This window comes from Leptodactylus fuscus, chromosome 8 (genome assembly GCF_031893055.1).
Source record: "Leptodactylus fuscus isolate aLepFus1 chromosome 8, aLepFus1.hap2, whole genome shotgun sequence".
NCBI lineage: Eukaryota > Metazoa > Chordata > Amphibia > Anura > Leptodactylidae > Leptodactylus > Leptodactylus fuscus.
The window spans coordinates 89,902,984-90,047,162 of record NC_134272.1 but is presented as its reverse complement, the minus strand read 5'-3'; the positions used below and the strand labels follow the sequence as shown (position 1 = coordinate 90,047,162).

General features: G+C 45.9%; 7 protein-coding genes, 1 long non-coding RNA gene and 2 other non-coding genes across 14 annotated transcripts in view; 2 read left to right on the top strand and 8 right to left on the bottom strand.

The window, feature by feature from the left end:
• Nucleotides 1-4,193, bottom strand: part of LOC142216658 (angio-associated migratory cell protein-like) — an 8,938-nt gene extending 4,745 nt beyond the window's left edge. Inside the window, exons 1-2 of one of the 2 annotated variants that reach the window (XM_075284653.1) lie at nucleotides 4,074-4,193; nucleotides 2,807-2,992 (exon numbers count right to left, since the gene is read on the bottom strand). In XM_075284653.1, coding sequence (XP_075140754.1) covers nucleotides 2,807-2,954 — 148 coding nt within the window. In that variant the 5' untranslated portion in view covers nucleotides 2,955-2,992; nucleotides 4,074-4,193. The remainder of the gene's footprint in view (nucleotides 1-2,806; nucleotides 2,993-4,073) is intronic. The other variant, XM_075284654.1, reaches the window with a different exon arrangement.
• Nucleotides 4,194-14,155: 9,962 nt separating this feature from the next.
• AAMP (angio associated migratory cell protein) lies at nucleotides 14,156-24,783 on the bottom strand. 3 transcript variants are annotated; one of them, XM_075284650.1, is made up of 13 exons: nucleotides 24,657-24,783; nucleotides 23,910-24,075; nucleotides 23,553-23,705; nucleotides 20,996-21,115; nucleotides 20,666-20,805; nucleotides 20,203-20,283; nucleotides 19,015-19,159; nucleotides 18,620-18,703; nucleotides 18,299-18,414; nucleotides 17,108-17,202; nucleotides 16,603-16,693; nucleotides 15,183-15,337; nucleotides 14,156-14,702 (listed from the first exon to the last, which is right to left on the bottom strand). In XM_075284650.1, exons 2-13 carry the CDS (start codon nucleotides 24,049-24,051, stop codon nucleotides 14,627-14,629), a joined length of 1,398 nt encoding a protein of 465 aa, XP_075140751.1. In that variant the 5' UTR covers nucleotides 24,052-24,075; nucleotides 24,657-24,783; the 3' UTR covers nucleotides 14,156-14,626. The 3 variants fall into 3 exon arrangements, with proteins under 3 accessions (XP_075140751.1, XP_075140748.1, XP_075140749.1); XM_075284647.1 differs by having other exon boundaries at nucleotides 23,910-24,078; nucleotides 24,661-24,783; XM_075284648.1 differs by having other exon boundaries at nucleotides 24,661-24,783.
• Nucleotides 24,784-27,862: 3,079 nt separating this feature from the next.
• On the bottom strand, nucleotides 27,863-50,341 carry TMBIM1 (transmembrane BAX inhibitor motif containing 1). The gene is made up of 12 exons (XM_075284646.1): nucleotides 50,222-50,341; nucleotides 34,910-35,214; nucleotides 34,647-34,735; nucleotides 34,274-34,338; nucleotides 33,294-33,347; nucleotides 33,151-33,201; nucleotides 32,210-32,249; nucleotides 31,875-31,912; nucleotides 31,117-31,204; nucleotides 30,828-30,923; nucleotides 29,873-29,926; nucleotides 27,863-29,533 (listed from the first exon to the last, which is right to left on the bottom strand). Exons 2-12 carry the CDS (start codon nucleotides 35,178-35,180, stop codon nucleotides 29,387-29,389), a joined length of 993 nt encoding a protein of 330 aa, XP_075140747.1. The 5' UTR covers nucleotides 35,181-35,214; nucleotides 50,222-50,341; the 3' UTR covers nucleotides 27,863-29,386.
• A 7,092-nt stretch (nucleotides 50,342-57,433) lies between these two features.
• Nucleotides 57,434-98,985, top strand: LOC142216659 (putative thioesterase PNKD). Its single transcript, XM_075284655.1, has 9 exons — nucleotides 57,434-57,579; nucleotides 81,850-81,965; nucleotides 84,130-84,242; nucleotides 86,477-86,535; nucleotides 88,028-88,120; nucleotides 88,783-88,946; nucleotides 92,480-92,566; nucleotides 95,488-95,603; nucleotides 96,099-98,985. Exons 1-9 carry the CDS (start codon nucleotides 57,434-57,436, stop codon nucleotides 96,270-96,272), a joined length of 1,068 nt encoding a protein of 355 aa, XP_075140756.1. The 3' UTR covers nucleotides 96,273-98,985.
• Nucleotides 98,986-102,805: 3,820 nt separating this feature from the next.
• CATIP (ciliogenesis associated TTC17 interacting protein) lies at nucleotides 102,806-109,481 on the bottom strand. Its single transcript, XM_075285713.1, has 10 exons — nucleotides 109,350-109,481; nucleotides 107,737-107,842; nucleotides 107,447-107,647; nucleotides 107,294-107,349; nucleotides 107,047-107,133; nucleotides 106,471-106,635; nucleotides 106,272-106,393; nucleotides 106,079-106,155; nucleotides 104,532-104,620; nucleotides 102,806-103,568 (listed from the first exon to the last, which is right to left on the bottom strand). The coding sequence occupies exons 2-10, from the start codon at nucleotides 107,828-107,830 to the stop codon at nucleotides 103,353-103,355; spliced, it is 1,107 nt and encodes a 368-aa protein (XP_075141814.1). The 5' UTR covers nucleotides 107,831-107,842; nucleotides 109,350-109,481; the 3' UTR covers nucleotides 102,806-103,352.
• A 2,458-nt stretch (nucleotides 109,482-111,939) lies between these two features.
• Nucleotides 111,940-113,574, bottom strand: LOC142217464 (uncharacterized). 2 transcript variants are annotated; one of them, XR_012717382.1, is made up of 4 exons: nucleotides 113,531-113,574; nucleotides 113,086-113,177; nucleotides 112,655-112,713; nucleotides 111,940-112,085 (listed from the first exon to the last, which is right to left on the bottom strand). It is a non-coding gene; the product is annotated as an uncharacterized LOC142217464 (long non-coding RNA). The 2 variants fall into 2 exon arrangements; XR_012717383.1 differs by having other exon boundaries at nucleotides 113,483-113,568.
• On the bottom strand, nucleotides 112,152-112,263 carry LOC142217778 (small nucleolar RNA SNORD89). Its single transcript, XR_012717421.1, has one exon. It is a non-coding gene; the product is annotated as a small nucleolar RNA SNORD89 (small nucleolar RNA).
• Nucleotides 112,927-113,037, bottom strand: LOC142217777 (small nucleolar RNA SNORD89). Its single transcript, XR_012717420.1, has one exon. It is a non-coding gene; the product is annotated as a small nucleolar RNA SNORD89 (small nucleolar RNA).
• A 4,781-nt stretch (nucleotides 113,575-118,355) lies between the features above and the next one.
• On the bottom strand, nucleotides 118,356-119,407 carry LOC142217285 (uncharacterized). Its single transcript, XM_075285478.1, has 2 exons — nucleotides 119,288-119,407; nucleotides 118,356-118,520 (listed from the first exon to the last, which is right to left on the bottom strand). Exons 1-2 carry the CDS (start codon nucleotides 119,405-119,407, stop codon nucleotides 118,356-118,358), a joined length of 285 nt encoding a protein of 94 aa, XP_075141579.1.
• A 7,836-nt stretch (nucleotides 119,408-127,243) lies between these two features.
• Nucleotides 127,244-143,191, top strand: SLC11A1 (solute carrier family 11 member 1). The gene is made up of 15 exons (XM_075285712.1): nucleotides 127,244-127,361; nucleotides 134,166-134,266; nucleotides 135,067-135,189; nucleotides 135,391-135,510; nucleotides 135,759-135,865; nucleotides 136,572-136,642; nucleotides 136,763-136,830; nucleotides 137,066-137,221; nucleotides 137,591-137,749; nucleotides 138,086-138,172; nucleotides 138,599-138,718; nucleotides 139,364-139,513; nucleotides 139,697-139,770; nucleotides 141,628-141,781; nucleotides 143,078-143,191. The coding sequence occupies exons 1-15, from the start codon at nucleotides 127,340-127,342 to the stop codon at nucleotides 143,189-143,191; spliced, it is 1,626 nt and encodes a 541-aa protein (XP_075141813.1). The 5' UTR covers nucleotides 127,244-127,339.
• The last annotated feature ends 988 nt before the right edge of the window (nucleotides 143,192-144,179 follow it).

Here is a 144,179-nt window from a genome sequence, read left to right as displayed (position 1 = left end):
AGAGACACGGCTGCAGCACCACAGTGCCAGCACTATGCACTGGACAGAGCTGTAGTACCCCAGTGCCACCACTATACCATGCCCAGGGCTGCAGTAACCCCGATATCACCACTATACAGTGCCCAGGGCTGCAATATGTCGGCGTCACCACTATACAGTGCCCAGGGCTGCAATATGTCGGCGTCACCACTATACAGTGCCCAGGGCTGCGGTAACCCCGGTATCACCACTATACAGTGGAGAGGGCTGCAGTAACCCCGATATCACCACTATACAGTGCCCAGGGCTGCAATATGTCGGCGTCACCACTATACAGTGCCCAGGGCTGCAGTAACCCCAGTATCACCACTATACAGTGGACAGGGCTGCAGTAACCCCAGTATCACCACTATACAGTGGACAGGGCTGCAGTAACCCCGGTATCACCACTATACAGTGGAGAGGGCTGCAGTAACCCCGGTATCACCACTATACAGTGGACAGGGCTGCAGTAACCCCGATATCACCACTATACAGTGGACAGGGCTGCAGTAACCCCAGTATCACCACTATACAGTGGACAGGGCTGCAGTAACCCCAGTATCACCACTATACAGTGGACAGGGCTGCAGTAACCCCAGTATCACCACTATACAGTGGACAGGGCTGCAGTAACCCCGGTATCACCACTATACAGTGGAGAGGGCTGCAGTAACCCCGATATCACCACTATACAGTGGACAGGGCTGCAGTAACCCCGGTATCACCACTATACAGTGGAGAGGGCTGCAGTAACCCCGGTATCACCACTATACAGTGGACAGGGCTGCAGTAACCCCAGTATCACCACTATACAGTGGAGAGGGCTGCAGTAACCCCGATATCACCACTATACAGTGCCCAGGGCTGCAATATGTCGGCGTCACCACTATACAGTGCCCAGGGCTGCAGTAACCCCAGTATCACCACTATACAGTGGACAGGGCTGCAGTAACCCCAGTATCACCACTATACAGTGGACAGGGCTGCAGTAACCCCGATATCACCACTATACAGTGCCCAGGGCTGCAATATGTCGGCGTCACCACTATACAGTGCCCAGGGCTGCAGTAACCCCAGTATCACCACTATACAGTGGACAGGGCTGCAGTAACCCCGATATCACCACTATACAGTGGAGAGGGCTGCAGTAACCCCGATATCACCACTATACAGTGCACAGGGCTGCAGTAACCCCAGTATCACCACTATACAGTGGACAGGGCTGCAGTAACCCCGATATCACCACTATACAGTGCCCAGGGCTGCAATATGTCGGCGTCACCACTATACAGTGCCCAGGGCTGCAGTAACCCCAGTATCACCACTATACAGTGGACAGGGCTGCAGTAACCCCAGTATCACCACTATACAGTGGACAGGGCTGCAGTAACCCCGGTATCACCACTATACAGTGGAGAGGGCTGCAGTAACCCCGGTATCACCACTATACAGTGGACAGGGCTGCAGTAACCCCAGTATCACCACTATACAGTGGACAGGGCTGCAGTAACCCCAGTATCACCACTATACAGTGGACAGGGCTGCAGTAACCCCGGTATCACCACTATACAGTGGAGAGGGCTGCAGTAACCCCGGTATCACCACTATACAGTGGACAGGGCTGCAGTAACCCCAGTATCACCACTATACAGTGGAGAGGGCTGCAGTAACCCCGATATCACCACTATACAGTGCCCAGGGCTGCAGTAACCCCGGTATCACCACTATACAGTGCCCAGGGCTGCAATATGTCGGCGTCACCACTATACAGTGCCCAGGGCTGCAGTAACCCCGATATCACCACTATACAGTGGAGAGGGCTGCAGTAACCCCGGTATCACCACTATACAGTGCCCAGGGCTGCAGTAACCCCAGTATCACCACTATACAGTGCCCAGGGCTGCAGTAACCCCGGTATCACCACTATACAGTGCCCAGGGCTGCAGTAACCCCAGTATCACCACTATACAGTGCCCAGGGCTGCAGTAACCCCAGTATCACCACTATACAGTGCCCAGGGCTGCAATATGTCGGCGTCACCACTATACAGTGCCCAGGGCTGCAGTAACCCCGATATCACCACTATACAGTGGAGAGGGCTGCAGTAACCCCGGTATCACCACTATACAGTGCCCAGGGCTGCAGTAACCCCAGTATCACCACTATACAGTGCCCAGGGCTGCAGTAACCCCGGTATCACCACTATACAGTGGACAGAGCTGCAGTAACCCCAGTATCACCACTATACAGTGCACAGGGCACCAGTATGTTGGCGTCACCACTATACAGTGCACAGGGCGGCAGTATGCCAGTGCCACCACTATAAAGTGGACGTTCTGCACAATCACTTGAATAGGAGCAGCGCCCTCCAGCCCAATCCACAGCAGCAGCTTTCAGTGCCCGGAGACAGTCAGGTCAGCTCATCGGTGCAGGGCCTGTTGTCAGATCCCCATCAATGAGATACTGACACTGGGGATCGGTTATTGACGTCAATAATGCTGCTGGGATCAGAAAACCCTTCACAAGGCTGGAATCACACATGCAGAATTTTTGAGCCAAAGCCAGAGATGGATTGAAAAAGAATAGGACATGTATAGGAAAGACTCATCGCTTCTCCAGGTCTCCAGATCTACTTCAGACTCAAAAAACTGCGTCATATTACATGTGTGATTACAGCCTAATGAAGGAGCCAATAACTCTGTGCACGGCTACGAGAAGGTCGGCCCTAGCCCTAGTATGCCGGCCAACCCCACCAGTATACAGGAGGGGCCCCCTGACCATATACCTGGGTCTGGGTCTCCTTCATTCAGCTCCAGCACTTCAATGATCTCTTCATCCTCATGAAACTCCACGGCCGCTGCTGCGGCTCCTTCTTCTGGCTCTGGACTGGCTGAGCCCGACCCTCCTCCATCACCGCCAGCGGCTCCTTCCATCGCTTTACGAACACCGGGACACAGGGCTGCAGCGGCTGCTAAAGAGACGACAAGTCACAGGAGAAAAGAGAAGACCAGAGACTGCGGCCCCATAGACTGACACAGAGCGACGCAACCTCTGCAGAGTCTGACAAACAGCTGGAGAAGGCAATGAAAATCAATCTGATGGATAAATTCACACGGTGCAGATTTACTGCAGAAATTCTGTGGCTGACAGCCGCTTCCATGGGTGCGAAAAGTTCTGCAGCAAGTGCAAGGATTCCTGTAACTTCTGGATAAATTAATGGGATGAAGCAGAAACTTCTGCAACAAATCTGTTACATTTCCCCTGCACTGATACATTGTATCCCTCCAACCTCCTGACTGGTCATAGGACTGCGGTACGTTCACATTTTAGCCGCTCTGTCCGTTGTTCTGGTCTGTCAGAGGATCAGAACAATGGAGAAACAGACCCCAAATTCTGCATTTCATTCATTGCAATGTAGAATCTGAAATTACAAAAATCAGCAAACAAAAAATAAGTGCCCTTCCTTATTTATAGGTGGATTCCAGCAGGGTACCCCAGTATGGCGAAAGGGAACAGAGAATAGCTCATGGTAGGAGGATTACCACAGCCGATTCTGCAAGTCAAATCCCACCGTAAAATCCACCACGTGAACTTCTACACGACTTCTGCCCCCTGATGTGACCATGTAAAGCTCCAATCACTGACAGCAGAGATCTAGAGATACCTGACAGTCCCAAACAGCGAAAATGTCATACAATGCATCACACGTATGACCATGCCGCTCGCCATGTGACAGATTTGGGGACTTTGTGTGACATTTGACGCTCCTCTTCCGCTAACTCTTCTACAACGTCTTGCAAATCAGTATTTTGTCCCAAAATATGGTGCAAATAGAAACCATAAGGCAAAGAGATCACGTGACACTAGAGGTCTGGACATCACACGGCCTCACCATAGACCCCTCAGCCCTGGAGGACTCCAAATATCACCCAGGACACATGGGAACTGCCTGCTGATTAACCCTCTCACCCCCGCATGCCTCAGGTTGCAGTGCGGGCACCAGGGGGAGCTACTAGAAGTCAATCTAGGATGGAGGAGATAAAGGCACTTACAGAGAAGTTTCTGAGAGTGCTGAGCCCGGGGCGGCGGAGCTGGAGCCCCCTCTGGTTCTCTCCGGCCTGCAGCTGCTCTGACACACGTGGGCGCTCCTCCTTCCCTGCACACGCCGCAGCCTAACCTGAACACTCAGCTGAGACGCGGGCGGGACTAGCGGCAGCCAATAGCGTCAGAGAATGTCAGACGCCCACCAATCAGAAGAGCCTCACTTTCCATCAAGTCAGAGTGACAGCGTAGTTCGGGCACATAAACAAGGTGCAGTACGCATGCTCGCCGCGGTGCTCACTGGGAGTTGTAGTTTCACTTTAGCATTCTTGGGGTTTGGGGGCGGAAAAGTGTCGTAAAGTTATAATTGAAAGGACAAGAAAACAGGAAGAGTGAGAATAGTGTCCAATGTGAGAGAACAGTGCTGTAAGGAAAAGGGAAGGAAGGAAAGGTCATCTACACATCCGCCATATCAGTGTCATCTACAGATCCCCATAACAGTGTCATTTACAGATCCCCCATAACAGTGTCATCTACAGATCCCCCATAACAGTGTCATCTACAGATCCCCCCCATAGCAGTGTCATCTACAGATCCCCCATAACAGTGTCATCTACAGATCCCCCATAACAGTGTCATCTACAGATCCCCCATAACAGTCATGTACAGATCCTCCATAACAGTGTCATCTACAGATCCCCCATAACAGTGTCATCTACAGATCCCCCCCCATAACAGTGTCATCTACAGATCCCCCCATAACAGTGTCATCTACAGATCCCCCATAACAGTGTCATCTACAGATCCCCCATAACAGTGTCATCTACAGATCCCCCATAACAGTCATGTACAGATCCTCCATAACAGTGTCATCTACAGATCCCCCATAACAGTGTCATCTACAGATCCCCCCCCATAACAGTGTCATCTACAGATCCCCCCATAACAGTGTCATCTACAGATCCCCCATAACAGTGTCATCTACAGATCCCCCCATAACAGTGTCATCTACAGATCCCCCCATAACAGTGTCATCTACAGATCCCCCATAACAGTGTCATCTACAGATCCCCCATAACAGTCATGTACAGATCCCCCATAACAGTGTCATCTACAGATCCCCCCCATAACAGTGTCATCTACAGATCCTCCATAACAGTGTCATCTACAGATCCCCCATAACAGTGTCATCTACAGATCCTCCATAACAGTGTCATCTACAGATCCCCCATAACAGTGTCATCTACAGATCCCCCCCATAACAGTGTCATCTACAGATCCCCCCATAACAGTGTCATCTACAGATCCTCCATAACAGTGTCATCTACAGATCCCCCATAACAGTGTCATCTACAGATCCCCCATAACAGTGTCATCTACAGATCCCCCATAACAGTGTCATCTACAGATCCCCCATAACAGTGTCATCTACAGATCACCCATAACAGTGTCATCTACAGATCCCCCCCATAACAGTGTCATCTACAGATCCTCCATAACAGTGTCATCTACAGATCCCCCATAACAGTGTAATCTACAGATCCCCCATAACAGTGTCATCTACAGATCCCCCATAACAGTGTCATCTACAGATCCCCCATAACAGTGTCATCTACAGATCACCCATAACAGTGTCATCTACAGATCCCCCATAACAGTGTCATCTACAGATCCCCCATAACAGTGTCATCTACAGATCCACCATAAGTGTCATCTACAGATCCCCCATAACAGTGTCATCTACAGATCCCCCATAACAGTGTCATCTACAGATCCCCCATAACAGTGTCATCTACAGATCCTCCATAACAGTGTCATCTACAGATCCCCCATAACAGTGTCATCTACAGATCCCCCATAACAGTCATGTACAGATCCTCCATAACAGTGTCATCTACAGATCCCCCATAACAGTGTCATCTACAGATCCCGCCATAACAGTGTCATCTACAGATCCCCCCATAACAGTGTCATCTACAGATCCCCCATAACAGTGTCATCTACAGATCCCCCATAACAGTGTCATCTACAGATCCCCCCCATAACAGTGTCATCTACAGATCCTCCATAACAGTGTCATCTACAGATCCCCCATAACAGTGTCATCTACAGATCCTCCATAACAGTGTCATCTACAGATCCCCCATAACAGTGTCATCTACAGATCCCCCCCATAACAGTGTCATCTACAGATCCCCCCATAACAGTGTCATCTACAGATCCTCCATAACAGTGTCATCTACAGATCCTCCATAACAGTGTCATCTACAGATCTCCCATAACAGTGTCATCTACAGATCCCCCATAACAGTGTCATCTACAGATCCCCCATAACAGTGTCATCTACAGATCCCCCATAACAGTGTCATCTACAGATCACCCATAACAGTGTCATCTACAGATCCCCCATAACAGTGTCATCTACAGATCCCCCCCATAACAGTGTCATCTACAGATCACCCATAACAGTGTCATCTACAGATCCCCCATAACAGTGTCATCTACAGATCCTCCATAACAGTGTCATCTACAGATCCCCCATAACAGTGTCATCTACAGATCCCCCATAACAGTGTCATCTACAGATCCACCATAAGTGTCATCTACAGATCCCCCATAACAGTGTCATCTACAGATCCCCCATAACAGTGTCATCTACAGATCCCCCCCATAACAGTGTCATCTACAGATCCTCCATAACAGTGTCATCTACAGATCCCCCATAACAGTGTCATCTACAGATCCCCCATAACAGTCATGTACAGATCCTCCATAACAGTGTCATCTACAGATCCCCCATAACAGTGTCATCTACAGATCCCCCCCATAACAGTGTCATCTACAGATCCCCCCATAACAGTGTCATCTACAGATCCTTCATAACAGTGTCATCTACAGATCCCCCATAACAGTGTCACCTACAGACCCCCCCATAACAGTGTCATCTACAGATCCCCCCATAACAGTGTCATCTACAGATCCCCCATAACAGTGCCATCTACAGATCCCCCATAACAGTGTCATCTACAGATCCCCCATAACAGTGTCATCTACAGATCCCCCATAACAGTGTCATCTACAGATCCCCCCATAACAGGGTCATCTACAGATCCTCCATAACAGTGTAATCTACAGATCCCCCATAACAGTGTAATCTACAGATCCTCCATAACAGTGTCATCTACAGATCCCCCATAACAGTGTCATCTACAGATCCCCCCCATAACAGTGTCATCTACAGATCCTCCATAACAGTGTAATCTACAGATCCCCCATAACAGTGTCATCTACAGATCCTCCATAACAGTGTCATCTACAGATCCCCCATAACAGTGTCATCTACAGATCCTCCATAACAGTGTCATCTACAGATCCCCCATAGCAGTGTCATCTACAGATACCCCATAACAGTGTCATCTACAGATCCTCCATAACAGTGTCATCTACAGATCCCCCATAGCAGTGTCATCTACAGATCCCCCCATAACAGTGTCATCTACAGATCCCCCATAACAGTGTCATCTACAGATCCTCCATAACAGTGTCATCTACAGATCCCCCATAACAGTGTCATCTACAGATCACCCATAACAGCGTCATCTACAGGTCACCCATAACAGTGTCATCTACAGATCCCCCATAACAGCGTCATCTACAGATCCCCCCCATAACAGTGTCATCTACAGATCCCCCCCATAACAGTGTCATCTACAGATCCCCCATAACAGTGTCATCTACAGATCACCCATAACAGCGTCATCTACAGATCCCCATAACAGTGCCATCTACAGATCCCCCATAACAGTGTCATCTACAGATCCCCCATAACAGTGTCATCTACAGATCCCCCATAACAGTGTCATCCACAGATCCCCCATAACAGTGTCATCTACAGATCCCCCATAACAGTGTCATCTACAGATCCCCCATAACAGCGTCATCTACAGATCCCCCCCATAACAGTGTCATATACAGATCCCCCATAACAGTGTCATCTACAGATCCCCCCCATAACAGTGTCATCTACAGATCCCCCATAACAGTGTCATCTACAGATCCCCCATAACAGTGTCATCTACAGATCCCCCCATAACAGTGTCATCTACAGATCCTCCATAACAGTGTAATCTACAGATCCCCCATAACAGCGTCATCTACAGATCCCCCCCATAACAGTGTCATCTACAGACCCCCATAACAGTGTCATCTACAGATCCCCCATAACAGGGTCATCTACAGATCCCCCATAACAGTGTCATCTACAGATCCCCCATAACAGCGTCATCTACAGATCCCCCATAACAGTGTCATCTACAGATCCCCCCCATAACAGTGTCATCTACAGATCCCCCATAACAGTGTCATCTACAGATCCCCCATAACAGTGTCATCTACAGATCCCCCATAACAGTGTCATCTACAGATCCCCCATAACAGTGTCATCTACAGATCCTCCATAACAGTGTCATCTACAGATCCCCCATAACAGTGTCATCTACAGATCCCCCCCATAACAGTGTCATCTACAGATCCTCCATAACAGTGTCATCTACAGATCCCCCATAACAGCGTCATCTACAGATCCCCCATAACAGTGTCATCTACAGATCCCCCCCATAACAGTGTCATCTACAGATCCCCCATAACAGTGTCATCTACAGATCCTCCATAACAGTGTCATCTACAGATCCCCTGGGTTGTGGCCCTGGCACAGACTTTAGGGCCCAGAATCTTGTCGTTACACCTCCACTGACTGACATTTTCTTTTCTGTTACTTACAGGTATAAGACAATGAATAGCAGGCGGCGGGCGCTGGCAGATGCAGCAGGGGTGCAGTTATGGGGGGTAGAGACAGCAATCTCATATATTATGCGCTGGGGCCCAGCATTACATTCCTCCCCTGGCTGGAGCTCCCCATAACTTTGTATTTAGGGGAATTTCAGGAATTCTTACATTCATACATCTTACATGTAAGATTTCTCGCCAATATATAAGAATCCTGAGAACAAGAGCAGAGACTACAACTCCCACAATGCAGTGCAGTCAGCAGGAACTAGGAGGATACACAGGAGGAGCTGAGGGCAAGATGGCGGCGTCCAGGGCTGCAGTGCTGCTGGCAGGGGGCATCAGGAGCACCTGGGGTAATAAGTGCACACACCAGGGGGAGGGGGTGACAGCTGCAGGGGCTGCGATGTGAGTGCTGGAGCTGCTGATCTGCTGGGGCACAGACAGGAGAGGACAAGTGGAGGGCAGAGGCTCTGGGGGAGAGAGTGCTGGGACTTGTAGTTGTTATCAGATGGCTGACCCCTCTAATGTGCATAGAATGTCATGTATCCTATCACCACACAGCACTACTTCTCATGTTGTGGATGCTGGGGGTTGTATGATATGATGTATGATAGTGCTCAGTACAACTTCCCACGCCGAGGTGCCGCACAGTGCGCCGAGCTAAGTCGTAATTTTGGCCACTTTCGAGGCGCGCGCTCCTGTACATCTGACCATTATATACAGACCGTTCCACAGTATTATATGTCATTACATGTCATGGCTTCAATTTCAGGCTCCGTCTGTAGATCCAGACCCTCCATAGCCACAAATGGCAAATCCGTGCACACGACAACTCCGCTATGTGCAGCCCCGAAGAACGAGGAACCTGCCTACAAGAGTAGCATGTACGTGGCCGGGGCCAAAGCCCAGAACCCCATGAAGAAAGTAGGGTTTGCTTGGTAAGTGGGAGTACCTGAATGTAAAGCTAAGTAATGTAATGTATGTACACAGTGACTGTACCAGCAGAATAGTGAGCGCAGCTCTGGAGTATAATACAGGATAAGTAATGTAATGTATGTACACAGTGACTGTACCAGCAGAATAGTGAGCGCAGCTCTGGAGTATAATACAGGATAAGTAATGTAATGTATGTACACAGTGACTGTACCAGCAGAATAGTGAGCGCAGCTCTGGAGTATAATACAGGATAAGTAATGTAATGTATGTACACAGTGACTGTACCAGCAGAATAGTGAGCGCAGCTCTGGAGTATAATACAGGATAAGTAATGTAATGTATGTACACAGTGACTGTACCAGCAGAATAGTGAGCGTAGCTCTGGAGTATAATACAGGATAAGTAATGTAATGTATGTACACAGTGACTGCACCAGCAGAATAGTGAGCGCAGCTCTGGAGTATAATACAGGATAAGTAATGTAATGTATGTACACAGTGACTGCACCAGCAGAATAGTGAGCGCAGCTCTGGAGTATAATACAGGATAAGTAATGTAATGTATGTACACAGTGACTGCACCAGCAGAATAGTGAGCGCAGCTCTGGAGTATAATACAGGATAAGTAATGTAATGTATGTACACAGTGACTGTACCAGCAGAATAGTGAGCGCAGCTCTGGAGTATAATACAGGATAAGTAATGTAATGTATGTACACAGTGACTGTACCAGCAGAATAGTGAGCGCAGCTCTGCAGTATAATACAGGATAAGTAATGTAATGTATGTACACAGTGACTGCACCAGCAGAATAGTGAGCACAGCTCTGGAGTATAATACAGGATAAGTAATGTAATGTATGTACACAGTGACTGTACCAGCAGAATAGTGAGCGCAGCTCTGCAGTATAATACAGGATAAGTAATGTATGTACACAGTGACTGTACCAGCAGAATAGTGAGCGCAGCTCTGGGGTATGATACAGGATAAGTAATGTAATGTATGTACACAGTGACTGTACCAGCAGAATAGTGAGCGCAGCTCTGGAGTATAATACAGGATAAGTAATGTAATGTATGTACACAGTGACTGCACCAGCAGAATAGTGAGCGCAGCTCTGGAGTATAATACAGGATAAGTAATGTAATGTATGTACACACTGACTGCACCAGCAGAATAGTGAGCGCAGCTCTGGAGTATAATACAGGATAAGTAATGTAATGTATGTACACAGTGACTGTACCAGCAGAATAGTGAGCGCAGCTCTGGAGTATAATACAGGATAAGTAATGTAATGTATGTACACAGTGACTGCACCAGCAGAATAGTGAGCGCAGCTCTGGAGTATAATACAGGATAAGTAATGTAATGTATGTACACAGTGACTGTACCAGCAGAATAGTGAGCGCAGCTCTGGAGTATAATACAGGATAAGTAATGTAATGTATGTACACAGTGACTGCACCAGCAGAATAGTGAGCGCAGCTCTGGAGTATAATACAGGATAAGTAATGTAATGTATGTACACAGTGACTGTACCAGCAGAATAGTGAGCGCAGCTCTGGAGTATATTATAGGATGTAACTCAGGATAAGTAAAGTAAGTAGACTTTATGGTCTGATCTTATACATCTGATCTCAGCTGTTACAGCTTTCTGGGGGAGGTTACGAGGGGCTAAGTAACTATATACAGTATATGGGGTTCAGCAATGTTCATGCTCTTCTATATATCACTGGATTATATATATATATTACAGGGCGATCGGCTTTCCTTGTGGGATTCTGCTCTTTTTATATGCAAAAAACAAGGTTGACAAGAGGCGTGTGGAGCAGATGAAGGCACGACAGAGGATGAGGGACTCCAACAAGGGGGAATACATGAGCGAGAGGTTCACCAAACCTGTGTCATAGCTGGAAATGTGCCCTCTACTGGCCATGAGCAGGAATAGAGTCCCTTCGCACTGTTTCTATGTATCACGTTCTGCTGAATAATCATTAACCAGTTCATACCCAGGGACAGATCCCCATATTGGAGGTGCCTGGACATGTGATCACTGAGATCTCCTCGCTCTAGCCTATGACGGGAGAGGGCTGATTCTGAAGTTTTTATTTGCTTTCTAAACTTTTTTTCTTTATTTTGTAATAGGTAATAAAATGCCTAAGTATAATAAAATGCAACTTTTGTTTTTTGTTTTAAAGATTTTACACAATGGTCACATGACAAGGTGTAAAAAACCTAACATGTCATGGATGAAACCTGGCTTCTGCAATGTCTAGGGCTGGGGGGTAGATGGGTCTGACACGTTCACATTTGTATTGATAGACCCTGATGGAGCCCAGTGACTACAATAGGATCTGCTTTTGCTTTAGTCGGCAGATGAAAACATCAGACTTGCAAGACTTTGTTCAATTTCTAAAGGATATTGCAATGGAGAAGCCGCCCTTACTATAGCTGGCCCTGGGAATACGCGAGGTACGGTTTGCATCATTAAAGGGTCCCTACACTGGCAATGGACAGGGTTATAGGAGACCCAGATGAGGGCAGGTACATGTGGGTGTAAATCTTATCCAGACTAATACATTGTACACTAGAGACTTGGGCCTCTGCTGATGATGGGTTTCGCTCACAGATCATTGTCCAGACTGAACAGGATTGTAGTTATACTACCAAGGAGCGAGAGAAACTTGTGCAGCTGCTAGCAAAACTGGTTTACATGTTGCACCAAAAAGTGACACCGTGCACCAGGCTTAAGGGGATTTTGTTTTTTTAGGGACGCTCATCCCACTTTGGTTCTAATTCTTCAATCCAGCCTGGATATTATGACAAGATCACGCTGCTGGCATTATACCTATGATATTACTTACCTGGACCCACCTGGTGATTCTTCTTTGTCCAGGCACCAAGAACTGCAGTCATTTTCTGCAAGATGATATTGCTATGCACGTGCTTTTGTCCCGATGAATATGGAGGTCTTACCAGTAGGGGGCACCAATTTAAAATTGCAGTCAACTGAGAATTGAGGTTACATGAAGGAGATATTTATTAGATTTAGGCTACATTCACATCTTCACCATGGTGTTCAGACATGGAGGGCCAAGACATCAGACACAGACTGTGGCTGAAGGACAAAAAAAAGCAAAAAAAAAAAAAAAGCAGCACTTTTCTGTCCAGCAATCTTCGATGCAGACTGTGTCCAAGTCTCTAACGCAGATGTGAACGTAGCCTTAGAATGTACGATGTACCTTGCCTTATAGCAAGCAGCAACTACACATTTTTATATATATATATATATATATATATATACACACACATACACACCTGGATATATCCTATCCTACTAATCCTATCCCATTAATATTATAATCCTACTAATCCTACTTCCTTCCTGTGAAAGTTTGTGTGTTTGGATGTTTGTTCCTCAATCACGCAAAAAAATCTGAACGGATTTGCATGAAATTTTCCACATACATAGATAGGAACCCCGATTAAAACATAGGCTACTTTTTTTGACGTAAATGACATCATTACACGACCGCAGTGAAGGAATGTAGGTTCACACAACACTAAAGGACCTGTGATTACATCATCACAGGTCCTTGAGCCCCTCTAGAATAGGATCATGCTATGCAGTGGGCGGAGCTACATGCTATTTTGTGGGCGGAGCTATATAGGATGAAGCTGGACAGTGTGAAAGCTGATGAAAATGGAGTCTCATAGAAGATCAGGAGATTACAGAACATGCAGGCTGTGTGAGGGCAAGAGGAGTATATCAGGTGTAGAGTTTCAGTGAGTACGACACGGAATGTGTTGTTCTGCCTCTGATGGGGGAGAACTCTGGCACATTTCAGCAACATCCGTTCAGCCCTTTGTAACATAGAAGCTGTTCAGTCACATAACCAAACCCCTGTAATCACAATTGCCCGATGTAGCAGAGCTTACGCAGTACTGTACCACACCTCTGTAGGATCTCCATAAGCAAACATGTACATACAGCTGAGTATCCTACGCATATGCAGCGATGTAGCAGAGCCGAGACGCGGGAGCAGGCTGATCAAACTGTGACAAATTTCAGCAAAATCCATTCAGCCCTTTGTAACACAGAAGCTGCTCAGACACTGACATAAGAACACTCTAATCCAAATGGCCAGATGTAGCAGAGCTTAGGAAGCACTGTAGCACAGCTCAGTACGCTCTCCATATGCAGAGATGTACATACAACTGAGTATGCTGCGCATATGCAGTGATGTAGCAGAGCCGAGACACGGGAGCAGGCGGATCATCCACAACAGCAATTGGCTAAATAGAAGTGGCTCAGCGCCAACACAAATCCGCAGGCGAAGTCGTGGGCAGATGCTAGTAAAGGTAAATAATAAAAAAAAAACTTCCTCTTTAATATTCTACAGCATTTTTCACACAGTAACAGTAATACAAGTTGTATAAGTAAATTGGATGAATGCATCGCTTAAACCATTACTCCCCGTCAGATCGCTGCTGCTCCTGGCTATACTTATCATGTAAGCCACTGTGGGGCAGGAGGGGCCACCAGGGCCAGAGCAGAGGAACATTTATCAGGGGAGGAATGGCTAATTTTTTTTTTTGGTAATAGTTTCTGCCATTAGCCAAATTTCTTGATCTCCTGAGCAATCCCATACACGCTGGCCGCCATCTTGTTCACGTTGTATATATAAATAAGTATAAATAGGTGAGACCCACATGGGTGAGTAAGTCAGTGTGAAGTAAAATACATCTGCACCTATGTAACATGTACAGAACAGAAGAAACCGCTCCGGCCTTGTATCAGGAATGGGATCCGTGCAACAGTCACAAAGGATGGGGCAAGTCTAACGGTCCAGTCTCTCCAAGCAGAATACTTTGGCCTCGCGATCATCCGAGGCGGTAACTATGATGGAAGCGTCTCTGAAATAAGAGGAGAACATGAAGACACAAAGTTACTGGACAGAGAACTTTTTATTTTGCGAATGATATTGAAAGATTGCAGCTGCGGCCTCTTCAAACATCTGATCGGCCAGTGTCCCGGCTTTCGGACCCCTGCTAATCTGTCATGATCTATCCCTTTAAGTTGACCACCGTAAACTATGGAATCATCTGCAACAAAGCTAAAGGAAGTGACATCAGTCCTGCTCAGTTAACCCCGCCCTTAACTGGGTGATGTCAGCAGGCTATCCCATATAACCCCGCCCATTCACTCATATCTACTGAAATGCTAACATTGCTCTTTACTGTAAGGCTGTAAAGTGAGTGTTTTTTGTTTTTTTTTAATTGTATTTAGTTTTGCAGCAGTCTGTACCATAGACATTAGACAGGTTTCACATAAACTTCAGTTTTCAGTGCCGGTAAGGCAGACATGGCCCTCGCGACACACAGACTCATACTCACTTATTAAGGGCCATGTCATAAATCTCATGTTTGTGACCGCAGTATTCAATGATCATTTCTCCTGAGCGAGAGTCCCAGAGCCTGATCGCGCCGTCCCGGCTGCACGTATACATCACAGGCGAGTTGTGGTCCCAGAGGAAGTGTCTGATTTCGGACTAGAAAACAGAGGAACAGACGTTACCCCCCGGCCATCATCGATATCCTTCACTCACAACTCGGTGAGGGGGTTTGTTGCATTTCAATTTCAGGCCGCAGTAAAAATGACAAATGATATTTAGACAGAAATATCCCATTTACTGTATATACTCGAGTATAAGCCGCACCCGAATATAAGCCTGGGAAAACTTATTGACTCGAGTATAAGCCGAGGGGGGGAAATCCACCATTGCAGATAAAAAGTCTGGTCATGTGCATTACAGCTTAGTAACTCCATGGGGGTCGTAGTAATAGCAGTTAACCCCATCATGTCCCTCACATTAACCCCCTGTGTGCCTCACATAAGAGTTACTGATATGTGGGACATATGGAGGTAATAATTAGGTATCCTCATAATTAAGGTCCTTCATTAGTACCCCCATATGTCTCACATATTAGTAACCCTTATATGGGGCACACAGGGGTTAATAGGAGGGACATGATGGGGTTACCTGTTATTAATGTGAGGCGCATGGAGTTACTGAAACTAAATGAATAACCCGAAATGCCTGACATTACTAGGCAGAGTAACTAAAGCAAGGTCCCTGTGTGTCACGTTACTGCAGCTTCCTCTCCTCCACATAACAGACATCTTCCATAAGACACAATGAATCCTGGCCACTCATCTGCAGGGTACATGCTAAATCCTCGTGTGCTAAAGGACCTCTGATGACGTCATGACCGTGTGATCGGACTCTGGTGTGGGCGGAGCTACTAGGATTTAGACTCAACCTTATCTGCAGATGTTACATACCAGTGGCTACAGGACCTTTGATGACATCACAGTCACGTGACCTCATGACAAGCCAATCACAGAGCAGTAGCACTAAAGGACCTCCAGGTCCTTCCAGTTTTCTGTGCTCTGTGGACCCTGACTCGTGTACAAGCTGAGGAGAGCTTTTTCAGCATGAAAAATGTGCTGGAAAAGTCGGCTTATACTCGAGTATATACAGTAGGTTGTTTTTACATTTTACTAATAAATAGAGATGAGCGAGTACTGTTTGGATCAGCCGATCCGAACAGCATGCTCGCATAGAAATGAATGGACGTAGCTGGAACATGGGGGGTTAAGCGGCCGGGCGCCGTCAAAGCGGAAGTACCAGGTGCATCCATTCATTTCTATGGAGCGTGCTGTTTGGATCGGCTGATCCCAACAGTACTCGCTCATCTTTATTAATAAACACACTAATAATAGAACTACAATCTAGAACAAGAGATCACTCACTTTGTGTTGATACCGATACTGCAGGGTCTGTGTTAAAGTGTCATAAACCGCCATATAGCCATCCAGGTAATTGACCGCGACCAGGGGCAGGCTGCAAAGAGAGGGAACGTGGTCATACATACCCGAGAGGACACAAGTGGTCGGTCACACCATAGAAATCATGGAGTAAAAACATGGATATTTGCAAACCCCAAGCAGGGAACAGAACATGAATTTTGCATTGCCTTGTATAATATAATGTTATATAAAAGGAGCCCCTGAAGGGAATTTACAGCATTTTATAAGCAATGGCTGGCGGTACTGAGCCTTGGCTGATGCTTTTCCAGCCACTGTACAAGTATAGGATTCACCAAGACAAGCCATGTGGTCTCAGCCATAGCCGTGAGTCTTTGAACACTACCCACATAGTAGTAAGACATCTCCCGCAGGTGGGGCGGCTATGGATGAAGCGACACAGGACAAGTGTCTTATAGACGCCACTCATTATCAGACCATGAACACTTACACATTGCAGAACGCCGCCGCGTCCACCGAATTAAAATCTTCTTCATTTTTAGAAGCTTTGGATACATTACTTTCTATCTGGAAGACTCCGACAACCTGCAGAGAAGAAGTAATACAGACAGTGATACAGGGGGGGAAATACTAGTGTGACCGAAGTGACCCCCGAGACTCCCGACTAGGAGGAAACTTGCGAATGGTTGTACATTTTCCCAGCAGCGGCCACTACAGGAGAAATGTAGTATTACATGGTAGATATTTAAAGTAGCACTCCAGGAAAAAAAAAAAAAAAAAAATGTTATTGCCTCTATGGCGTAGCACCAGTATCAATAAAGAGTAGTGTAGAGGCGCTGGTCCACCAGGTGTGTGGTATGTATGGGTTGTCTGACATTTGGACATTTCCCATAATACCTCTGGCTTACAGATACAGGAGGGACATAAATCTCCTGCAATTGCTCTGCGTCCTGCGTCTCAGTGTATCTTATGTGATACAGCTTCGGCCTGTCTCCCCCGCCTCCTGCTTGGCTTAGGTTTCTCCCTGTCAAGTCGTACAAGCAGGGAACACTGTGAATACACTGAAGATTCTGCACACAGGCAATATCAGCCTGGAGATGCAAAGAGTTAAGATGCATCTTATAAGAATACACTGGAGATTCTGCACACAAGAGCAGCATAGACAGACAGTATGAGCCTGGGGAAAAGCAGCACAAAGCTGCACCTCATAAGAACACACTGGAAGTTCAGCTTACAGGTTGTAGACAGGCAGAGTGAGTCGGGGGGAGCCTTGTGAAGCTGCATCTCATAGGAATACACTGGAGATTCTGCACACAGTATAAATGCACATAGCAGAGGCAGGGAGAGTGAGGCAGAGGCGTTTTATAACTCTGACCTAATCATTGAGTGCATTCACCTGTTATATCACTGCTCTCCGATTCCTATAAATGGAAAAAAATATCTGCCCAGCAGCACAATGTACATGGGGGAGACATGCAGAACCAAAAGGAGGAGTGGGATGGTTGGTGAGGGGTCTAAGTGCTGCCAGCGGATTTGATAGAGGATGATATAATAGTACTTTGCAAAAAGTCAGTGACACAGGCGAGACTGACAACCTGTCTACACAGGGGAGCAAGGTCTGGACGGTTGGTCAGAATGATGATTGCTCACATGACACATCTCTCCATAATGACAACCTCACCTTCCCCGTTGCAGTGTTCACCATTTTGGTGTCGCAATCAAACGAACCAGTGAGAATCAAGCTACCGTCAGCGTTAGAGGAGATACAGGTCATGGGTCCTCTATGGCCATCAGCACCTGGAACGCAATCAACATAGGAAGGTAAAATAAGACTAAATAAGGAAAGAGGAGACCATTAACATACTGGAACCAACAAAGAAACTGCTAAGCATTAGGAAAAAAACATAGCACACAAAAACATTTCACTGGAGCTCCCCTTTAACACTGCAATTCACAAACTGTCCACTAGGGGTGCTGCAGTACACCAATATATCCAGTTTACCTTTCAGGACGTGCAGAGCGTTCCCCTGTTTGAGGTCCCATATCCATACACTTCCATCTTCATAGCCAACAACGGCTTTCTCACCTTCATCACAAAAGAAAGGAATTAAAGGGTTAATAAAGGAGACTCAACTGTAACATTAAATGTACACAGACTCTTATATACGTATTACCCCATTAGGCAAAGAAACGCTACAAACACAAACCCCAATTCAATGATTCAGAAAAAGATATTTGCTGCAGGAAACCCATAATGTTACCTGGTTACAAGAGCTGATGTGTCCTCACTTATAATACAAGGAGAGCTCAGATAAGAAAAAGCAACTGCCCTAATAATACACTGTAATAACCAATCAAAGAAAAGTATCAGTCCTGGTTGTCAGAGGCAGAACCTACCATCTGGTAAGAACTGTCCGCAGGTAGCCGGAACATTGGGTCCTTGGAAAGATTTACACTCTCCACTGGGGATTTTCCTCATCCAGGTATTGCCATCTGGTGTACCGTAAAGTATCACATGGTCAGAAGGATGCCACTGCAACCACTGCAAGGAACGGACATGACAGAGGGCGCAAATGAGAATAATACATTGTAGAAGATACTAAAATGTAACTATACCTATATATACTATATACAAAAATATAACTATTGTAATATAACTACTATAATACTACTCCTATGTACAAGACTATAACTACTATAATACTACTCCTATGTACAAGAATATAACTACTATAATACTGCTCCTATGTACAGTAATATAACTACTATAATACTACTCCTATGTACAAGAATATAACTACTATAATACTACCTCCTATGTACAAGAATATAACTACTATAATACTACTCCTATGTACAAGAATATAACTACTATAATACTGCTCCTATGTACAAGAATATAACTACTATAATACTACTCCTATGTACAAGAATATAACTACTATAATACTACTCCTATGTACAAGAATATAACTACTATAATACTACTCCTATGTACAAGAATATAACTACTATAATACTACCTCCTATGTACAAGAATATAACTACTATAATACTACTCCTATGTACAAGAATATAACTACTATAATACTACTCCTATGTACAAGACTATAACTACTATAATACTACTCCTATGTACAAGAATATAACTACTATAATACTACTCCTATGTACAAGAATATAACTACTATAATACTACTCCTATGTACAAGACTATAACTACTATAATACTACTCCTATGTACAAGAATATAACTACTATAATACTACTCCTATGTACAAGAATATAACTACTATAATACTACCTCCTATGTACAAGAATATAACTACTATAATACTACCTCCTATGTACAAGAATATAACTACTATAATACTACTCCTATGTACAAGAATATAACTACTATAATACTGCTCCTATGTACAAGAATATAACTACTATAATACTACTCCTATGTACAAGAATATAACTACTATAATACTACTCCTATGTACAAGAATATAACTACTATAATACTACTCCTATGTACAAGAATATAACTACTATAATACTGCCTCCATACAGAATAATAGTGATAATGTATCTTGCCTGTAATTTGTCTTTCCTTGACTCCAAAAGCAGTACATAAGGAACGATGACTTCCCATACTTGCTCCTTAGGAGGGTCCACCTAGAATAACAGTGAGAACATCTAATACCAGGATGTAACCACTACGTAGCTGTTAGTAAATAGATAGATGTAATATAGAATACATATATATGTATAGATATGTGCTGCAGCTTTAGGACGTGAGGAACCATTTGCGTTACCAGTAATTCCTATTTCTATTGTTTTTACCTACCAAGAGTTGTACTGTCTGAATACGAATGGTCTGTGGGTGTCCCGATTGTCAGATCCCTGCAGATCTAATATTGATAGCCTATCTTAAGCATAGATATATCTTGGTAGATTAATAGACTGAACCTGTGCCTTTCTCCAATCTTATGTACTATGTCACTATATGTGAGGCCTTGTCATTGTTACTGTATAACCGCACATATCCTCCACGTACCTTCATATCAGGCACTTCATATGACCAGATCTCCTGCCCGTCCTCCACTCTCCACACCCGGATGAGACCGCACCTGTCCGCTGTCACCACCATGCTGGAGTCATAACTAAACGCTGCAGATCTGACGGCGTCTTTGTGACCTGGAAGAAGTTTTGTGTCATAACAGCAGCAACACATAATAGAGACATCGCCAGGTTACGCGTTTTGGACATGGTCTCCGTTGCATGTTGAACCGTCCTCCATTTAGCTTGAACTATAACAATGAGCTACAAAGTGCCTAATCTTTCCCAAATAATGAAAGGGACAGCCTCTGTCAGACATGACGCTCACCTTGGCACTCAAACAGCGTCTCCCCATCACTTATTCTCCATACACAGGCCTTTCCGTCATTCCCGCCGGTCACTGCCAGATTGCCCTCCTTGGGGTCCAGGTTGACGCTGATGACGGAACCTGGAAATAGGAAAAGATGAGACACGTCTTAGCACTAGATACGAATAGCCCAGTTGTGATGCCTCATATAAAGATCATTGGACTAGTACGGAGCGAAACACCCCAGACTGTTACATTACACCCGCACTGATACACTGTAACGAACAGGAGAGAGATTTGTACTGAGCAGAAAAAAGCTGGCCTAGACCAGAAACATTTGCAGCAAACCCTCAGCTGTGAGAGGCAGCAGGCCTTCAGGAATCTCTCTATTTCCTCACAGACATGAAGAACCAGATCTTGGAAATGGTGACGCTGATGTGCAGGCTCCAGTAGAAGTTTGCATAAATTTTCATGATGCAATGAGTCAGGGAGATTTACCTAAGACCTTGTTCACACAAACATGTCTGTGCTTCGGCACAAAAAAAAAACCTGACAGAACCAGATTTTTTTTTTTTTTTAATAAGATCACAATTTTTTTTAATCCCTCCACGACTTTTGCTTCGAGCAGGAAATCAATTTTTTTGTTGGATGTCGCAAAAACAAAGATTTTTATCTCGACCGGTTTCAGTATAAAAATGGCGGACTACACTATGGCGTCTGCAGGTGGGGCATCCTGGTTCTACGTTGTTTGGGTTACCAAACAGAAAAGCAGAGAGACCATGTCTAAAGGTCTCTTACCTTTAGACGTGGTCTCCGCGGCGCCGTTCCTTAGAAATCCCAGTTTTTACCGGTATGCTAATGAGTTCTCTCGCAGCGATGGGGGCGGGCCCCAGCGCTCAAACGGCGATGGGGGCGTCCTCACTGCTGACGGAGAAGTCTCTCCAGCGATGCCTCCCTCTTCAGCTGCATCCTCCCCTTCTCTGCAGTCTTCCTTCTCCGTCAGCTCCCACGCCTGTGCAGTCGGCTCTGCCAGCGAGACAATAGTAGAGCCAACTGCGCATGTCGGCCGGCGGCCATATTTTCAAGGCTGCAATTGCACGCAGGGGCAGTAAGCTCCTTGACATCTTCACTAAACAGAGTGTACTGTGCATGCTCAGTAAGGCCTGTACAGACCTCCGACGCGCGAGTGAAGTCATCCAGGCTTTGGAGGGTCTGTACAGACCTTACTGAGCATGCGCGCAATTGCGCCCTCGAAAATATGGCCGCCGGCCGGCATGCGCAGTCAGATCTACTAGTGTCTCGCTGGCAGAGCCGACTGCGCAGGCGGTGGAGCTGACGCAGAAGGAAGACGACAGAGAAGGGGAGGATGCAGCTGAAGAAGGAGGCGTCGCTGGAGAGACTTCTCAGGCAGCAGTGGGGACACCCTCATCGCCGTTTGAGTGCTGGGGCCCGCCCCCATAGCTGTGAGAGAACTCATTAGCATACTGGTAAAAACTGGGATTTCTAAGGAACGGCGCTGCGGAGACCATGTCTAAAGGTAAGAGACGAATAGACTTTGTAAAGGTTATTCCAACGTCTAAAGCAGAAAAAACAGCGATTTAGAGGTAGAATCCCTTTAAACAAATGTGTCGGCGCAGACATGAACTCAGCCTAAGTGTACATTCAGCATATCCAGATTTCATGCATCTTCCTTGTCCAGAAGACACACAGCAGTTTATTTCTATTCAGCCCACTGAAAACCCCTAGTGGTCACATGCTCGTACAGCACAGAGTTTTGTCAAATAGTTTTTTTTTGTGGAGTCTTTTTTGCTGTTTTTTAGTTGCTGATCATGTTCTCCAAGCCCATGGACCATATTCTTGGCCTAACTAGTCTCAATAATTGGCAAGCATTGTGAGATTCTGGAGGAAGAGAACAAAGTTCCTCCTATCACATCTCTAAAGGTCTGCAAAGGTCACATCCATACGAGGACCCACAGCAGCACCTTCACAAATTCTTTGCTTTTTGTTGAATGTTCGTTCAGATGTTCCATCCCCGCCGGGGGACCTGCCCAAACTAACCCTATATAACACTGACAGGAAACTCTGAATGTCACCTTTTACCACAGTATGGCCGGCTTACTGCACCCACACTGACCAGGCCACAAACAGCCTATACACAAATAGTAATTGCAATAGCTTCAGTGTCCAAAGACACTGTGCATGGTGCCACACTAGCATGCACCTGCACCCCTTTCCTTCATTTTGTTAAGACGTGCTGATTGACTTTGCCTTTTGCAGCAATGGATTTGAGTCCATAAAATAGTTAAAGGGGTTTTCCAAGGACTATTTTTGACTTCCTTCCTACACAGGTTCACTATCTGTTGAATGCTCGGCCTCCTGGCTGGATCTGACACCTGGTCACGTGATCAGACCCGGATCTGTTGGATAACAGATTCAATCACAGGACCGGATATTGGACCCAGCTCAGAAGCCCATTCAGCACATAAAGCGCCCAGGCAAGAAGTCAATAAAAAACATTTGTCCTAGAAAGCCCCTTTAATACAATTTGTGCTCCATGACGTCAGGGTCCTGCCGATACCTCTGTGATTGGAGTAGGTCAGCTCGCTGTCATCATAATGCTGGACCACTTCCTCCTCGCTCTCATCTTCTGTGTCCGATTCCTCATCTCCCATCTCTCCATCTTCTGCCTCATCCGCAAAATCCACATCCACCACGTCAGTGGCCATGTCATCTGAGGAGCAGAAAGGATTGTTACTGAACATCTGAGACTTCTGCCTTTCCAAAGCTAAAATGGTCAGTAAGACCTGAGGCCTCAATATACATGGGGTAGCCAATCGGTGCCAATATCCCAGTGCACGACTACCAGAAGGGCGGCGACAGACAGCAGCCATCAGTATGAGGTCCCTGCACCGTCCTACAAGGCCCGGCCTCTTACCTGGGTCTGGTTCTCCTTCATTCAGCTCCAGCACTTCAATGATCTCTTCATCCTCATGAAACTCCACGGCCGCTGCTGCAGCTCCTTCTTCTGGCTCCGGACTGGCTAAGCCTCCTCCATCACCGCCACCCGCTCCTTCCATCACCGGGACACAGGGTGACAGCGGCTGCTAAGGATTAAACACAGATCTTATCTGCCCAAAGCCACAGACCTGCAGCTTTCTACTATAATCCAGGCTGCCGTTTATCATCTCAGGATATCAGTTTGCTGTCAGTGAATGGGAACATGGTTGGTTATAGGCAGACGATGAACAGACCAAAAACTTCTCGTCGCTGAGGGTTTGTTACAATTGCAGGCAGAGTGGACAATCCTCTGTCCTGAGCCTGTACAGTGGTCCTACTACAACTGTCACAAACCCTCAGCTGTAGACGTTCTTTACATGTAAATATAATCCTTTCATTCACTGACAGCAAGCAGAAAACAAGGAACTGGTGATGGATTTTGGAGGACACTGATCATGTGACTAGAGTCATGTGACATTAGATGACAGGACATCACATGACATGATCTGAGACCCCCCCCTCCCCCTCAGTCCTAGAGGACTGACCTTAAACATGCCCAGGATACAAAGGACCCGCCATAGGAGTCTGCAGCTGATTAACCCATTCACCCCCGCACACGCCTTACTTTGCTATGGTTACTCTAGGACCACTAAGGGCTCAGAACCAGAACAAAAGAGGGTAAAACTTACAATACACTTCAGTAATGGTGCGAAGCTGAGGGGCAGGGTCAGTGGCGCCCCCTCTTGTCCTCTCCGGCCTGCAGCAGCTGACTGACACACGTGCGCTCCTCCTTCTAAAAACACACGCCTCAACTTAACTTGAGCCGTCAGCTGAGACGCAAGCGCGAAGCTACGCAGCCAATGGAATTAAAGGATGTCAGGCATTCACCAATCGGAAGCGCCTTCTCCCCATCAGGCTAGGGTGACAGCGTAGTTCGGGTACATAAACAAGGCCCAGGGCGCATGCTCGCCGCGGTGCTCACTGGGAGTTGTAGTATTATTTCACCTCTGAGCTTTCTGAGGAGAATCTGTGTCCCCTCATACTTGTAGTTTATAGCAGAGGGGAACATGACAGACAGAAATTCAAGGCCCACAGGCCTCTCCTTAATGGTGTGTCACTGTGGCATCCGCTATCAATCTAGGGGTACAAGGAGACCAAAGTTTGGCGCGTCTTCACTAATGTGAATTAACTTTATTGAATTACAAGAACAAATATAAGCCGGGGATGCGCGACGTCTTAGGCCGCGACTGCTTGTGTGACCAAATATCGCCATGTCGCCTGCAACTCCTTCACCAATAGAAATGGTATCACGTTGCGGCCCCTGAGGTGGATACGGCGGCGATTTCTAGTCACAACAATCCTGCAACTAGGGGATGCGTAGTCGGAGCACACTTACGTTGGTCAAGGCGACATGGCGAACTTTAGTCATGTGACCGGAGCCCTGGCCAAAGTCGCAAACAAGATTGTGAACGGGAATCAGCAGCGCTCTTACCCAAATTCTGTCATAAAATAAATCGGAAGCAGAGTTGTAATTGCCGCCAATGTCATCACTCAGACCTTATTCACACCTACAGGACATTGGCCCAGGTTTACTATTGGAGCACCAAGAAAATAGTCAAAAATGTCCCAGAATGTGACCGAGAAACGGGTGTGAGACTCCGCACAGACCGGCACATGTCCCTGAATGGCAAAGAATAGGGAAAGGGTGCAAATACATGTCAGGGCTCGTTCACATCTGTGCCCAAACCTGCAGGAGTCTTTCATACCTATTCATTTGAATGGGTGAGAAAGCTGTCCGGCCATGAGCGGCGGTGAGCATGAGCGTTTTTTTTCAATCCGGACACAGAGTCGGACATGCAGTAATCTGTGTCCGGTTTAAAAAAACGGTTTCGCATAAAACGCTCACCACCGGACCCGGTCTGTGGTTTCCGTCTTCTTGCATGCAGAAGACGGAAACCACAGAACGGAGACCCGAATGCAAGTGTGAACCGAGCGTCACTAAGGCTGAGCTCACATCTGTGTAAGGTCACAATGGCCACCGAAAATAGCACAACAAAAAAGAGCTACAAGTCTGATCTGACGAGAGTGCAAAGGTTATCGCACTGAAACCCCGAATATCTGATAGCAGACAATAGATCTGTGCAGGATAAGTAATGTAATGTATGTACACAGCAGAATAGTGAGCGCAGCTCTGGAGTATAATACAGGATAAGTAATGTAATGTATGTACACAGTGACTGTACCAGCAGAATAGTGAGCGCAGCTCTGGAGTATAATACAGGATAAGTAATGTAATGTATGTACACAGTGACTGTACCAGCAGAATAGTGAGCGCAGCTCTGGAGTATAATACAGGATAAGTAATGTAATGTATGTACACAGTGACTGCACCAGCAGAATAGTGAGCGCAGCTCTGGAGTATAATACAGGATAAGTAATGTAATGTATGTACACAGTGACTGCACCAGCAGAATAGTGAGCGCAGCTCTGGAGTATAATACAGGATAAGTAATGTATGTACACAGTGACTGTACCAGCAGAATAGTGAGCGCAGCTCTGGAGTATAATACAGGATATATGTATATGTATGTATATATATATATATATATATATATATATATATATATACACACACACACACAGTATTTGTATACACTGATTTACAGCTTTAATGGAAGGATCTGTAAACAGCTGGTGCCGGCTCAGTAATCTTCATCGATGCCAACACCTTTTTATCCATGTCGGCTCGGATAACATAATGTTATTTTTATCGCAGGTTGATCGGCTTTCGGTCTGGCATTCTGCTGTTCTGATATTGGCATTGGACAACATTGACAAGAGACATGTGCAGCAGATGAGGGCGCCAACAAGGGGGAACAGTTTCTCCAAATCTGTGTACTAGCTTGCATTGCGCCCTCTGCAGGCAGGGAGCAGGAACAGCTTGTCCGGGTCCAGTTGCGGAACAAACCAGAGTCCAGGTCCGTGATCTGATAATACAAGTCACTTTCTACACAACCATAGTTAACCAGTTCATGTCCAGGATTTCTTACTATATGGGAGGTGTCTGGATCGGTTTCCATTACTGAGATCTGATCTGACTCTGAATTAATGTAGAGCAAAAATATTTTTTCCCAGAAAATCCTTTAGAAAAATAAATCCTTTCACCGATCTCTTCAATTATCTGTTTCTGGGAAAGCTGAGTGACAACTAATAGAACTAGATGGGATTTGCTAGAAACAGCTTTTTTTGTTGCAGATTTTGCTGCAGGTTTTTTGAGCCAAACCGATAATGGGAATGTGGAATCTAGAAGACGTTCTTATACTTCTCCCTCCTCCTCAGTCCACTCCTGGCTTTGGTGCTTAACAAACAGCAAAATCTGCAACAAAAAAGTTGCGTTTTTGCAACGTGGAGCCTCGGCCTTAACGAGAAGCTAAAAATAACATCTAGCACTTCGCACCTGAAAGTTGTTCTAGAAAAACCGGTTTGTGAAAATCGCTACGAACGTATGACGGCATCACAGGAGCGGCCATTGATATATTGAGACACGGTAACGCGGAATGACTCATGATATATAACATTCTATAATCTGCAACATCTCAACCTCTCGTCTGCCGATATCTATGCCATTCAGGAGTCAGGGACAGCTGGGTGGCCACATAAATACATATATCCGCTCTCCATCCCCCAACTACCAGCTGAGCTTGTGCTAATAGGAAGAAGCACATTGTACAGTGTTATGGAATATGTTGGTGCTATATAAATAAAATGTTCAATAGAGAGAATAGCTAAGGTATAATCAATGGTTATAGCTGTGACTTGATGGAGCAGAGCTGCAGTGTAAAGCATTGTAGAAGGGATAGAGATCTTACACAAAACGCATGCAGAGTCTGATGCATTAAAAAGCCAACTTTATTTACAAATTAACCCCTTACACCGGGTACGCTCAATGTAACATTCTCCGTCTATGCTTACCGATATCAGACCAGGTTCATACATTACTAGATATTGTTCACACAGTGCATAAGCAAAGCCTTTCACACTCTGCAAATTGTGCAATTTCTGGTATTTGCAGTGCATTTACTAGACTGAATCCTCCCTGCATGGACTGGACCGCACCAGAACAACACCCTGTGTGAACCCGGCCTTGTAGACTGATAGCTCAGCAGCAGTGCAAGTCTTAAAGGGCCACTAACCCAAAAAACAGCACCTTAGACTAGTGCGGGTGTGTTCTGAGGTCAGTCACTGAGGGCAGGGAAGTTTGTGAACCCTCCTAGAGCCCTACACTAGGCCTCTCCCCAGCCTGAAGCGGCCGATAACAGAACAAAGGATTTATCTCTATGTCCCATGTAAAGAGATACAAAACTTGAATTCTATTGCGTCTCCATATACACGACATCATTGGATACAAAGTAACAGAAAGTATCAGTCGTCCGATAGCGAGGAGCGGGGGCTAATATGTAGCGGTTTCCTTGCAGGCCGCCTCTATATACAGGACTAGCGGGGGTCCTCCTATAATATAATACAGTGATGATATAGAATAAATGGCACTTACAAAAAATATATGAATATACATCAGTGATGCTTGACCTATACAGAGGAGAACGCCGGAGGAGCAGATCACAACCAGCAGAGGGCGCCACTTTGTAAAGTCGCACGCCTGAGATGCGCCAGTTTAGGGGAAAAAAAAGTGTAAAGCGGATGTACGGTGCACGAGGGCGGAGTCTAGGTAACCCTTCAACAGTGAGGAAGACCCTCCCCTTAGGTTAATGGGGTACTCTGGCCAGAAGCACTGCAAAAATCGATGCAGGTCCAAATGGTCAGACCGCCACCGATCAGGGGACCTTTAGGATAGGTCATCAATTGAGGATCAGCAGAGGTCCAATACCCAGCCCCCCCACCAATCAGCTGTTTGAAGAGGTCGCGGCCTCTTCATTGCTTACCAAGCACACCGCCATACATTGTATAGTGGCTGTGCTTGGTATTGCAGCTCAGCCCTATTTACTTGAATGGGAATAAGCTGTGAACAGGTCATGTGACCAACAAACGTGACATCACATGGCCTAAGAATCAGCCGATCTGCAGGGGTCCTGGGTGTCAGACCCCCCTTCAATTGATGACCTATCAAAAAGAAAAGGGCACCAATGGATAAGTCCTAGAAAGCCTCATTAATGTTCCATAAATAGACACTGGGCGACCTGGCTGACAACCACTGTAGGACTTGTCATGGCCGCCATTCTGGTTGTCATACAGTCGCGCCTCTTATTGCAGGGGCCCCTGAAAACCTTTCTGTTCTGGGGCCCATGACCGGAATACAAAGAGAAAAAAAAAAAATAGTTGTGATCCTTAGAAAAATAAGATGCCCACAAGGGCCAACAAAGAGCTGCGGCCGCCGTGAGCCCGGGGAATCGGGGTCTTCTACGTCCTGCTCCCCACAATCTGCAGCAGGTTGATGAATATGTAGACGATGTCGGTGTAGATCTTCATAGCCCCGTAGACGTATTCCTCGGGGTGGATGGTGTGCTTCCGATTACCGATCACCAGTTGGGTGTCGTAGGCCAGGAACTGTCAGGGGGGAGGAGTAAAAGAAATTAGCATGGCGGGAAATTATTTGTCACACCACAATCAGAGGAGAGGCTTTCAGTGTTCTCCGGGGGGTCGCACTTATTTTAGGTTCTTACAGAGGTGTCAGGGGCGGCTGAGAACCTTTGAGAAGAAGAGTGGTCACCCAGCTTTCCGCAGACTTCACTCAGAAAAGGATGAACACGGTGACGCCCATGAGATCACTGAGGACTCCCAATGGAGGAAAAGGTTAAAAGTGACTAATCCTTGTAGTAATCCCATGACGGGGCTGTGACTCAGGGGTGGCGCCATGTCACCATAGAAAGTAACAAGAATACTAACCAGAGTAAAGACGACCGCCCCGATAGCTGCGTACAGCATATGTAGCCAATATATCTGCAAGAGACAGGGAAACACATGGTTAGTCCACTACTACAACTCTCACCATCTCCATTACTGTCCTGCTCTGCTATCAGATCATCTGATATATAGGATAAGGTCCCTGGCTGCTTTCTTCCAGAACAGCGCCATTCCTGTCCACAGGTCATGTCTGGTATTGCAGCACAACCCTATTTATTTCATTAGCACTGAGCTGCAATACCAGACACAACCTATGAGCAGATGGGGCGCTGTTTCTAGAAGAGAGTAGTCGTGTTCTTCTAAGCCATAAAATCCCATAAGGGTTAAAGTTAAAACTTATTGGTAATGTTGGTGTAGTCCTCATCTAGGAGGGAAGTGATGACACGAAAACATTGCGGGCAACAGGGTCAGCAAGTCACGACAAGAAGTGGAAATCTGTACATTCAAGTCTTCAAGTTTCCAGTCTATATACACACAAACTAGAGTCCCGAACCCCAAGGTGACACCTGCCATAACCGTGACTTGCGTAATCTTATGACTTGTCCTTCTTGGTGTTTCACTTTAGTGTATTTTTGTATATCATAAAGGAAAGACTTTTTGTTGCCATTCCCTACGTGCGCAGCAGGTGGCAGCGCTCATACACAATACTATATAGGGGGTTTTTTTTCCACTTATTACAAATATTGCCTCGTACAAACCCTGTGAACGTTCATGACCCAGGCGAGCTTCCTGTTTGTACGTACAACCTGCGAGCACGACTAGCGAGCTTCTCCGAGATGCCATTAGCGAGGCCCCCGGGGACCAATCAGTAGATCCCAGAGAAGCTTATTAGTGCAGAAGCCGAGCCGCAAACAGATCACAGCGACAAACCAAGTCACCGTCCCTCCGTCTTTGCACCATATTTAGATTCTCAGTCTTTTATTTTTTCCATACTCACGTATTTAAACGCCAACACGATGGCGGTGACGATGCCCGTGATGAAGAGGACGATTCCCAGCACAGAGAAGAGTCCAGCACAGGAGGTGAAGTCGACCTGTCGGAGGGTCACACAAGAGAAAATAAAAATAGGGTCAGTGCTATGTCCACAGTGCACAAAAAACAGCGCCACACCTGTGCATGTGAATGATATTGCTCTGTAATACCACATACAACCTGCGGACACCTGTGGCGCTGTTCCTGGAAGAACATAGCCATCCCTTTAAGGAGGACCCCAAATCAAGTCTTACCTTAGTCTGAAAACAAAAGACGGTCACAGCAATGGTGACGATCGCGGTGATCCCCAGGCAGATCAGCACGGCCTTGGAAGAGTAAAAACTGAAAAAAAAAACACACAATAAACCCATTGCCAAAAATTCCAATGTCCGTTATACAAACAATTCAGAAAACCGGCACATGAAATAGAAATGGAGGTTTATGTTGCACTGACCACGGATACAATTATAGCAACATTTTGTGGCCCCTAATAATACAGTGTATCACAGTCTGTGCGCCCTGTTGTATAGCGGTAGGTGTTTCCTGGAAGCAGATAGACACACAATGACTGCGCCTGCGGTGACTGAGGTGCGAGACGACTTCTCATCTTTGTAGGTCATCACCTCTGTACTATAGAGATCCTCATCTTATAGAAGGCGACATCAGATCGTTCACACTAAGAATAGACACTACCTAAAGGATTCTGCAGGTGGGAGACTAGTGATGTCATTTAGAGGGTGGGGTTATATGTAGAGGAATGATGATGTCAGATTGTAGGGGGCGGATCCTAAAGGGCAGTAGGCTGGTGATGTCATTGGAGCAGATGACATCACTTACCCTGAATTTATGTATCAACTAATTTTGAAAAATGCAAAAGATAATCTGTCGTTATATCCGGTAGCAACCAATTCACATCAATACTAGAGAAGACAACTGCGCTGTAACTGTATGTGGACAACCCCAGAGATCACCACCATTATCTATCCGAGTATAATAGCAACACGTTACTTACCTAGCAATTGTCCCAGTCATGAAAGACATGGCGAGCGTCTGCGGAAAGAGAATATATCATTATATACAATGTGCGTGATCTGAATGGTGGAGACGCGGCAGCGGGATCATCTGCTGTACTACAGGATGGGGGGCAAGAGGCAAGATGGCGGTAGGGCAAGTCCAGACTGCAGGTGAGCTTAGGGTAGGAGGGTCGGCCATAATAACCACTGCCTATGTGTGGACTTGTTTCTGTCTTTGGCGGCGATCGCTCCGGGGCCCCATGGTTACTTGTTGGGCTCCTGCTTTACTTTTTTCACCACAGACATAACTATGAATAGAGACAGAAATACTCACAAATATACTCAGGAGAATTATGTTCCATGGGAAGCGTCTCCTGCAAGTGAGAAATGAAAGACATTTAGTAAAGCGCCCCCCAGTGGTGAGGTATCGTCTAGAATCTAGATATAGTATAATACTAGCATGTGCCCGCACCCATGCCCCTCCTTCCCTTGTGGTGCAACTGCAGCCGCCCGCTTGCTGGCTTCCCTAACTCCCCGCGGCATTGGCCCCCACCAATTACCCCTTCCTTGGAGGCCCCCCAAACAACCACCACCCCAAACTCCCCCCAGCACCCCCCAACCCCCTCATCCCCTCCAAACCCCCCACGCCACCAACAAACCCCTCAACAAACCTACCCCTACATCACGTGTGGGCACTGCTACATCACAGCCTATGCCACGCAGCACAACCAGACGCATCCCAGGCTGAGCAGCACCCGCTCCTGGTGAACTCACCAAAGAAGTATAGGCGATCCAGTTCTGTTGCAGCCGCTAAGTATGCCGGCATATGCAGTCCTTGGCCAAGCGTGTGCTTGCGCGGCCGCAAGCTAAGCCAGCACGTGCGATCCTACATGTGTGTCGGCTGGCTATTAGCAAAGCCTGACTGTGCGCTGCACAGCCGAACGTGTGCCGAGACGCCATCGTGTTCAGCTTGCAGTCCGGCTGATAGCTCCGCCCACACAGTCGGCCCAGCCAATCGGGGAACGGCTCAAAGATCTGGGATGACGTCATCTCAGGTCCTTGAGTGTAGCCCGTCCGGCAAATTTGCGTTAGCGGTGGCAAAGTGCGGGCGTGCAGGGGGCTACTATGTAGCCTATGTTTCAAACCGGGACCCAATGTATATGTGTGTAAAATTCCAGCCAAATCCATGCGGCCGTTTTGCCGTAATTGAGGAACAAACATCCAAACCCATATTAGTAGGATTAGTAGGATTTAGTACAATGTTAGAGGACTCACCTTGGCCCCTGACAGCAGGCAAGAACCATGTACGAAACAAAGAACACAGCACTGTAAAGTAGAGAAGACACATCAGTCACATATGAGACATGTCACTGGGGTATACAAAGGACAAGGTGATGGGCACTTATATATATACTCACTAGGATGCATAGTATATAGCTGGATTCCTCCTGACAAATGTGTACACCGGCTCCCTGCACAAGGCACATACACAACAGTCATACACAGGGAGAAATTTGGCTGCAGCTTATAAAGTATCGCTATATTGTGCATCGCTGTACACAGAATAGATCACTCAGCAGACCCTGCCCAAGGGCCACAACGTAACTCACACCTAATGTATAATGGCCACATTCATAGGAACCAAATAACAGGGATTGTGCTGGTTTATATCACTAAAGCACAATCATCATATCATGAAAGGTTCTGCCATTTTCGAGGTGACTATGGGGCAGATTTACTAAGTGGCTAAAAATTAGGGCAAACTTAGGTAGTGTTAAACTGCGCCAGATTTATCAGTGTCTGATACTACTGGATACATCAGAAAAATGCAGCAACATTTGGCCCCACCCCTTTCCCCTAAGCCACACCCTTTACTAAAAAGATTTTTAAAAACACTCGATAAATGTGGCACAATGCAAGTTACAGTATTTTGGTGCAGATCACTACAGAATTTTCCGCATTTGGCATCACGAATCTCCCCCATTGTATTTCGTTCCAATTTTCCAGATTTCCGCTTGCTGTCAGTGAATGCTACAACCTAAAGTGGAGAACCAGCACAAATCTAAGTGGAATATGGAGAAGAATTTGAGCGGACAGTCGGCTACAATAGTATCTAGTCTAGTTGCAGCACAATCCATCTCACAACCCGATACATTTTAGAAAATTATTAGCGCACATGAAATGTAAGAATCTGGAATTCTGCTTTTTTTAGGATTGTAACAAACCCTCAGCTGTGAAGAGGATGGACAGATCTATAACACGCCCGGGTACATGAAACCTAATAGACACAGCGATGACAATCATATGAATCAATACTGAAGCGGAACAGCGTCCTGCGGGAAGATGATGGAGAATGGCGTATGGCAATATGACATCTCTGATACAAGATAAAACCTACACAAAGGTGAAGATAGCTACAATTCCCACTGTGACCAACAACTGCACCGCTATGATGGCGTAAACCTGAAAAACATGGACATGAAGTTTGTGTCAATGACTTAGCATGGAAGAAGTGAGCAATGAAAGTGAGCAAATAATCTCGATACAAAATATCCACCGGTTATGTGTCTCCATGGTAGAAGACTACAAACAACCCCGCGTAGTCTGATCCCGCAGTCATTTATTACTTTACCTTCATTGCCTGTTCTTCTAGATAATCTCCAGACAATAGAAGACGATGAAGGCAGGGTCAGACTGCATAGGCTTCGTTTGTCTGTATATGAATTGTATAAATAATACCGTACCCATCTTCTCTTCTCATTAAGACTCACCTTACGGATGAATGCGTGCCGCACGGCTTTGTCATCCCAAGAACCAAACTGCCCTTCCCCATCTGTTGTGTTGTATATACCGGAATCACCTGCGAGATTGCAAAACGTCTTAGAATTGGTCACAAACTTACTTGGGGTCTTCTAATAGTAGCCAGCAAGTCAGTTTCCCGTGCCCACACCACCACTGGTACCCCAATCTGCAAAACTGGGCCAAGAAGAACCAACCCAAAAGGAGCAAACACCCACAGGTTATCAGCACTGACCTGGGTTGAGTGGGATATTCGGAAGCATTGGCATCACCGGCTTGGGGGGCTCATTATGTCCAGGTTCTGGATAACCCCCAGGTTGCCCAGGCTGAGGTTGTGGGTAGAACCCACCAGGTTGTCCATAGGGGGGAGGATAGCCACCAGGTTGTGGGTAGCCACTGGGAGGGTATCCACCAGGCTGAGGGTATCCACCAGGTTGAGGGTATCCACCAGGGTTATTTAATGGGTCTCGATCATTATATGGCGGAGGGGCGCTGGGATAAGACATGGCTGCCGGTCAACCACTAAACAAGACTTAATGCCTAAAGGGATAAAGAATAGAACAAAATTATACAACTTCATCTCACGACATTGCGTTAGATATAGGAAAATCTTTGAGATCTATAACACCCAAGACCCAAAATATAGAGTACCAGTGGGGGGGAGGCTGACCCAGATGGAGAACATATGATTGCAAGAACACAAGGACCCACCAACCTATGTACACCACTGCCTGAACATGAATCCACTACAATCACTAGAGCTTTGAGACTTGCAGGAGTTCCCCTTTAGCTTGGAAATCCTCAGTTTTCCTATTCAATGCAGGGCTCCATGATCTTGTAGAAAAGAGACAACTAGAGATGAGCGAACAGTGAAATATTCGAGATTCTATATTCGTTTTGAGTAGAGCCTCAATATTCGACTACTCGATCGAATATCGAATCCCATTATAGTCTATGGGAAAAAATGCTCGTTACAGGGGAAACCACTATTCTACTAAAGGAGAGTCACCAAGTCCACGAGTAGCAGGAGGACAGTGTTTAGGAGGAGCGCTGTGTAGTTGAAGTGCTTGGACCCCATAGACTATAACGGGTCCGTGTGCTTGCCGCGCACTGCCTGCAGGAATGATTTGTGCGGGCAGTGCGCGGCAAGCACACGGACCCCATTATAATCTAAGGGGTCGTGCGCTTTAACTGCACAACGCTTGCAAGGGGAGGGGGGGTCCTCTTGCGGACTCCTTCCGGACAGGAGGCAAGCGCTAATGTGAACCAGCCCTAAAAGCAAAGTGGAAGGAGTAGGACACGGTGCGGGGAGAATGATAGACCCGCACGATGGTATTGCGGCATCCCTCCTGCAGAACCAGCGCTGATTGGCGGAATCCTGTGTAACAGTGTACAGTATTCAGCCAATCAACGCCGGTTCTGCAGGAGGCTCGTCTTTGACAAGGCGGAGTCTAAGATCGGTCCACAATGGAGACTGCTCTAATGTTAAATAGGCCGTCTTCATTGTGGTCCGATCTTAGACTCTGCAGACCCAGCGTTGATTGGCTGAATGCTGCACACTGTGTAGCATTCGGCCAATCAACGCTGGTTCTGGATCGAATCTTTACTGCGAATAGCGAGTAGTATTCGATCGAGTACGAGTATTTTGAATACCATAGTATCTGATCGAATACCTACTCGATGGAATACTACTCGCTCATCTCTAGAGACAACCAAATGTTATACCATTGTAGTGGCTTCCATTATAGTAATCGGTGTAGGTTCAGGATCTGGGTCACGTCATTGACATGTCAGAACCAGGGGTATCGCTATAGGGGCAGGAACGCCAGGGCTCTGCGGAGGACTAATAGCTGCGTGCGCGGAAGACAACACCAGTATATAATGCTAGGCAGGCAGGGATATGGCAGAGCCTTGGCCTTGGAGCACCAATTTTCATCTGGGGTCAGAGGGACTATAATAGAGATCCATGACTTATACTACAGAATAGAGTGTAAACATATAAAGCGAATACGCTACCCCGCAAAACACGGACAATGAATAATAATATTACCCTCATCAATCATACTAAGAAAAACGACATTACTAATATCACACAAAGGACACAGCGGGAACAAGTGACCTGCGTCATCGCCGACTTTATAGAGGGTGTGGAGAGTTTTGCAATGTTCTTATTGCATCTAAAATGAGGCAGAAAGGAATTTCAAGTATAAAAAAATCTCCTTCCGTTTTGTGTATACAGTTCTCATGTGACTCCATGGTTACAGACTACAGATAACTGTGTGTAGTCTGACCGGAGATGATGGGGCTGATGGAAGAGAGGAACCATGACTATATGTGATCAGGGTGACTGGGTCACTTTGGGTGTCACTAAGAAAGTTTAGGACAACGCACATTATAATGACCGCTCACCATTGCATCATTAATATGCGCAGGAGGTCACCATAAGGAGTGTCCAAGACAAGCTCAGCCCTGCTACATCTGTATATAGATTCCTCCATAGGATTCTGCGTCGTGTTACAGATGAGTAGCTGGGCCGTGCTGCCCCCTAGTGCACATCTTTAGAGGGCTGGATATGGCAGAGCACCAAGCGCAGGCTTTCTATGGAGACTGTTATATATAAACTGCCTGCAAGGAGTTAATGGAAAGAGATACGGGGCGACTGAGCGCGTGCAGAGATTACATTCAGCACCAATCCCATGTAAATCTGAGCGCAGGGAGTCCAGATGGCAGCACGCAACGCAGCGGAGTCACAACTGAGCAGCAAAACCTGCAGACGTGCTGAGCCTGTAGAGTAAGGGGTAGGGAACCTTCGGCTCTCCAGCTGCTGTGAAACTACAACTCCCAGCATGCTCCATTCACTTCCATGGAAGCTCCAAGAACAGCAGAGCCAGTATGCATGCTGGGAGTTGTAGTTTTGCAACAGCTGGAGAGCCAAGGTTCCCTACCCCCGCTGTAGAGTAAGGGGTAGGAGACGCAGCCTAGACCGGGCCCCGGGGGCAGAGACGTATGGAGGGATTCCACTGATTCATTGTATGGCAGATGTGGCTGCTTCATATAGTCCTGTGAGATTGTAAAAAATATTCCTGTAGCCCAAATAAATCCATCTGGGACTAGGAGACACGGTCAGAAGATCCAGCAACGTGAAAATGGTCCCTACGCAATGGCTTTACTTACATGGCCACCATGGGAAGAGGTTTGCCCACTGGACTCTCTCCACTGAACCTTCCACAGAGGAGCCATGATACCCACCAAAAAGGAGCCCTCTGCTTATAAAACCCACCAAGGAAGCAAAAACTGACCATTGGGAGGAAGTCTCTGACCACAAGGCCCACAAAGGAGGAACCTCCTGGCTAGTAGGGCCACCAAAGGGGAAATATCTAACTACAAGGGAAGTGGAGGGGGCCACGAGGTCCACAAAGAAGAGGAACCTCTGCCCACAGCCAATGAAAAGAGGAAGTGTCTGCCCACGAGGTTCTCCAAGGAAGTACTTTCTGACCACCAGGGCCACTGAAGGGAGATATCTACCCATAGGGAGGAAGTCTCTGCCCACAAGGCCCTCAAAGAAGAAACCTTGTGGCTAGCAGGGCCACCAGAGGGGAAAAACTTAACCACAGGACAAGGGGGGGGGGGGTGTCTGCCAACAAGGTCAAAGGAAATCTAACCACAGGAAGGAACTCTCTGCCCATGACAACCTTCAGAGAGGGCACCATAGGGAAGACATAGAACCACAAGGAGGGTCTCTCTGCCCACTAGGCCTAACAAGTACAAGCCAAATGGAGATAGCAAATCTCTCTAACCCTGGTCCGCCAGGGACCCGCAGCCTCTCTCTCTCCACTAGGGACTGTCCCTATGTGCTGGTAGTACGTTCATGTACTATACCCTCAGCATGGCGCCATTATATGGGCAGACGGAGGAGACTCTCCGAGTCTGATATGTCAGAGATATGCTGAGGTCGGCTCCTCCCAAAGCCCCAGAGACAAACATTATGTCATTAAATTTTCAATAAGCCGAATAATTGTTTCCGCTTCATCCTCATCAGAAAATCTGAACGTGCAGTGAAAAGCGGAGAAAGTGCAAGGGCCGCGTCATGTCGGTGGATACAAAGGTTTGGCCCCAACAGCTTCCTGTATGTGAGGAGAGTCAGGACTTACAAGGACACCTCCAAAGCTCGCCCTGCGCCCCCTGCAACAGTTACCAAAATATAAGGCTGCAACGTCCAACAAAAACGTACAGGATTAGAAAACAGGGCTCATTTCCTACAGAAACAGCCCCACACCTGGTAATTTCTGGTATTGCAACTCTACTAAGTTGAATGGGACTGAGCTGCAATGCTACACACAGCCAAAGGACAAGGGGGGCGCTCTGAGTTCAGCTTTAGATGTGAATGGAGAAGAAATCATCATGGAACTAGATAGGACACATTCTCCTCCACCTGTGTATAATTCCTCAGTGTTTAGTACATCACACCCGTACAGGTGTCAGTCTTTACTGCCCTGACATTTTATTCATAGACCACGTGTATGGTATTTGTCACATACTCAGCAGTTTCATGATGTCATGAGGAAGTAATGCCGGATCTGTAAATACAATCTCTCCCTGGATACGCTCACAGTAGTTCTCTGCCGCTACATATTCAGGAGGACTCGGAGTTACCCTTTATTTACTATTAGACTAACTAGAACGTAGTCAATGGAAAAACCTCAACTCCACGTAAAGGATCTGCCACGTTCTACAAGTGAAGCAAACATCTGCAGGCAATGCACAGTTATGGGGGGAGGGGGACATCTGCGGACATTATATTGTTATGGAGAGACATCTGCAGGCGACGCACTTGTTATGGGGGACATCTGCAGGCAACGCACTTGCTATGGGGGGACATCTGCAGGCGATGCACTTGTTATGGGGGGACATCTGCAGGCGACGCACTTGTTATGGGGGACATCTGCAGGCGACGCACTTGTTATGGGGGACATCTGCAGGCGACGCACTTGTTATGGGGGGACATCTGCAGGCGATGCACTTGTTATGGAGGGACATCTGCAGGCGACGCACTTGTTATGGGGGGGGACATCTTCAGGCGATGCACTTGTTATGGAGGGACATCTGCAGGTGACGCACTTGTTATGGGGGGACATCTGCAGGCGATGCACTTGTTATGGGGGGGACATCTGCAGGCGATGCACTTGTTATGGGGGGGACATCTGCAGGCGATGCACTTGTTATAGGGGGGCATCTTCAGGCGATGCACTTGTTATGAGGGGGGACATCTGCAGGTGACGCACTTGTTATGGGGGGACATCTACAGGCGATGCACTTGTTATAGGGGGACATCTGCAGGCAACGCACTTGTTATAGGGGGACATCTGCAGGTGACGCACTTGTTATGGGGGGACATCTGCAGGTGACGCACTTGTTATGGGGGGACATCTGCAGGCGACGCACTTGTTATGGAGAGACATCTGCAGGTGACGCACTTGTTATGGGGGGACATCTTCAGGCGATGCACTTGTTATGGGGGGACATCTGCAGGCAACGCACTTGTTATAGGGGGACATCTGCAGGTGACGCACTTGTTATGGGGGGACATCTACAGGCGATGCACTTGTTATAGGGGGACATCTGCAGGCGATGCACTTGTTATGGGGGGACATCTACAGGCGATGCACTTGTTATAGGGGGACATCTGCAGGCGATGCACTTGTTATGGGGGGACATCTACAGGCGATGCACTTGTTATAGGGGGACATCTGCAGGCGATGCACTTGTTATGGGGGGACATCTGCAGACGTTACACTTTTATGGAGAGGACATCTGTGGGCGGCACACACTTATGGGGAGGACTTCAGCGGATGACACACTTATGGGGACACTGCCATACAAGCACGTCCTCTCTCAGACAATCTGGCACTCCGAGGTGATCTGCTCCCGCACTCGGAGCGTCGTTCACCTTGTAACAGATTTGAGTTACATTGAGACGTCTCCTCCAGTCACATCCAAAGCAAAGCACAAAATCCTGCTGGAACATCCCTGGATAATATCCTGACACCACAGACATCTACGAGCTGTCACATGACTGCCCAACTCCACATCGCAGGCAGCTTTGAGTGTGAATAGAGAATAAAAGACAAAAATCAGAATCAACACAACAGAAACCAAAGATAGTAAAACTGGAGCCCGAACCTAAACAATATAAGAAGTGCATAATGGGGGCTGGGAGGGAGCGCAGGAAGCCCTGGGAGGAGCGCAGATGGTTCTGGTTTCCTTTCAGTTGAAATTAGATGAAAAATAACCAGAAATGTCAAGAACTGGTCAGAGGAATATTGTAGAAGTGATACTAGAGAGCGGCAACCAGCGAGCAAGAGGGTCAGACACCCAGCGAGAAGAGGAAGGAGCCACTAGAATATAAAAGGGAAATCCTAAAATATCCCAATATCATGTGAGCGCAGCTCTGGAGTATAATACAGGATAAGTAATGTAATGTATGTACACAGTGACTGCACCAGCAGAATAGTGAGCGCAGCTCTGGAGTATAATACAGGATAAGTAATGTAATGTATGTACACAGTGACTGTACCAGCAGAATAGTGAGCGCAGCTCTGGAGTATAATACAGGATAAGTAATGTAATGTATGTACACAGTGACTGTAGCAGCAGAATAGTGAGCGCAGCTCTGGAGTATAATACAGGATAAGTAATGTAATGTATGTACACAGTGACTGTAGCAGCAGAATAGTGAGCGCAGCTCTGGAGTATAATACAGGATAAGTAATGTAATGTATGTACACAGTGACTGTAGCAGCAGAATAGTGAGCGCAGCTCTGGAGTATAATACAGGATAAGTAATGTAATGTATGTACACAGTGACTGTAGCAGCAGAATAGTGAGCGCAGCTCTGAAGTATAATACAGGATAAGTAATGTAATGTATGTACACAGTGACTGTAGCAGCAGAATAGTGAGCGCAGCTCTGGAGTATAATACAGGATAAGTAATGTAATGTATGTACACAGTGACTGTACCAGCAGAATAGTGAGCGCAGCTCTGGAGTATAATACAGGATAAGTAATGTAATGTATGTACACAGTGACTGCACCAGCAGAATAGTGAGCGCAGCTCTGGAGTATAATACAGGATAAGTAATGTAATGTATGTACACAGTGACTGCACCAGCAGAATGTGAGCGCAGCTCTGGAGTATAATACAGGATAAGTAATGTAATGTATGTACACAGTGACTGTACCAGCAGAATAGTGAGCGCAGCTCTGCAGTATAATACAGGATAAGTAATGTAATGTATGTACACAGTGACTGCACCAGCAGAATAGTGAGCGCAGCTCTGGAGTATAATACAGGATAAGTAATGTAATGTATGTACACAGTGACTGCACCAGCAGAATAGTGAGCGCAGCTCTGGAGTATAATACAGGATAAGTAATGTAATGTATGTACACAGTGACTGTAGCAGCAGAATAGTGAGCGCAGCTCTGGGGTATAATACAGGATAAGTAATGTATGTACACAGTGACTGTACCAGCAGAATAGTGAGCGCAGCTCTGGAGTATAATACAGGATAAGTAATGTAATGTGTGTGCACAGTGACTGCACCAGCAGAATAGTGAGCGCAGCTCTGGAGTATAATATAGGAAAAGTAATGTAATGTATGTACACAGTGACTGTACCAGCAGAATAGTGAGCGCAGCTCTGGAGTATAATATAGGAAAAGTAATGTAATGTATGTACACAGTGACTGTACCAGCAGAATAGTGAGCGCAGCTCTGGAGTATAATACAGGATGGATATAGTGCATTTAGAAGGGGCTCTACTTTTATGTAGATATTCTATATGTAAATCATGATCTAACAGAGTTTGGCTCCGTTCCCACGGAGTAACGCGCCGCGCATTCAGACACGTATACACGTGTCAGAGTGTGAGCGCTCAAAACAGATCCCATTCACTTCAATGTGTGCCGGCTTACGGGCGCTACACATTGAAATCAATTGGCGGCTTTTTAACCCATTGATTTCAATGTGTAGCACGTGTGAGCCGGCACACATTGAAGGGAATGAGATATGTTTTGAGCGCTCACACTCTGACATGTATATGTGTCTGAATGCGCAGCGCGTTACTCCGTGGGAACTGAGCCTTTGGGTGGTGTAGTAGGGGGGTGCCCTGTACTAATCGGTATTGAGGTCAGCACCCAGTAGTTTAGGGTCGTGTTATTTAGTCTGGTTAAACACCCCTTTGCCTCATGACAGTGAAGCTTTTCATAGATTGGCTATTCATGGGTTAAGGCCTCATAAACATAATTATATTTTAATCAAACGCAAAGACAAGTTACACATTGTTGTACTATACACATAAGCAAACAACAGTACACAATGGGTCATGTCTGCGGTTGGCGCTGCCCTGGGCACTGACAGTTAATGCTCCCTTGATGCGCCTCTATGGTGATCATTTTGGATGTTTGTTCCTCAATCACGCAGAAATGGCTGAACAGATTTGGTTACCATTTGGCACATAGATAGTTTGTAACCTGGATTAACACATAGGCTACTCTTTATCGTGGTAAATGACACGGCTTCATGACTGTTATGAATTTATGTTCACATACTATATTACACTCTCAGCTATTTGCAGTTTGCTGATAAAGCCTGATCTGTTATCTCTCTATGTAAACACACAAATAACACTGAGTCCATTGTGTACAAATTGTGTACAATCATTTGCATATTATCTTATCTGCTCCAGTGCTGAGACACTGAGATGGGAAAACCCCTTTAATCCAAATTGGCAGTTTCCAAATGTTAAACAAGCCAGGAAAAAGAAAATCTAATTTGCTGCAAAATTCTCAAAAAATGGGAGCTATGAAGGAAGCCAGAAGTCACAGACTTATCCTCAAGCAGAGCTGAGGGGGATACAAGGAACAAGTTCAGCAGCAGCGCAGCGGTTGGTCGCTCTAAGATTCGGTGTCCCTATCATAACAATAATATACAGAGCACAGGCGCAGTAAGGTTTGTCATGGGGACGAGGGGTAAACAGGTTTTTCTTCTGGGCGATCTCCAACTGTGACTTCTAGTAACTGAAAACAGAAATAGTATATAATAAGTGATTTGTGTGAATAATTGAGTATTCAGTGTGTAAGCATGTGATCAGGGTGTGACGGCCAAATCATTCCAGGAATCCGCATTCTAAACAAACCCAAAAATTCTGACATCTCAAATATACACGAGACGAGAGATTGCAGCGTCACAGCATCTGCATCACAGCTAGTGAAAGTGCAGGGTGAGCGTGATCCTTGGCCATGATGAAGACCATGCATTCCTGTGCAGTCCCAGCCTAAAATAATAGGACAGTAAGACCTAGAATGTATGGCCACGTGACGTGGATCCAGTAGGTGGCGCTGCCTTGGCACCAGGCGTGTCCGCAATTTCATCTCTGTGCCCCATTATCTGGGAAGTCATTGGTTGGCGGCCAAGCTTGATGATCAAGTACAGCCATTTATAACCTCACCGATCGTGTGCTGAGGTGTGTGTATAGGTGCAGCATTTCTGCGGGTGGCGTCACACTCCGTACTGAGGAAATCCAGATACTTTGTTTCCAATTTTTATCATTTGCATCTCATTAACATGTCCCTCCGTCCTGAGAGTTCTGTCATTACATCACTTTCACTTCTTGGTTTTGCAATTCCAATGTTGAGGAGAAGATCACTGTGATACAGCACAACTTACATTTGTCAGGGCATGCTGGGAGTTGTAGTTACATTGCTGACGGATCTGTACCCAATGGGGCGTATTTATCAATAGAAGTCCAACATGGTTCTGCCTAGTTTTGCCTACTTTTGCGCCAACAATCGTATTTATGAACAGTAAGTCAGGAGGAACAGGAGTGGGCGCGGATTACGACTTTATGTCACTTTTATGAAATGGAAAAGAACAAATATGTTGCAAATTTTCTTGTACAAAGTAGATGGAGTTTAAAGTGGTGTAAAGTTATGTTTGTGTCTTTACACCCCCCCAGTACTCCCATCACTTTTATTGCAGAATGTTCTGGTTTATGTTACCTACAAACTGGAAGTGAAAGCCATGTCTATCAGGAACGTGCAGAGACTGGTACAGCCGTATACTGTATACAGCACTCCACAGCCAGCTCACAAATACTCCAAAAATACCACAGCCCCAGTATAGCAGCCCTGGCACCATACAGAAAGCACTCAGAACAATCCTCCTGGCAGGGCTCGCTCCATTCAGGGATTCTGGGAAGAGGTCTGCCTGTCCAGGACGTGTTTATATGTGTAGCAGCCGCACCGCACACCCTGTGACCGCACCTACGTGACTCAACAAGAAGCCTCTGTGCTCAGCTCCTCCGAGAAACCTCCCCTTGTATGAAGGAAACGAGGAACGAAAATGTTACAGTAACTGGATACAGAGCGGCGACTAACTACCGCGACCGAGAATCTCCACAATGTCACGGAACTGTCTATACCGTAACTAAGCAGGCACTTACTGGAACGTCTCCTTAAAGGGGATCCTCCAGTCTGAGGTCAAGGAAACATCAACATTGCGTAACATAAAGTTCTGCAACTTTCTAATAGACATTGGGGTAAATTCATTAAGACTAATGTCAGTCTTAATAAGGGGACCAAAAGGTTTATGAGGAGGCTCCGACCTCTTCGGAAATCCCTGCGCTAGAAAGGAAATCGCCGCTGGGCATGGACTGGTGCATCCACATCACACAGTTATGTGGCCCCATAGCAGCATCTGTCGCCCCCTTGGACATAAACCCAAAATGATTGGTGTCTGGTAATCTGACAACTAAGACAAATGAGAGTCCAGACAGAATAATTGTGGATTTTCCATGTGGAAATTGCTGAAAGACACCATTGCACCCCCTACAGGACATATGTAGCAGTACATGCTGGCCAGTGAAATGAATGGTCTATGTAATTTATGGACAGGACCACTGTGTTATCTGCTGCTCTCTCTATAGAGGGTCTTAAGATGGAGACCACCATCTATGGCAGCCATATGGCATTGAAGGATATGTGGATGGGTCGTAATTCAACAACCCCTGCATTATAGAATGTGACTTCATGCTAAATCCATCGTAGAATTACATTCGCTAGGAGTAGTATTACGCACATGGTTACTTGGCACCATATGGCGGTATATAATAATGGTATATGAAGCCAACATAACATGCTATAATATCCCGCAGCACCCTCAGGTAATATGAGGTCGAGTTCACACAAAGGCACAGACACAAATTATCACATTCAAAATATCTTACTAGAGATGGTCTGTGATATTCTTCTTAAAGCCAAAGCCCTAAGAAATAATCCAAGATCTGCTCCTGTGGGAAACTGCGATACCAAATATAAGCCGCAGATACTTGTGATATCACCAATACAAATCAATAGGAAACAATGTAACAGGGTCATAGGTTGTGGTAATAAAAGCGCAGGGAAATTGTGTCCTGTAAAGTTTATATTGTTGGAATGTTTGATGACGTTCCCTTCTTAGGACTCGAAGAACTACGTGAGGCGGATTCTGTAATGTTACCCGGCCAGAAGTCACCAAGAGCAGGAAACCAAGAAATAAACATTTACTTATACGATACTCGCATCTCACCGCTCATAGACTGTGTAGGAGGATGTTCCCACAGGTTCATCTAACATTACAATGAGGGGCTCCACAGTAATATCACAAGATACACACACGTGAGCAAAGAACAAGCAAAGCCCCGGGCACCAGAAAGGAGGAAGAAAGCTAAATTATATTCCAGACGTCTGTAAATAGAGCAAGATGGAGATTATATAAATGGTAAAGCCTGATGTACAGAAACACTCACTACGATATACAAGAATATAATAACTATAATACTGCCCCTATGTACAAGAATATAACTACTATAATACTACCTCCTATGTACAAGAATATAACTACTATAATACTACTCCTATATACAAGAATATAATAACTATAATACTGCTCCTATGTACAAGAATATAACTACTATAATACTACCTCCTATGTACAAGAATATAACTACCATAATACTACTCCTATGTACAAGAATATAATAACTATAATACTACCTCCTATGTACAAGAATATAACTACCATAATACTACTCCTATGTACAAGAATATAATAACTATAATACTACCTCCTATGTACAAGAATATAACTACTATAATACTACCTCCTATGTACAAGAATATAACTACTATAATACTGCCCCCTATGTACAAGAATATAACTACTATAATACTGCCCCCTATGTACAAGAATATAACTACTATAATACTGCTCCTATGTACAAGAATATAACTCCTATAATACTACTCCTATATACAAGAATATAACTACTATAATACTACTCCTATGTACAAGAATATAACTACTATAATACTACTCCTATGTACAAGAATATAACTCCTATAATACTACTCCTATGTACAAGAATATAACTACGATAATACTACTCCGATGTACAAGAATATAACTACTATAATACTACTCCTATGTACAAGAATATAACTACTATAATACTACTCCTATATACAAGAATATAACTACTATAATACTACTCCTATGTACAAGAATATAACTACTATAATACTACTCCTATATACAAGAATATAACTACTATAATACTACTCCTATGTACAAGAATATAACTACTATAATACTACTCCTATGTACAAGAATATAACTACTATAATACTGCCCCTATGTACAAGAATATAACTACTATAATACTGCTCTTATATACAAGAATATAACTACTATAATACTACCTCCTATGTACAAGAATATAACTACTATAATACTACACCTATGTACAAGAATATAACTACTATAATACTACCTCCTATGTACAAGAATATAACTACTATAATACTCCTCCTATGTACAATAATATAACTACTATAATACTACCTCCTATGTACAATAATATAACTACTATAATACTGCTCCTATGTACAAGAATATAACTACTATAATACTACCTCCTATGTACAAGAATATAACTACTATAATACTACTCCTATGTACAATAATATAACTACTATAATACTACCTCCTATGTACAATAATATAACTACTATAATACTACTCCTATGTACAAGAATATAACTACTATAATACTGCTCCTATGTACAAGAATATAACTACTATAATACTCCTCCTATGTACAAGAATATAACTACTATAATACTGCCCCCTATGTACAAGAATATAACTACTATAATACTGCCCCCTATGTACAAGAATATAACTACTATAATACTGCCCCCTATGTACAAGAATATAACTACTATAATACTGCCCCCTATGTACAAGAATATAACTACTATAATACTACTCCTATGTACAAGAATATAACTCCTATAATACTGCTCCTATGTACAAGAATATAACTACGATAATACTACTCCGATGTACAAGAATATAACTACTATAATACTACTCCTATGTACAAGAATATAACTACTATAATACTACTCCTATATACAAGAATATAACTACTATAATACTACTCCTATGTACAAGAATATATCTACTATAATACTACTCCTATATACAAGAATATAACTACTATAATACTACTCCTATGTACAAGAATATAACTACTATAATACTACTCCTATGTACAAGAATATAACTACTATAATACTGCCCCTATGTACAAGAATATAACTACTATAATACTGCTCTTATATACAAGAATATAACTACTATAATACTACCTCCTATGTACAAGAATATAACTACTATAATACTGCTCCTATGTACAAGAATATAACTACTATAATACTACCTCCTATGTACAAGAATATAACTACTATAATACTCCTCCTATGTACAATAATATAACTACTATAATACTACTCCTATGTACAAGAATATAACTACTATAATACTACTCCTATGTACAAGAATATAACTACTATAATACTGCTCCTATGTACAAGAATATAACTACTATAATACTACTCCTATGTACAAGAATATAACTACTATAATACTGCTCCTATGTACAAGAATATAACTACTATAATACTACTCCTATGTACAAGAATATAACTACTATAATACTACTCCTATGTATAAGAATATAACTACTATAATACTACTCCAATCACTTATTATGTAATGATTACCTATATACCCTATACAATGACATATTTAGTATCTGCTCTTACACTATTATACGAGGCTCAGCAGGTAATTCCATATAATGATATGTTACATAAGTGACACAGATATTTGGGTAATTCCCTGTACGCCATTTCCATAGTGATTAACACTGTAATTGGAGAATGGCGCTTTCACTTGTGTTCGTGGATGTGCCGCTCTTATATAAGGTGAGGGGCTACAAGTTGTGTTTGGTATCGCAGATCGCCCTCATTCACTTCAATTGAACTGTGCTGCAACCTGTGGACAGGTGTGGCTCTATTCCTGGAAGATAGAAGCCATGTTTGTCTAATCCTGGACATCTCCTTTAATTGATGCCATAATACGTTCTGTATCCGGCTCATTACCACTTAAGTACACAATGCGGGTACCAGATATCCAACAGTGTATACGGTAGATGTTCATGTGATAATGAGACAATTAATCCTGGGCCAATATATCTATAGTAACATGAAAACATACGACCTGGATCCAACAACAGCACCTGGATTCATTGGGCCGGTGTTCTCTTGAGCTCTGCTACATCTGTACATTACATCTCCTTCACCATAGACGGATTTGTGATACAGTTTGCAATATGATAAGACGGCAACAAAGTAACTTCTGATATTAAAATAGATACAAATCATCTGTTACTCTTGTTACTACCCGAAGCACCAGGACCCGGCTCTCTGCCGCCTCTTAAAGGGGAAGTTCACATCCTAAAATGTAATTTTCAGAATAATCCTATTAACCATCCGGATGGTCCCTACAGATCTCATGTCCCCACCTGTGTATAGATACGCTATACACACTGATGTCTGTATCATGTAAACAGACAGATGGGGCCCCCAGGATCAGTTCTTTGGGGCCATAATAAGAAGACACAGAGTAACTTTCTACACTTTTGGTTTACAGGGACCTGGTCGCTGAGAATGAACCTCCCCTGTAAGTGCGTTATCTTGCAGATGTATACTGTATACATAGAGTATATAGATAGGATCCAAAGTGTATGGAAACAGTATGTGAAGATGGGGGAAGGGACAAAGGGGCTCCGCCATTATAGATACAGCCCCCCCCCCCCCAGCTAGTTATAAACACAAACATAATCATACACAACAAGCGGATATGAGACCACTAATACAATACACAGACCCTCGCCCCAGGAGCTTACAATCCACAGATCATAGCAGCGCCCCTTGGTGGCAGCGCAGACCCCCTCCCCTCCTCCTCTGCCCACCTGCCACACTATTCAGAGTAAACACATTTCCATGTGACATCTTGAATCGCTCTTGTAGACACAATGATTATACCCCCAGCAGCCCCCAATAACCCCCCACCCCAGGGCTCCACATGCCCCTCTCTCACCTCCGCTTCTGCCGCAGCCTCCTGCCTGAGAATTTCTGGTCTGACCCGTCTACAAGAGAAGATTTGGGACTTGGGTGTGGATGGAAAAGACTTTACTCAACACTCCCTGCCCAACTACAAGTGCCAGATGGAAGATGTGTGACTATAGCGCCCTCTGCTAGGTCACTCTGGGTACTGCAGGTCCCATCGTTAACCCTTTACACACTGGAAGATGACTACATTAGGATAATGTAATGAGCCCTGCAGTGGAGACCTCTGTGTCCTACAGGGGTCACCAACCTTCACCACTGTAGCTGCTGTGACAACTCCAAGGACAGCGGAGTCAGTATGCATGCTGGGAGTTGTAGTTCCAAGAGTCAATGAAAGCAAAATCATGATGGGACCAATGTGTGCTATTACCTGGTGTGACACAGAGGATCCAAGACTACAGGAAGCCGGAGAGATGTCCAGGGCGCCATGCAAAGTGTATCCAAATAAGTCTGCAAATGATACACAAAATGCACCGCAAACAATGCGTCCTGTATGACCCAGTTCACATCTGTCTCACGCTTCCATCATAGGAGTAGAAGAAAATACCAGAAGCACTAATGGACTTATATTGACTATAATGGGGTCTGTAATGGGGACAAAAACTCCTAACATAGATGAGAACAGAGCCTTAGAGAAGTTATAACGGCACTACAATATGTCTGGCATGGTTTGGTATTACATGAAGAGACTCCGGCACTCCCACACGGCATACTGTTCATCCAGCTGATCTGTGGGGGTCCTCTGTGTCAGACCACATACTGATGACCTATCCTAAGGATAAGTCATCGATACATAAGTCCTAGAAGACTCCTATAGGCTGAGGTCCCATGTAGTGTCCACTACACGATGACTGTATAACGCAGCATTTTTTTTCTGCGGCTTTTACGCCATGTGGGACCCCGACCTTAAATTGTTGCCATTGATGAAGATGGTTTCCATTTACTCACCCAACTTTCCCAGATTCCTAAATGACTAACTTGCTTAGCTAATTGTAGTGAAATGAACATGAACACACGGCCACCTAGGAAAGCTGGGTGACCACCCCTGTGATGGCTGTAACAGCGCACCGTCACCAACACTATGTCCAATATCCGTCATGTTAGCTGTGCCTTGCTGTTCAGTGACCTGGGGAAGCTGGGTGACCACTACACTGCTTTCCCAGGAACAGATATAACTATGTTCTGATAGCAAAAAAGTAGGTATTTTTTGGAGACTAACGCTCCATTAAAGGGATGTGCAGTTTAGAAAACTCATTTTCATACACTGTATGAGGGACCTTAATAAATGGGGGGATAAGGATTCTCATCTCTTGGTTACAAAGATTGCCTTTGACTCAGGAGGACCTGTCCTGTAACACTTTGGAGGACCTGTCCTGTCCTGTAACACTTTGGAGGACCTGTCCTGTCCTGTAACACTTTGGAGGACCTGTCCTGTCCTGTAACACTTTGGAGGACCTGTCCTGTCCTGTAACACTTTGGAGGACCTGTCCTGTTACACTTTGGAGGACCTGTCCTGTCCTGTAACACTTTGGAGGACCTGTCCTGTCCTGTTACACTTTGGAGGACCTGTCCTGTCCTGTTACACTTTGGAGGACCTGTCCTGTCCTGTTACACTTTGGAGGACCTGTCCTGTCCTGTTACACTTTGGAGGACCTCACCTGTCCTGTTACACTTTGGAGGACCTGTCCTGTCCTGTTACACTTTGGAGGACCTCACCTGTCCTGTTACACTTTGGTGGACCTGTCCTGTCCTGTTACACCCTGCAGGACCTGTCCTGTACACAGACAACCCATTGAGATGAATAACTACTGCGTAATGCATCACTTCTCCTGTGGGGGCGCTCTTGGAAATCTGATCACTTATTGTGAGGTTTCCTCACAGGTTACAACTGATCACTTTGTGATCTCCTCATTATTAAGGGATCCTTCCAGCAAGTAGACATTGCACAAAGCGGAGGACCCCTTTAATCCCATATAAACCCCTCAGTAGTCTCCAGGAGGGGGATTTGATCCTGTGCAGTGATTTCTACTTTAGTCTATATATAGCAGGCTGTCCCTGAGCGGCTTAATCCTTGAAGTCTGGAGGATGATCGCTCCGAGCCCCCGGCAAATAATTACATGTCAAAGAAGAAAATCCCTGCAAGTTCCTGCACGACATCTGCAGCGAACATAGAACGAGCAGAGACGGCCGGAGCTCTGCGCCAAATTCCTGGAACGTATATATGGAGCACAATGGAAGGGCGCCCTGATGTGTGAGTCTGGAAAGTGCCATGTTATTTCAGGAGGGGGTGGAGGTAGAAAGGTTATCTCCACCAAACATGGAAATGATCCCGGGCCGAGGCTGGACGAGGAGAAGAACAGAATGTGGGAAAATTCAGGAAAATGTTTTGTTTGGCGCTTACAGTAATGTAACATGTCAGCGTGCAACGAGTGGTGGTCTCTATGGACACATCCAACTGCAGACTCCTCCCACAGCTACCACCCTCCTGCTTCCTGACGGTCTCCTTCCTCCATGACTCCGCCTCCTGGACCAACCAAACTGCTCAGTCCCCCAGGAGACATAACCTTGTTATATTGCCATGTATGGGGCTCTCTAAGGTGTCTGTTTTGCGGGGCCAGATGTGCTTTTTATTTTACCATTTTGGGGAATGTCTATGATTTTGATTTCTTTTTATCCAAATTTTTATAGGAAGTGAAACAGTAAAATAAAATGGTGGTTCATTGTAGAGCACTGAGGTTAGTAAGTACTAAAGAGATGGCAGCACTTACCCCGAACCCTGTAGTCTCGTCACACAGGTGGCGGACCCCGGCTGATCTTACATCGATGACCTATCCTAAATATAGGTCGCCAATTATGTAGCCTGGAAACCCCCTTTAATTCGCTGTTATCTCATTATACACAGTGGTTGGATATACTGTCATTTCATGCAGTGTCCACCAGGTGGCGCTCTTGTCATGGTGCAGAACATGATGGACATACTGTACAGGCCGCCATAGAAGCTTCCGAGACATCAGTAAAGTAATAAATCCCAGTATGGAGAACAGCGTATAGGAAATATCCAGGAGTGATGATGTCATAGAAATATAGTAAGAAACATCTGACACCACTACATTGTAAAACTGCACAATACCGAAGGATCTAATGTGTATATATATGTATAATGGGATAATCCTATCCTACTAATACAGTGTTGGCCAAAAGTATTGCCCCCCCCTGCAATTCTGTCAGATAATACTCATGGTCTTCCAGATAATGATTGCAATCACAAATTCTTTGGTATTATTATCTTCATTTAATTTGTCTTCAATGGAAAACCACAAAAAGAATTGTCAAAAAGCCAAATTGGATATAATTCCACAGCAAACAGAAAAAAGGGGGTGGACAAAAGTATTGGCACTGTTTGAAAAATCATGTGATGCTTCTCTAATTTGTGTAATTAACAGCACCTGTTACTTCCCTGAGGCACCTAACAGGTGGTGGCAATAAGTAAATCACACTTGCAGCCAGTTGAAATGGATTAAAGTTGACTCCACCTCTGTCCTGTGTCCTTGTGTGACCACATTGAGCATGGAGAAAAGAAAGAAGACCAAAGAACTGTCTGAGGACTTGAGAAGCAAAATAGTGAGGAAGCCTGAGCAATCTCAAGGCTACAAGTCCATCTCCAAACACCTGAATGTTCCTGTGTCTACCGTGCGCAGTGTCAGTAAGAAGTGTAAAGCCCATGGCCCTGTGGCTAACCTCCCTAGATGTGGACGCAAAAGGAAAATTAATAATAATAATAACAACAATAATAATAATTTATTTTTTATTTATATCAATCATGCAAAAACGGCTGAACGGATTTGGATGAGATTCGCCACATAGATAGTCTGTAACCTCGATTAACACAATGGATACTTTGTATCCTGGTAATGACATGGCCTCGCGACTGTTATGAATTTATGTTCACATACTTATACTTACTATTACACTGCTCTTGAAGCAGCCTTATCTCAGGTTCTGATAAAGCCAGGTCTGTTATCTCTCTGTGTAAACAAACAGATAACACTGCATATTATCTGATCTGCTCCAGTGCTGAGACACTGAGATGGGAAAACACCTTTAATCGAAATTGCCAGTTTGCTACTATTAAACATGCCGGGAAAAAGAAAATCTAATTTGTTGCAAAATTCTAAAACAGCGAGAGCCAGCGAGAGCCAGAAGGAGCCAGAAGTCACAGAGTTCTCCTCAAGCGGAGCTGACGGGGATCATGGACGCCAACAACAAGCTCATTATATGGCATCCCAGCGACCTGATGAGATGCCGGAACAATCACGGGCACAGCGCAAGGAATGAGTTCAGCTGCAGGCCAGCTTGACAGCTGCCGAAATGCTGGAGCAAGCGGATCATGAATGCCAACAACATGTTCGTTATATGGCGTCCCAGCGTTGACTGCTGCCTAAGAAAAAAAGCCTCTGATTGAATTTCTTTTTCTGCTAGCAAAACCTATTGAAGTCAATGGGAGGCTTTTTTTTCAGTGCTGAAATTCCACACCATTTTCCTCCGTGTGAGTGTACCCTAAGTGAGCATTATATGGTGTGGGGGATACAAAGGGAGTATTACATAGTGTAGGGGACATTAAAGGGATTCTACCATTAAAGCCTTTTCTTTTGTGGATAAGACGTGGGAATAGTCTTTAGAAAGTCTATTTGTCTCTTACCTTTAGACGTGGTCTCCGCTGCGCTGTTCCTTAGAAATACTGTTTTTTACCGGTATGCAAATGAGTTATCTTGCAGCGATGGGGGCGGGCCCCAGTGATCAAACAGCGATTATGGCGTCCCCACTGCTGCCAGAGAATTGTCTCCAGCGCCGCCTCCTTCTTCGTCCGCAGCGTCATCTTCAATGTCTTCTTCCCGCGCAATCTCGTAACTTCTAGGCGTCGGGCCTTGAGCACAGCAGACTGCGCAGGCGTACAGGCCACGGGAAAATGGCTGCTGGCACAGTATTGTTAGCGGCCATTTTTCCGTGGCCTGTGCACCTGCGCAGTCTGCTTTGCTTAAGGCCCAACTACTAGAAGTTACGAGCCTGTGCCGGAAGAAGACATTGAAGATGACGCTGCGGACGAAGAAGGAGGCGGCGCTGGAGACCATTCTCTGGCAGCGGTGGGGACGCCCTCATTTCTGTTTGAGCGCTGGGACCCGCCCCCATCACTGCGAGAGAACTCCTTTGCATACCGGTAAAAAACGGTATTTCTAAGGAACGGTGCAGCGGAGACCACGTCTAAAGCTAAGAGACAAATAGACTTTCTAAAGACTATTCCGACGTCTTAGCCACACAAAAAAAAAAGGTTTTAATGGTAGAATCCCTTTAACGGGGCATTATACTGTGTGGGGGTAAAAATCCTGACTGATAGCCGTCCATTCTTGCACAATCAATGCTTGCATTTTGTCAGAATTTGTAGGTTTTTGTTTGTCCACCCGTCTCTTGACGATTGACCACAAGTTCTCAATGGGATTAAGATCTGGGGAGTTTCCAGGCCATGGACCCCAAATCTCTATGTTTTGTTCCCTGAGCCATTTAGTTATCACCTTTGCTTTATGGCAAGGTGCTCCATCATGCTGGAAAAGGCATTGTTGATGGCCAAACTGCTCTTGGACGGTTGGGAGAAGGTGATCTTGGAGGACATTCTGGTCCCATTCTTTATTCATGGCTGTGTTTTTAGGCAAGACTGTGAGAGCCGATTCCCTTGGCTGAGAAGCCACCCCACACATGAATGGTTTCAGGATGCTTTACAGTTGGCATGAGACAAGACTGGTGGTAGCGCTCACCTCATCTTCTACCAATAAGCTGTTCTCCAGATGTCCCAAACAATCGAAAAGGGGATTCATCAGAGAAAATGACTTTACCCCAGTCCTCAGCAGTCCACTCCCTGTACCTTTTGCAGAATATCAGTCTGTCCCTGATGTTTTTTTCTGGAGAGAAGTGGCTTCTTTGCTGCCCTCCTTAAGACCAGGTCTTGCTCCAAGAGTCTCCTCCTCACAGTGCGTGCAGATGCACTCACACCTGCCTGCTGCCATTCCTGAGCAAGCTCTGCACTGCTGGTAGCCCGATCCCGCAGCTGAAACACTTTTAAGAGACGGTCCTGGCGCTTGCTGGTCTTTCTTGGGTGCCCTGGAGCCTTTTTGCCAACAATAGAACCTCTCTCCTTGAAGTTCTTGATGATGCGATAGATTGTTGACTGAGGTGCAATCTTTCTAGCTGCGATACTCTTCCCTGTTAGGCCATTTTTGTGCAGTGCAATGATGACTGCATGTGTTTCTTTAGAGATAACCATGGTTAACAGAAGAGAAACAATGATGCCAAGCACCAGCCTCCTTTTACAGCATCCAGTGGTGTCATTCTTACTTAATCATGACAGATTGATCTCCAGCCCTGTCCTCATCAACACCCACACCTGTGTTACTGGAGCAATCACTGAAACGATGTTAGCTGGTCCTTTTAAGGCAGGGTTGCAATGATGTTGAAATGTATTTTGGGGGGAGAAAGTTCATTTTCTAGGCAAATATTGACTTTGCAAGTAATTGCTGTTAAGCTGATCACTCTTTATAACATTCTGGATAAGGAAAATGTCTGTTCTCGTACCATGTTAGCCAGTGGGTTGGAAATATAAAGAAAACAAAAAAGCTTGATAGTCTTCAGTAGTTGATATACTGAAGACTATCAAGCTTTTTAGTTTTCTTTATATTTCTAACATTCTGGAGTATATGCAAATTGCCATTAGCAAAACTGAAGCAGTAGACTTTGTAAAAATTACTATTTGTATCATTCTCAAAATTTTTGGCCATGACTGTACACTAAACTTTCTCATTGCATGTGGACAAGGTGTTATTTCATGGCTTGTTGTTGGATATTTTGCAGGTTATTCCCTCACTGACCACTAGAGGGCCATATTTATCTATATTCAAAATGTGCTCGGGAGAAGCTTTCAGTGGGCGTGGTTATGTTAATGAGCATGTGGGCGTGTCTCCCCTTCGTGCACACATTAGTATTACTTACCTGGCTGAGCTTCTCCGCACGTGTTCTCCGGCTCCTCCTCTAGAGGGCGCTCTCTGTGCAGTACATGGCAGTGGGGGGCGTGGCTATGTAAATCCCGCCGTGGTCGTGTCGCAGTGTGGGGGGGCGGCTCGGTCACCTGGAGGATGTGATGCCGGCGCTGCTGATGCTCGTGGCCGCGCTCGGTGTCTGCTGCTCTTGCTGCGGGGTTGCGCTGCTCTTGCGCCGGCTGCGGGGCTGCTGCTGCCGCCTCAGGACTCTCATGGCCCGGACAGAGAAGCCGTTCTTCAGGATAGCGTGAGTGTCCTTATAGCGTGACGTCATATCTATACGTTCCGGGGCTCTATAGGGGACTGGCCAGGGATTCTGCTGTGTTTGGGGTTATTTTTGCCTCCATGTGATGTCTCACTGACTGGGAATAGGAAACAATGAAAAATAATTGGAAATTCTGCAATTAATCGGATGGAAGTGATGGCTATGAGTATAATAAGTAGTGACCCGGCGATACAGACCGCAGTCATGTGACTGGACGGCTCCTAGAGACACCTTGTAGGGGATCGAAGTCTCCAGAGATGACAGATGGGATGTAATCTAGAGAGCGCCAGTTATCTTAGAGCCATGGTATTGGGGTACAGGGGTGAAGGCGACGGGCAGGTCGGGTCGTAGGTTACACCAGTCCATTCCTTCGGCCATGGGTCAGGTCTGACATGTTGGGGAATTGCTTGTTTTGATGGCTGACTTCTGCACCAAACCTTACGACGGAGGTGCGTTGATCTGCAGGTTGGATGCATATAAACAGGGCTGCCCTATACCCAGCACAATGTGCAATGCTCTGCAGAATGCAACCAAGCAGTGCAAAGTTGTAATCGCAATGTTCTGCAGAATATATGCTAGCCATGCAAAGATGTGAGGAGTAATGTTCTGCAGAATATATGCTAGCCGTGCTGAGCTGCAAGGAGTAATGTTCTGCAGAATATATGCTAGCCATGCAGAGCTGCGAGGAGTAATGTTCTGCAGAATATATGATAGCCATGCCGAGCTGCGAGGAGTAATGTTCTGCAGAATATATGTTAGCCATGCCGAGCTGCGAGGAGTAATGTTCTGCAGAATATATGCTAGCCATGCGGAGCTGCGAGGATTAATGATCTGCAGAATATATACTAGCCATGCCGAGCTGTGAGGAGTAATGATCTGCAGAATATATGCTAGCCATGCAGAGCTGCGAGGAGTAATGATCTGCAGAATATATGCTAGCCATGCTGAGCTGTGAGGAGTAATGTTCTGCAGAATATATGCTAGCCATTCCGAGCTGTGAGGAGTAATGATCTGCAGAATATATGCTAGCCATACCGAGCTGTGAGGAGTAATGATCTGCAGAATATATGCTAGCCATACCGAACTGTGAGGAGTAATGATCTGCAGAATATATGCTAGCCATGCCGAGCTGCAAGAACCAGCGGGGCTAGTATAGTGAGATGTCTTGCAAGGCACATTCCAGCAGTTCAGAGTCATGGTATGCTGCAATGCTCTGCAGATCATAATCAGCAAATGCTGAACTCTGTTACATTATATAAAGCAATATTCTGCAGACTACATACATGTTTGTTGGACTAGAACAGTGTATAAAGTGTAATAATCTGCAGAATGTTTAAGCCACAAGCCACAATGCTCTTCAGAACTCTTATTAGCTGTTGTGAAATGAGCCGACTGCATCTATCCTGAGACGCAGGTACAGACAAGTTGCAATGTGCTGCATTCGAGCAAGTACTAAAGTTTTGGTAGCAGTTTTGTGCAATGTGCTGCAGAATATCGAGAACTAGTGTTGCTCTTGTTTTCAGCAGCCCGCTACACGATGACTCTTAGAAAAACCTTGTCTGTTGCTGCAAAGACAATGATGCAATGATCTGCAGAATATCTTGTTCCTGTTAGGGTGCAATGTTCTGCAAAATACCCGTAACGATACTGTATGTTGTTCCTGATGTGTGCAGGGCTCTGCAGCGTGCCCAGTAACGTGACTGACCCATGGCTCATCAGATCAGCAGATGTCTAGTCATATCAAGACTTTGTTATGATCTGGGCAGCAAATTAAAGGGTTAATGTGAATGGCAGGGAGCGATGATCTGCTGCACAGAGACTGCATTGTCATGGTCACACATTCCTGTTACCACACAGTCTGCAAAGTGGTCACACCATGATTGTAAAACCACAACTATGTGCAGAGATGGAGCCTGCCCGAGACCCTCATATTGTGTAATCCTGCGACACAACCCAAAAACTGGCACCTCAACCCGGGCACCGACCTGAGATCATCAACTGCAGAACGAGAAGGCTGAGGTGTCTGACCAAAGACTGCAGAGGATAAATGTCCCCGTAACAATGTAACAGAGCAGGTCAAGTCACATTGATGTTTGTGTATCTGTATTTGTGCGGCACCATAAAAACTAAAATAATGGCAGTGACATCCCTTATTATACTCCAGAGCTGCGCTCACTATTCTGCTGGTGCAGTCACTGTGTACATACATTACATTACTTATCCTGTATTATACCCCAGAGCTGCGCTCACTATTCTGCTGGTACAGTCACTGTGTACATACATTACATTACTTATCCTGTATTATACTCCAGAGCTGCGCTCACTATTCTGCTGGTGCAGTCACTGTGTACATACATTACGTTACTTCTCCTGTATTATACTCCAGAGCTGCGCTCACTATTCTGCTGGTGCAGTCACTGTGTACATACATTACATTACTTATCCTGTATTATACTCCAGAGCTGCGCTCACTATTCTGCTGGTACAGTCACTGTGCACATACATTACATTACTTATCCTGTATTATACTCCAGAGCTGCGCTCACTATTCTGCTGGTACAGTCACTGTGTACATACATTACATTACTTATCCTGTATTATACTCCAGAGCTGCGCTCACTATTCTGCTGGTACAGTCACTGTGTACATACATTACATTACTTATCCTGTATTATACTCCAGAGCTGCGCTCACTATTCTGCTGGTACAGTCACTGTGTACATACATTACATTACTTATCCTGTATTATACTCCAGAGCTGTGCTCACTATTCTGCTGGTACAGTCACTGTGTACATACATTACATTACTTATCCTGTATTATACCCCAGAGCTGCACTCACTATTCTGCTGGTACAGTCACTGTGTACATACATTACATTACTTATCCTGTATTATACTCCAGAGCTGCGCTCACTATTCTGCTGGTACAGTCACTGTGTACATACATTACTTATCCTGTATTATACCCCAGAGCTGCACTCACTATTCTGCTGGTACAGTCACTGTGTACATACATTACATTACTTATCCTGTATTATACTCCAGAGCTGCGCTCACTATTCTGCTGGTACAGTCACTGTGTACATACATTACTTATCCTGTATTATACTCCAGAGCTGCGCTCACTATTCTGCTGGTACAGTCACTGTGTACATACATTACATTACTTATCCTGTATTATACTCCAGAGCTGCGCTCACTATTCTGCTGGTACAGTCACTGTGTACATACATTACATTACTTATCCTGTATTATACTCCAGAGCTGCGCTCACTATTCTGCTGGTGCAGTCACTGTGTACATACATTACATTACTTATCCTGTATTATACTCCAGAGCTGCGCTCACTATTCTGCAAGTATCATTGGAAACAGTCAGCATTCTTGCCACTATCTGCTCTCCCTTACCCGTCCACATCCTTTTGCACAGATAACACTTTGCACTATGCAGATACATTAGCTGACAACCTGCGTGTAGATCATTACAGGTGTCCTCGTGTTGTCGCTCATCTTCTTAATCTTACATTTTTCCATTTCTGGCAGGGCTGTGTGATAGACCAGAGCACTAATCTCCCTGACTTACATATCTATACAAGGGATGGGGTGTCTCTAGAGCTTCTATTGCCATTCAGTAGTCTTGAAAAGCTGGGTGACAGCGGGGTGAGTTCTTGCATTTTCTGTCCATCAAGCACCTATTACAGGTCTGGGGTTGGCCTAGGACCCGACCCCCTCCATTTTCCATGGGTTCGCGGTTTGTACACTAAGTCTTGGATTGCTCCATCGCACCTCGCTGCACCTGTAATCCCACTGTCTCCCGGTCCTGCAGCTCTTCTATCCTTGTCCTGTCTGTGACCTTCTTAAATCCTGATGAATCCGCAGCGTCGGAGCTGTTGCAGCAACCTGGCAGCGGTTAACCCCTTTATTCCGAGGGGACCATGGTCATGTGTTTTGTCCAGTTTTCGGCTTCATGGCATATAAACCTGCCCCCCCTCCCTATACAACCTGGACAGGATTCCTTTCATTTCCTGCGTTTTGTGTCAGTACTTACTATAGTTCTGGAATTCTATTGATGAATTGGAAGGCTCTGGATAAACAGATAGGAGATTGTTGTGATCTAGGGATGGGTGTGATGGCTTCCAGGGCAGATGAGGTGATGGCTTTGCTGTTTATCTGTGGCTTAGACGGGGTTAAAGCACATGTTGTGCGCTGAACCCCCACAGGAGCGGTAATGTCTCAGTGCTAATGTTGTGCTGGAGCTGTGACATGATGAGAGGTGTTGTCAGCACCCGCTGCAGAGTTATGTTCTCACCTCCCGTGACTCAGCTGGAGCACATCCCAGATCCTCAGCCCCGCACTCATCTGCAAGGAGTCTGTACACCCGGCCAAGGTGCGGACATTGGATTCACACTCTGCTTGCTGTCAGTGAATGGGAGAATCCACTGCTTGAAAACCTGAACTGACTAGTCCCGTCTTCACAGCAGTGGAGGTCGTTGCAGTGGGTCAGGGAGCACCCCTCCTACCAAGCAATGCAGATATGTGGTTTGCTACCTATAAATGCACAAAACCAAAATTTTTGCGTTCACTGGCAGAAGCCGACTTTTGATTATAAAGGATGAAGACTCTGTGCACATGACTGATTGCACTGTCAGTATGCTAGCCATGTTCCTAGTGGCTAGTACAATGACCCATTCATGCTTATGGCCATATACACACAACCAAGCATTATCACAGGCCCGTGTGTGCAGCAGTGAGCCTGGGAAAAACTCAGGGCCGATCCTATTCCTGTCCATTTTGTGGCCCGGGCTCACTGAGACCATTGAATGGGGCTCTGTAGGTATAGGTGGCGCACAGATGTCATACATGTGCTGCACATGCCATCTGATCAAATGCACATGACCGTGTGCTAGCCGGGGTTTCAATGGCAAGTGCACTGATCCCTTGTTATACACGATCATATATTATCATGGGAACCAAACTCAGGACCGCTCTTATTCCCATCTCTTTGTGATCTGGACTCCTTGATGAGCGCATGCGAATATCCTCCATGGGCTGTCCGTGTCTCTCTCATGGACCCCCCACCTGCACACAGACATGTGCATGCAGCTTAAGCTTTAGGTCTCATGCACACGATGCAGCACTCCGTAAGGATCGCTCTCCGCATGGTGCGGCGCCACACACAGAGCTCTGCACTGGAGTGGTAGAAGATTTTTATTGAAGACAACGTGTGGCATTGGCTCATGTTTCACTTTAGAACAAAGAATGGTTGTTAAAGTATACACCCCCCTTCCCAAAGTGCAGGATCCTATATGTGGCGAGGGGTAGACCAGCATTGACTGACCGACTGCCCAATAGAAGATTGTTTGCCCCTAGGATCGGCGTGTTTTGCCATGTGTTGTTTTACTTTGTCAGCAGGTTTTTCGGTGTTCATTCACAGATCACACAGTACAAGGTGCGCTTGTGCAAACAGGAAACTGTGCCAAGAATAGTGTCAGCCGACACGGCGGGAGCAGGTAGTTGTCGGAATCCTAGTGTAATATCCTATGCCAGCAGGATAGCAAAGGGTTAATACAAGGGTCCCTTTACACAGTTAACTTTTTTTGGGTTTATTTTAACCAAAACCAGTGGATTACCTCGTCCTGTGTAAATGCGCTCCCTATATGATCCATATGTACCCTAAGGAGCTGGTAAAATCCATAATGGGTTGTAATGGAGAACTCCATCCAAACACTGCTTTCTTCTATATCACTCAGGGTCCTGAAACAGAGGGAAGGGCTGGAGTCTCCTCTCCCATGGTGCATGCTTGCTGCAGGCACTTGCATTTCATGCCCTTGAGGCTGTGGCCGCACATTGTGGAAAATGCAGCGTTTCCAGAGATGTTTGTTTTTAAAAAATCTCATTCCTCCACATTATAATGTCTCCCTCCAGTTTGTGTGCTCAGTATCCATTCCCCTTTCAGTTGCTCCCAAAGCTTACACACCCCCTCCAGTTACCCAAACACTCCACCGCCCACCCCTCCAAGTATCATGGATCAAACTAATGCACAGCTTGCCCCGTTCCCTGCTGTTCTCGACTGTCTCTGGGATTCATGGAGAAGCAGGGACGGTGTAAATGACGTCACCACATCACGCTTATGGAGGAGCAGGGGCCGAGTGGTGAAGCGGGGATCGGACGCCTCCTGCTTTACTATTGTACTTAACTCTTCTATGTCCTCTAGACGCAGATACACGGCCTTAATGTAAGTCTGCAAATGGTCCACAATTGAGGGTTTTCAATTGCACACACATTATATTCAGTGCGGCCTTTTACACCACCGGATATTTTATTCGTGGTGTGCCAGGCCGCAACCGAGGTCCGTTATGGCCGTGAATTCACGGCACCGCACAGACTCGCCCATAGAACTCTATGGGCGAGTGCGGCAGTTCACAGGCGTCTGCGGAGACTATGCTGCTGATCAGCAACTTGCGGACCGTAAAATCATTACGGCCTTAAAGTCAGGACATACCTCCTGCTGAATGGGACAGAGGGACAGGACCCGTATCTGGGATTGTCCCACTGAATTTGGGATGTTTGGGGGTTTATGGATGATACAGTGACTTCTGTGTCTGATTTTGTTTGCCGATACTGACACATTGTAGCAAACTCTCTCCTTTGGGAGCAGGATGGGAAATAACTTCTAGATATAAACAAAAACGCTGTGAGCAGAGATCATCACCGCAATGAGGAATCCAAACATGAAGTCTATGAGAAAGCTGCAGAACTTCCCCTTGTACACTGATTAAAGGGGATTTCCTACCTTTAAAAAATCGCTGAGGCTTCTTATTTTAGCATGTTTCAAAGTCATTTTTACATTGAGGCAGCATCTGCAGATGTTGCGAGCATTTTTTTTTTGCGGGTAACATTTCAGGTATTGCTGCGGTATCACTTGCAGTTTTCATCCATGACAATACAATGTGTGAAGTGCCAGGAGATCTGCAGCGATTCCTGCAGGTTTGTTGCAGAAGAATAACCTGCCCCACATTGCGGATTCAGAGCTATTGGCTGTACAGTGGGGAAAAAAGCGGCATTTTACATTTCCAGCAGTGAATGAGATTTTGTCTCCTCCACATACAGCAGTAAAATTTGTTGCAGGTAACAAAGTGTTAACCTCAGCATCTTAAATGCAGCCATTTTTTTGTTTGCATTTTTTTCTTCCTCTGCTAAATTTATTGCAAAAGCCTCTCTGTTCTGCAGCTAAAATTAATCTTTTGCCTTTCCGCAGTTTTTTTTTTCCTGCCGTGTGTGGATGAGTTGACTGTAAAACGCTGCATTTTCTCCTTCGTATCAGCAGCAGCCGACAATGCTGCATTTCTGCAATGTGAGCCCTTACCCCAAGGCTGTTTTTTGCTATGTGTGGCCCTGGCTTTGGGCTTCTTCAGTATTTTCCTAGTAATATCTTCATAGCCTTTCAGAGTTTTGTAAAATTCCAATCATCCGGCCTCGTTGGGGCTGACAAGGTTCTGGTTTATTACTTTTTAGACTTTCACTCTCGCACCCAGCACAGAACTAGACAGCAGAGAATTTGATGAAACCCACATTTGCAAATCATTAGGAAACCACAGAATGTGAATCTCCCCCCAAATTGCTGTCGTTGCTGATCTTCTAAGTCGGAGATGAAGCCGGAGCCTCTTGACTTAATGGCAGAAAATGTCAGAATGTCGCCCGAGGAGGAATCGTGCAGCGGAGATGGCGAACCTTCATCTGCAGCTGTTTTTGCTGATTCTTGGAGTCCTGGGCCTAGGGCACATTGTGTATCTGCAGCTGCCAGGGGAGGGAAGCCGGGATTTAATTTTCTGTGCAAACGCAGAGAATCCTGAAGTAAACTTAGTAAATTTGCGTCCAAGTCTCCTTAGCAGAGTCTGCAGTGCTGTTTGCTTGCTATTAAAGCAATGCACACCATGACATAATCCTGTAGGCCCAGGTGCTTCAATTCGTGAATACAAGTGTCGTGTCTTCTGTAATAAAAACCACAATGCAAATGTGAACTAATAAGATGTGGCTAGATCTGCAGAGCCTGCCGGAGAGACCGCAGCACTGAGGACAGCGCATCAGACACGTGGGGTTTATTTTCATCCTATGTATCCTAGAAAAAAAAATCGGATTTAACCCCATGAAGGGTTGTTGGGTCAATAAATGTCCCCAGTGTTCTTCATCCAGATCTCCGCGGCCTGCACTTGTAGTCGAGTCCATAGGAATATAGTGAATCGGGATGTCGTGCTGACGCACCGCACTGCAGAGCCGTATGACGCCGCTGGTCCAGGCCGTACCACCATAATACAGGCCATATGATTACAGCCTATTGTTTTGCCATTCGTCTGCCGCGTTGTATGTGTTGGCGTAGACTTGACAAGGGTGGAGTTGGGAAATTTACGAGGTCAGGTACACACAAGTCAGGTTGGCACATAAAGGTAGATGAACATGATCTGTATTGTTGCCTTCCTGTGTGCCAGCGGTGATGATATGGAGGTAGTGGCGTGCCAAGGCGGTATTATACAAGAATTACTCTATATACTAGGTTATACATGGAGACTTATTAAAATCCGGATGCTGAAAAATATTCTGTTGATTTTGCCTCAGATTGGCAGCCGGAGCCGCGGTACGACACCCTCAGAGCACGAGGCCCTTTCATCTAAGGCTCGGTTCACACCAGCGCCCTTTCTCCATACGGGGTTTTCATCCCCGAATCCCCTTAAAAAATGTAAACAGGAGTTTTCTCTCAGGTGGATCCCTGGCGGACCCCATTATAGTCTATCTGCGGGGGACCACCTTTTAAGCAGAAGCCCGAAGGCAGGTGTGGACCTAGGCTGAACAGCAAGTGACAGGACCCATAGAGTCCAGATTATTAAACGCAGATTTCTAGACCATCAGATTCCTTAAAGGGGTTTTCTCTGGAAAGCAAGTTATTCGCTATACATAGGGTGGGGATCACTAGGTCAGCGGGGGTCCAATTGATCAGACCCCCAGTGATCAGGAGAACGGGAGACAAAGCTCCCCAATTGGGAATGTCGCTGTAGTTGGAAAGCATGCGTGTACTGCTCCATTCGGAGATAGCTGAAGTCGGCTGAGCGGACAGACTGATCTACAAGTTGTCCCCTATCCGTATAAATGGGGGATTATGTTCTTTAATGGGCAGATCAGGGGTCTGTAGCCCCATATTCTATGATTAACAGCAAGTGACCTATCCCATCGCTGTGCCACTAATGTCTAATTGGGATGATAAGGGGTCATAGATCTGTCATGGACATGCGGCTGCAAGATGGATCATCCCCAGGAAGGTAACCCCGAAAGTTCCCAGGGATTGGCCGCTAGCAGATGGAGTTCCCCTTTAATGGTGCCGTACAATGCTGTTTCCTGATCTTCAAGAGTTAAATATTTCATGGAAAATTTTCTGAGAAATTTCGGGAGAAGTCAGAGTGATGATCATCCGCATTCCTCTCAGCGGTGACTGATCTTAGACGTCAGCGGCCGGGCCGTCATTAACGTGACTGTGATGGAACGTCCTGCGTGAGGAGCTGTTATTATATATCATCTTCTATCCAGTTCTATAATTGTAATCAAAGCAATTATTAATTACCAGAATATCCCATAACATAACACCAGTCACCACTATAATCTGCATAAGGCGTGCAGTGACTACTTGGCTTTACGTATCTTGTTTATTAGTTACTACTTCTCCATTCACACCTAGAGCTGCATTGTGCTGGTTTTCTGCTAGTAGATCAGTGTGCTGTGGGAACTTGGATGACATCGATTGGTGTCATTGGACAAATTCTGAACGCAGCTCTGGATATAACTGGAGGATAAGACAACATTGCCCCCCCCCCCTCCATCAGACACTCCTGTGGTATTCTATCATTCTGTGTCTGTAGCCAGGTGTCTTCTGTTGCAGCATCTACTGACTGACAGGTGGCTTGTCTCCTTTCATAAAGAGAATGTCATTTGGAATCTGCTGCAAGGTATGAAGGATGATGGAGGGCTGGTCAGTATTGTTCTAGAAAACATTGCTATGGATCACTGGCCCCCAGACTGACAGGACAAGGGGTGAAAAGTAATAGAAAATACCCAATTGTCTATAACATCTGAGTCCGTAACGGAGGGAAATGACAAATGCTCTCAGCACATTCTGCCTCAGAAGGCCAAGATGTAATCTGTTATAGTCACTGCCCCTATGTACAAGAATATAACTACTATAATACTGCCCCTATGTACAAGAATATAACTACTATAATACTGCCCCTATGTACAAGAATATAACTACTATAATACTGCTCCTATGTACAAGAATATAACTACTATAATACTGCTCCTATGTACAAGAATATAACTACTATTATACTACTCCTATGTACAAAAATATAACTACTATAATACTACTCCTATGTTCAAGAATATAACTACTATAATACTGCTCCTATGTACAAGAATATAACTACTATAATACTACCTCCTATGTACAAGAATATAACTACTATAATACTACCTCCTATGTACAAGAATATAACTACTATAATACTACTCCTATGTACAAGAATATAACTACTATAATACTACTCCTATGTTCAAGAATATAACTACTATAATACTACTCCTATGTACAAGAATATAACTGCTATAATACTACTCCTATGTACAAGAATATAACTGCTATAATACTACTCCTATGTACAAGAATATATCTACTATAATACTGCTCCTATGTACAAGAATATAACTACTATAATACTACCTCCTATGTACAAGAATATAACTACTATAATACTACTCCTATGTACAAGAATATAACTACTATAATACTACTCCTATGTACAAGAATATAACTACTATAATACTACTCCTATGTACAAGAATATAACTACTATAATACTACCTCCTATGTACAAGAATATAACTACTATAATACTACTCCTATGTACAAGAATATAACTACTATAATACTACTCCTATGTACAAGAATATAACTACTATAATACTACTCCTATGTTCAAGAATATAACTACTATAATACTGCCCCTATGTACAAGAATATAACTACTATAATACTACTCCTATGTACAAGAATATAACTACTATAATACTGCTCCTATGTACAAGAATATAACTACTATAATACTACTCCTATGTACAAGAATATAACTACTATAATACTGCCCCTATGTACAAGAATATAACTACTATAATACTACTCCTATGTACAAGAATATAACTACTATAATACTGCTCCTATGTACAAGAATATAACTACTATAATACTACTCCTATGTACAAGAATATAACTACTATAATACTACTCCTATGTACAAGAATATAACTACTATAATACTACTCCTATGTACAAGAATATAACTACTATAATACTGCTCCTATGTACAAGAATATAACTACTATAATACTACTCCTATGTACAAGAATATAACTACTATAATACTACCTCCTATGTACAAGAATATAACTACTATAATACTACTCCTATGTACAAGAATATAACTACTATAATACTACCTCCTATGTACAAGAATATAACTACTATAATACTACCTCCTATGTACGGTAATATAACTATGATGAATTTCCTCAGATGACTTGAGTTGCTCTTGAGTGTTTTCTTCTGTATAATGAACCAGTCAGATGAAGACGATGGGTTTGTGTTCTGTGTACATTCAGTACAGCTGACATCAGTGAGAACAGAGCGATCCTTGTATACTAGGACTTGGCCGCATCATTGTGTCCACCATTGCTACAAGGATGTTTCATATCTCCCATGATAGTCAGCCACATTCTCAGGGCTGATCTTATATCAAGGAGGAGAAGGCGCTGAGGTCAAGTACAGAGGGACCCTGCTGTGTGGCCGGGAACAATCTGAGGATATGACTCTTAAAGAGTTCCTGTAGTCTAGATAAGAGCACAACAGGTGGATTGTACAGAAGTTTTTTTACGTGATCTGAACAAAGCAAATCTATACATAAATAAATAAAGACCAAAGACTAAAACGTTTCATTGTTTCATTATTAGTCACTGGGTTTGCATATGATGTTTTGCTTTCAGCATCTACAAACCCCGTCCTCTATGTAAAGTGCACGACTGAATGTCATATACACAGTGTGTTGGTTAGGTTAGAATATTCTCTAGTTTATGTAGCTGATCTTTTGTACTACTCTGCATGCAAAAGTGGCATAACTTAGTACAGTACATACATTACATTACTTATCCTGTGTTATACTCCAGAGCTGCGCTCACTATTCTGCTGGTACAGTCACTGTGTACATACATTACATTACTTATCCTGTATTATATTCCAGGGCTGCGCTCACTATTCTGCTGGTGCAGTCACTGTGAACATACATTACATTACTTATCCTGTATTATACTCCAGAGCTGCGCTCACTATTCTGCTGGTGCAGTCACTGTGTACATACATTACATTACTTATCCTGTATTATACTCCAGAGCTGCGCTCACTATTCTGCTGGTACAGTCACTGTGTACATACATTACATTACTTATCCTGTATTATACTCCAGAGCTGCGCTCACTATTCTGCTGGTGCAGTCACTGTGTACATACATTACATTACTTATCCTGTGTTATACTCCAGAGCTGCGCTCACTATTCTGCTGGTACAGTCACTGTGTACATACATTACATTACTTATCCTGTATTATATTCCAGGGCTGCGCTCACTATTCTGCTGGTGCAGTCACTGTGTACATACATTACATTACTTATCCTGTATTATATTCCAGGGCTGCGCTCACTATTCTGCTGGTACAGTCACTGTGTACATACATTACATTACTTATCCTGTATTATACCCCAGAGCCGCGCTCACTATTCTGCTGGTGCAGTCACTGTGTACATACATTACATTACTTATCCTGTGTTATACTCCAGAGCTGCGCTCACTATTCTGCTGGTACAGTCACTGTGTACATACATTACATTACTTATCCTGTATTATATTCCAGGGCTGCGCTCACTATTCTGCTGGTGCAGTCACTGTGTACATACATTACATTACTTATCCTGTATTATACTCCAGAGCTGCGCTCACTATTCTGCTGGTACAGTCACTGTGTACATACATTACATTACTTATCCTGTATTATATTCCAGGGCTGCGCTCACTATTCTGCTGGTACAGTCACTGTGAACATACATTACATTACTTATCCTGTATTATACTCCAGAGCTGCGCTCACTATTCTGCTGGTACAGTCACTGTGTACATACATTACATTACTTATCCTGTATTATACTCCAGAGCTGCGCTCACTATTCTGCTGGTACAGTCACTGTGTACATACATTACATTACTTATCCTGTATTATACTCCAGAGCTGCGCTCACTATTCTGCTGGTGCAGTCACTGTGTACATACATTACATTACTTATCCTGTATTATACTCCAGAGCTGCGCTCACTATTCTGCTGGTACAGTCACTGTGTACATACATTACATTACTTATCCTGTATTATACCCCAGAGCTGCGCTCACTATTCTGCTGGTACAGTCACTGTGTACATACATTACATTACTTATCTTGTATTATACTCCAGAGCTGCGCTCACTATTCTGCTGGTGCAGTCACTGTGTACATACATTACATTACTTATCCTGTATTATACTCCAGAGCTGCGCTCACTATTCTGCTGGTACAGTCACCGTGTACATACATTACATTACTTATCCTGTATTATACTCCAGAGCTGCGCTCACTATTCTGCTGGTGCAGTCACTGTGTACATACATTACATTACTTATCTTGTATTATACTCCAGAGCTGCGCTCACTATTCTGCTGGTGCAGTCACTGTGTACATACATTACTTATCCTGTATTATACTCCAGAGCTGCGCTCACTATTCTGCTGGTGCAGTCACTGTGTACATACATTACTTATCCTGTATTATACGCCAGAGCTGCGCTCACTATTCTGCTGGTGCAGTCACTGTGTACATACATTACATTACTTATCCTGTATTATACTCCAGAGCTGCGCTCACTATTCTGCTGGTGCAGTCACTGTGTACATACATTACTTATCCTGTATTATACTCCAGAGCTGCGCTCACTATTCTGCTGGTACAGTCTCTGTGTACATACATTACATTACTTATCCTGTATTATACTCCAGAGCTGCGCTCACTATTCTGCTGGTGCAGTCACTGTGTACATACATTACATTACTTATCCTGTATTATACTCCAGAGCTGCGCTCACTATTCTGCTGGTGCAGTCACTGTGTACATACATTACATTACTTATCTTGTATTATACTCCAGAGCTGCGCTCACTATTCTGCTGGTGCAGTCACTGTGTACATACATTACTTATCCTGTATTATACTCCAGAGCTGCGCTCACTATTCTGCTGGTGCAGTCACTGTGTACATACATTACTTATCCTGTATTATACTCCAGAGCTGCGCTCACTATTCTGCTGGTGCAGTCACTGTGTACATACATTACATTACTTATCCTGTATTATACTCCAGAGCTGCGCTCACTATTCTGCTGGTACAGTCACTGTGTACATACATTACATTACTTATCCTGTATTATACTCCAGAGCTGCGCTCACTATTCTGGATTAGTGATTGACCACAGATGATATGCCGCTCTTGCCTCGGGTATTATTGAAGCTTCTCATCCAGTCCATCACCATTTTTATCTGCATAGCGTCGCCTCTCCTCCCTCCCCCGATCATTATATCTTCCAGCAGAGGTTACGGCCGGATGAGGCAGCAGATTGATCTGTCATTGGTCTGATTAGATGGATTCCTGTGCCAAGTGAGATTTAATTACAGGCTGGCGGATCTGGCACGCCAACACTCGCTGTATTGTGAGGCTCAGGGCTCTGTACAGCGGGCTCGGGGATCTGTGCGGCTGTGTCTTGTCAATCACTTAGTTGGGCCTTTATGATTGTATAGCCTCGTATACGGCGTATAGGGGGATGGTAAAGCTGGGGGACAATCCATATGTCATACAGGGGCCATAATGGAAGATATGAATAGAAATCATGGAGACCATTCCTGAGTCTGTGCATTGCCCGGAAGGCTCCAGGTCTCCTGTGTATGGCAGCAGGGCACCTGTGTACGGCGGCCGCTCCAATGCCCGGCCTCTTATTGTTATGGCCCAGGAGCGATTATATCATTTGTTTTTCCTGCTCTGAACAAACCCGCAATTACCAGAGCGTCCGAGGGCAAAGGTTAATTCCTGCAATACAGTAAAACTCTTCCTCTTTCTGCTGCTTCATTCCCCTCCAGAGTCTCGGCAGGTGTGCGCAGGAGCACGCGCGAAAATAGCGAGCAAGACCAAAATACCCTCAGGCGGGGTCTGTATATATTACTTTACAGACATTGTCCCGCATTCCACATTGTGAGCCCTGTATGGAAGCCTAATCCGCTTAAAAAAGCGGAGAGGGGAACGGAATCCCCATATGGAGATCCAACGCTGGTCGCAAAAATTCCTAAGAACCCCTTCAGGGCTCCCTCTAATGCCGCCATATCCTTGCCCGCTTGTGTTTCCATGCATGAGGTCGTCCCCTCACGGCTCCATTAGCTTATCTTCCTTTCCCATGTTCTCCGTGTTTGGTTTTTAGCTGATGTCATTCTGAGCTCATCGTTCTCAGGACATGTAGGACAATGAAATCCTGATAAGAATGGCGGCTCGGGACCCAACGAAAATAATGGAGAGCGGTCCCCGGGGCAGGACTGGAGACCTCCAGGGTGGTGGTTACATGTCTGGAGAATGAGGGCAATTCTTCTTCTTTCTGGCTCGGGTCATGTGAGCTCAGTATATTAAATATCGGCTTATTCTACGTTCTCTGAGTCACATGACCTTATAAATCACACCCATGCTTAGCGCAGGAGCACCCCTAAATCCTCATAGAAGCTCCTCTCCACGTTTGCATAGACTTTTCCCCTTTTATTATCCAGTCTTTCAAACATAGGGCAATCTACACATAGATCATGTGATTATATGACCTTGTTGGTGGTTGCTCCGCCTTCTCTTCTGCAGGTTCCCGCCCCTGCTTAAAGTCTCAGTTTAAAGTGATGCTTCTTCTTAAAATATTCTTAAAGGGAGTTTCTTCCAGAACCAGCGCCATACCTGTTCATGGGTTGCATCTGGTCTTGCAGCTCAGGGCATAACTGCAATAATAATTATAACCTGTGGATAGGTGGTGTCACTGTTTTTGAAAGGAATAAAGAAGCCTTGTTTCTCTATTTTAACATGGACCTTATTTCCCACCTGCAGGATAGAGGAGATTTATTTTCTGCTCTGTACGGTTCTATCCCTTGTATAGTCCTTGGTTTTCTGAGACTTATATTGTTGACCTATCCTTAGACTAGTGACGTAGGTTAAGATCTGTGGGGTCCGACACCTGGGACGCAGATTTGGTTCAGATCGGTGCTGTGACCTCTTCACTGACTATCAAGCACAGCGCCATAAATTGGATAGTGTCCGTGCTTGGTATTGCAGCTCAGTCCCATTCACTTGAATGGGACTTAGCTGCTTCTGTACCATGTGATTGACGAATCTGGCATCAATCCAGGGAGATCGGCCAACTGAATGTTTGCTATTGCCTAATCCATTCACTGATCATGAGATGTCATTCATTCAGTTACATAACATCTGCGCTTACAACAGAACTGTAGAAAGATTTGGCAGTTTGAGGCACCCCCGCCCCTCCCTCCTCTCCCAATTTATCATCTTAATTCACTTTCCCACTTCAATCTCCATTACCGGCCAGCAGGCTTGTGTAGACAAATTCTGAAACTATTTGCACATTATGGAGCAGACCCTGCACTTGTCCGAATTTATGGCGCTGACTCGCGTATACAAGTGTAAGGATCGGACAAGTCTTATTGCTAATCCGTGATGGTGGACGACACGGTGAGTCAATGCAGACATAAACCATTACGGCCGTGTGCATGTAGTGTAAGGACGTAAGCTTGGCCCACAGGGCAACTACGGCCACAACGCCGGACAAGGGTTACAGGTCTATGGCTTCATAACCATCAAAAACTATCCAGTGAGATTGGGCACAAGACAGGTCACAGTCAGTAGCCATGTCGCTCTAGTTAACCTTATACCTCTAAGGTCAAGGGGCCTTACTCCGGAAGACAAGAAACGGGGATCCTCAATAGATTACGCTCATCCCATCCGTATACTTGATTTATGGATCGGTGTTGCCTGTAAGGGTAAGTTCACACGTGACGGACTTTGTTGCAGTCATCTCTGTCACTGACAATCCGTTCCATTCTCATCAGATTTCTGCAAGTTCAGATGAAGTCATGGAAATTTCTGCAGCAATATCTGCTGTGTGTGAACTCTAAGGGTTAATGGCCGCTGAAAGCCGCTTACTGGCACATGTGGTGTGCGGGGAATGAGCGAGCGCTGCTCCGGCTGATAACGCTTTATCTCTTCAGTCGCTCTGCGCCGATAATGACTTCTAAATGGTTCCTGGAATCATCCGCCGCTGTCACAGTGACAGAACCTTTCCAAATCCGAGGGAAAATGTGACAGAAACCCCCCTGAGACATGGCGTCTAATGTCAGAGACGATCAGTAGAGACTGAGCTGGGTCAGGAGACGCCGCAGTTATTACTGGATATATATATATATATATATATATATATATATATATATATATATATATATATATATATATATATATACTGGAGCTCTGCCCTGTATACGGGGTTGTGGGCCCCTGGGAATACACAGGAGCGGGCCCCTAACCTTTCTTGGAGGTCAGTTTAATAACACTGGCACTTCTGCTTCTGATGGCAAATCTGTTCTGACTGCACTGATACATTGTAAAAAATTACAAGACTGGGTCTGTGCCCTAAGACAGGGTGAGAATTGGAGCACAAGTATATTAGAGCGGCTACTGAAAATCCATTGTCTATAAAACATTGTGCGCTTCCCTGGTCACCCGGGATCTGTGCCCACTGCTGCTATTTTCGGAGCTGGCACCGTGACCCTCTTTTGTGCTGGTGACTTTGTTTGTGGCCGGCTCCCTCCATTCCAGTGAGTCAGTCCAGAGATCTAGAGATACAAGTCATTTTACTGGTGTAGTGCGCCCTGGCACCATACCCGCCTCATTACTCTGTGTATACATCACTGTGCCCGACCCCTGTTTAGACTGGAGGATTATTGATGTCAGGATGTGCACAAGGTGGAGACAAGGGCCAATGTATACAATGTCCTGTAGATTGTGTTCTACTGACGGGGTGAAGAAATCCCTCACACACACCCCAGGCTGCAATGAGCGCAGCTCTCCAGATGTGCCGGCTCCTGCCAGTCCGCAGCCGCTGGCAGCTTTCCCCTGGAGCTCTGCGCTCGCTCAGTTATCTTCCTGCTGGGAATGTATCTGTAAAATAGTAATTGAAATTTCTTGTTAATTAAATCCTGAGGGGGGGGGGGGGGGCTGCCGCGTGAGAGTCCAGGAGATGGCGAGCTGCCAGGGGCGTCCCAGCGCAGACTTGTCACCAGTCCCACTAGAGTCTCAGCCTCATCCCAGAGAATTATCAGTCGCTGCAACTCTCCAGGCAGTATATGCAGCTATGCTGTGCAGGGGTCAGCGGCTGTACTGTGCTGTGCAGGGGTCAGCGGCTATACTGTGCTGTGCAGGGGACAGCGGCTATACTGTGCAGGGGCCCAGGGGTCAGCAGCTGTACTGTGCTCTGCAGGGGTCGACGGCTATACTGTGCTGTGCAGGGGTCGGCGGCTATACTGAGCTGTGCAGGGGTCAGCGGCTGTACTGTCCTGTGCAGGGGTCAGCGGCTATACTGTGCTGTGCAGGGGCCCAGGGGTCGGCGGCTGTACTGTGCAGGGGCCCAGGGGTCAGCGGCTGTACTGTGCAGGGGCCCTGGGGTCAGCAGCTGTACTGTGCAGGGGCCCAGGGGTCAGCGGCTGTACTGTGCAGGGGCCCAGGGGTCGGCGGCTGTACTGTGCAGGGGCCCTGGGGTCAGCGGCTGTACTGTGCAGGGGCCCTGGGGTCAGCGGCTGTACTGTGCAGGGGCCCAGGGGTCAGCGGCTGTACTGTGTAGGGGCCCAGGGGTCAGCGGCTGTACTGTGCAGGGGTCAGTGGCTGTACTGTGCAGGGGTCAGTGGCTGTACTGTGCAGGGGCCCAGAGGTCAGCAGCTGTACTGTGCAGGGGTCAGTGGCTGTACTGTGCAGGGGCCCAGGGGTCAGCGGCTGTACTGTGCAGGGGTCAGTGGCTGTACTGTGCAGGGGCACAGGGGTCAGCGGCTGTACTGTGCTGTGCAGGGGTCAGCGGCTATACTGTGCTGTGCAGGGGTCAGCGGCTATACTGTGCTGTGCAGGGGTCAGCGGCTGTACTGTGCAGGGGTCAGCGGCTGTACTGTGCAGGGGCCCAGGGGTCAGCGGCTGTGCTGTGCAGGGGTCAGCGGCTGTACTGTGCTGTGCAGGGGTCATCGGCTGTACTGTGTTGTGCAGGGGTCAGTGGCTATACTGTGCTGTGCAGGGGTCATCTGCTGTACTGTGTTGTGCAGGGGTCATCGGCTGTACTGTGTTGTGCAGGGGTCAGCGGCTGTACTGTGTTGTGCAGGGGTCAGTGGCTGTACTGTGTTGTGCAGGGGTCATCGGCTGTACTGTGTTGTGCAGGGGTCATCGGCTGTACTGTGTTGTGCAGGGGTCAGCGGCTGTACTGTGTTGTGCAGGGGTCATCGGCTGTACTGTGTTGTGCAGGGGTCAGCGGCTGTACTGTGTTGTGCAGGGGTCATCGGCTGTACTGTGTTGTGCAGGGGTCATCGGCTGTACTGTGTTGTGCAGGGGTCAGCGGCTGTACTGTGTTGTGCAGGGGTCAGTGGCTGTACTGTGTTGTGCAGGGGTCAGTGGCTGTACTGTGTTGTGTAGGGGTCAGCGGCTGTACTGTGTTGTGCAGGGGTCAGCGGCTGTACTGTGCTGTGCAGGGATCAGCGGCTGTACTGTGCTGTGCAGGGATCAGCGGCTATACTGTACTGTGCAGGGATCAGCGGCTATACTGTACTGTGCAGGGATCAGCGGCTATACTGTACTGTGCAGGGGTCAGCGGCTATACTGTACTGTGCAGGGGTCAGCGGCTATACTGTGCTGTGCAGGGGTTCGGCGGCTATACTGTGCTGTGCAGGGGTCAGCGGCTGTACTGTGCTGTGCAGGGGTCAGTGGCTGTACTGTGTTGTGCAGGGGTCAGCGGCTATACTGTGCTGTGCAGGGGTTCGGCGGCTATACTGTGCTGTGCAGGGGTCAGTGGCTGTACTGTGTTGTGCAGGGGTCATCGGCTGTACTGTGTTGTGCAGGGGTCAGCGGCTATACTGTGCTGTGCAGGGGTCAGCGGCTATACTGTGCTGTGCAGGGGTCAGCGGCTATACTGTGCTGTGCAGGGGTCAGTGGCTGTACTGTGCTGTGCAGGGATCAGCGGCTATACTGTACTGTGCAGGGGTCAGCGGCTATACTGTACTGTGCAGGGGTTCGGCGGCTATACTGTGCTGTGCAGGGGTCAGCGGCTGTACTGTGCTGTGCAGGGGTTCGGCGGCTATACTGTGCTGTGCAGGGGCCAAGGTGTTCATCGTTTCAAAACTGAAAGGGACGGAGAAAAATTCCTCCATGATTCTTCTCCCCGCTGATTTTCGGCAGTTTCTGCAACAATGGTCACAAACCCCCAGCTGTGATAAGGCCCGCACCGGCCTACAGGCCCTGGATGGAAACACTCATTGACCTCAGCAAAGATCTTGCAAATGGTGAAGAACCGAAACACAAAGTCTATGAGAGAGTTGCATAACTTTCCATTGTGCAAATATTAAAGTCCTTTCGAGGGTTTTCTAAGAGGGATGCGTTTAACCCCTTGCGTGTTCCATTTCACCCTTGTGCAGGATATTGGTTTTATAGGGTCTCCTCTGGGGTCTTTAGGGAAGAGGGCTGGGTATTTGTAGACTGTGGCACATTGTGCGGCTGTGTGGGAACGGCCGCCCCTCTGTCCTCTTCACTCTTCTCCTCCATTGAGTCAAACAATTGAACAATCGCTGACATAACGCATCACATCCCCCGCCACAATAAAACATTGTGCAATGAGCGGGATGTAAGACTGTGGCGTCCCCTTCCCCCCTCTCCCCAGGAGGATAAGAAAGAACAACTGGACTCTGCTATATGTACATGATGGGGGGGGAGTGACAGCTGCAGGACTTGTCATTGTCACGGCCACCGCAGATGTGAAGATATGTCTGAGATGCCACAAGCCTTAGTATTGGAGATAAAACAAACCCATATTCATGATGAGCTGGGAATGATGCGGAAAATCCTAAACAAGCACTTCCTAGTCTAGTAGGTATCGGTCTAAGGAAATCCCATAAGAACAATGCCGAAGCGCTCCGCTTTATTGTCCGTCCCACGCAGATCTGTCATATCTGATTCGAGTCAGTACCCTGACCCTAACAACAGGCACCCGGGGTAAATGTGAACGTAGCCGTAACCTGCTGGTATCACAACTGGGATCCAGACATTCAGAAGGGGGTCCAAAAATAAAATGGGACATTGTCTAGCTAGGACACGTTACAGACAACAGGGGTTTAGGTACAGGTGGTGCAGAGGCAGCCATCACTACCAGGCCCTGGAGCCTGAGGGAGATACAAGATACAAATGAGCTTTATTAGAATTACCAAAGAATAAGACGTTTGGTTTTGCCAAAGCAAAAAGGAGGTTGGGGGTGTTGGAGGGGGGTGGGTACGGGGTCCGTGGGTTGGGGGTTTGAGTGTCTTTAGGGTCTCGTTGTTCTTATTTGGGGCATGTGGGTATGCGGTATACGGGTGATGGGGGGGTTAGTGGTCTTGTGGGTTGGGGGGTTTAATAGTCCATGGGGGGTGGGGGGTTTGATAGTCCATGCATCTCATCTTCCTCTGGTTTGGTGACAGCTGGACACGTATTGGGCAGCGATCTCCACACTGGCCTCTTCTTCTCCCAGTAGGATGTAGAGTTTCCTCTTCTCCCAGTCTGGGATGTGGGCAGAGAGTCTTTGGTAGTAGACGGCCCTCACAGCTGAGTATTTGGTGCAGTGTAGCAGGAAGTGGGTCTGGTCTTCTAGGACCCCCTGGTCACAGTGCTGGCACAGTCTCTTCTCCCGTGGCTTGTACGTCTGTCTGTATCGCCCCGTCTCTATCTCTAGGTTGTGGGCGCTCAGTCTGTACCGGCTCAGGGTCTGTCTGTGTTTGGGGTGGCGTATTCTCTCCAGGTAGGTGGCCATGGTGTAGTCCCTTTGTAGGGATTGGTACACGGTGAGTTTCTTGGAGTTATTTATTTCGTTTCTCCATTCTTCAATGTACCGCTCTCTGTTTGCCTCTGTGGTCGCCTTTATTTCGGCCTTGGTTATCATCTGTTGGTGTTTTTGGTTTTGTGGTTGGCTGCTGTTTGGTTGGTGAATGTCTGGTTTGCTCAGGTGGCTTAGCCAGGCTTGGTGGTGGTAGGAGTCGCTCCCCTGGATGTGCACCTGGAAAGCTAGCGCCCTCTTCTGTATGGTGAGCCATAGGGGGAGTCTGCCTAGCTCTGCCCTGCAGGCTATGTTGGTGGTGTTGCGATGGACATGGAGCAGGTATTTGCAGAACTCCAGGTGGAAGTTCTCTGTTGGGCTGGAATCCCACTTTGACTGGTCTGGGTAGGTGGCTGGGCCCCAAACCTCACTGCCATAGAGAAGGATCGGGGAGATGACTGCGTCAAATATCTTCTCTCTATAACATCAGACACCAGTGTTATAGATAGTATATGATGAGTCTGGGCCTGCTACATATTTTGCATTGTGATCCCGGGGCCTCATGTCACGCTTTTGTCTTTCTAGTTCTTTTCTCGGCATTCTCCAGGATACCCAAGAGATGTTTCTTCTCAATAAATCCGTCAGGGCTGACCTTAGGTTGTGCTAAAAAATCCCTTACATCTGTACAGTTTTACATAAATGTTGGCCACATGGAACAGGTAGACAAGTGACTGAGCTGCTATGTAGTCACACAGCTGGAGTTTGTTACAATGTAGAAGTAGAATTAAAGGGGTTGTCCCATCTCAAGGATCCTAGCTATACTGCTAGCTGATGTGGATTTAAGGCTTTTCCTAAACGCATTGCTTCAGCCACACTACTTTGTTTGGCCGCTATCTGAGATTATTCACTTCATTGTTTACACTGCGTTTCCATAACCATGATGATGATCTTATCTCTCTGCCCAGGACAAGTGACGTAGCTCCCTGCTCTCAGGAGGGGGGGGGGCTGAGTGCTCGGAGTGAGCTGCTATTTCTGAGCTGTTTATTTCCGGCTCTTCCAGTTATCAGCTCTGCTAATTGATTTTTGCTGATAAGGGCTGAAACAGGGAGTTTGTTACCTCTGTATGTAACACAGACCTAAAACAGAGTTTGGGATTCTCATCATCTAACAAATCCAGCTCTGCTACATCAGCTTCATATTGTGCATCTTCCAGTGATACTGTGCTCATTTGTTTACAACCATCCCTCTTTACTGACTGCAAACATGTACTGCTATGAAGAGAGCTAGCAGAGCTGGTTTTGTCTGTGAGACAGCAAGTGAAACCCTGCCCACCAATTCACCGAGAAAACCAGGAAGTGAACAGAGCAGACAGCATGCAAGTTGGTGAACAGGCGAGTTGGGAATACCCCTTTAAGCCTGGAGTACAAGACTTGAATGATCCATGTTGTTGCTTAGACTTTCGTTGATACATTGTAACAACCCTTCAGCTTTGTGACCAGCCCTGTTCTGCTCCTAAATCACAGCAAAAGAGGAAATAAAGTGTCCACTGTGGACTGCCCAAGGACTAAGAACGGGCCTTTATTCTCCAGGAATTTGCAGTCAAACATACCCTGAGGCTCCACATAGCGAATCACTGTGAAAACATGTTGCAGCTTCTTTCCTGCAGGCCTGCTGTGTTTTTGCATCTTTTTCTTCCCCCTATTAACTCTATAGGGAAAAAAAACTCGAAATTCACAGATACAATGAATGTATATGTTGCATTTTTCACAAACACAAATATTTTTGAACACGGATCTTTTCTGCGACTTCACATCCATTCGGTTCCAATGACACTGAGCAGGATAGGACCTGCTGTATAATCATCGATGTCATCAGAACAGAACGAACTTCAATGAAGTAAAGCAAAAAAAAATCTTTAAACCCCTAAGAAGCTGCAGACTCCTTCTTACATAATACTTTGTCTATTTACAGGTATGGCTTATACACGCGCACCAGACTTGGTTACCTCTTCTATAAGAGACAGCTGAAGAAGGCTCGAGAGCGCTACCCTCAGGGGCACTCGTCCACCCAGGCCATAGTGTTCAGTGGTAAGTAGCAGAAGCAATGGGGGGTGATGGAGAATTGCTTAACCCATCTGCACGGAACAGGGAATAAGTGTCCCGAGTGTCTAGTGCCCCTAAAGCCTCCTTGTGACTGGGGCGCCAGTGTACTTGTACTATATGGGGCTTCAGGTGGTTCCGGAGATGACTGTACTGGCATCCTCATAGTAATGAATGGATTGTTTGTCATGCGAGTCCCATTTGCAAGGAGACTTTAGAGGGACTCTTACCCCCCCCCCCATATTCCTCATCACTTGGGGACCCAGCAGTTGGATCCCTAGTAAATGGACACTCAATCCCTGTCTTGTGTCCTTAACAGCACAACCCCTTTAATAAATTCCCCCCTCTGTGTCTTGGATGTAAGGACTGTACGCCCTGATGTTTTTGGAGGAATATTTCTGACAGACCACCCATGTGATATGTCCTTGCGCACGCACAGCCTTATGTTACCCTGCATTGTCACTCCCTGTAATTGTTCTGTTATGTCACAAGCAGAAGAAGCGAAAAAAATTGCAAAGTCATGTTAGAGTTGCAAAATGATCTGTAACCTATATGGTGCTGCATGGGGCGGTGATCTCTGCCGTTCTGTATCCTACACGCTGAACATAGTCACGGTGTATCAGGCCTGGCCGCATGTTTTGGAATATGAGTAGAGGTTAATGATTAATCTGGGAAATCTCTTTGGAAAACTGTCTGCAAGCGCCGGACTGTGGGCGGTGCAGGAGGACCTAAAGGGTGCTATAAAATGAGATGTCAATTTGGTAACCAATTGGTGTTGTTATTGGGGTAAATGGAGATCCCACTGCAGATCCCATCCCATTTGCACAAGTTTCTGGCCACAAAAAAACAAAAAAGTCCCAGATGAAACTTGACAGAGTGTGCGTGAGGCTATCCTCGCCCCCTGCAGGCCCGCCTCTATCATTTAGGGGAGCCAAGGCTAGAATGCACTGCATAGGCAAACACCAGGGCACACGCGTCACACTGATTTTTGGCAAGGAGAAGCCACTCGTCTATAACCCCTGAAGGGCCTTCTGGCCCTCACTTTAGAGCCGTGTCACTCTGTTGGGAGTATATAGTTAGGACTTGACTCTCCTTCCGATTTCTTAATAGTTAAATATACAGAGGTCAGTGATGTATACTCATCCTCTTACAATGTCATTCGCATTAATCATTGATATAAATTACACAAATTCCTCATTTTGGAATGAAATAGCAACTTCCCTTTCAGTACAGAAGGAAAAACAAGTGAAACCCTCAAATGTTTTCCTAGGAGACAGCAATGCAAGTGTTAATAGAGCATAATAATCTGTATTATAATGGAATAGATGGCGGCACAGTTGGTAAATCCGGCCATGTACACCGTGCCCATGGCGGTTCCTAGTCTGCATTCAGCCTATAAAGTCATATCAGGAAGAGGCCACACTTACCTGATGTCAGGAGAAGCAAAGGTTCCCTGCACGACACAGACAGGCCCCAAAGGTATACAGGTGCATAATACTGATAATATACGGCTAATGCAGCCATTCACTGGCCTAGAGTCCATGAGGGGGTGGATATCAGTATTTTAGAAGCACACAGATGAGGCTTATGGAAGGTGTCTGTCACGGTGCTGGTTTGCAGTGTGTTAGTGATGCCTGTATATTCAGATCAGGGGTGCTGCCCCGCACCTAGATATGTATTCCCCACTTATACCAGCAGAACCTTATTTTCCCTCGATCCACATATCAGCACCTGCTGCATCTTTAGGCTGCGTTCACATCTGCACTGGATTCTTGGCCTTTAGAGTCCACCAGGGGGACCCGAACGACAGAGAGCCGAACTGGACTATAATGGGGTCCTTGTGTGTCCGTGGTTTCCATACTGGTAGTGGCAAAGAGAAAACTTCTCTGAGCAGGACTTTTCTTTCTGGCAGTTTCTCTGGTGGAGTTGCAGATGTGAATTTGGCCTAAGATTCGGCCTAATTTTTTATCTTCTGTTACCAACCCATCTCTGCCTTGTTTTTAAGTTGCACTCATCCCCCATACTGTCTAATAACTACAGTGACCGGGTCATTCAGGCACAGGGGGTAAATTAGGGCATATACACCGTGCCCATAGCAGTTCCTAATTCTCCTATCTCTTCTATGACGGCCTCTCTGTGATTCATTTTTTAGGTGTGAAAGTGGTGCCCATTCCAGTACTGTCTGATAACTACAGCTACCTGGTGATTGACACTACATCTAACCTGGCAGTGGCCGTGGACCCGTCAGACCCCATAGCAGTACAGGTAGGTTTGTGATGTAAATGACATGAGGTTACAGAGAGAAGGGCATTGTCTGACAACAGGGGAGCTGAGCTCTTGTCACTTTCCAGGAACGACCAGTGGAACGATCAGCTCTAGACATAAAACATGATCTGTGAAGTTAAACATAGTAAAATGATGACGTATCATTGAAAATATTTCATATCTTTAGATTCCTGGGATTACTATCGGCCCGTCCATCTGTCTGACCCGTGCCGCTCCCTGCCCCATCCATGCTTGAGGTGACCGGCCGTGTGTGCACCTACAGTGGGGTTTGGGTCGAGTCCAGGCAGGGATTTCTCTGTAATATCAGTTCAATCCCAGTCTTTAGGGGCTTGGAGAACAATGAAGTTCAAAGCTCAGCGCTCGGAAAAATCACACGCGGTGACAAAAAGGGAAAGTGAGCGGCTTTGTTTTCAGTAGAGGATTGAAAGAATCTGCATTGTTCCTACAAATTGTTTTAACTCTTTTCATACAGGAAAATCCACAGTCACAGTCTAGGAAAATATTGGTTTAATCTGCACTGAACAAATAGAGATCAGATTATTACATAGTCATTATATGGTGCACAACAGGCGTGTAATAAGGAACCAAAATCAGTGTGACGCTGACAGCGGCCGTCATGTGGTAGTCATGTGAATGCGAAATCATCTTACCAAGTATTGTCTGTTCTGTCACATTACTTAGAAGAGCAAGACATAATATATGTTATAGTAGTTATATCCTTGTAAATAGGAGGAAGGATTGATCTCCTCTTGCCGGTGTTTTTGCTGGTTTAGGTTATTTCCTTCTAATTGGAGATTGATCTCCTCTGTGGATGGAGTTGATGTATAATACGGGAGCAGTTCGCACTCTCTGATACTTGATGCCATTAATGGGGTTTTTTTTAGCCGTTCTGTAATGATTTCCCAGAATTCTTTATATATAAACTGCTCAGAATAGAGATTAAGCAATTCTTATCCGCTTCTCTTACAGATCAGATGACTCATTGTTCTCTTTATTAAGACGATGAAACACTTGAGGATTGTGATTTTATGGATTTTTTTTTTTTTTCTTTATTGAATTTTTGACCTATTGTAAATCTTATCCTGGCGGAGCGATGTATTATATATATATATATGTGTGTGTGTGTGTGTGTGTGTGTGTATATATATATATATATATATATATATATATATATATATATATATATATATATATATATATATATATGAAGCTGTTTTCTGTTTCTCAGCCCTTCCCCAGGTTCACCCTGGCCGGATAGTTTGTAGCTCAGACCCCTCTAGCCGGGCGGGTTCTTTCTATGGGGGAGATGTCACTGTCAGATGCTGTTTGTCTTTGTGTTCTATGAACATTCGCTTTATGGGGAATCCTAATGCGATTGCAGAATCTTCCCGTATAAATCTAATATCTGATCAGTTTTACATATAAAGGAAGGTGTCGCCAGTTTGTATCTATACATTGAAACCAGACAGTGGTCGTTCAGTTTTCCTTCTACGATTACTTTCTGACTGTATTTTTTATTCTATTTTCTCTGCCACATCTGTAACAATGAGATAAGTTTGGCGACGTCGCTTCTTCATTAACACGTCTTGTGATCGTCTTTGCCATTGTCTCGGTGGCTTTGTGTTGAGGATTTACCTTGGGAACATCCCCTCTAATAATCATGTGCCGCCTCTGTCACCGCGCCATGTATTGTTGCGGGCTGTCACTGTGCGAGTCGATGAAATGTATCATCCTGCGTCTAATAATCTGGATATTGTCTGCGGCGCGGAGGGAGGAAGTTGGGACATTTTTCTTTGCTTTTTGATGGGATTGGACCTGTTCCTGTGCTCTGATCTCCGCAGCAGCTGAGTGACACCCCGGCTCTGCTGTTATTCTTGGACGCGCGGACGCGGCGGCCTCCTCTCCAGAATATTAATCAGTATAAACACAAAGCCGTAGCCATCTCCAGCAGGAAGGGGCCGCCACCGAGACGCACATGAAAGGCTGCCCATATAAATGGAGAGAGCGGTGAAAGGATGACAGGGGATATAGATGTGCGCTGCCGCTAATGGGTGTCTGGGGGATGGGGGGAGGGCGGCCATGTTTAAAGGGCTTCATCGGAGCTGTCCATCAAACTGAGCCAATGTGAAGAGCGCTCCTTTAATGTCAATGCAATACACTCACTAATGGAGAAGTAGAACATTCTGATCAATTTTGTGTTTTTTTCTCTACAGAACTACCTGGATCGGGAAGGCGTGTCGCTGGAAGCCATCTTGTGCACACACAAACACTGGTACGAATCGTGGATGTAAATTCGCCGCCGCCACCATATACAATGTTTTATAGAGCTTTAATTTAGTTCCAGATTGTAATGTGAATATGAGAATGACCATGTAAATGTATAATGGGAAAACTGGAAACATTACAGAATATAAGTAATACTCCTATATGCCACCAGCAGGGGGCGCACAGCCTCATCACTGCGGCACTGGGTTATACTGGTCTACTCTTCCGGAGTGTTCACATAGGGGTAATATGAAATCTGCTGAGGCCCCCAACTGTCTACTAGTTTTTTTTTTTCTTTTTTGTTTTTTTTTTGGGGGGGGGTCCTTGTTTGGCAGAGGGTCCTTTGTGCCAGTCGGGTATCTCGGGCTGAGTGCATTGGCTTTCGGGCACTTTCTATAGTTATACCCCTGGAATCTGTCACTATTAGGGAGATCTAGGGGGCGCCAGCATCATATACAGGATTAGAAGATGTGTATGCAGTGGGCTCCCCCTAGTGGTGGTTAGCAGCAGCCAGACTTTTACTGTGCTACTATATCTGGTAATAGGGGGTGCTCTGCTGGTGATGTTTATTGGGGACACTTTAGTAGCAGTATTGTTTAGGGGAGGCACTTTGTAATATTTATAGGGGATTTCTGCTGGCAGTATATATTGGGGGCATTTTGTACTATTGATGGGGTACGTCTGCAGGCAGTATATATTGGGGGCATTTTGTAATGTACAGTATATAGGAGACCTCTGTATTTATTGGGGGCATTTTTGCAGGGGACGTCTGCTGACATTATATATTGGGGCATTTTCTAGCCTTCTTACTTTCCTTTACAATCTGGTTGGCCGTTTCCCTTTTCTTCTATGGTAATGTCTCGCTATGACTTGGCACTGTGCCCGCTCACCCCCCTCCCTAGAATCCCACTACAGACCCCTCACTATTTATTATCCCGTACACATCTGCGCGGTGACCCGCGGTAGAGTCTGAGCCGCGTTACTTACATCATTGCTGTTGCGCCTCCTACTGACCTCAAATCCACGAAGGCCTCTGCAGTGACAGATGATGAATCACAAGCTCTGTTCCTGGCAGAGAGCGATTAGGATTTTTGGGAAATAACAGGTTACAAGTGTTTGGCGGTTTTACTTCTTAGCGCTTGCGATGTTTACCTGACGGCTGATGATCTCTAGAACTGGAAAGTCCTGTCGCTCCGCTTCATTTGCCGCCTCTGATACAATGCGCCTTAGGACAGTTTACTTGTAAGCTCTCCGTGTGTACAACGCTTTAACGGGAATGACACCGGTTTCCTGAAATGGTAGTGGAAACATAAAACGAAGAGCCAAGAAATCGGGGCCCTATAAAGAGCCGCAGCGGGTACCAGTAAGGAGCAATGGGGGCAGGGTCAACCTAAAATGGCTGATAACAGGGAACAAGAGATTGTCCTGCAAATACTACAATGATTAAGTGTCCCTTTAAGGCTATGTACAAATCCCATACTGTTCTCTTCTTGTTCCAGGGATCACAGCGGGGGCAATAAAGCCTTGAAGAAGCTGCACAAATCCTGCCGGGTGTACGGACATTCCTGCGACGACATCCCGGAACTGACACAGTACGAGATTTTCTGGCACTTTGGTCAATATGTGAAAGAATGAGTCAGATTTTATGTATTATGGCGGTGAAAGGGTTATTGCCGTGGGCAGGTCTGATGCAAGATGTCTGCCGTAGAGACGTCCTGCCTCAGCAAAAATCTTCTACTTTTTGCCTCCGTTTTCAGCCGCGATTCGCAACCGCCTGGACCGGTTCATGTGTCGTTTATCAGGGGCCGATCCTGTGCGACTCCATGTAACCTCCATTGTATTAATTTACTTTTTTACCTCGTCATTTTTACATTCGTTGCCATAGAAAGCAACAAATATTCAGTAAAAAAAAATGTAAAAAATTCCTGACAAATTACTGAAACTTTGCTTTATCCTTCTGCGGGATCTTTAAGCCGGCCATATTGTTTGCCTGTAGATTAGAGGAGTTGTAATGGCGGCCATTTTGTTTGCTCATGAGAGGATTTCTCTGTCGTTGTTGCTCATGGCAACCAATCACAGCGCAGCTTCTACATTTCCATTGCAGGTTAAGACCTTTAAGCTGAGCTGTGATTGGTCGCCATGATGGCGGTTTCGATAAACGTATAATTTTAGTTTGCCGCCTGTTTTGTAATGGACGGATGTGGCCGCCGGTCGCTTGCGCTGTTGTGTGACTTCTCCCCTTCTTTCCTCTCAGCCCTCTGTCTGACAGGGACCAGCTGGCCGTGGGGCGACTCCAATTTCAGGCGTTCTTTACTCCGGGTCACACGGTTGGTCACATGATTTACGTGCTGGATGGGAAATCTGGCGACGGCCCGGACTGTCTCTTCTCCGGGGACCTTCTCTTCTTGGCCGGCTGTGGTAAGTCCAGAGACTCAATCTCCACTCCACCATGGTGTCTCCTCTGGGTACGGTCACCCATCTTTTCTACACCCTGACTGGTATTTGATATGCTTGATGGTCCCTGCAGAGGATTGGCCTCATGTATGACTACGGTAGACGCAGGCTCATCCTATGGGGGGGTGAAGTCCACAGGAGCTCAGGGCTGGATCAGAAACTTGATGGTGCCGGTCGCCATCACAAACCCGAGGTGACGATCTAACAATAAAGGTGCCCCTTAACTCTCTACCCCCCATCAGTGATTGCCACAAAGTTCCCTTTCTCTTCGGAAAAGATGTTCTGCAGCAGCTGGGGCAACATATTTCTTTCTTGCGCACCCTCTCTGCTGCTGCTGCTTTTTGAAAGGGAAAGGGAAGTTTCAAGCCCATTCACTGTTTGATATGAATGACACTCCTCAAGAGGTTCTGCAGCAGCTGCCAATAGTATCTGTTGAGCTTCCTGGGGGCTTCCGGTTTCATCTTTCAGGGGGCAGGTGACGTGTACGTATATATTTGCACACCTTCCAGTGGTGTCAGATGCCGCACCTGAGCCCGCAGGACGTCGGGTGAGAGATTGGCGCAGCTCATTGGGCGCTGCAGTCTGCTCCTAATAACCGGGCTCTGTTTCCTATGTATGGATGGTTGGAATGGCTCCAGCGCCGGTGCAGTAGTCAGGTGGGGAGGATCAGTAATTCTGCGCTTTATCTTCCGGACGCAGATGCAAATGTTTACATCTTATAAGAATCTTGTGCTGATTCTAAGACTTACAACGTCTTCTACTCCACTCCCTTCCAAAGCTGCATTAAAAATTAGATTGTCCAGTGTAGCAGAACTCAAACAGTTGTGGTTTTTTAGTATTTTAATACGGTTTTTCTTGGCGCTGTGCCGCAGCTGTGGGGTTGTTCCTCTGTTCAGGTCGTTGCCGCTGCTTGTTCAGCCTCCGCTTTATAATAAATCCTAATCCTTTCCTTCAGAGCGGCTGAGATTGACGCTGCGATTAATCCATCTTGACGTCTGTGCAGCTGCTGCTCCTCCTCAGAGTCACTGACCTGAGAGAAGAGAGCGGGAAACACTTCAGCCGCCATTTATCTGCACTTACAACCGTCACATCTTAAAGGGGCAGTAAACTTATAATGAGCGGCCATATAAGAGGAGCCGTCACACATAGAGGTGACATATAATAGTGATCCTGGGGCGGGAGCTGTGACTTATCCCATTTATCCCTATTGTATATCCCACTAAACCTTCAACCCAGCTTTTCCTGCGTCCTGAATGGCGCATACATTCAGTAATGGAAGCAAATCTTCGAATTGAGTCATCATCCAACTTTTCTGCATTCCTAATCTGAAGATGAGATGAACCCCGTCTTCTATAGATCTTCATTACTGCAAATGATTACCATTCAGGAGTCTGGAAAAGCTGGGTGGGAGATATAACAAGGCTCGTACATTATGTGACGCAGGTACTTTGGATAAAAAAAGGAAAATGTCCATCAATTTTAACACTTCAGTATAAACGGCACCCAGCTTTCCCACGTTCTGATGTAAAACTGTAATGGTAGCGATATTGGAAGTCACCCAGCTTTCCCAGAAACAGATATAACCGTAAAGGAATATTCATAGAATTTCTTTCAGTGCTTGAGATACAAGGACTTGGATTATTTTCGGACAGACTCCTTATCCTATCGCTCACTAGGCATCTTACTCAGCTTTTCCAGGTTCCTGAATGGCACACCTATTCACTAATAGAAGAAGACTATACACAGAGTTGCCACCCAGCTTTCCTGCTTCCATATTTTTCACTACTAACCATATCTACCATTCAGGAATCTGGGAAAGTTGGGTGGAAGATATCGCAGGTCATGCCTTTTATTACGTAGGTACTTTGATAATCTCTATCAAGCTCAACATAAAAAAAGAGGCAGGCACCCAGCTTTCCCAGGTTCTGATGTAAAACTGTAATGGTAGCTATACTGGAAGGCACCCAGCTTTCCCAAATCCCTGAATTAAATCTGTACTAGCAGCCATATTGGCAGTCACCCAGCTTTCCCAGAAGCAGATTCATAGTATGGGTGTTTTTTCTTTCAGTGCTTGACATAGAAGGATGACTCTGAGAATGTTTGGCTTTCTGTATCTAAGCTTCTTCATTCCCATTGTACCGGTGACGCCCCCAGACGGCGGCGCGGCGGCCATGATGTATAGGCACCAGCAGGTTCTATTCACCCTCCTCCTCCTCCTCCGCCACCGATTCAGTGCAGGAATGCGGAGTCACTAATTAGCGCGGCACAATCGACTCGTCAGCCTGACAACACCCAAGGGGGGAGTTCAGTAAAACCTTAAACCGTAGGATACGAGGACAAAACCCTGCCGGAGCCGCCATGTCTCGCTGTTGCCATGGAGACGGCTCATCCGTCCTGCTGTGCGCTGACCCCGCCATTGTCAGACAGGAGGGAACGGCTTCACAAGCGCCGCCGTCTCCCGCCTGACTCCATGAGACTGTTATAGGGGGAGAGCGCGAGATAAGGGGATCGAGGAAAATATTAGGGAAAGAATCTAAAAGAAAAAAATCGTCTTTGTTGCCCATCGCAACCAATCGCCGCGCGGCTTCCGCTCCTTGTAGCGCTCTTGCGAAATGAAAGCTGATCTGTGATTGGTTTCTACGGACAACAAAGACGATTTTCCTTATAGATTTTCTTACGGTATTTATAAGTCTTCCCCTTTAAATCTGTTTCTGGGGACGACGGGGAACAACCAGTATGGAAGCCATTGCGCCGCTAGAGGCGAATTCACTCAGCTTTTCCAGAATCCTGAATAGCAGATCTGTATTTTTGCTCAATCCTTGGCTTTCATGTCTTTTTTTGCCATTCAGGAACCTGGCAAAGTTGGGAGAATGGGGGATGCTATAGGGGTGCAGAGGTAGCGTCCACTACCGGGCCCTGAACCTGAGGGGCCCCCTGTAATACTCCGCTATTATAAATGGCACAAGGTGGGAGGGGCCACATTATAGATTTTGCATTGGGGGTCCAGGATCGTCACGTTACACCCCTGGCTGTCACATAACATTTGGGAAAGCTGGATGACTACATATCTATGCCCCTAACCCAGCTTTTCTAGCATCCGGAAATATAATTTTGCCTCGTTATGTAGCGATATTGTAGAAGGTGAGATATCCCTGCACAGGCGGACTCATTCTGTAGTCTGGGAAAGCTGGGTGACACCCCCCCCCCCCTTAGATGGCAGCAATACCCATTATCACATGGAAGCTGCCGCCTGTTGTCATCTCTTCAGTCCCCATATCCAGGACTAACCACCATGTCAGGCTGTTTTATGTTTCTATCTGTCACTAGGAAAGCTGAGTGACAGCCCCATGTTAGTTGCAGTGGCGGCCTGTTTGTCACCCGTCCTGAATAACAGATTTGCCGATTATCCCTGCGTGTGAGTTTTAGGTTTTGTGGGGGGTGCGCGGTTTTTGTGTTGGGCTTCCAGCGCGGTCACCGCTTTGTTTTTGTCTTTGCAGGGAGAATGTTCGAGGGCTCGGCGGACACGATGCTGGCGTCACTGGACACCGTGGCCTCTCTGAGTGACAGCACCCTGCTCTGGCCTGGTAGGTCCGCTGCGAGGGGTTAAATGGACCAAATTCACATTATGGAAGGTTCTGCCTAAATCTGAAGGGTCTTTGTGTTAGTAAATAGGAGAAAATATAAGACGTGCTGAGGCGACATCTAGTGGCCAAGGAGTAACATGACATCTACTCAGAACTCCCATAAAAGTGTGGCTATAGATGGAAGCGAATATTCAATCTATAGATGTGGCGAGTATAGGAGGAGGTCACTTTAAGAGCACGTAAGCTATTACATTATAGGGCTCAGACTTATGTACTAAGAATTTTATATACAGCACGGACCATAAGTTTGGCCGCACCTTCTCATTCAAAGAGTTTTCTGTATTTCTATGACTATGACAATTGTAGATCACACTGAAGGCATCAAAACTCAGAAGTAACACATGTGGGATTATAGACGTAACAAAAAAGTGTGACACAACTGACAATCTGTCTTATATTCTCGGTTCCTTTTGCTTTGATTCCTGCTTTGCACACTTTTGGCATTCTCTTGATGAGCTTCTTCATGAGGTAGTCACCAGGAATGGTCTTCCAGCAGTCTTGAAGGAGTTCCCAGAGATGCTTAGCACTTGTTGGCCCTTTTGCCTTCACTCTGCGGTCCAGCTCACCCCAAACCATCTGGATTGGGTTGAGGTCTGGTGACTGTGGATGCCAGCTAATCTGGCGTAGCCCCCTATCACTCTCCTTCTTGGTCACAGCCTGGAGGTGTTTGGGGTCATTGTCTTGTTAAAAAATAAATGATGGTCCAACTAAACGCAAACCGGATGGAATAGCATGCTGCTGCAAGATGCTGTGGTAGCCATGCTGGTCCAGTATAAATCCCCAACAGTGTCCCCAGCTTGGCCCCCCCACACCATCACACCTCCTCCTCCATGCTTCACGGTGGGAACCAGGCATGTAGAGTCCATCCGATCACCAAAGATACGGTGGTTGGAACCAAAGATCTCAAATTTGGACTCATCAGACCTTGGCACAGATTTCCACTGGTCTAATGTCCATTCCTTGTGGTCTCTTCTGCTTGTTGCCGGTCCTTAGCAGTGGTTTTCTAGCAGCTGCACAAAGTCTCCTCTTACCAGATGTTGTAGAGACGTGTCTGCTGCTAGAACTCTGTGTGACATTGACTTGGTCTCTAATCTGAGCTGCTGTTACCCTGAGATTTCTAAGGCTGGTGACTCAGATGAACTTATCCTCCGCAGCAGAGGTGTCTCTTGGTCTTCCTTTCCTGCGGCGGTCCTCATGTGAGCCAGTTTCTTTGTAGCACTTGATGGTTTTTGCAACTGCACTTGGGGACACTTTCAAAGTTTTCCCAATTTTTCAGAGTAACTGACCTTCATTTCTTAAAGTAATGATGGCCACTCGTTTTTCTTTACTTTGCTGCTTTTTTCTTGCCATAATACAAATTCTAAGAGTCTATTCAGTAGGACTGTCAGCTGTGTATACACCTGACTTCTGCACAACACAACTGATGGTCCCAACCCCATTTATAAGGCAAGAAATCCCACTTATTACACCTGACAGGGCACACCTGTGAAGTGAGAACCATTCCCAGTGACTACCTCATGAAGCTCATCAAGAGAATGCCAAGAGTGTGTAAAGCAGGAATCAAAGCAAAAGGTGGCTACTCTGAAGAACCGAGAATATAAAACAGAGTTTCAGTTGTGTCACACTTTTTTGTTACGTATATAATCCCACATGTGTTACTTCTGAGTTCTGATGCCTTCAGTGTGATCTACAATTGTCATAGTCATGGAAATACAGAAAACTCTTTGAAGGTGTGTCCAAACTTATGGTCTGTGCTGTATATCTCTGCAATTATAGATAAGGGATAGAATATGTTTTGCCTGCTGTCACCAATAGGGGGAGCATGTTGCATATAGATTTAGGCTTGATCTACGCAGCGATTTTGCCTGAAACTCCCAAAGATCGCCACGTTTCCCACAACACTGCAAGTAAATAGTAACTGTACCGTTATTTGGGGGGGGGGGGGGTTGCAACCTTGGGCACACAATGTGACACGGCAATCCTTGGTTGCCTGATGGGAGTTGTGGTCAGAATTCAGCATAGCCCCGGCCATATCCAGCTCTTATTGAAGTCAATAGTCCCTGTGCTGTGAGCTCCCCCTAGTGCATTGTGGCAGAATTGCCCGGATTTCTGGACCTCTTGGTGATCGGTCACACCACGAGGCATTTACTGATTTATTTGCCCCTGGAGGTGATAGAGGTGAAGTAACACGGTGCAGTGCTTCTTGCTGCCCCCGCTCCTCTGTCTGCAGCTCCTTCTCGTTGCTTCTATCCCTGTACAATCACACAAGATAAAAATAAAAAATCTGGCGGAAAAACAATCATGAAGCGTCTCCTGTGTATCTGCTGCCAGAAGTGACATCTGTGCCTGTGATGTGACAAGAGGAGGAGAAGGAGCCTGGGATGAGACGACAGCTTGGCTTGGGTAGTGCAGGGCTGGTGCAGGGGCTACATCTCTGTATACCCCAGTATATATACTATGTATACCTGTCTGTGTATACTGCCTGATCCAAAAGTGGTAGGAAAACCTCTTAAAGGCACAGTGTCCCCAGACCCAGCTTTTCCAGCTCTGCTAGGTGATGTTATATGTCATAGTCTGGATACTTATAGATCGATTTATATTCACAGCTGCGGGTTTGTTACTATGTGTCCAGCATTGTGAGGCGCTGTTCACACTGATGAATCTGAGGTGGAAAACTGCCTAATATTCCTCTCCAAATTGCAGCTTTTCTTCTGCGCCCCAGCGGGGGTAATGCTGCCGGAATACGGAGCTGATTTTGATCCTTGTCGGGTCAGCTCCAGATTCCAATCCTCATCTGGATGTTCCATTCACTGACAGCAGGCAGAGCTCCAGCCATCACCATCATCTTTCTCCTCTTGCAGGCCACGAGTACGCCGCCGATAACCTCATGTTTGCTGCCGTGGTGGAGCCCAATAACGCCCCACGTGAGAAGAAGTTTCAGTGGGTGGTTCAGCAGAGACTGGAGAAGAGATGCACGGTGGGTCTAACAGGGGTCCGGGGAGGGGGAGGAGATTAAGGGGGGGGGTCCCACATTGTGTGTGCTCAGTGGTAGGTATGAGGATGGACGGACATGTAGATTGTCCCACATGTGCTGTAGGTCTGGACACGATCAGTGCAGCCACAATCCATTATAGGTCACAGTCTCGTGGTTTCAGGATCTAGTAACTTCACACTAGCATTGAGCAGCTTTACATTAGTTACTCTCTAGTCACAGCCAGAGCTGCATTCAGGATATAGCTGGCTTCCAATTGCCATGTAATGTCCATATAGTGCACCATAGAAGAGTATTCACTATCCAGACACTGAACCAACAGGGAACGGCTGCCTACTAAGAGCTAAAAGAATGCAGACAGATTTGTGAGTGCTGCTTTGGATGTAACTAGAGTAGATGTTGGTTTAATCTAATGACCTTAGGTTAGCCATGTAGCATCCTCCTATACAGACTAAATCCTTGACTTTGTTTTTGGTCCAGTGTCCGTCCACCCTCGGAGAAGAGAAGGAATACAACCCGTTCCTGCGCACTCACTCTAGGGACTTGCACGTGGCGCTCGACCTCCAGCGCGGAGCGGACGAGGAGTGGAGCCGTTACCGTTCTCGGGTCCTAGAAGAAGTGCGAAGAAGGAAAGACCTATTCAAAGGCAGATAGTCATGTGACCTGACGGGGAAAACGGACTGCGAACTGGAGAATCTGCGGGCGGAGGATGGGGCCTCCAGGGGGGTCGGGTATGGACGTCTGTATCACTAGAACCATCATGGAGGCCGAGATCATGACTGTGCGAGAGGAAGACGGCCGCAGATCTTCACCGGAGGATTGCACTTTTTTTTTTTTGTTCTTCATATAGATTTAGTTTTGGACAATTTACTCAATACATTGGAACACTACATGAGAACCTGGTGTGGGGGTCACCGTATATACCCCACCCCAAAAAGTATGGTGTCCTGGGAGTAAACACTAAGACTTAGGAGGACTGTAGGATGCAGTGACTACAAGCGTCCACAGGGGGCACTGCCCGTGGCTGTGTGTGACCGAAGGGCAGCAATGGAAGTGAAGGAACCTGAACCAATATGGCTGCTCCCTCATAGGCAAGAAGGGAATCCTGTGCACTGGGGTCGCCCCCTGGTGTTGAATTTTGGTGTGTATTTTCCTGCCCAGCAGAATATCGTATGTAGTAAGATATATTATTATAGAACCCCCCCACCCCCAAATTTGCTGTGGTGTTGAATACAATCGGTTTCTCTCTGTTATCAGCCACTTGCTGTGGAGTTCAATGCAATCTATTGTCCCCTGTTATCACCCACTTGCAATCTATTGTCCCCTGTTATCATCCACTTGCAATCTATTGTCCCCTGTTATCGGCCACTTGCAATCTATTGTCCCCTGTTATCAGCCACTTGCAATCTATTGTCCCCTGTTATCACCTCTTCTCATGCCATCCATGTGACTGACATATAAGGCGCCATCTTCGGGCCCCATACGTATTCCTTTAATGTCTGCCGATTCTGCTGGGATCTGTTGTGTATGGGAACTTCCCATCTCTCCCCTGACAGATGATTCTGGGGGAGACGGGGACGGGACGGGGACACTGAATTTCAACCCGCAATCCTATTCTTGGCTGACCAAGCATGCATGTGTATAGGGGTTTAGGAGAAATAGCTGTAGGCAGGAGATATTTGGGCATTTTTAGCTTTGTGGCCCTTTCAATCAGTCTATTGTGGGGTGGTGGGGGGGGGGGTAGCGTGTGCTGTGTCAAATGTTCTCAAAGAATCCCACAAATGTGAATCCTAGATGTCCCCACATATCGGTCAGTAGGGTGTGTGATAGCAAGATAAAAATATAGGGTTAGTTTAGTTTTTTTTCTCCCTGAAACAGCGCCACCCTTGTCCACAGGCTGGGTCTGGTATTACAGCTTATCGCCATTTAAGTGAATAAGACTGAACTGTAATACCAGACATGGCCTGTGGACAGAAGTGGAACAGTTTTAGGGTTTAAAAAGAGCTTTTAAATTTCCCATTGCTCCAGAATCTTTGTGAATATTACAGCTAATGGCGGCAGAAATCCAGAGCGGAATAATCACAGACCGCGCTGTTATGGGACACGTGTCTCCTCTCCTGAATTACCCGTAAATATCCTAAAATAGGAGCGATCTACGGGCAGAGAAGACGAGTCGTCCACTAAAGCCTGACACTGCCACTAGGGGGAGCCCTGAACAAATAGATTTCTATTGCTCTCTATGACTTCAACCTATGTATTGCGCTCCCCCTAGTGGTGACTGATTTTTTAGCCCTAAATTCTGAGCACAAGAAGGGGGCGCAGTAGTAGTACCGCTTACTGGGGTCACGCTAATGGACCCGCTCATACAGACACACTTACTGTCATGGTTTGCTCTTACGGCCAGGGTTTGCATAGACAAATCTCTAAAAATTCTGTCTCCTTTAAATTGAGTCTATAAGGGGTGTCTGCAGACAATTGTGTAAATCTAACTTTGTAGCACTGGAGAGAAATCTAATCAATAAGGATTAAAAAACAAAAAAGTATGTAAATGAGGTTCAAGTGCCCAGTGGGCGGTCCTAGGCCTGGCAAGTGCTTCAGTATACCCTGTCCCAAACCTCTCCTTGGTCTCCAGCACTGACTGACATCACATGCACCAAGGGGAAGGCCTGGGCCAGGGGTGGCTGGAGAGCGCCAGAGCACTTGCTGGCCTTAGCACCGCCCACTGAGCACTTGAACCTCATTTGTATATTGGAAAAACTACTTATTCTTGGTGGTTACATCTTTCTCCATGAATACAAGAGGAGGGGGGTAAGCAGGGTCTCCACAAGGTGTCATCTGTGCCATAGGAACAACCTAAAAGCCTATCCATGACAGATGGCGCCCGAGACCCCTGACCCTCTGCTGCCCCCTGGGGGTCTTGTACATTTTTTTGCACCTGTGAAAATGAAAAAATAATCTAGCACCGAAGACAAATCCAAAAAGTAACACTATAATGTGATAATCCCGTAATGGGCCGGATCGGATTATCAGATTATATCATAGTAAGAAGATCCGCAGCTTCCTGACACCCTGAGCTTCAGGTCTACAACATTCAAGATCTCTGTTGGTTGTCAGTGACTGTGGACATTACTGGGCCGAAAACCTGATATTATACAGAATATTGTCTACACTGGATACAACTGTAACAAACCCTCAGCTGTGAGAAGGATTTGGTCAGAACATTCACTGACAGAAAGCAGAGACCTAGGAAATGGTGAAAATAAATGTCATATAATAGAAATGTCATTGTAATTATTTCCATAGATCTGGAGATTCTGTATTATTCATAAGATTTCTGGATTACCAAATGCTGGATTAAAAAAAAATGTCTGTGGTAGAAATTACTTCATGTCTCTCCTGTGTGTGCGGCGCTGATCCGAGGTGTGTGTACTGATCCTGAGTTATATCCTGTATTATACTCCAGAGCTGCGCTCACTATTCTGCTGCTGCAGTCACTGTGTACATACATTACATTACTTATCCTGTATTATACTCCAGAGCTGCGCTCACTATTCTGCTGGTACAGTCACTGTGTACATACATTACATTACTTATCCTGTATTATACCCCAGAGCTGCGCTCACTATTCTGCTGGTGCAGTCACTGTGTACATACATTACATCACTTATCCTGTATTATACTCCAGAGCTGCGCTCACTATTCTGCTGGTGCAGTCACTGTGTACATACATTACATCACTTATCCTGTATTATACTCCAGAGCTGCGCTCACTATTCTGCTGGTGCAGTCACTGTGTACATACATTACATCACTTATCCTGTATTATACTCCAGAGCTGCGCTCACTATTCTGCTGGTGCAGTCACTGTGTACATACATTACATCACTTATCCTGTATTATACTCCAGAGCTGCGCTCACTATTCTGCTGGTACAGTCACTGTGTACATACATTACATTACTTATCCTGTATTATACTCCAGAGCTGCGCTCACTATTCTGCTGGTACAGTCACTGTGTACATACATTACATCACTTATCCTGTATTATACTCCAGAGCTGCGCTCACTATTCTGCTGGTGCAGTCACTGTGTACATACATTACATTACTTATCCTGTATTATACTCCAGAGCTGCGCTCACTATTCTGCTGGTGCAGTCACTGTGTACATACATTACATCACTTATCCTGCATTATACTCCAGAGCTGCGCTCACTATTCTGCTGGTGCAGTCACTGTGTACATACATTACATTACTTATCCTGTATTATACTCCAGAGCTGCGCTCACTATTCTGCTGGTGCAGTCACCGTGTACATACATTACATTACTTATCCTGTATTATACTCCAGAGCTGCGCTCACTATTCTGCTGGTACAGTCACCGTGTACATACATTACATTACTTATCCTGTATTATACTTCAGAGCTGCGCTCACTATTCTGCTGGTGCAGTCACTGTGTACATACATTACATCACTTATCCTGTATTATACTCCAGAGCTGCGCTCACTATTCTGCTGATGCAGTCACTGTGTACATACATTACATCACTTATCCTGCATTATACTCCAGAGCTGCGCTCACTATTCTGCTGGTGCAGTCACTGTGTACATACATTACATCACTTTTCCTGCATTATACTCCAGAGCTGCGCTCACTATTCTGCTGGTGCAGTCACTGTGTACATACATTACATTACTTATCCTGCATTATACTCCAGAGCTGCGCTCACTATTCTGCTGGTGCAGTCACTGTGTACATACATTACATTACTAATCCTGCATTATACTCCAGAGCTGCGCTCACTATTCTGCTGGTGCAGTCACTCTGTACATACATTACATTACTTATCCTGTATTATACTCCAGAGCTGCGCTCACTATTCTGCTGGTACAGTCACTGTGTACATACATTACATTACTTATCCTGTATTATACTCCAGAGCTGCGCTCACTATTCTGCTGGTACAGTCACTGTGTACATACATTACATTACTTATCCTGTATTATACTCCAGAGCTGCGCTCACTATTCTGCTGGTGTAGTCACTGTGTACATACATTACATTACTTATCCTGTATTATACTCCAGAGCTGCGCTCACTATTCTGCTGGTACAGTCACTGTGTACATACATTACATTACTTATCCTGTATTATACTCCAGAGCTGCGCTCACTATTCTGCTGGTGTAGTCACTGTGTACATACATTACATTACTTATCCTGTATTATACTCCAGAGCTGCGCTCACTATTCTGCTGGTGCAGTCACTGTGTACATACATTACTTATCCTATATTATACTCCAGAGCTGCGCTCACTATTCTGCTGGTACAGTCACTGTGTACATACATTACATTACTTATCCTGTATTATACTCCAGAGCTGCGCTCACTATTCTGCTGGTGCAGTCACTGTGTACATACATTACATTACTTATCCTGTATTATACTCCAGAGCTGCGCTCACTATTCTGCTGGTACAGTCACTGTGTACATACATTACATTACTTATCCTGTATTATACTCCAGAGCTGCGCTCACTATTCTGCTGGTACAGTCACTGTGTACATACATTACATTACTTATCCTGTATTATACTCCAGAGCTGCGCTCACTATTCTGCTGGTGCAGTCACTGTGTACATACATTACATTACTTATCCTGTATTATACTCCAGAGCTGGGCTCACTATTCTGCTGGTGCAGTCACTGTGTACATACATTACATTACTTATCCTGTATTATACTCCAGAGCTGCGCTCACTATTCTGCTGGTACAGTCACTGTGTACATACATTACATTACTTATCCTGTATTATACTCCAGAGCTGCGCTCACTATTCTGCTGGTGCAGTCACTGTGTACATACATTACATTACTTATCCTGTATTATACTCCAGAGCTGCGCTCACTATTCTGCTGGTACAGTCACTGTGTACATACATTACATTATTTATCCTGTATTATACTCCAGAGCTGCGCTCACTATTCTGCTGGTACAGTCACTGTGTACATACATTACATTACTTATCCTGTATTATACTCCAGAGCTGCGCTCACTATTCTGCTGGTGTAGTCACTGTGTACATACATTACATTACTTATCCTGTATTATACTCCAGAGCTGCGCTCACTATTCTGCTGGTGCAGTCACTGTGTACATACATTACTTATCCTGTATTATACTCCAGAGCTGCGCTCACTATTCTGCTGGTACAGTCACTGTGTACATACATTACATTACTTATCCTGTATTATACTCCAGAGCTGCGCTCACTATTCTGCTGGTGCAGTCACTGTGTACATACATTACATTACTTATCCTGTATTATACTCCAGAGCTGCGCTCACTATTCTGCTGGTACAGTCACTGTGTACATACATTACATTACTTATCCTGTATTATACTCCAGAGCTGCGCTCACTATTCTGCTGGTGCAGTCACTGTGTACATACATTACATTACTTATCCTGTATTATACTCCAGAGCTGCGCTCACTATTCTGCTGGTGCAGTCACCGTGTACATACATTACATTACTTATCCTGTATTATACTCCAGAGCTGCGCTCACTATTCTGCTGGTACAGTCACCGTGTACATACATTACATTACTTATCCTGTATTATACTCCAGAGCTGCCCTCACTATTCTGCTGGTGCAGTCACTGTGTACATACATTACATTACTTATCCTGTATTATACTCCAGAGCTGTGCTCACTATTCTGCTGGTGCAGTCACTGTGTACATACATTACATTACTTATCCTGTATTATACTCCAGAGCTGCGCTCACTATTCTGCTGATGCAGTCACTGTGTACATACATTACATTACTTATCCTGAGTTTATACTTGACACTGTAATGCAGTTTTCTGATCACTAGATGGCACTAGAGGAGTAACCAGATCCCTGACTACAAACCTCCCCTGTGTAGTCTGATCTTTCATCTGCCCCCTACTGGGTAAATGAGTAAAACTGCAGGCTCAGACTACACAGAGTATATGGTGTCAGTAAATTCACCTCACTCTCTGCATTGCTGCTTTAGCAAAACGATGAGGGTGAAGTTGGGGCAGAGACGGCTGATGGGGGGACAAATGGAGATGGAGAAGGATGGCAATGACGTGGTAACATGTTATAGTACAGCGCTCGCTGAAGATTTTATGGAGAATGACCAGAAGAGACCGATACACTTAATGTCATACATATATTAAATGTCTTTTAAAGGGATTATCCCAATCTTTACTCTTACCCACAGGGACCCCCAGTGATCACCCCACAAGTGCCCCGTGTGATTGGTGACGTGTACGGCCATCTCTTCTGTACGGCCTCCAGGATGGTGATCCCATAGACATAAATGGAGTGGTTGGAAAGGCGTGTCCACCGGCACTCTATCCATAGAAGTCACTCGGACTAGTGATTGCCTGGGGTCCCAGTGATAAACCCCAAGCCAATTCCCCACCCCCAGACACCCCCAGCCGCCAATCAGTGCATTGTATTGGACCTCGTTCACTTAAAGGGATTTTCTTAGGATAGGTCACCATTATCTGACCATTGGGGGAGGGGCGGCTGGTGATGTCACATTCAGTGGTCACATGGTACAGAAGCAGCTCAGTCCAAATCAAATGACCGGGGCTGAGCTGCGATACCAAGGACAGCTCCTACACCATGGACTCTAATCTGATGGATACATTTGTTGCAATCCCGGTAAACCCCTGAACCCCTGCCGATCCCCTTACTTGGACCCATCACGAAATGGACTAGAGATTACAGAGGATCGGAAAGTCTCGCTGCGCTCTTGCGTTGAGGAGAAAGGCCCAAAAAATTCTGCTGCAAAAGCAACGACATCCTCCGGCTTCCTGAGAAGTAAGAACTGCATGAAGTCTGCCAGAAGAGCCTTCACTTCCGGATGTCGTCGCAGGTAGGTCTCGTGATCGGACAGAAGTTCTTCCTGTGGAATAAAACACATGATAGCACCGGCCCCTGTAGTGCTGGGGGAACAACAGTCTGCAATGGGGTGTTTAAGGGTGCAAATATTAAGGGTATGTTCACACGGCGCAATCCATGGTGACACCTCGGCCCCTACATATTTATAATAACAAGCCACACTTCCATTCTGACTCTAGGACATCTGACTGATATATGAAGACGCCGCAGCCCCTCATAAATCTCCGGTTCTCTGCACCAGTCCGGCCTTCATTAAGACTGACATACAATCTTAGGGCTAGTTCACACGTGGGCAAAGGGGAGGTTTTTGACAGCGGAATTCGCTTCAAAAACCTCTCCTTTAACATGGTGGTCTATGTAGACCACTAGCTTTTTTTTTCCTCCTAGCGTTTTCCGCCTGAAGAAGCGACATGACCTTTCTTCAGGCGGAAAACGCCTGAAGAATTGCATAGAAGTGAATGGGAGGCGAAAACCGCACGGTAAAAAACCGTGCGGTTTTTTGCACACAAAACCGCGTGGTTTTTTGCAAAAAAAAAGCGCGGTTTTCGCCTGCAGTTTCTATAGCACATATAGGAAAAAAAAAACCTAGCGAAAACCGCGTCAAAAACCTCGTCAAAAACCGCGTGGAATGCAAAAAACTGCGTCAAAAAAACTCCCCGAGGTTTTTTACCTCGCACAAATAAGCTAGGCGGTTTTCACGTGTGAACTGACCCTTACAGTCTTGGTAAAACTGCCCAATGTCTCCTTCATGGCGCCGTCAGGGGAAGATGCCAGAAATACGCGAGAGGGAGAATAAATCTGTATTGTAACTGGGGACAACCTTGGTTTACAAAACTTGAGGAAGCAGTTGTGGTACTACAAGTCTCAGTGAGTCCTCCCGCCTTACATAGAATGCTGCACTTTGTAGTTCCCCAGAAGCCAAGGAGCCTATCTTTATGTACAGCGGTTCTGAACCTCATGTGTGTACCTTTCTATCCAGGAATTGGGAGTACAGTTGTGCGTCTTCCTCCCAGTTTAGGGGCTTCTTTGCAAATTCTGGTTTGGGATCTTCATCCTCTGTAAACAGACATGACAACAAATATAAATATACACGATGTGATCAAAAGTATCCAGACACCCCCAAATAACATCCGTTTGTCATATTCGGTGCCTTGTGCTGCCCCCTACTGCCAGGTCCTCCATATCAGCGACCTCAGTAGACATTAGACATGGTGATAGAGCAGAATGGGGCGCTCCGCGGAGCTCACGGACTTCCCACGTGGTCAGGTGATTGGGGGCCACACATCACGCAGGTCAATGCCAAACGACGCCTCGCTTGGTGTAAGGAGCGTAAACATTGGACGATTGAACAGTGGAGAAACGTTGTGTGGAGTGACGAATCACGGTACACAATGTGGCGATCCGATGGCAGGGTGTGGGTATGGCGAATGCCTGGTGAATGTCCTCTGCCAGCGTGTGTAGTGCCAACAGTAATATTCGGAGGCGGTGGTGTTATGGTGTGGCGGTGTTTTTCATGGAGGGGGCTTGCACCCCTTGTTGCTTTGCGTGGCACTATCACAGCACAGGCCGACATTGATGTATTAAACACCTTCTTGCTTCCCACTGTTGAAGAGCAATTCGGGGATGGCGATTGCATCTTACAACACGATGGAGCCCCTGTTCATACTGCACGGCCTGTGGCGGAGTGGTTACACCACAATAACATCTCTGTAATGGACTGGCCTGCACACAGTCCTGACCTGAATCCTATAGAACACCTTTGGGATGTTTTGGAACGCCGACTTGGTGCCAGGCCTCACCGACCTCCATCGATACCTCTCCTCAGTGTAGCACTCCGTGAAGAATGGGCCGCCATTCCCCAAGAAACCTTCCAGCACCTGATTGAACGTCTGCCTGCGAGAGTGGAAGCGTCATCAAGGCTAAGGGTGGGCCAACACCATATTGTATCCGGCATTACCCATGGAGGGCGCCACCAACTTGTAAGTCATTTTCAGCCGGGTGTCCGGATACTTTTAATCACATAGTATATATATATATATATATATATATATATATATATATATATATATATACATATATATACATATATATATACACACACTACATTACCAAGGCCCTATTCACATCTGCGTTCGAGTTTCCATTCAGAGGACCCCTGAATGGAAACCTATACGCATTAATAAAGTGGTTACCTTCAGGAACCCTGCAGACCCCATAGACTATAATGGGGTCCATGTGGTTTCCACTCGGTTTCCGCACAAAACATGCAAGAGATAAGTACTGTTGGCACGACTTGCAAAACTTTCCTAGACTTTTTAAGAACTGTCTAATAGTTTGGAGTATCTGACAATACAGCGCTTACCAGGTCCCATAGATACTGCATGAAATTATTTTACTGTGTATATAATGGAGTTATTTTCCCGCCCCTGAGGAACTTGAAAGTCAATTCCCCCCTAGGAGAATCCCACCATGGCCGCCGTGTGACAATTGACTCGCAGGCTGTAGAGACATTACCTGGCTCAGACAGTATCGGCATCTGTGTGATTCTCATGGTGAGCAGAGACCCGACCTGGACTCGGCTGGCTAAATGTCTGCGGGAACCAATGACAGAGACATGTGGACATGATGGAATACACTGGGGCAGATTTATGAAGGCTGCTGTTACCGACATACATTACAGAAACACAAGTGGTCTTATATACGTTACCCATCTGATAGAAAGTAGCACTGCCAGGTGACTGGGACGTCCTCTGAGTGAGTCGCTCGCTCGATGCCATACACTTCTACTGAGTCTTTGCCGATGAGCTGAGGACGGAGGCCGAGTTCTCGCTACAACGCAGAGTCCACATATATAGTCAGACACAGCAATGTATGGAGCCATGTAGGTCTCATGTCACACAACTTACATAGGAGGAGACGCACAAGTTCATCTCTGCATCCAAGGTCAGAAAATCCAAGTTTGGCGGGTTCCTCCTCCGTGCCAGAAGACGCATGATCAGCAGGTTTGAGGCCTCAGAAATGAAGCCAGTCAGCAAGCTGGAGTTGTAGGACTTTGATTCCTGATGGACTTGCTGTGGAGGGAAGTGGAAAGTTGATGAGAATTATGGATGCATTAGGCCTCATTCAACTTGTTGCCCCGGGACCTTAATACAAAATCTGTGATGGGTTACCCCTTTACCAACTGAAGTCTTTTCCTTGTCCTTTGGGCCCCCCCAGGGCCTCGTAGCTATTGCTACCACTGAACCTCCTTGTGTGCACCCCTGGAATTCAAGGCAAATGTTCTGCACTGGAAAATGCATCCGCAGAGGGCACGTGAAAGGTTTGCATTATATTCCTGCAGTACTACATAGCTAAGCGATACGATGGATGCTGCACCCAGTTATGGCTAATACAGGGGTCCTCAATATGCTCTGATACCAGCTTCCCTGCTCTGTAATACACTTTGCACCCCCGGGGCCAGACATCGTGTGCTGGTGACTGACCTGACCCTCAGTAGTGACTCTGCTGATCACCATCTGGTCGTCTCGTCTCCTCATGTGAGTTTTCTTATCCAATGAGTGTCCTTTGAGCTATAAAAAAAATTAACAAATTAATGAACGACATCAATGTCATGTCCATTAAACTGGTTGTCAGAACTCCTGCAGATCAGCTGTTACCCCATGACCACATTAGTTACCCCAAGTGCCACTATAATATGATGATGTTACAATGAGTCTGATGGCGCGTTACCTTTACAAACTCGTGATGGTGCTGATCCAGGGTCTCCAGCTGTAGAGAGATATAAGCTACAAAAAGACAAAGTCATAAATCTCTGGGAACAAACACCCTGTGTAGATATATCCAATATTATATACAGCTCTATAGGGTGTATCCTGCACTGACCTGTGATGGAGCTGCCGCAGGGAACATCATCGACGGAGCTGGAACTGCTGATGTGAACCAGGAAACATTTCTCATCCTCCAGTCCGTCCTGCGCATAGTACGCGGACTGGACATTGACAGTAAAAGAGCCGAGCTCAGCACCAGACTCCGAGACGGACTGTAAAGACTCCGAGAAGAGGCAAAGACGCAGCTCCTCCAACCCTGGGGAACACATGGATATATAGATCATATATGGGGTATATTGGGTATGCTGGGAGTTGTAGTTTCCGCTAGAGGGTCAAAGCACTCACCCACGCTGGATATGAATTCCAGGGCCTCTGAACTGGCACTCAGCTGCCTGGGGGGTTCAGTAATCTCCACTTTGGTTACGCCGCTTGACGCCATCTTGTTCGATACCTGTGAAATAACAGCACCAGTTACATAGGAAGATACATGAAGTTGTGTACACTGCAGGTGATCTGAGGATCCATCTGTGCTAGAGGAACCTGTCTGGCAGAAGATCCCTAAAACCCATCGCTCCTCTTGGCTGAATCGGGGAACCTGTGTGCTTTAGCAGGAGTCCAGGAGATGTCTGCTCGGACCATGAGACCCCGTGTATGCAATACTGTCACGTATCATCCTGTGTATTATCATCGTACGGGTGAGCTTTCTTTATTGGAGGGACAACCACAATATAGAGCACCAGTGACAAGATATGAAGGGTCAGATCTGTCCCAGGTCCTCTCCCTCATCAAAATAGGGCCTGATGCGGATGTCTGAAGACACTAACAGCAGCAGGACACATACCAGGAGGGGTGACTGAACTCAGCACATTGTCGCCTTTCTAGCGCTATATAATACTGCACATTTCTGAGGACAGGGCAGAATTTGGAGCGGATTCTGTCTCAATACTCACCAAATTCCAGCTAGAACAGGGGTAGGGAACCATCAGCTCTCCAGCTGTTGCAAAACTACAACACCCAGCATGCATACTACTCTGCTGCTCGTGGAACTCCCATGGAAGTGAATGGAGCATGCTGGGAGTTGTAGTTTCACAGCAGCTGGAGAGCCGGAGGTTCCCGACCCCTCAGCTATAATCTGTCTCCCATTGTTCTCAGTGGAAGGTAGTGATGTCCTTCTTGATCTTGCCACAGATTTGATGGCACGAAGCTCACGCTGTTTAGCGCCATTGTATCTGAGGTTATTAAAGTGAGCAAAGCCGCAGAGATTTTAAAGACTAAAATGCACAAAATTTTCTGGAACGCCATAGTTAAAGGGGATGTGTCCTTAAAGGTTTGTATGATGCTGGTGGATGTAAATAGAGCGCCGGTCATATAAGGTCACTGCGCTTCATTCACCGGAGGCTTCACAGGGACTTTGGGTCTCACCGGGGTCCATGCGGTCAAACCCTCAGCGATCTGACACTTACCCCCTTGTCCTGTGAGGAGCGAATAAGTGTCCATAGTGGCGCAACCCCTTTAATTTTATGAAGGGGAGCAATGAGGGACAGAGGAACATGGGTCGGAAGTCAGGACTGTCCCTCCAAGCAGTGATGGCCGTATATGGGGCACAGTCAGGAGATGATGGGGTTTTTTTTGTTTTTTGGTTTGTTTGTTTGTTGTTTTTTTTTTGTTTTTTTTTTGGGGGGGGGGGGTGTTAAAAAAAAAATGTTGCATGTTTGATGCAAATAAAATCACTAGAACCCCCCGCCTGCTGACCACTCAACAATCACAACACAAGTCCTACTCATGCAGCCATTTTCCTGGTGACATTTCCATACACACCACTAACAAAAGGGTCTTCAAGAAAATGGCCGCCGGCACGACCACAAATCCATCCCGGCACATTGCCTGCCCCTGCGGCAAAACCTTCACACAGATGTCTCTGATACCCCAACACACCGCACTATCACACACAGCCTTACCGCCCCGGCCCCTCATACACCGGGCTGCGGCCTCTCCTCTCCCGCTCCGCCAAGCACAAGGCAGCGCTCCGGCCTCCGACACACAGGCTGCGTCCGTTACTTGTCAACAAGAGTCATCTCCATACCAACATGTTTACGTCTCTCCCTTTATTACTTAGCATTGCCATCTAGTGGTCAAACACTAAACTGCAGCCTGGCGTGCATGTGTATAGGAGGGATTGGCAGGTACCAATGTACAGGCAGGACGGGGGGGGGGGGGCCCAGAGGAAAGGTTCCATAGGTTGGACCTGCCCCACACAAGGTATAATACCCCCTTAGTGCCCCCCCCCACACACAGCGATATGCCCCTGCATTGTCCCTGTATAATGGGCCATCACAGTTTCATGTTCCCCCTTCTTGTTACCTCCACAATACATTCCCTTGTGTCTCTGGTCCTGGAGGCTTCAGGCAGCAGAAAGCAGCGTTATACTCGGCTCACCTTGCATCACAATACACAGAGGAGTTTGGGATGGGATCACCGGACCAGCACGCCAAACACTGGACTACCCCAAGGTCCCCGCACTAACATAGGGCCTAGTGCAAGTGTAGTATTAGCCCTGTGGTCAAAACAGCCCTGGCTCGTGCACATTGGCTTTTCAGCCACAGCTTCCAATTTTAAAACAAGAGACCCTTTATAGTCCGTGGGGTCTGTCAGGCTCCATCTGCGCCCACTAGTTTATTGGTCTGCTCCCCTGATGGATCAAACAGAGAGCCGATGCTAATGTGACTATAATAAATCCTCTGTAGTGGGAAAGCTCTCCATGCTCTAGCCCCACCTTTTAGGACATAGCGCCTGCATAATCTGGTCATATATGGTGTAATAAGCCTCTGTACACAGCACGCCGTTTGACCCCCTGAGGAGGGTTAGATGGTCAGACTAGGTACAGACTTGTGCCGGGGTGGGGGTGGGACGACTAAACATTGGAGCACTGTCCGCTAAAACAGCAGTTAGACTCCATAGACTATAAATGGGGTTCACACTTTGGCAGGACTTTTGTCTACAGAGATGCCGGCGCAGATGTAAAACATCTAAGTCACACGGCAGCTTTGTGCTCATATTACACGCCAATAAAAGGAACATTTGCACAATAGTCCCAGGACACAAATAAAACAACCTCAAAATGTGACTCAGCAAACAGCACCTCCAAATAAAGCAAATTGTAGGTTTTGGAGAAAGAATAGGGAGCGCAGTTTTGCTAAACCAAGACATAAGTGGAGCTACTTTGGAGAATAATCTTAAAGCTAGATGGGACGCGGGGGAAGAGTCACTACTGGGGCCCAAGGGGTGGAGGATGCACAAAAGGTTCCTCTGCCACATAACTACTACAAGTGAAAAATGGAGCCTAGAAGGGGCCTCTGCACGTTTACTCTTCATATACGAAGCTCCTCAGTTATGTAACTGCATATAACATGGACAGGTCACCACTTCCCTTCAGTCAGTCTCACTTCTGCAGTAGATACATGTACATAACAGCACATGGTCATATGACAGCAACAAACCCCTCACCCTCCCTTATAGACTCGGCTTTCACGTGATCAGATTTTTACTGGTCCCCAGTCCTCAAAAACTTCTCTCTCAATTGCCCAAAATAAGTGAAGCCTAAAATTAGGAGAGCCAATAAAAAGAAAATACGCTCTAAAGAGTATCAAGATAATACCACATCCAGCCTGGCTTCCGATCCTGAGAGAAGGAAACAGACTGGTCTGTGAGATTATATACTAGGAACGTCCAAGCTAGTGCCCCGGGCTTTACACATCCAGCCACAGGGAGCGCTTGTAAGGACTGATCTGGTTTAGTAGTTCTGCCTGCCATAAGACCAAGCAAAAAGACCCTGCACATCTCAGATCAGGGGTCTACATACAATCTAGATCAAATACAGAAGGTAAGCCATTCATCTAGAATAATGCACGCTGTCAAAGTTTTATACACCATGTGATGTATCTAGACCCCTGATGATTTGAGAAACGCGTAGGATCGCCCTCCTGTCTATTTTTGCACCATGTGAACTGCCCCGGCCTTGTGGCAACTAGTGTGCTGCCCCCTAGTGGTGGTTGTAAGAAGGCACCCCATAAACTGCTCTATGCAGGGGTCAGTGTGGTACATTCAAGACCTCACATTTGAGAATTTGACCAATATTGACACTTTATTTGCATTTTAGGGATAGAACAGAAAAACGAAAGACCTGGTATAAACCACAGACCTGACATGCAAAGATCTTACTCATGTAGAACCAGAAGACCCGTGTGGCTGAGAAAACATTTCCTTCCTCTTCTGACAACAGCATGATCTATGTCAATGGCTGACAGTGTACAGCAAGCAGCCAAGTACTGAATTCAATGATACTATGCAGTGAACCAAGCGGAGGTTGCTGAGGGTCAGAATATTGTCACTTACCTCTAGGTACGCGCAAGGGGTTTGGGGCTCTGTATCAGGATTGGGAAGGGAATTCACTTTATGGCATCTAACCTTGGTAGTGTCAGATAGGAGAAGATCACTAACCAAGAAAGAAAGAAAACCCCAAAACACACAAAGGTTTATTACACTGGCTTTATTAGTTACATGCGGCATACACGGTTATGGGCTCACGTACTGCATGTTTATTCCAAAGTTTCAGGTAAACCATCTCACCACTGGACACATCACTCGGCTCAGTTGGGCGCTGGTCCTCATCTGGATGACATCAAGTCGGCCTCATCCTGCCGGAGGAGAAGAGAGCGTAAGCATCATGGCTGCATTTAAGTAGATGAAATAGTTCTGACTGAGCAGAGGTCAGTTTAGTTTCGCTTCAAGGGTTTTTGTCATCATGCCACCCCAAAAGAGAGACACTGCTCAGGGGGCACTGTAATTCGGCCTTTTATGTCATCATTCCTCGGCTTTCACATATTGGTAAGGAGAAGCTTAAAGTGCTAGAAAGTCTGCTTTGTAGGATTAGATATATATATTTTTAGATCAGCAGTGCATAGGGTGGAAGCATGGAATAAAGCCTCTACATATCCCCGACTACTGCACTCCCTTGGTTATAGACTACAAACAAGCCTTGTGCCGTCTGATCCTGCAGGGTGCAACTCTTCTATGGTTTGTGGGTCATCAAGAAAGTGGCAGATGGTTTGGAGCAACAAATGCAAGATCAGACTGCACAGGATCGGTCTGTAACCACAGACACAGGAGCTGTATACACACTTAGGAGATTCAGTGATGAATACATCTAGCACAGCAGTGCACCCTCACTTGCACAGATACAAGATCAGAGTTGAATTTCTCTCACCTTGTCTAGAGGGAAGTTCCAGATTCCTCAGCTCCTACATGTGCTCAGTCCATAGACATCTAAAAGGAAACCAGGACAATATTATGCAGAGAACAATATAGGCAGAGATATAGGGGTGACCAAGGATCCACTTCACCCTACAGATACATCCTATGCAGCACTTCTTGCACAGCTAGTCACGTGGAAGAGGCAGCTGTACTGCAAATCACCCACAGGCAACCAGACCTGCACAGGACACATCCATGGAGTGATAGGGACTCCGCTCAGAGGCAGCAGTGGTCAGCCAGGTTTCGCTTCAGGAGGATTTGTCATCGTGTCCCCTGCAGAGAGTAACTGCTCAGAGGACACTGCAATTCGGCCTTTTTGGTCATCATTCCCCGTGCAGCCTTAGAGTCTCCCGCCTGATACCGCCACACGTACGAGATACCTACCTACAAGCAGCCCCGCTGTGGAGCAGACATGTTAGTAGTCACCAGGATCACGTCTCAGGGCGGCTGCACAGCGGAGAAGTGAAGGACGCCTCCTGGAATGAAGTGGAACAATTCAGTCTTGTACATGGGGGATGCAGATTACAGCTCTGGTCAGACCGATCTACTGAAAGCAGCATTGACCCTACTCCAACACTATCATCAGCATTGCCCCCGCTCCCACCTGCCGCCCCCTACTGGCAGCATGGCTCCCAACAATCCCAGATCCAGGAGGACAGTCCTAATTTTACATTGCTGCCCTGAGCCTACAGTTTGGCCCACTATGTCCCTGAAGAGTTAATTATAATGTGGAGGCATCACTATCCCCCCCCCCCCCCCTAACCCATGTTGTCTCACCCACCAGTGCCCCCCCACTATAGGGCCGCAGATCTCCCCGCGCACCGCTCACCACGTTACTGCCCTGCACCGCGCCATTGTGAGCTTCCCGACCATGTGATCAAGGAAGGGCGGCGCTAGTATTGGTGACGTAGCCAGTCACGTGTGTGGGAGGTGCTTGTCGCCGGCTCCTCGCTGCCCGGCTGCCTATTAACCAGCACTGTGTAGTTGTGGCCTTAGCTGGAGGTGCAGGCCCGGCCCTCAGGAGGCCGCAGACACCAGAACAGACAAATAGTCCAAGTCATTCCTATAATAAATATATTCCCCACCTACCCAGGGCTGTTCTGTCATGACTATAGCGCCCCCTGTGCTTTACACTGTGTCATCTCTCACATGGGCCGGGGTCCCACATAACTATTGTACCTGTGGCAATGGCTGCGGTAGATGTAAGATTACAGCGGTACCTTCAGTACAGAGGCGCCAACCTGAGGCACTATATACACTCCATTGTGGCCGTCCAAGATGGCGTCACAATACACATTATCAATGGAGGGGGTTATTAGCGATCTATCCTAAGGACCGGTCATCACTATGTGACCGGGGAGGTCTGACACCCAGGACCCTCCAGATCAGCAGAGATAGAGGCGGCGGGTGCTGCAGCCTCATCGATGACCGCCATGATCATGTACCAGGGGTATAACGTGCCAAGATTCCTGAAAAGTCTCTGGACGGCCCATAAGGGCTCAGCCAAGTGATCAATCACATCATGGCGTCTCCTCAAACTGATCAGCAGGACGCTTCAGTTTGATCTTAGGCCTCTCCTGTAGCTTTAGGATTCTTCAGAGCCCACAGACTAAAAATAACCTTCTTAGATTTTGCAGTTTACCTAAACAAGCAGCGCTGCAGTGTAAAGCACAAGCCAACGCTATCAGGCTGCACAGGTGCATATTGTCTGGTATATCCAGGGTGTGGCTAACCTTTCAGGTGCCATACATAACTATACTACCTGCAAGCTGGAGAGATCTACCGATAGACTGAATGTATAAAGAATTTATTTCTATACAATTAAAAAGTAACTCTCTCAGGTGTTAGAAGTCCCGCGTCACCTGATGTAGGTCAGACCAGGCTCATACACTGTAGCGCTCATCACTTTGCTGCCCCATCCAGGAACAATGCCCGCAGTCCTCAGGGCTGGTGATGGCACTTTGGGTTGGTAATGGGAGAGTCATGCAGCTTCTGACGCCATCACTGTGGGCACCTTCTTTGGTCAGTAGATCAAGGGCCCAAAGCTACTGGCTTGTTGTCTACAGCGCCTAGGACAGAGGACATTATGGGAGGGATACAGAACTACATATACCAGCAGTCCAGTACTCTAGCATGGCAACACTTCATACTCCAAGTTATGGTAATGGAGGGAAAATATAATTATATATATATATATATATATATATATATATATATATATATATATATCTGCACTAATTGAATATTTGCTTACAGGTTTAGGTCTCAAAGTGCAACAAAACCTGCACTTACCCCAAGATGGTGCAGCTCAAAAATGGTCAAATATGAGGATTTGATTCTGGAGATGTATAATGTTAAGTAGAAATGTTCCACCTCAGAGCTGCACCCAACCTGACCATCTCAGTGCACCCCCACCTAAGTAACCCAAAGCAAGACCACCCTATTTCTACCTGCTCATTGCAGCTTCATACCATGTAGCACCTGGAGCAGTCCTTTCCCTCTTCTAAGCCAAGTGCCCCATTCTCAGCACATTGCCATCCAGCAGTCAGCACAGACTTACCCAGACCAAGGGTCTAACCAGATGCAGTTTATACTTGTTTTGGGGTTTCTCTATGGCCTTATGCCTTATGTTGAATTCATGCTGGCGACTAGAACAATCCAAACCGCTGATCTCCAATAGTGAGAGCTGATAGAGGGGTACACAGATAAGAGGGGTGCTGTATTAGGATCACATGGAAGGGCAATAACAAGGCCTTACAGTGCACACATGGCTACTCCTAGTTCTATATGAGTTGCTAATAACCGTGCCAGCATATACAGCCACAAACTGCAGAGCGGCGTATGATGCCAAGTCACCGCTTTAAGGGGTCATGGCTACTAAAGAGATTACGGCCCATTGCTTTAAAGTGCAGGTATAAGAATAGTTAGTAATGCACCAGCAAAATACACAGCCACATATGGATCCCTATAGATGGTCTTGCACACGGCAGACATTTACCTGCACTGGGAAGTTTTAAAGTTACACTGGAAAAGTCCTAGATCTCACTGCATGGGGTAAAATCTGCAGAGTTTGGGACCAGTTTTCCACAAAAACCTCAATATATGAGTCCAGCAGACAAACTATGAAGGAGCTTTCCAGCGCAGATGAGTTTTACAACTGTTTTACAGGTTTTGGGTCCAATTCACATCAGGACTATGGTCAGTAATACGTGGACAGAACAGATTGTGCACAGCACATTACACTCAACAGAAAAGAAAAACCCACCAAAGCAGCAACACAACGCCCAGAAAGTTCTGGAAATTCAAGCATGACACCATCTATTACTGGAAGCCACAGCGCACACAGCTCTGCTACTCACCAGCCCACTGCTTCCTGTTACACAACCCACAGCAGCCATAGGGAGAGCTTTATAGCCACAGCTGAGGGGTGCTGGCCCATTCTGTCTGTGACTCACGGGGCTCAGCTGTGTCAGGTCTGATATAGTCACTCATTCACTATTATCCAATTCAGATTACGACTTCAAAAACTGCATGCAAAAAGCTGAAAGTGTAAATGCGCCCCTATTAGTATGATGCTTTAACTCTCTCCTTCCCAAAAGGAAAGCAAGAACGCTTACCGCGACATGTGAATATAACCTAACATCCCTGCAGCTTGATGACAGATTTGCGCGTTGTAATTGTCACAGTTGTCATGTGACCTCAGAGTGGCGCTATACGGTGATTGCAATTCATGCGCAAATCACGGAATTAAATGTCATGTACAGGCTACAAGCAACTCTGTAACCATTGCAACTTCTACAAGTCGGCCATATGTAAGGTTATTTATCCTACGGAATATCAGAAGTTACTTACAAATCTAAGTTTACGTATAAATTATAGTCTTCATATCGATCATATAGACCTCGCCGTGAACATATCACATGATCATAACGCGACTGCCCATATCAGACCCCTCTTCCATTGGTGTTGTCACTCTGCCGTGTTTCTGGTCCATGTGACAGTTACAAAGTTGTAGTTCTAAGTTCTGTATTGTACAGACAATGGCGCACACATCTCCGCCATCTTTTCTATATAAAAGTCGCCACCATTTTTTCCCCTCTTTTATATGTGACTTTGGTAATGCTGAATACAGAGTTTATAGATCCAGATTAAAGTATGCCTCTTCTTAGCGCCATTTCTTCTGGCCCGCACAGTTCATACATGTCACGGGTGACCACTGTAGATCTCCACCATCCTATGTGACCTGCTGTTGCCGCTTCCTATCCTTTTAGGTCGTGGTCCCTGTCGTGCAACTTCTTCACCAATGGAGTTCTATCTTCTAGGGTGCTACGACTGACTGCTAGTAGCAAAAACATCCAGCAATAGAATGTGACTATTCACTTACATTGGTGGAGGATTTGCAGGGTGACAGTGATCTATGACTATTGAGATATAATCTACCGCCCCCAGTGGCGCCTCTAGGAATTGCAGCTGCGACCAGTGTAGATAAGGAGGTGGAGAGCAGAGCTTATCTCAGGATCCTGGCAGACACCATGTTCTTGTTCATGAAGTCTTGTGCGTAGATACGTGCTGAGATAGCAGCCTGAAGTGTTTGTCCATCTTGCAGGGTAATGTCTATGTCTGAGGACGTCACCAGCTGATAAAGATCTCACAATTCTGTCACCTCAGAGGACACGGCCCAGGAATCATCGCCAATCCACAGCTCTGATTGCAAAAACAGTCACCGGTGTCTATAGCCAGCAGGGTATGGTGATGTATTGGAGGAGGTGTGGACAGGGATATTAGCATATTATGATGGCAGCCTCATCTGGAATATTCAGTTCTGGACATAATACAGTTTCCATACTATGGCATCTTCACCCATTTATTACCCCATTTTCTAGTGTAATCCACATTTATGATCTAGACCAGGTGGCATTAAACTGAGTGGGGATCATCATACTGGAGATGGGGCCACGAATGCTCCCACACCGTATATGCCCAATATTGGGCCTCCTCATGGTATTATTGCCAACACAAATTTTGACAGCTGCCAGGAGGGATCTTCATCTCCCGCCTGCTGTCCCCAAGCCCTGAACAAGTAGCAGGGTTTTGGCAATAATTCCTGCCACCATTAGTTCTAGTGATCAGGGCTTCGGGACAGTGAGTGGGCAATAAGTGTTCCTGCTGCCATAATGATATGAGAGTCAAGGGTTGGGACAGGCCACCAGTTGAATATCCCTGATCTAGACCAAAGACATAGCTATAGTTTTGAATGTCTATTCAATAAAACCCAAATTTAGCATCACAAAGGGCCTTTGAGTGCCAAGTTTTTATAGATTTGACAACTTGGTGGAACGACTTGACATCTATAGAGAGATCCAGTTATGCATTTGCAGGATCTTCTGCAGCAGTGTGACAAGTGAAGGGACCCCAATTCAGAGCGGCCTCATCTAAGCAGCCCCAACTCCGTTCACCATGATGGATTACAGCTCCAAGTTTTTTTGTAACATACTAGACACAGGCAGGGACGTCTTAATATTTTTTAGACATGGACGATTGAGCAGTCACTGATCTCTATACATTAAAACACACTTTTATTTGCACAATTAAAACAAAACACAACAACACAACCAGAAGTTTCTTCAATGGATGACGGCAGATCTCGGGATGGCTCAGGTGGAATGTCCTAAGGATGTGACAGTCTTAATCGCAGTCTCAACCTCTTGCCTGGTGATGATTCTCCTCTTATTATAGAGGGACAGCCTGGCAGCCTCAGAGGCGATGGACAGGATCAGATCAGATTCCTTGCACAAGTAGATGGCCTGTTCCTGAGGTTTCTGCAAGGAGCAAACAATTGTATTAGCACATGGAGAAAGCGTACCAAGCCCACCATGCATATCCCAGTAGCCCAGAGACCGTGCCTGGCACCCCCTCCCCCCTCCACATATTGAAGGCATGCTAGGAAGCCATTGGCACACCATTACTCCCAGCACCTACAGTGACAAATACATCTGACCGTACCCACAGACAGGGCAGAATGATTGGCATGGACCAAACATGGCTCTGCCTAACAGTGCAAGGAGTCTCAGGTCACCTCAAGCCTTCACCACCAGCCTGAGGCTTGAGATAGCCTTTCCCTTTGAACCGTGAGAATTACTTAGAAGAATAAGATCCTCGGATTAAGGTCATTAGCGACAATTCACAAGTCACAGCAGATCAGTCAGCTACAGATCTTACGCATGAGAGACACCAAGTAATGCCAAGACCGAGGACCAAGGAATCTACTACATGCTGTAAGGGAAGGCACAATACAAATCTATGGCTTAAAGCAAGCAAGCCATTCACAAACAATCTATTAGAGACGTTGGGCAAGCACCAATATGGCTATTAGGGTGACTCACTGGCATCCTGAACGGACATTTGCTATATAAAGCCATTGTATACATCATAACCAGGCAGGTTTACTGTTCAGGAGTCTAGAAAAGCTGGGTGATCACATTAACATGAGCAGATCGTTGTAATGATGGCCACTATGGCAGAAAGACAAGCCTGTCCTGACTATGGCAGTCACTGGGGATTTCTAGGTCTTGCACATCACACTGACCTGTTTTAATACCCTGTAGATGAAGCTGGAGTAGGTCTTAGACTTTCCTCGGCCTTTGCCCCCGGCAGTTCTCTGGCTTGTGGCTTCCATTTTGTTCATGGCGGCAGAGGAGCACTTCATCTTAGATTACTCAAGGAACCTGATAAGAAAGTGATGAGGATGATGCCAAGGACATACCGTGCAAAAGAGGAACAAAGCACAAGTGTTTATACTGCAGCTGACTAAGCAGTTCCCAGAGGCTCAGGATCCCAGTACTGGCAGTGTGAACACAGCCATGTCAACAGGTTATCTGTACAAGACTGTGTGCAATGCAAGTGCACCAAACCCATAGAGTAGACAGCACTCCATGGCTAGTGTGTATGAGCCCTAGAAGTTGGAGTATATCAGTATTCCCCCTACAGCTACACTGACATTTGGATAGCCAAGGGTAAATGCACTCAATGCAGCGTCTCAGTAGTTTCCAGCAGTGGTTGTGGATTTGTTAACCAACAGCACATCAATGCCATGAGATTAGTAGGGAGGTCACCGCACAGGATGGAACACACTTGCTAGGTTTTATCCATGCTCAGGTTTCCAAATTTTGCCTTTAGGAGAACTAGGGGTCACACCCCTCACATTATAGCCCTGCTTTCTCGCCCGTTCCCCAGGACGTGGACATAATGGGGCATAGGAATAGTAAGTGGCCACTTTTCCGTCTACATTTGCACCAGAAGTTATAACCAGTGTGCAACAAAAAAAAAAAAAAAAAAAAAAAAGTCACAGGCGCAACACCGGAGTTTGCACAGAATGGGCCTGGCTTATATGTGCCATGTAGACCAAAGTTAAGCTGGTATAAACTAATGAATTTGGATAATTTACTAGACATTTGGCTCAATAAATGAGCGGATGAATCATCTCATATTGTGCTCCAGTGTTTGTTTGTTTTATTACAGCCTGCAAGTTATTGGTCTTCATATTTTGTAGCAAATATTTGTTTCATGGTAAAGCTCAACACAAAGTCTGAGTCTGTTTTGGCAATTCCAGAAACTCTCCATATGTATATCTATAATTCCCAGGCAGGAGGGTCTCACACTGTGACCCTCACCAATGCAACAAGCCCATGTCATTTTGAGAATCAGTTTCAAAGAAAACACTCAACAGACTCCATTATAGTAGTGTGAACCAAGCATCAAAAAGGCTAAAAAATAAAAAATTCTATACTAATACCATTAAGCCCCATCACTTACCTTAAGACCACACTTTCCAGTACAGCTACTGACCAGAGCCCCCTGCTGGCTGTTATATAGCGGGGTCTCATGCGCCTCCCCCAGACCATCACCTGGTAGCCGCGCCCTGCAGCCATGTACTCAATTACCTTCATCTGGTCCTATCTTAGCTCCTCCCACCCAGAAAAAACCAAGAAAATAATTTTTCCAAGTAAAACCAGAACATTTGGTCATTGATGGGTTAAATGAATTATTTATTCACATGACATGTGACGGGTGTTTTTAAAACCATGGCTGTCTGTAGGTCTATTCACATGGCTATAGGTAAAACAGACAAGATAAAGCCTGTGTGTCCGTACTGTTATCCGCTAAAAACACGTTGATGGCCTTAGGGTGTGTTCAGATGGTGCAGTTGAGACCGCGTCAGAAAAAAAATAGGCATTTCTTGATGCAGTTGCATTTTTACAGGTGAAGCCCATTTAGTTAATGTTTCACTTGTAAAGTCAGAAACACGTTTCTTTCCTCATTGTGCGTTTTGGTTCATGTTTTTTTTCCTGGATATTTTATTACCACCTCCAGGGCACATTCACATGCCCTGGAGGTGGTAATAAACCGGCATTTAAAAACTGCATCAGAAAAACTGTGTGTAACACAGGACATGGATCTCGAAGGTACCAGCGGCTCTGTCTGGATCCCATAAAATGAATGGGATATGCCAAAGAAAGTGAGAGTGTTGGGCAGGGATCTGTGGCCAGCAGACAGGGAATGATGATGTAGCAGGGGCACCAGTCTGTAGCTGTGGGTATGGAGCGCTATTGGAGGCAATGGCCCTATGACATGACGTACAGAAGTGGGACAGGCTGTGGGGTCTGTAGACGGGGGCTCGTCTTCTCCTGATGGACGGGACTGACGCTGACCTGCCCTGTCTCCCCAGCACGGCCATTGGTCAGGCTGCAGTCAGCTGGCAGGATACATTGTGCTCTCCTACAGGATTTCCACACACTTACCACATAAATAATAGTCGCCACACCCTGGATAGAAGAAAATATAAGAAAATCCCCTAAATAACAATCTCACGCCCTGGTCCCATATTATAACAGTTATATGTCGTAGGATGGTGAAACAAAACACCGACCACCGGCAATCGTTTTGTATATTTATGTTTACTTGTCATCATATTTGGCAGCATTGTACAGACATTGCAGTCACTGTCCCATATAGGGCTCACAAGTTATATTCCCTATCAGTATGTCTTTGGAGTGTAGTAGGAAACCCACACAAACACAGAGAGATTGTCCTTGGCGGGATTCGAACCCAGGACTCCAGCGCTAGCCACTAAGCTATCGTGCTATTGTACTATTGCAATAAGTAGTGACTGTCCATGCTCCTAATGGTGGGTGCACCGAGCTGATTCCAAAGGATGTTGTCCATGCTCCTGTCCAGGCTACCTCTAGGCGGTGCTGCACTTATGTCATGGCACTGAAGGACATCAGGATGCTACATACAGCGCCTTGGCATTCTTCAGCGTTAGCAGCAGCGCACTCTGGTCTGGAAAGGAGAGTGGGTAGGTGAGCAAGAAATCATAGAAGTCATATATAACAAAGGGGCCATATACTGTGTAGAGTCCATATACTGTGTAGGGGACATATACTGAGAAGGGGACATATACTGTGTAGGGGACATATACTGTGTAGGGGCCATATACTGTGTAGGGGACATATACTGTGTAGGGGCCATATACTGTGTAGGGGACATATACTGAGAAGGGGACATATACTGTGTAGGGGCCATATACTGTGTAGGGGCCATATACTGTGTAGGGGACATATACTGTGTAGGGGCCATATACTGTGTAGGGAACATATACTGAGTAGGGGACATATACTGTGTAGGGGACATATACTGTGTAGGGTCCATATACTGTGTAGGGGACATATACTGTGTAGGGGACATATACTGTGTAGGGGACATATACTGTGTAGAGTCCATATACTGTGTAGGGGACATATACTGAGTAGAGTCCATATACTGTGTAGGGGCCATATACTGTGTAAGGGCCATATACTGAGTAGGGGACATATACTGTGTAGGGGCCATATACTGTGTAGGGGCCATATACTGTGTAGGGGGACATATACTGTGTAGGGGCCATATACTGTGTAGGGGCCATATACTGTGTAGGGGCCATATACTGAGTAGGGGCCATATACTGTGTAGGGGCCATATACTGTGTAGGGAACATATACTGAGTAGGGGACATATACTGTGTAGGGGCCATATACTGTGTAGGGGCCATATACTGAGTAGGGGCCATATACTGTGTAGGGGCCATATACTGTGTAGGGGCCATATACTGTGTAGGGAACATATACTGAGTAGAGGACATATACTGTGTAGGGAACATATACTGTGTAGGGAACATATACTGTGTAGGGGACATATACGGTGTAGGGGCCATATACTGTGTAGGGGCCATATACTGTGTAGGGGCCATATACTGTGTAGGGGCCATATACTGTGTAGGGAACATATACTGAGTAGGGGACATATACTGAGTAGGGGCCATATACTGTGTAGAGTCCATATACTGAGTAGGGGACATATACTGTGTAGGGGCCATATACTGTGTAGGGGCCATGTACTGAGTAGGGGCCATATACTGTGTAGGGGCCATATACTGTGTAGGGGCCATATACTGTGTAGGGAACATATACTGAGTAGGGGACATATACTGAGTAGGGGACATATACTGTGTAGGGAACATATACTGAGTAGGGGACATATACTGTGTAGGGGACATATACTGTGTAGGGGCCATATACTGTGTAGGGAACATATACTGAGTAGGGAACATATACTGTGTAGGGGCCATATACTGTGTAGGGGACATATACTATGTAGGGTCCATATACTGTGTAGGGGCCATATACTGTGTGGCCATATACTGTGTAGGGGCCATATACTGTGTAGGGGCCATATACTGAGTAGGGGCCATATACTGTGTAGGGGCTATATACTGTGTAGGGGCCATATACTGTGTAGGGGCCATATACTGTGTAGGGGCCATATACTGTGTAGGGGACATATACTGTGTAGGGGCCATATACTGTGTAGGGGCCATATACTGAGTAGGGGCCATATACTGTGTAGGGGCCATATACTGTGTAGGGAACATATACTGAGTAGGGGACATATACTGTGTAGGGGGCCATATACTGTGTAGGGGCCATATACTGAGTAGGGGCCATATACTGTGTAGGGGCCATATACTGTGTAGGGAACATATACTGAGTAGGGGACATATACTGAGTAGGGGACATATACTGTGTAGGGGACATATACTGAGTAGGGGACATATACTGAGTAGGGGACATATACTGTGTAGGGGCTATATACTGTGTAGGGGCCATATACTGTGTAGGGGCCATATACTGTGTAGGGGCCATATACTGAGTAGGGGCCATATACTGTGTAGGGGCCATATACTGTGTAGGGGCCATATACTGTGTAGGGAACATATACTGAGTAGGGGACATATACTGAGTAGGGGACATATACTGTGTAGGGGACATATACTGAGTAGGGGACATATACTGAGTAGGGGACATATACTGTGTAGGGGCTATATACTGTGTAGGGGCCATATACTGTGTAGGGGCCATATACTGTGTAGGGAACATATACTGAGTAGGGGACATATACTGTGTAGGGAACATATACTGTGTAGGGAACATATACGGTGTAGGGGACATATACGGTGTAGGGGCCATATACTGTGTAGGGGCCATATACTGTGTAGGGGCCATATACTGTGTAGGGGCCATATACTGAGTAGGGGCCATATACTGTGTAGGGGCCATATACTGTGTAGGGAACATATACTGAGTAGGGGACATATACTGAGTAGGGGCCATATACTGTGTAGAGTCCATATACTGAGTAGGGGACATATACTGTGTAGGGGCCATATACTGTGTAGGGGCCATGTACTGAGTAGGGGCCATATACTGTGTAGGGGCCATATACTGTGTAGGGGCCATATACTGTGTAGGGAACATATACTGAGTAGGGGACATATACTGAGTAGGGGACATATACTGTGTAGGGAACATATACTGAGTAGGGGACATATACTGTGTAGGGGACATATACTGTGTAGGGGACATATACTGTGTAGGGAACATATACTGAGTAGGGAACATATACTGTGTAGGGGCCATATACTGTGTAGGGGACATATACTATGTAGGGTCCATATACTGTGTAGGGGCCATATACTGTGTGGCCATATACTGTGTAGGGGCCATATACTGTGTAGGGGCCATATACTGAGTAGGGGCCATATACTGTGTAGGGGCTATATACTGTGTAGGGGCCATATACTGTGTAGGGGCCATATACTGTGTAGGGGCCATATACTGTGTAGGGGACATATACTGTGTAGGGGCCATATACTGTGTAGGGGCCATATACTGAGTAGGGGCCATATACTGTGTAGGGGCCATATACTGTGTAGGGAACATATACTGAGTAGGGGACATATACTGTGTAGGGGCCATATACTGTGTAGGGGCCATATACTGAGTAGGGGCCATATACTGTGTAGGGGCCATATACTGTGTAGGGGCCATATACTGTGTAGGGAACATATACTGAGTAGGGGACATATACTGTGTAGGGAACATACACTCACCGGCCACTTTATTAGGTACACCTGTCCAACTGCTTGTTAACACTTAATTTCTAATCAGCCAATCACATGGCGGCAACTCAGTGCATTTAGGCATGTAGACATGGTCAAGACAATCTTCTGCAGTTCAAACCGAGCATCAGTATGGGGAAGAAAGGTGATTTGAGTGCCTTTGAACGTGGCATGGTTGTTGGTGCCAGAAGGGCTGGTCTGAGTATTTCAGAAACTGCTGATCTACTGGGATTTTCACGCACAACCATCTCTAGGGTTTACAGAGAATGGTCCGAAAAAGAAAAAACATCCAGTGAGCGGCAGTTCTGTGGGCGGAAATGCGTTGTTGATGCCAGAGGTCAGAGGAGAATGGCCAGACTGGTTCGAGCTGATAGAAAGGCAACAGTGACTCAAATAGCCTCCCGTTACAACCAAGGTAGCCAGAAGAGCATCTCTGAACGCCGCACAGTACGTCCAACTTTGAGGCTACAGATGGGCTACAGCAGCAGAAGACCACACCGGGTGCCACTCCTTTCAGCTAAGAACAGGAAACTGAGGCTACAATTTGCACAAGCTCATCGAAATTGGACAATTGAAGATTGGAAAAACGTTGCCTGGTCTGATGAGTCTCGATTTCTGCTGCGACATTCGGATGGTAGGGTCAGAATTTGGCGTCAACAACATGAAAGCATGGATCCATCCTGCCTTGTATCGGTAACGGTTCAGGCTGGTGGTGGTGGTGTCATGGTGTGGGGAATATTTTCTTGGCACTCTTTGGGCCCCTTGGTACCAATTGAGCATCGTTGCAACGCCAAAGCCTACCTGAGTATTGTTGCTGACCATGTCCATCCCTTTATGACCACAATGTACCCAACATCTGATGGCTACTTTCAGCAGGATAATGCGCCATGTCATAAAGCTGGAATCATCTCAGACTGGTTTCTTGAACATGACAATGAGTTCACTGGACTCCAATGGCCTCCACAGTCACCAGATCTCAATCCAATAGAGGAGCATCTTTGGGATGTGGTGGAACGGGAGATTCGCATCATGGATGTGCAGCCGACAAATCTGCGACTGCAACTGTGTGATGCCATCATGTCAATATGGACCAAAATCTCTGAGGAATGCTTCCAGCACCTTGTTGTATCTATGCCACGAAGAATTGAGGCAGTTCTGAAGGCAAAAGGGGGTCCAACCCGTTACTAGCATGGTGTACCTAATAAAGTGGCCGGTGAGTGTATACTGTGTAGGGGACATATACTGTGTAGGGGCCATATACTGTGTAGGGGCCATATACTGAGTAGGGGCCATATACTGAGTAGGGGCCATATACTGTGTAGGGGCCATATACTGTGTAGGGAACATATACTGAGTAGGGGACATATACTGTGTAGGGGCCATATACTGTGTAGGGAACATATACTGAGTAGGGGCCATATACTGTGTAGGGGACATATACTGTGTAGGGGACATATACTATGTAGGGTCCATATACTGTGTAGGGGACATATACTGTGTAGGGGCCATATACTGTGTAGGGGACATATACTGTGTAGGGGACATATACTATGTAGGGTCCATATACTGTGTAGGGGCCATATACTGTGTAGGGGCCATATACTGTGTAGGGGCCATATACTGTGTAGGGGCTATATACTGTGTAGGGGCCATATACTGTGTAGGGGACATATACTGTGTAGGGGCCATATACTGTGTAGGGGCCATATACTGTGTAGGGGCCATATACTGAACTGGGGCCACAATGAAGGTGGTTGTGTATCCTGTGGAGGCCAGATATGTGGGTTTTTAGATCTGCAAATGGGGGGCATGTCCTACAATTTTATTTAGGGGAGCCCGTTCATGCAACCAAAGATATCTGGGTTGGGTATCTATTTTTGGAGGGGGGGGGGGGGGCTTTCTATACTCGCCTCAGGCAGCACCCAGCGAGGCTCACCCCACTCTCCTGCCGTCAGCATTTTTTTTAATAAAGTGAAAGGGGAAGTTCATAGAGTGAAACTGAGATAAATGTGTGCGGGCGCTCGCTGGAAAGTCATTCAATGAAAGGCTCAGGTCGGTGCAGATCTCCCCCTGGTGATCTCTGCTGCAGAAAAGGATCTGACTAAATTCATCCAGACCCCCTGAGACCTCAGCACAGGGCGGAGGATGGAGGATTGCTCGCAGGAAGGTAGGTGTCCTGACTAGGATGCTTTCTGAGTCTTCTCATTGCTGCGTCACTTTGGACATATTTTGCAGAATGTCTCAGGCAATTGCTTAACTAGTTCTTTCCTGATGTCCGGCAGTAATTCCTAATATCCCAATAGCTCCCTCTAGCTGCGGGACTGATCCTGTAATAACAGAGGATTTCCAGGGTAAATAGAGATTCTCCACATTTCTGGACATTGTCTGAGAATCAAATGTCTACAGGTTGTTGGGAAATGGTGTGTAATACTACTGGCTGCTGAGCCGTGTATCTAATCCTATCCTGTGTGATACTGTATACTGAGCTGTGTATCTAATCCTATCCTGTGTGATACTGTATACTGAGCTGTGTATCTAATCCTATCCTGTGTGATACTGTACACTGAGCTGTGTATCTAATCCTATCCTGTGTGATACTGTATACTGAGCTGTATCTAATCCTATCCTGTGTGATACTGTATACTGAGCTGTGTATCTAATCCTATCCTGTGTGATACTGTATACTGAGCTGTGTATCTAATCCTATCCTGTGTGATACTGTACACTGAGCTGTGTATCTAATCCTATCCTGTGTGATACTGTATACTGAGCTGTATCTAATCCTATCCTGTGTGATACTGTATACTGAGCTGTGTATCTAATCCTATCCTGTGTGATACTGTCTGCTGAGCTGTGTATCTAATCCTATCCTGTGTGATACTGTATACTTGAGCTGTGTATCTAATCCTATCCTGTGTGATACTGTATACTGAGCTGTGTATCTAATCCTATCCTGTGTGATACTGTATACTGAGCTGTGTATCTAATCCTATCCTGTGTGATACAGTCTGCTGAGCTGTGTATCTAATCCTATCCTGTGTGATACTGTATACTGAGCCGTGTATCTAATCCTATCCTGTGTGATACTGTATACTGAGCTGTGTATCTAATCCTATCCTGTGTGATACTGTATACTGAGCTTTGTATCTAATCCTATCCTGTGTGATACTGTATACTGAGCTGTGTATCTAATCCTATCCTGTGTGATACAGTCTGCTGAGCTGTGTATCTAATCCTATCCTGTGTGATACTGTATACTGAGCCGTGTATCTAATCCTATCCTGTGTGATACTGTATACTGAGCTGTGTATCTAATCCTATCCTGTGTGATACTGTATACTGAGCTTTGTATCTAATCCTATCCTGTGTGATACTGTATACTGAGCTGTGTATCTAATCCTATCCTATGTGATACTGTATACTGAGCCGTGTATCTAATCCTATCCTGTGTGATACTGTATACTGAGCTGTGTATCTAATCCTATCCTGTGTGATACTGTATACTGAGCCGTGTATCTAATCCTATCCTGTGTGATACTGTATACTGAGCCGTGTATCTAATCCTATCCTGTGTGATACTGTATACTGAGCTGTGTATCTAATCCTATCCTGTGTGATACTGTATACTGAGCCGTGTATCTAATCCTATCCTGTGTGATACTGTATACTGAGCTGTGTATCTAATCCTATCCTGTGTGATACAGTCTGCTGAGCTGTGTATCTAATCCTATCCTGTGTGATACTGTATACTGAGCCGTGTATCTAATCCTATCCTGTGATACTGTATACTGAGCTGTGTATCTAATCCTATCCTGTGTGATACTGTATACTGAGCTGTATCTAATCCTATCCTGTGTGATACTGTATACTGAGCTGTGTATCTAATCCTATCCTGTGTGATACTGTCTACTGAGCTGTGTATCTAATCCTATCCTGTGTGATACTGTCTACTGAGCTGTGTATCTAATCCTATCCTGTGTGATACTGTATACTGAGCCGTGTATCTAATCCTATCCTGTGATACTGTATACTGAGCTGTGTATCTAATCCTATCCTGTGTGATACTGTATACTGAGCTGTGTATCTAATCCTATCCTGTGTGATACTGTATACTGAGCTGTGTATCTAATCCTATCCTGTGTGATACTGTATACTGAGCTGTGTATCTAATCCTATCCTGTGTGATACTGTATACTGAGCTGTGTATCTAATCCTATCCTGTGTGATACTGTATACTGAGCTGTGTATCTAATCCTATCCTGTGATACTTTCTGTGTATCTAAGTCTGTTATGTGTTATACTATCTGCTGAGTCAATGTATTAAGCCTGTCACATGTGATACTTTCTGCTGAGCTGTATCTTAGCCTATCATGTGTCGTACTATCCGCTGAGCTCCTGTATCTAAGCACATTCTGACTCCATTACTATATTGGGGTCCGCCAGGTGTCCGCTATTTCAAAGCTGAACTGGTGGAGAGAGAAGACCCTCGTGCAGGACATTTCTCTTTGCCGATTTGTGTTCATTGGCGACTCCACCACATATGTGAACTTAGCCGTATACTCTTTGATAAGCCAATGTATCTATGGGGTGTTATGTTTTCTGATGAGCCCGTGTATCTAATCCTGTTGTGTGATACTGTCTGCTAAGATGAGTGTAATTTATACTTACTTATAATGAGATAAGTCTATTATGTGTGATACTATCTGCTGAACTGCTGTATCTAATCTTATCTTGTGAGATACTGTCTACTGTGCTGGGTGTATCTAAGCCTATTATGGGTGATACAGTCTCTGAGAACACATAGTATTGTGATTAGATACATTTTTGCACTTTCGTCTCTTTCTCTATACATTGTCCTGTGTTGCTGGTGACCTAGTACTAGAGGAATGTAGACTGGAAGCCTGAGGATAATTACACATATAGAAATTTCCATGGACAGATCTTCTGGGGAATTCCCCGGGGGCGGCAGTGGCGGGAAGCTGTGCTGTATACTGAGCAGTGGTTGTATCTGCTGAGGCTCATAAAGCTGTATAGACTGGTGTCTGGAGGAATAATGGGGCGGAATCTGCAGATCTAGTCCAGGAAACCACAAACATGACACCTCAAGGCCATGCAATAGGGGCCGGGTCCATGTGATGGAGGGTGCACATGTTTCTGCCAGTTTAGGGAGAGGGTCCCCACTTTAAGGGGGTTTCCAGGACTTGAATACTGATGACATCACCAGATCCATGAGGGTCCGACCCCCCAAAATGACAAATCACCTTCACCCATACCATAACCCTATTAATACCGAATAACAGAGCGGGGAAATTTCTAAGAACAAGTGGCACGGTCTCCTCCAGATCTTGAGTCCAGGTATTTCTATCCCCCGTTGTCACCAGATATCAGGACTGGGATCTCTATAATACGATTATTTCCTTATTGGCTCTGAATCACTTCGATAGTCTACCTGCATCTCTATGTCACTGATAAGACATCGCCTGCCCAAATGGAGACTACTCTGCGCTCCTGGCCCTCGCTTGCAGGGTCTGCGACTGATCAGAATCCGTAGCAGTCATTGAAAACAATGGGAAGCAGAATCAGGGTGGGATTTGGCGCTGAGGGTCACAGTGGGGGGGCCGCACTGAGGCAGTGTCACTTACTGGATCCCCTCCATGCCGGGGGAACCTAAACCTAACCATTGTGTTCTAGTCACAGCGTTTTTGGGAAGCAACAACAGGAACCTTTACACGCGCCACTTTCCGTCTTCGGAGCCACTTCCTTTCCTTGGGGTCACAGTTTTTCTCATACTTGCCCGATTCCTCCGCAGATTTCAGGACCTCTGTTGTGCTATCTCCCCCCACAAGCAGGTGGCGCTCCATTCTCTGGGTTATTCTCTCTGCACCACATTTACCAGATTCCCCCTAATCCACATCAGTGAGTCTTCTCCGAGCTCGGGGCCACATCAGGGGTGTCCTCTCCGCCTCTGACACTCTCTTTTGGGGAAGAATAGAGTAGGACAGGGCTGTAAATATATTGTACATCACATAGGAATTTTTATTGTTTTATATCTTAGCAAACACAACTAGTGATAGAACTGAATGGTGCAAAGTATCTGGTGACCGAACCCTTCATTAGCTGCAAAATACATACAGAACAGCATGTGAATACAAGTATCTATACACCATATACATATATACACATGAGCTGCAGGAATATTTACTATCAGAACTGAGATACAGGCTACATATGGAGATGGATACATAGGCAACAAGACAATTGTTATACGTATATAGAACTAGCAATACCCGAGACTTCGTCCGCGAGCCCCTCCCTCCTTGCGCGACTCACCTGCAGCGCGGCTCTGGCCCCTCCCCTATTGCCTTGCTGCTGCTGCTGCTACCCCGGCCTCCCTTTTCACCCCCTGCCGCGAAACGCTGCCTCCCCCCTTCCCCCCCCCAACACCCCGGCCACCCGGGAGGCCGCATATGCGACACCATGTTGCATGTGTCGCGCAGTGCCCTGGGTGAGCTGCTGTAGCTCTGCCCCCTGTATCGGCCGCTCCAATGTCACATTGGCGTGAAGGGTCCACGGCCGGCCTGAGCCTCTACAGCACCGCCCCCTCTGTCGCATGGTCCAATGGGCTAACAGCGCGCATGGCTGCAATGACGTCATCGCAGGTCCTTCAGCCTCCACCGGCCGTGTTTTCAGGGCTCACAGTTGAAAAACCCGGCATCCTACGGTGATGTTAATGCACCTATCTTTCTTTCCGGGTGCCATTGGAGGTATGTGTGAAATTTGACTATAGTCCGTTGGGACACTTCGGCGTGATTCGGGAACAAACATCCAAACACACAAACTTTCACATAGACAGACACCTATTACATGGGGAATATCCCGGGAGAATTGATAGCAAGGTGGATTTTTTTTGTGTTGGATTCCTCCAATGTGCCAATTACCCTGAGCAGCTTTTCTTACAGACAAAGACCAAAAGAGAATTTTTCCATTTTTTTGGCCTCCTTTTCTCTGTATACTGCATATGCCTGAGGTTTCCTTTAGAGCAGGGGTAGGGAATGTACAGCTCTCCAGCTGCTGTGGAACTACAACTCCCATCATGCTCCAATCACTTCCATGGGAGTTCCAAGAACAGCAGAGCCAGTATGCATGCTGGGAGTTGTAGTTTTACAACAGCTGTAGAGCCAAGGTTCCCTACCCCTGCTTTAGAGCCTTCTCTAAGGGGTGTCAGGTATCGGCGAGACCTAACCCTCATTCATGGCCTCTAATGTTCTCAAGAATACAGAAGGGAGCCAAAGTATCACTCAATGGTGATATCAGGGAGGGAGGAAGCAGCTAACTTCTCCCCTTACTTGGGTATCAATAGAAATATGACTTTGTTCTGGAACATAAATGTAGAAAGAGAAAGGGAATAATAGGATGTATAACAACAATGTACAAAACAAGGAAAATCATAAAGTTGCTGTGTATGGGAGGCAATGACACAGCAGACGGAGCGCAGCAGCATGGAGTTGCACAATGGCACAGTCTATAGTGTAACATGGGGTTGCTCAATGTCTGACGTGAAGGGCTCGTGGCGAACTTGTCATCGGAGCAGCTGATCACGGCCACCTAACACTGTTTTGCAACAGTTAATGAAAGTCACATCACATTTTGAGATATGTGTATACGGCTGCTATATCTGGGCGGTCGGTTGTGTTAGGACTGAACATACTTTATCCATAAAAAAGAAAAATGGCGCAAATTTTTGCACAAACGCCTGACTTGCAAAAATATTTGCTACTTTTCCATGCTTTGCATGTCATAAATCTTCACACCGATACATTTTTTATTTGTCCCATTTTGAAAATGAGCCTGTGTGTCCAGTAGTGTGCTGGCGTGGATCGCTTTATTGTGAAGTTATGTGTTCCCTTCTGGAGCGCTGATGTGATACAAAGTGTGTGTGTGTGTGTGTGTGGGGGGGTGTGGGGTTAAGACCAGTGTATCATGTGTTGGCCCCAATATTGAGAGAGTTGCAGGCACAAATAATTCTGGGTCCCATGGGCCAGCAACAAAATCTGTACCAGTCAAGGGCTGGCACATAGTTCAGGCATAACTCAAGACAGTTTTATGGCATGAGTTATAGGAATCCTAGCCCTGGCCTGTCTTTATTTCCACCCACCCACTTTTCTCAAATGTAACACAGGAGAAGGAAAATTGACATAACACAAAGTTGCACATAACATTTGCACATGATGGCTGCTTTGTTGCACACACTAAACATTCATGCACCAAAAAAAGTGACATTTTTACACCAGAACACTGGTTTAATAAATTTGGGTCAGTGTGTTCTATATGAACAGGAGGTCAAACCCGCAATGCAAGTCTATTAGAGCCTCTGTCTGATTACCATAGGAGGTCGTGCTCCAGAGGGGAGCATATAACTTCATAATGAAGCTGTCAATAACAATCACAAAGTGAAATTTATTTGGCTCCAAAACATCTTCTGCACCCCAACTTTCTTCAAAAAGACCCCCTTATTGTAATTGCCTGATTGGATTCTCCCCTCAGACAGACAGGAGACCCCTCTCTTCAGATAAGACAAAAACTGTTGACGCAAACACACGAGAACTTCCCACAAGTTTTGTCACATAAGTCATGTGTCGCACACACAAGTGATGATCAGGTGACCAGTCATAAAGTGTGATGACAAATACAATATTGTCATACCCAAAAAGTTGGAAAAAGTCTGCACAGAACAGAGAAATCCCGTTTTTTCCACTTGGTCTCTCTATACAGTGTATCTATACTAGATAGAATCCTATAGAAGACTCCGGTCTATGACAAGTGCACAGCAGAGAAGTCTATAGAAAAGAAGGATTACAGTGAGGAGGGAAGATATTCAATGAACAGGAAATAAATGAGCACGAGCCGATTCTCCTCACCTCACACCTACGAGCCTATATTCAGGAATTCTCTGCCATATTTGTTTCCTAAGGTTCGCCAAAGAATCGCGGATATGGAACCATCGCACGAACCAATAAGGAAGAAGGATCCACCTATCTGGATGAGAAGATTTCCATCCCGTCCACGGGAAGTGTGAGTTGTGAATCTGAATATTTTAGAATCCAGAATCTGCTCCCATGATACCGGATTAAAGGAATCCTGCGGATTGTGTACAGACCCTTGTAGAATAGATTGTATTTCTGCAGCTCTTAATAAACCGTGAACCTTTCCTCGCCATACAGATTGTTAACCCTATTGTTACCCCGATACATTGTGACGCTATTGTTTGTAGCACAAAATCGTGGATAAACGTTGCACATCCTATTCCAATGCATGAATATCCCGGCATGGACTGTCCGGACCTCCAAGGACAAAAATTAGGAATTATTTACATGTAGATGCAAGAGGGGAGGGGGCACAAACTTATAGAATTGACAGAATACACTATGGAATGTTGGCAAAATGGTGCAACTTGCTACAATGTATCTAATAGATTGCCTTATTTATAATGTACCCCCTTTCCATGTATTAGGGTGCAGATTATTGGAGTGATAGCTCTCTCCGGGCCAAGCCAATATTCTTATGGGTTTTGATTTTACTGCTTTCGCCATATAGTAAAATTGACAACTTACTGTCACTCCGCGGGTCAGTACCGTAACGTTTTTTTTAATATTTCCATGTACGGAACGGTGTAAGGTGTTTTTATTTTTACGGAAAGTTGTAGTTTTTATTTGCACCAATTTTGGGGACCGACCTGCTGATGATGTCATCACTTTTTTATCACATAATAAATAAATCAAATTACCAAACCGGTCCAGGGTGCGTGACCAGAGGGGTGCAGCTCCCCTAACTGAATGGATTAACCCTTGGTGTCTATGCTCCTTTCCCCACAGACTGGCTTCAGCTTCCGCAAGCTTTGGGCGTTCACCGGCCCTGGCTTCCTCATGAGCATTGCCTACCTGGACCCGGGGAATATTGAGTCCGACCTGCAGTGCGGGGCAATTGCAGGATTTAAGGTACGTGCCAACATATTCATCTCTCTTCCCAATGGACACTGTGCTAGAGGGAAGGGAATATTCTGCTATAGTCTTGTGTAGGAAAGGGTTAAAGGAAAAGGGTACCAAGAGGGGGCGCTGTTTTGGTTTTAGGATTATCAGAAGTCTGAACCAGATGTAGCCTAGATATAACTGTCCTATAATCTGATCTATATTTTGCAGCTCTTGTGGGTTCTCCTCGGCGCCACCTTCCTTGGTCTGGTGTGTCAGCGGTTAGCCATACGGCTCGGGGTGGTAACTGGTAGAGATTTGGCACAAGTTTGCCAGTCCTACTACCCAAAGGTAAGGCCAATAACATTTACAAGGTACATAAAAGTATCTTCTCTATTCACACCTAAAGCTGCAGTCACAATTCTGCTGCTTTCCTGAGCATTGGATCTAATCGCTGTCCGGGAGCAGCAGAGTTTTGGAAGCAGCTTTGGATGTGAATGGAGAATAAGAGCTGAAATCACTTATTTTTGGACTCATCTTGTATGGAAACGAATTTCAGATGAATGTCTGACACTGATAAATGATGACTTGTGCCGCAGGCTCCTCGCTGGATACTTTGGGTTTTGGTGGAAATCGCCATCATTGGGTCAGACATGCAGGAGGTCATTGGGACGGCCATTGCCTTCAGCCTTCTGTCAGCGGGACGGTAAGAGATACACCGATCTGTCTGTATATATGGAGATGTATCAGGACTGACAGGAGGATACACAGATATGGTTGGGATTATCTGACAGTCATTGTGATGGAGGGATTGGAGTGATACTGTTATGGGGATCTGGGTTACTATTGTTATAGGGCTGTGAATGTTATGGGGGCTGTATGGTATTGTTATGGGGGCTGTATGGCATTGTTATGGGGGCTGTATGGCATTGTTATGGGGGCTGTATGGCATTGTTATGGGGGCTGTATGGCATTGTTATAGGGCTGTGAATGTTATGGGGGCTGTATGGCATTGTTATGGGGGCTGTATGGCATTGTTATGGGGGCTGTATGGCATTGTTATAGGGCTGTGAATGTTATGGGGGCTGTATGGCATTGTTATGGGGGCTGTATGGCATTGTTATGGGGGCTGTATGGCATTGTTATGGGGGCTGTATGGCATTGTTATGGGGGCTGTATGGCATTGTTATGGGGGTTGTATGGCATTGTTATGGGGGCTGTATGACATTGTTATGGGGGCTGTATGGCATTGTTATAGGGCTGTGAATGTTATGGGGGCTGTATGGCATTGTTATAGGGCTGTGAATGTTATGGGGGCTGTATGGCATTGTTATGGGGGCTGTATGGCATTGTTATGGGGGCTGTATGGCATTGTTATGGGGGTCTTATACCATTGCTCTTGTGTCTCTCAGGATTCCCCTATGGGGCGGCGTCCTCATCACCATCATCGACACGTTATTCTTCCTGTTCCTGGACAAATACGGTGAGATGACGGGAATATCACGCAGATGATACACCTGATGTGGACAATGTGATCCTACAATATCTCGCACCCGCGCCACAGTCTCCAGATTAACCCCGTCTGTCTCCTTGTGTGTTCCAGGTCTCAGGAAACTAGAAGCTTTCTTTGCATTGCTCATCACTATAATGGCGGTGACGTTTGGCTACGAGGTGAGGGTGGGGGGTAATAGGGAACACAGCACCTCTTCTCCCTATGTTTTATCACTGTGGGCTATTTTCCTCCTGTGTCAGCCAGTTCATCCTCCTGATCTTGTCCAGGATATAACTGACAGCAGCCATTTTTGCAGTATGGAGCCATCACTTTGTCACAGAGTCACCCAGGCTTCAGATAAATGCACAGCCCCTGCTCTCCTCCATATCTAGTCACTTATTCCCTGTCTTGCAGTATGTGGTGGTTCATCCTGACCAGAAAGAGGTGATCAAGGGAATGTTCTACCCGTACTGCTCCGGCTGTGGGTCCGCGGAGTTACTCCAGGCTGTTGGTATCATTGGAGCCATCATCATGCCGCACAACATATACCTGCACTCCTCGCTGGTCAAGGTAATGTCTCCAGCAATCTTATAAAGCTGGGGGGCCAAGTGTTTGGGGCCCCTGACATCGTCTGCGTGAAGTCTATCTGTTCTGCTGGGAATATTGGATGCCTTATAAATGCTACTCTAGGGGGCGCAATAACACAATGTCATATGTCAGGGAACTGCTGACCATACACAGCTCTGATATAGCCTTATATACTAGGGAAAGGCTCGGAGCTAGGCTGTGACTGATATCCTTCTACCAGTGTCTATATAGTATATACCTCTATGTAGGACTAGGACTGATATCCTTCTACCTCCTCAGTCTCTGTATATAGTGTCTATATAGTATATACCTCTATGTAGGACTAGGATTGATATTCTTCTACCTCCTCAGTCTCGGGATATTGATCGTAAGAAAAAGCAGGAGGTGAGCGAGGCCAACATGTACTTCCTGATAGAGTCCACCATTGCTCTGGTCGTCTCCTTCATCATCAACCTCTTCGTCATGTCCGTATTTGCAGAAGCTTTTTACCAGAAGACCAACCAGGACGCGGTGAGCGCATTCTCTGTAAATCTCTAGTGCTGAAAACCTGTGCAGCTACCTGCGGCCATTGTAACTGAGCTGAGCTGCAGGATCTCCATTGCAGAGGAGCTGTCATATAGCCAAAGGGTTAAAAGATAAAGTGTTTTCTGCCTGGACTCTCCACTAGGGGGAGCTTGTTACAATTATGTGCAGTGAGCTCCCCCTTGTGGTGGCTGTAGGTAGCAAGAATTTGATCATATAACTGTTATGGCTATGCTCCAATCTGTATACACAGTGCCATCCGGCCACAAGTTATCTATATTTACCCCATTTTAGTCAGTGACCGATCTTGTCCCTTTTTTCCAGTATGATGTCTGTCTGAACAGCAGCAGCCCACACGCCGACGTGTTTCCCCCCAATAATGAGTCCTTATCTGTGGACATTTACTCCGGGGTAAGTCAAAAGATGAACTACACAATTCACACCCAAATCTGCAGGAAGCCTTAAAGCAGTAATCCTATCTTGTACAGTGATGGTATATTGCTAGGATATTGATAGGATATTCTGGGGGGGGGGTTGTGGGTACCACTGGGGAGCATTGTAAAGTCTGTAGGTAACACTGAGGAGTATTGTAAAGTGTGTGGGGCCCCTGGGCAACATGATATTATGTGGGGGCCAGTAAAGAATCATGGTGATGGTAAAATGTGCTCTTTTTTTAGACTTTTGAGAAACGCTGCATTAGACAGATACATTGTACTGTACAATATATAATATACATATATATATATATATATATATATATATATATATATATATATATATAGTGTTCCCTTTGTTCTCCTTGTGCCCAATCTTATGTTTCTTCTCCCCCCTGCACAGGGCATTATTCTTGGCTGCTTCTTCGGCCCCGCCGCCCTCTACATTTGGGCTGTGGGTATCCTGGCTGCAGGGCAGAGCTCTACCATGACGGGGACCTATGCTGGGCAGTTTGTGATGGAGGTGACTATATACAGTATAATAGATGATCTATAGTTTGCATTGCTGATATATGGGATATGACTGACTATGTAGGGGGATTACATTAATGGACTGTCTTTAGGATCAGCTGCCTATGTGTGATTGTTGGGGTTCCCACCCTCGGGACCTCCACCGATCAGCAGCTTTTTATTGTTTAGACTGGATACAATTGTAGCAAACCCTCTGATATGTATCAGGTCCACACAGAACTTTTACCACTAAAGTTAAAGGGGTTTTCCTTCCAGCCCCAAATTGAATATTCCTTCTGATTACCAATCTACAGGATTGGCCATCAGTATATGGTCTGTTGGGGTCTGACACCCGGATCCCATACAGATCAGCTGATGCAGCAGCTGCTAGTGGTCAGGGGGTGCGTGTAAGTAATTGGATTGACATAGTGGTGGTTCTGGGACTTGCAGCGACACCCCTATTACTTGTATAGGAGCTGCACCTGACACCCGTCCACTAGTAACTTCTGGCACTGAGAGGCTGCTCTGTGGGGGTCCGGGTGTCAGACCCCACAAATCACTGATGACCAATTCTGTGGATAGCTCATGAGTATGATGGGGTCATCCATCGCTGCTCCTCCATCTTCTTCCTTATAACTCTTATTTTTCTTATACCCAGGGCTTCCTGAACCTGAAGTGGTCTCGTTTTTACCGGGTCTTGTTCACCAGATCCTGCGCCATCATTCCCACCATATTCGTGGCTGCGTTTCAGGATGTCAGTCACCTGACCACAATGAACGATCTCCTTAATGTTCTGCAAAGCATTTTGGTAAATCAATATAATACATTTTATAGTAGAGTAAAAAGAGCGACATCCCCAAATACTGAGGAGCCTTCTACCTTATTACTGGTGTCTGGAGATCTAGTGTCTGAATTTAGCTCAATAAATGAATAGAATTAGTTTTATTCCCTAAACTGAAAGGTTTATTATTTTTCACTTGTTGTTTTCCAGCTCCCATTTGCTCTGCTCCCCGTGCTGACATTCACCAGCCTGCGACCGCTGATGCGCGATTTCACAAACGGCATGTAGGTTTTATTGGAAACTTACCGACAACCAAATATAAATCAATCTAAGGGCTTGTTCACACGGAGTAAACGTGGCGTTAACGCGACCGCAAACATGCACCGTCAAAATCGTGGCGCAACAGTCCCATAAACACGGCGCATTGCGCGCCACGTTTACTCCGTGTGAACGAGCCCTAAGGGTTAATTCACACAGAGTAAAGTGGAGCGCGATCTGGCACGTATACAGCGTGTCAGAGTTTGCGTGCTCAAAAAGATCCCATTGATTTCAATGAGAGTTCCGAGCGTATACGCCGCGTAATTTTGCGCCCGTAATTTTGTGGCCGCTCACTATTCTGCTGGTACAGTCACTGTGTACATACATTACTTATCCTGTATTATACTCCAGAGCTGCGCTCACTATTCTGCTGGTACAGTCACTGTGTACATACATTACATTACTTATCCTGTATTATACTCCAGAGCTGCGCTCACTATTCTGCTGGTGCAGTCACCGTGTACATACATTACATTACTTATCCTGTATTATACTCCAGAGCTGCGCTCACTATTCTGCTGGTGTAGTCACTGTGTACATACATTACATTACTTATCCTGTATTATACTCCAGAGCTGCGCTCACTATTCTGCTGGTACAGTCACTGTGTACATACATTACATTACTTATCCTGTATTATACTCCAGAGCTGCGCTCACTATTCTGCTGGTGCAGTCACTGTCTACATACATTACATTACTTATCCTGTATTATACTCCAGAGCTGCGCTCACTATTCTGCTGGTGCAGTCACTGTGTACATACATTACATTACTTATCCTGTATTATACTCCAGAGCTGCGCTCACTATTCTGCTGGTGCAGTCACTGTGTACATACATTACATTACTTATCCTGTATTATACTCCAGAGCTGCACTCACTATTCTGCTGGTACAGTCACTGTGTACATACATTACATTACTTATCCTGTATTATACTCCAGAGCTGCGCTCACTATTCTGCTGGTACAGTCACTGTGTACATACATTACATTACCTATCCTGTATTATACTCCAGAGCTGCGCTCACTATTCTGCTGGTACAGTCACTGTGTACATACATTACATTACTTATCCTGTATTATACCCCAGAGCTGCGCTCACTATTCTGCTGGTGCAGTCACTGTGTACATACATTACATTACTTATCCTGTATTATACTCCAGAGCTGTGCTCACTATTCTGCTGGTGCAGTCACTGTGTACATACATTACATTACTTATCCTGTATTATACTCCAGAGCTGCGCTCACTATTCTGCTGGTACAGTCACTGTGTACATACATTACATTACTTATCCTGTATTATACCCCAGAGCTGCGCTCACTATTCTGCTGGTACAGTCACTGTGTACATACATTACATTACTTATCCTGTATTATACTCCAGAGCTGCGCTCACTATTCTGCTGGTACAGTCACTGTGTACATACATTACATTACTTATCCTGTATTATACCCCAGAGCTGCGCTCACTATTCTGCTGGTGCAGTCACTGTGTACATACATTACATTACTTATCCTGTATTATACTCCAGAGCTGCGCTCACTATTCTGCTGGTGCAGTCACTGTGTACATACATTACATTACTTATCCTGTATTATACTCCAGAGCTGCGCTCACTATTCTGCTGGTACAGTCACTGTGTACATACATTACATTACTTATCCTGTATTATACTCCAGAGCTGCGCTCACTATTCTGCTGGTACAGTCACTGTGTACATACATTACATTACTTATCCTGTATTATACTCCAGAGCTGCGCTCTCTCTCTCTATATATATTACATTAATTTTCTATCTTCTTTAACCACTTCTTTGCAGAGTCAGTAAAGTAATCGCCATCGCTCTCATTGTGCTGATCATCGCCATTAATCTGTACTTCGTGGCCGTCTACATCCCATCCTTGGACAGCATCGCTCTGTATATAGTGGTCGGGATAATTCTTCTTTTCTATGCCGTCTTCACATTGTACCTGGTGAGTAAAACATATCCACAATCCAGTTGGGCGGAGTTCTTCTAGAATTTTTTTATCCTGCAATAGATTGGAAATTTAAAGGGATCTTGTGGTTTTCTGTATATAGAGTATATGGTCTGATAATTCTGCAGTGTTATACGGCCGTGTTCACATCTGTGTCAGAGCCTCCATTTACAGAATCTGTATCAAGCTGTGGACGAAAATGTCCTGGAAGCGCAACCTTCTCACAGAGGACACAACAGCTGTCCCCATTATAGGCAATAGTTTTTGACAGATCAGAAGAACGGACTGAAATGCAATGTGATCAGGGACTAGATAATACGTTGTATCCGTTCATCATTCTTATTTAGTGTCTGACAGCTGCAGGTTTGTTACTATTGTATCCAGTCTAAACTATCCTCTGTAAGGCTTCACATCTGTGTTCGGTATTCCGTTCGGGGAATCTGCTTGGGGACTCCCCGAATTTTTATCCCGTGGCAAACCCATACAATGTAAATGTACATCACATGTCACATTATTCATCCAACATGATGAACTCCACCCAAAAGATTACACAAGGCCAGAATTACTGAGGTTGGTTATCGTCACCTCTCCAAACACCGAATACAAAGTAAACAAAAAGTTCTATTTACCTAAATTGTTACCAAGAAAAACTACAGCTCTCTCTGCAAAAAACGAGCCCTCACACCGCTACATCAATGAAAAAGTAACAAGTTATCAGCCTCAGAATGCGGCAGCACAAATTACATTGTGTAGTTAAAAAATACAACTCGTCCCACAAAAGACAAGTCCCCGTACAGTTACGTCAATGGAAAAGTCATACGTGAAAAAAGTTATGGCTCCTAGAGATGAAACTACAGACACCAAGGGGTTAACTGTACATAGCTGGTCGTGCTCTTAGCGTCAGAGTGGAGACGATTGTATCCTGTCTAGACAATGCTCTGTGAGCTAAACACACCAGCAGCAGCTATAGATATCTCTGCTGGTTTGCTACAATGTATCAGTCTTAGCTCACAGAGCATTGTCTAGGGTAAGTTCACACTCAGTAAATGAAGAGGAGTTTGAGGCGGACTTTCTCCTGACCTTCTGCTCCCTGCGCCAGCCCTCTGGTTTTATTTGCTCATTGGGCGCAGTGGTCTTCACCAGGACGCTCCATTGCAATGAAACCTGCCTAAAAATCAGCGCCAGTTTCCTGAGTGTGAACTTATCCTGAGTATGTATGTGCGGATCTCATGATGAAGTGGCTGCAGCCGGGATATGATGTATTCTAGTAACGGTTCCTGTTCCCATTCACAGCTCTGGACCTGCTGCCTCGCCCATGGAGCCGAATGTCTGTCCTGCAGCAATCACATTCAGTTTTCCTATGGATTACCGGAGGACTACAATAACCTGCCGGGGATACAGCAATGATGGCGGGCTCTCTGGACTGATCTAGATCATAGACCTAGGAAAAACGGAGAATTGTCCGCTCCATGTAATGATGTACCAGTGGCGCCATCTTCTGGAGAGTGCGTATACTGCCGATGATATTTACAATTCATGGAAGCAGAAAGGCCTCGAGTCTCATCCTCAAGTCTGGACTTTTCTGACCTCCAGTTACAGTTCTGGACTCCTGGGCCGTCCTGGGCTCCTCCGTAGGTCGACTCCAGGAGTTTTACCTCTATACTCGCTGCACTCTCTGCACTTTTACCTCTTGTAAAATATTGAAACCTTAAGAATACCTCCCAATTATTGAAGAAGTGGGACAAATGTGCGGCGCGTATAGTGCGCCGTGGCAAATTTAGCTCCACCCACTTTATGTTGACTCCGCCCATTCTCCTTCATTTTTCATGTGCCCCCACACAGTATAATCCTCCTAGTCACACGTACATTATATGTCCCCTCCATCTCTGCCCCCAGATTCATGTCCCTCCATCTCTGCCCCAGATTCATGTCCCCTCCATCTCTTCCCCCAGATTCATGTCCCATCTCTGCCCCCAGATTCATGTCCCCTCCATCTCTGCCCCCAGATTCATGTCCCCTCCATCTCTGCCCCCAGATTCATGTCCCCCATCTCTGCCCCCAGATTCATGTCCCCTCCATCTCTGCCCCCAGATTCATGTCCTCTCCATCTCTGCCCCCAGATTCATGTCCTCTCCATCTCTGCCCCCAGATTCATATCCCCCAGCTCTGCCCCCAGATTCATGTCCTCTCCATCTCTGCCCCCAGATTCATGTCCTCTCCATCTCTGCCCCCAGATTCATGTCCCCCATCTCTGCCCCCAGATTCATGTCCCCTCCATCTCTGCCCCCAGTTTCATGTCCCTCTTCCATCTCTGCCCCCAGATTCATGTCCACCCAGCTCTGCCCCCAGATTCATGTCCTCTCCATATCTGCCCCAGTTTCATGTTCCCCCATCT

Coding starts and splice junctions, on each gene's coding strand:
- AAMP (XM_075284650.1), bottom strand. CDS start 24,051: ATGGAAGGAGCGGGTGGCGGTGATGGAGGAGGCTTAGCCAGTCCGGAG. Junction 19,160..20,202: donor CAAGGAAAGACAAATTACAG/GCAAGATACATT, acceptor CGTTCCTTGCAG/TGGTTGCAGTGGCATCCTTC. Junction 17,203..18,298: donor TGAACACTGCAACGGGGAAG/GTGAGGTTGTCA, acceptor TCTTCTCTGCAG/GTTGTCGGAGTCTTCCAGAT.
- TMBIM1 (XM_075284646.1), bottom strand. CDS start 35,180: ATGTCTTATCCCAGCGCCCCTCCGCCATATAATGATCGAGACCCATTA. Junction 32,250..33,150: donor GCCTGCTGTCAGGGGCCAAG/GTGAGTCCTCTA, acceptor TCTCACTTGCAG/GAGACGCTTCCCATGGAACA. Junction 29,534..29,872: donor GGGCGGTCGTCTTTACTCTG/GTTAGTATTCTT, acceptor CCCCCCTGACAG/TTCCTGGCCTACGACACCCA.
- LOC142216659 (XM_075284655.1), top strand. CDS start 57,434: ATGCCGGCGCTGCTGATGCTCGTGGCCGCGCTCGGTGTCTGCTGCTCT. Junction 84,243..86,476: donor CAGACCCCATAGCAGTACAG/GTAGGTTTGTGA, acceptor TTTTCTCTACAG/AACTACCTGGATCGGGAAGG. Junction 88,121..88,782: donor GACATCCCGGAACTGACACA/GTACGAGATTTT, acceptor CTTTCCTCTCAG/CCCTCTGTCTGACAGGGACC.
- CATIP (XM_075285713.1), bottom strand. CDS start 107,830: ATGGCGTCAAGCGGCGTAACCAAAGTGGAGATTACTGAACCCCCCAGG. Junction 107,350..107,446: donor CTGCGGCAGCTCCATCACAG/GTCAGTGCAGGA, acceptor GTCTTTTTGTAG/CTTATATCTCTCTACAGCTG. Junction 107,134..107,293: donor ACCATCACGAGTTTGTAAAG/GTAACGCGCCAT, acceptor TTTTTTTTATAG/CTCAAAGGACACTCATTGGA.
- LOC142217285 (XM_075285478.1), bottom strand. CDS start 119,407: ATGAAGTGCTCCTCTGCCGCCATGAACAAAATGGAAGCCACAAGCCAG. Junction 118,521..119,287: donor TCTACAGGGTATTAAAACAG/GTCAGTGTGATG, acceptor TGCTCCTTGCAG/AAACCTCAGGAACAGGCCAT.
- SLC11A1 (XM_075285712.1), top strand. CDS start 127,340: ATGGAGGATTGCTCGCAGGAAG. Junction 127,362..134,165: donor GGAGGATTGCTCGCAGGAAG/GTAGGTGTCCTG, acceptor TTGTTTCCTAAG/GTTCGCCAAAGAATCGCGGA. Junction 135,190..135,390: donor GGGCAATTGCAGGATTTAAG/GTACGTGCCAAC, acceptor TATATTTTGCAG/CTCTTGTGGGTTCTCCTCGG.